Here is a 144,179-nt window from a genome sequence, read left to right as displayed (position 1 = left end):
AAAATAATGGATGAGATTGAGATAACGAAACAAACCCTGCGACAGGGTAGTAAGGAGCTGAAAATTGAACTGAGCAAAATGACGCAGGAGCTTAAAGAAATAGGGGATCCTGTGAGAGAGGAGAATGAGATCAGAGATGAGAAAAGAAAAAATAAAGGGAAGATACAAGCCCTGGAGATTGGAACAAATGTAGAATTGGAAAAAGATCTGGAGTTTATGGATTTTAGAAATAAAATCTACTGTTTGGAATTTAACGTTATCTCTGAAGAAATTAATGAAGATATTAGAGATAAAGTTATCAATGGCTTGGATAATCTTTTGGACTGGAATGACGTGATGGAGTTTGATATAGAGAAAATCTATGGAATTAACTGCAGCCATGTGACAATGGAAAAACTCTCAAGAGATGAGCCAGTGCATTTTGTAAAAAAGAAGAACAGAGATATGACTTTACAACAGTATTTCAGCAACTTATTCAGAATGGATGGCAAGAAAATATTTGGGATAGAGGAAATTCCCATCAGACTCTTATTATATGACTATGGCTACGACAGCAAGATTATTATGGAATACTGATAATGGAAGATTGGACACTGAAATTACTGGACTTAACAGGACTATTGAAGATGGAAGATGGAACTAATAGGGATAATGGAATAATGGCTATTGAAATTATTGAACCTAACAGATTTTGATGAGATGGATTAATCGAAATGTTTATTTGGACTATGGTTATGACAATAAGATTATTATAATTATTAACGAGATGGATTAATCGACATGTTTATTTGGAGAAAAATTGATAGATATATTTCTTAAAGAATTGAAACCTCTCTTTGACTTTTTGTGGAAAGAATAAAGTAATGTTTATGAGATTTGATGATTAATTAAGATAACTACTGGAGGAAAGTGATTTTATAATATGATTTAAGAGACAGGATTGTTATATATTGTAGACCTATAACTGATTTGATCTGTGACAAATGGGAAGTCAATATTTTATTTTTTTTTGTTTAATTATTTTTGTTTTGTTTTGTTTTTTGTCTTTGAATGTTTTATGATTTTGTTTTGTATGTTTTATGAAAATTTGAATAAAAATTATTGTAAAAAAAAAAAGAAATCAAGTTGGATAATCTGTGTTGGTGTTATGTGCCTTCAAGTCGATTTCAACGTATGGCAACCCTACGAATAAGCGACCTCCAGTACCATCTGTTATAAACCCTCTGCTCAGATCTTGCAAGTTGAGGTCTGTGGCTTCCTTTATGGAATCAGTCCATCTCTTGTTTGGCCTTTTTCTACTCCCTTCTGTTTTTCCTAGCATTATTGTCTTTTCTAGTGAATAATGTCTTATCATTATGTGTCCAAAGTATGATAACCTCAGTTTCATTGTAGTTGTCTGATTGAAAATGTCCCATTCCCATCCACTTTAATTCACTCACACCAAGTATTGTAATGTTGATGCATTCCGTTTCTAGCTTGACAATTTCTAACAAGTCAATTAATGCTTAAATATATGCAAAGCAAGCGGAGCAACCCTTCCAAACAGCAGTAATTGGTGATACAGGCATGTCAGTTTGTTGGAAGGTCTGATCATAAGATCACAGAGTTGGAAGTGACCTCAAAGGTCATCTCATCCAACAACCACTGTTGCAGGAAACTCACTACTACAGTGTTCCTACCATCGAGCTTCAACTAAAAACCCCTCTAACATAGGAGTCTATTGTCTTCTCAGAAACATGTCCCACTGTCGACCACTGGTGGCACAGACCTCCCCTGAAGTTTGTGTGTCCCTTCGGCCCAGGCCTGAGGAATCTGTGGCCTTCCCAAAGGCATTGAACTCTTAAGTCACATCAGCCACAGTCAGCATGGTCAAGGGCCAGGGAGAATGGGGGTTAAGAGTTCCATAACAGCTAGAGGGCCACAGGTTCAGCAACACTGGGTTCCCAGATGTTGCTGGACAACAATTTTCATCATTCCTGACCATTGGCCAAGCTAGCTGGGTCTGATGGGAGTTGTAGTCAAACAACAACTGAGGACCCAAAGCCTGGGAAAGGTTGCTCTCAGCCTTGCACCTAGGCACGCAACATAACAAATGGGCCTTTCTTAACTTCATTAGCAGGACAGCTCCGCAGCTCGAACATCGCAGTCCTGCAGAAATGTCTTTTATTTCGACACGGAAACCGTAGAGTGAAGGAGAGACATCGCGGAAAGGTTTTGATCCCTACCGGCTCGGGCTGCAAGACTCGAGGGGGCAGCCGGGCAAGCTTTCTTCAATCTGCCTCAAGGCTTCTCGGGAGGGGGGTGACCTCTGTTTTCGTCTCTCCGCCCCGCCCCGCCCCGCAGGCCCGCTGACCACAAGGTACCCAGCACAGAAACCTACCTCTACGGCCTTATCGTAAGCCCTATCCGTCTCCCTTCCACGGGTCTCAGTGCTCACGTGGAGCTCTAAAAGCTCCCCCCACTGCTACTCAAACAGCCCCACCTTTTAGCCGTTGTCCATCTCCCATTGGTTGTTGGGAGCGGATGGCGCTCCGGCAGCGGGCGGACCCCTTTGTGACGCCACAATCAGCTGTTTGAACGTTCTAATTTCTGAGCCGAGATCAACTGGGGATTCAGCAATAACAGAAAAATAATAATACTAAGACTATAGCCAGGGGAGGGAGGGCGTCCGGACGCGAAGGCTGCTGCTTGCACTTTGTAATGGTGCATATCTTCTGAGAAGACCTGAGACACCATTCACATCACCACCATCACCTCCTCCTCCCCTGCATCCTTTTTTGGGGGGAGGGTCTTTTTTTTAATCGTTTCTATAATTGATCTTAGCTGATTTCGATTAAAACTACCTCACAGACTCATGCCTAAAGCTGGTGCTTAAAAAAAAATCTTGTGTTTTCTTTTTTGTGTGAGTGGCGTTGTTTACAAAACATTTGATGACATTAAAGGCAAGGTAAGTGCTGCTCCCCCCATTACCCACTGCGGTCTTCTTATTTTCAAACTTGAGAAGCATCTTTTTGTGGCGAAATAGAGCGTGTGAATTATTTTGTTATTGCTGTTGACGTTTTAGGAACCCATCCCTTTGCATGAAGGGTATTTTTTTGTGGCATGTGGCATTCATCTCTAAGATAGCGATTTCTCTTCTAGTCTGTCATTTAAATTCCCCTTTGTATTTGGCAGTCTCTATGCGGCCGGGTGCATCGCTTTATGTTTCTGAATATGTTGTTATGGACGCGTTGCAATTTCATCCTCGGTTGGCAGGGAAATCACGAATACATTATCTCGGGGTAGGAGACCATCTAAACACCAGGAGGGAGAGATCTTTGTGTTGAGTGGAGAAACAGGCTATCTTGACCTCTAGACTTGAGTTAGGGTCGGGGTGGGAAGGCTCTTGTTTACTTTAAACCACCCAGAACAGTGTCCTCTCTTTTGGCCTGCAGATGAAATTTGGCGTGCGTGTGTAATCTCCGTATAGGGTTTTGAGAGTAAAGTGTCCCAGTTTAAAACCGGGTGCCCCTAATGTAAAAAACTGCATAATCGTTCCTAATCATGGTTGCTATCTTTTTTCCCGAAGGGCCCTCGGTATTAAACAAAAGATTGATAAGAGACCGCCAGGAATAATACAGGCTGGGGCTCGGGATCTGACTAGTTTGTAATTGACTCTCTAGCTTCAAATTCAGAAAGAGCCTTTTGTCTTGACTTTCTGTGGCGATCCGCAGCGGCAGCAACAAAATGTTGCAGATATTAACAATACACCGAAGGGTGAAGGGGGAGGGAGACGGAGAGAGAGGCGAAGGAGCGGGGAGAGGAAAGAAGGCAAAACATCCCCTTGTTTGTGTGGAGCATGTCTCACTGAGGTCATAACAGGCGAATGGAAAATGTTCATCATAATTAACTGCAGATCAGAGCATGGGTTGGTTGCCTGCCTTCAGTTCAGCTCTTTCCTTGAGAGCGAGGTTGTTTCCCGAAGCAATCCTGCCGCTTACCGCTGTTTATGGGTGCAGAATGTGAGTTCCTAAAGCATAACGAGGGCTTGATTTGTTGTTCTTCCTACACTCCTACACTCCCTGTTTGTTTCTTGTTAAAAAGATTGGGGCGGCAGGGTGCGAACCCTTGCAAGGGAACTACGCACAGATATTGGATGGCCTCTGGGTTTATATAAATATAAACCGTGCATACACTTGTGGATCGGGGTAAAGCGACGGGAAGGGAAGGAAACAATCTGCAACGTCCACCCTTCTATGGAAATGTGTATCTGTGCCAAGTATAAAGAGGTTTGCCGGCTCCTTAAAGACGAGGAGATGCATTCTTGTGGCACGAGCTTTCGCGAAGGATACGAGTCCCCGCTTCGTCGGCTGCAGGAGGCAGGATCGGGGCCGAGGTCTCTCCTTTGTTACGTATGTAAAAAAAGGAACAAAGAGCAGGCTTGTTAAAATGAGCAACGAGGCATCGTGTTTTCTAGAGCTGGCAGAACTCCCCCCCCCCCCGGTTAGTCAGTTTCACGGCCCGGCGGATGTCTTCTCTCCACATTCCCTGGTCTGTGCCTCTTTTGTTACTAGTTTCTTCGCCAACGGATTAAGATTAAAGGTTGATCTCAGTTCCCATTGGCTGCCTAGGATTGGAAGCCTGGGGTGACGTTGCCGTCATTTGCATATGACATTGATTCGTCACTAAGGCCAGCCCTTTCCAGTCCTTCCCTTCCCCTCCCCACCCACGCATCCTGAAGTTGTCCTCTTTTGACCTGTGTGGAAGGCTGTCGTGTACTGGAGGAGCGCTGAAGATCGTGCATTCTTTCGATAATCTGGTGGGCAAAGGATTGCACGGAGCAATGTCGTATTTTTATCTTTGTACCGCTGAGCAAGAAAGTCGGGGTGTCACAGCAGATAAAGCATCTAAGAGAAAAACCAGGGCTTGGTTTTGGGTGCCTTTAGTCCACTTTATGCATTATTATTTTAGGCTCATTCAGCATCTTATATTTTAAAATACATAATTTAATTGTGGGTGTAGCTGGAAAGCAAAATCTCTTATGCACTATTAAAGCAGAATGGCCAAAATGTGCAAACACAATGATTTTTTTTAAAATGGAGAATTCAGAGTGTGATGCAAATAGAATTTTTAAAATTTATTTCTACATTTGTGTCCCACCTTTCCTTCAGAGAGCTCAAGGTGGCACACAAGGTCCTCCCCCTCTACATTCTATCCTCCCAACAGCCCTGTGAGGTACGTTATTGAAACGTTATGCTGAGAGGCAATGAATGGCCCAGGGTTGCCCAGCGAGCCTCGTGGCTGAGTTGGGATTTGAACCCTCGTCTCCCAGGTCCTAGTCCAGCACTAACCACCACCCTCAGCTCAGTTTGGCACCCCCTCAGCTCAGTGCCCTGGGTGACCGCCGAGCTCACCCACTCCTACAGCTGGCCCTGCAGACAGGCAATGGGAGGAGCTTTCCAAGGAGCTGGATGGTGCAAGACTTCAGAGCCTTGCCTAGTTCTTTCCCATAACTCCCAGCTGCAGCAGCAGGACTATTGGCTCTTCCTCAACTGTTACCTAGTAATAGTAGCAGCAGTCATTCCAACAGACTGGCTGAACTGTTTCCATACCAGCTGGTTGCTATAAGAACTATAACTTTAAGAATTGGTGCCTGTTTATTCTTCCCTCCTCGCTTCCCATCCGTATTTTTTTCTTTTGTGGCTTTTGTTGTTGTTGTATCCAGTGTAAATCTTACTTAGAGCAGACCCTTGAAAGCAATGGCCATGTGAATATAACATAGTTTGATACAACCCTTAGATTGCAAGTTTAAGAGCAGGAATGAGCAGATGAGTTGTTGTGGCATAAGCTTTCGTGAACTATATATGAGTCCCCACATCATTGGCTGAAGGAGGCAAGATCCACTATGGAAGCCTTTTCAGCTGAAGAGCAGAATAAAAATAGTTTAAATAAAATAAATAACATTTGCAAATACTAAAAATGGCAGAATAAATCATGCAAATTAATAGAATTAATTAAGCAGATTGCACAATTTATGCACACCTGAGCAGATTACAAATTCTTTGGCTGATGGATATCTAAACCATTTAGATAAATCTGTATTCAGATACGATGTCTATGAGGGCTTTTTCCAATAAGACTATGCTGCCATGGTCTTAATCTTGGATACAGTCAATTCAGATGACACAACAGTTTCAAATGATAGCCAGGGTGGTGTAGAAATTAGATATTTTTCACTTATCTTCTGCATATAGAGATGTTGGTTTCATGATGTTGGATAACTGCATGTTATTTTGATAGGGCCACGTGAACTCCTGAGAGATTTTCTTTTTTTGGTGAGAGGAAACTAAATGAGTTATTCTGCCTTCTCTCAACCTGCATACATTGTTATCTTTGTTTTGTGAATCACTAGCTCTCCATAGTTAGGTAAGACTAGGAGAAGAAAAGAAAGAAAAAAGGAACAATTGAAACCAAGACCAATGATGCACAAGCACTTTACAATGTAGGCAGGAAGGAGTGGGTGGCTCTTATTTTTGTAATTAACAGGGATGGGGCTTCCAGAACTGTTTCAAGCGTAGGAAATACCTATTTAGAATCAAGATGTTGCTCCCCCCAAATAAACCCTTTCCAAATACTTCGGAACACAATGGGAACTGAAGGCCTGCCAAGGAAAACCTTGCAAAACACATCCAAGAATACCTACACTGTCATCACCACAGTGTACAAAGGCAATATGTGCTTATGATGCTATCTTCATCACCTCCTCCTCAAGATGGGATAGCTATGCGAAAATTGCTTCATCTCTCACTTTGGTGTCTATGCTCAACTGTATCTGGAGATATGTGTCATAGTAACAGATTGTGCAACTGTCATTCAAAATTTAAAAGCGCACAAACTCTTATTTCTCCATGCAATGGACTAATTCCGTAACTCTTCAAAGACAGTAACATAGCTGCCTCTGTTGCTCAGTTGTAAAATAAGTAGCGATAGACAAATATGATGTCCGCAACTTTGCAGCTTACATATGCATTTAATCTGCACAGTAGCCAATATGTCTGAGTCTGTCATTTGTAGCCCTATGGATACAAATGAACATCTGAGTAGTTTCCCAGCATACGTGGCTACAGAAAAAATGCTCAAAATAGTGACTACACTTCAGTTTTATTGTACCAGCAGACAGCTTTAACACACAAATCGATAAATGACCAGGCACTGCAGCTCTAACACTAGTGCCTCTGGCCTTTTTGTTGCCCACAAATCATGTCTAATTATGACTTGTGAAAAACAGAGAACATCATACCAGCTGAACATCAAAAGGGCAATATGATAAACTTCCTTAGGATGTACAAAATCATATAGAATGTCAATGTCAGTGTTGCTCTTCTTGCAAACTAGCCAAAGCTGGACTAATCCAAGGCCCCCAAAAGGGTAAATGTTAATGTTAGCAAGCTGACTGAATTCCTGGGCCTGATTGCATGTGCACTGCATTCTTTACATTTGAGGAGGGACTATCTGTTTAACAAATGTCAATGGCAAAGCAAGACCTTTCATGTTCTAATAAGGAAATGCAGCCTTACTGATCCAGGAAATGCAGCCTTACTGATTAAATCGGACAGTACAACCAGTACAATTACTGTTCCCCTTCTGGGCAAGCAACAATTTTAAAAAGCCTCATATAGAACGTGGTTTTTTTTAGTTCACTATTCAGCTTCCCAATAAGCTTTTAAAAAAATACCTTTCTAAACCTTGTGATTATCAAGACATGTTTGAAAGTGTATGGATAGATGGGGCCAGCCCTAGGATAAGTAGTACCTTGGGTACCTTCAGCACTCCCCCCCCCAGTCAGCTTTGCAGGGCCACCCAAAAGGTTTATGGGGCCTGGTGCTGGTATGATGTTGGGGGTCTTGCTGCTGCCCCCTACAAGGACCCATGTGTGTGTGTACACAGTTGGGAGCCACATGTAAGTAAGCCACATAACGTCTACAGGTGAGAATTGTGGCTTGCAGCTCCTCCTTGCCCTGGGATCAAGCAGAACAATCGATGTGCTTCATTTGTTTCTTACATGGGAGTAAAGGAATAGGGATCGGGTTGTGCTTCTCCAGAGTACCTCCTCCAAATTTAGTGCAATGGATAAAATTGCACCTCCATCACCTCCTCGCCATATACCCAGAAACCTTTCAATAATTTCTAGTGCCAAATCTTAATTCAGGCTGTATTTATTGTCCTGGAGAATCAAAATAATGTTAGACCATTTGGGCATAAACTGTTCTTCTTTGGGGCTGAAGAAATATCTCATATTAGATACACTGTGAAGTCCATGCTAAGGTTTATTCATCAAAAGCACTGATGCTTATTTGGACATACAGTTTTATCCCACTTCTACAGTTATGCATGTTTCAAACTTCTTGTGGTGAATGGATGACCCATAAACAACTGCCACAATCTTCCAAGAGATTTGTTTTTTTTGGGGGGGGGAGAACATTACAAACAACCACAGAGGAACTGAAACCAAGTAAGGCAGGGAGAAGAGCTATGCAAACGTTGTGATTCCACAGAAGTAGAGAAAGAAAAAGTGCAATAGGGCAGCCCTGCAACCAGCATTCCTTGTTAGGTGGGGCAGCCTAATTTTTAGGTAGGACACTGGGGGGGGAGGCACATAGTGCCAGACAACCCCCCCAACTCACTGGTGGAGAGTATGTAAGGGCTAGGCCAGGGGAAGGGAAAAGCAGTGACCTTACCCTCACTCCTCCTCCATGAACAGTGTGTGTTAACTTACACAATGGACTATGTAAAAGTCAAGTTAACAGAAAATTTATAACTAACACAAGAATTAAATGATTGGCATTTTTTTTGTTTCCTCAGAAAAAAGGATGTTGAGGCTACAGTGAACAAGGATGTTAACTCCTCCCTGAGGGTCTTCAAGTCTTGTTTCTGACCTTTAGATTTTACTTCCTGTTGAACAATCAAGGGAAAACTTTTTAACTGATGACTATATAAAGGACTAACTAAGCAATTGGAAACTAATTGTAGGAAGCCATTGGAATTTTTTTACTGGTTGCTAGGTTTATTTTTCTGCTCAGAAACCCTGAAAAGGCTTCATGCTAAACTGCACACGTTGGGAAAATTAGAAATTAAGCCTGAGTTACAGCCTAGGTGGCCAGCCTGTAGTGTATACAGCAGTGTTTCCAGGGCTGTTTCCATCCTTTGCCATCAAGTATTCAAGAAAAATCAGAAAAAATAGCCACTATGATTATGAGTATAGTGAGTGTTTTAAAAGAGCAAAGGGTGACTTAGGGTAGACAACTTACTGATCTGAAAAAGAATGGCTTTATTTCACCATTTACCAAGAAGCACCCAGTCCTGCTGTACTCCAGAAGATTGACTGGATAATATCTTCAGTGACTGGAGACCAGAGTTTACTGTCCAGCTTAGCTCTTTGCCCCTCTCCCAAATTGTTTAAAATTTCAGAATACATTTTTACAATGTCAGAGAATTATACAAATGACCTTGTTCTGTACAAGTTACTGAGCATAAATCTTCATGTTAAATGTTAACAATTCATTATCTATGTCTTTGTTTTTCTTTAGGAGCAGGATGAACAGTTAACAACATCCTATTATTCCTGGCTGTGTGTGCTTTGCAGTAATGTATATTTTTTAAATTATCTGCCCAGACAATCTACATCTGCATGGACATAAGAAGGGTGAATTGTATAATCTGTATACAAATCATTCTTTTCTGGTGCAGAATTAGGTTCCTTAGGCAGATAATTTTTTTAACATTATTATTGCAAAGTACACGCAACCCTGACAAGTAGAAGAAAGATGTTGTTATTAGCTGTTCATCCTGTCCACAAAGGAAGGGAAACACAAACACACACACACAGAGAGAGAGAGCGCCATTAACATACAATACAAAGAATACTAAGGAAATTGTTGATCCAGGGCAAAGCTAGATTCCATCTATGCCACTGACATCTCAAGCTTTTTTATTTTTTTATTTTTTTAAAAAAATAGAAAACAACAGCTGATACTGTATTTTCACTATCCTTAGCCTACTGGAGCACTTCCCAGATTGCAGTAGCTGGGTCATACTCCCCTTTCCCCTCAGTTAAAACTGGAGACACACTTCAGTGTGATATCTAAAAAAGTTTACTTTTAGAATATGTAAAAATTACCTCGAGGGATGGGGGAGCTGTGGCCCTCCAGATGTTGTTGGACTACAATTCCTATAATCTCTGGCCATTGATCCTGATGGCTGATGCAGATGGGAGATGGAGTCTAACAAATATCGGAAGGGTCAGAGGTTTCCTATCCTGCCTTTTTAGATCTTGCTCCCTGCATTTCTGCCAAAGTCACTGGACTGGCCAAACCTCATAACAGGAAGAAGGCGAGCCCAGCACAGTGATTCATGAAGACATGTGCAACAACTTTCAGTGATCTATGTAGAGGTAGAATCTTGACTAACCCACTCGCACGTAATACAAGAGATGACCCTGAATGTTGTGCCTCCAGCAGAGCCTATGTAGAAAGGTTTCAGCTAAACACTGGGGGGAGAGAAGCCCTAAGAGCTGTTCAATGGCAGGACAGAGCACCTTGTGCGCAGACACTGGATGGCCATCTGTCAGGGATGCCATAGTTGCATCCTGCAAGGTAATTCCTGCATTAAGCAGTGAGTTGAACTAGATGACCTCTAAGGTCACTTCCAATTCTATAATTCTATGATTACATGATGAAATGAATGTGCAGACATACCAGGTGGACAGGGCATCAGTTCTGGTGGGTACTTGGGAGTTCCACAGGAGCCTTTCATTATTTTGTTTCATTATTTCTCACTGTGCACTGGCAGTTCCTTTGATGGTACATTGACCCCTCGTGTGGCAAGAAGCTGAGATTACCAAAAGTCTTTGTCAGGGATGAAGTGGGGGTGCAGTTATACACAGGAGATTGTTTCCCACAGCAGAGCTTGGTGGCACCAGCCATCTCCTTCTTTGTGCTGGAGCTAAAAAAAAGAAAAGAAAAACCTTTGTCCCTTGAAAGTATAATCCCCTCTTGCTGTGAGCAGATGGCCCCTGCTAGGCTTTCGGACACACCGTCTGTGCTGCATGTCATTTTATGGGGCGGGGGGAGAAGAGGTATCACCCACTTATCCCCTGTTTCCCACATCATGCTGGGTAAAACTGTTTAGACTTGGGTCACGTATAGTCACACGGAATACATAATCCTGGCATGCAGGCTCTGCTTAGCAGTAAGTACTTCCTTATGCCCCCATGCCTTTCTCCTCTGGTCACATTTCTTTCTGTCAGTTCTCAAAGTGACTGAAGATTTCTTTCAAATCTTGCACAAGTAAGGCTTGTCAACTCCTGCTCTTTCAATGGTATTCTTGAGATAGTCAAGGAAAGCAGAGTTAAACTATGGAGTTTGCTCCCACAAGAGGCAGCAATGACAAGCAACCTTGATGATGATGATAAATTATATCCCAGCCTTCCTCCCAGTAGGAGCCCAGGGCAGCAAACAAAAACACTGAAAACACTAAAAACACAGTAAAACATCATAAAACAGACACTAAAATATATTAAAACAAAACATTTAAAAACATATTAAAACAAAGTATCTTTAAAAACATCTTTTTTAAAAAAAGCTTTAAGAACATCTTAAAAGCAGTTTCAACACAGATACAGACTGGGATAAGATCTCTATTTAAAAGGCTTGTTGAAATTGGAAGGTCTTTAGTAGGCACCAAAAAGATAACAGAGATGGTACCTGTCTAATATTTAAGGAAGGTGCCACTACACTAAAGGTCCGCTTCCTATGTTGTACAGAATAGCCTTCCTGATAAGATGGTATCTGCAGGAGGCCCTCACCTGCAGAGCGTAGTGATTGAGTGGGTATATAAAGGGTAAGACAATCTTTGAGGTATCCTGATCCCAAGCTGTATAGGGCTTTGTACACCAAAACCAGAACATTGAGCTTAGCCTGGTTCATGGAGAATAAGGTTATCCAAGGCTACTAACCCTCATGGCTATGTTCTACCTCTGCTGTTGGGAGGCAGTATGCTTCTGAATACTAGTTGCTTGAAACCACAGGAGAGGAGAGTTCTGTTGCATTCAGGTCCTGCTTGGGGGCTTCCCAGAGACATCTAACTGGCCACTGTGAGAACAGGATGCTGGACTAGATGGGTCAGTGGCCTGATCCAGCAGGCTGCTCTTATGAAAGACCTGGCATAGCACAATGGTTATGATTGCAATTCTGCACAAAAGTTTATTTGCAAGTGAGGCCTGCGACAAAACATTGTAGTGTGTGGCGCTCCTGTATAGTGTTCAAGCAAATCAGCAATGTCTTTTTTCCAGGATATTCTGTCCATTCTATTTGTCCCCACCCACCCAAGTTCTCTGTCGCTCCCTCCAAAGCAAACATTCAGCATTCTATGACGACTAGTCCTCATTGGCATGTTTTGAGGTCATTCCCCTGCCCCTTGGTTGTTTTTTCTGCTTCTGCAAACCAAGCCTGCTGATACTCTCTCCCTCCTGCACAAAGATGATGCAATTTTGGCTACATAAGAATTTGCACTTGGAGAATGAATTCTCTAGTGATATATAAGATTACATTTATATCTCCCACTCTACCTGTTTCTCCAAGGAGCTCAATCTGATCTGGATCCTGATCCATCTGTTTAAAAGCCCTTTATTTATTTATTTATTAAATTTATACCTTGCCCCTCCTCCCAGTGAGAGCCCAGAACAGCAAACAAAAACACTAAAAACACTCTAAAACATCATAAAAACAGACTATAAAATATATTAAAACAAAACTTATTTAAAAACATGTTAAAACAAAACATTTATTTTTTAAAAAAGCTTAAAAAACACCATAAAAAGCAATTCCAACACAGATGCAGACTGGGATAAGGTCTCTACCTAAAAGGCTTGTTGACAGAGGAAAGTCTTCAGTAGGCACTGAAAAGATAACAGAGATGGTGCCTGTCTAATACTTAAGGGGAGGGACATCCTTACATTGCTCTTTAAAGGCTGCCTGCCTCTTCTTCATAACACCATTGCCCACCCACCCTGCCTTGTGACAGCCCAGATCACTCCAGGTGGGCCAATCTGACCTGGGGCAATCCAGGGCCCTCTTAATGTAATCTAGCCAAAGTTGAATCCAGTGCACAACCCTAGTATCTAGAGCTGACTGTGAGATTGGAAATGACTGCACAGAGCCTTAAATGTTATGTGCTTATAGATGCTTGTAGATTAGTTTGAAGTACAACCAGTTTTACAGCAAACCCTCACTTTTAAGTGGAGCAAAATAATATTGTAAATGTAAGAAATTTATATTCTTTGCTTCCAGAACAATGTTTGGGTTCAGCCATTCAAGCCTCTTTACACAGCTCAGTCATTTGGGGAGGATGTTGTGAAAAGAGAACTGGTGAAACTTCAGGGCTTTGTTGCCAGGCATTCCATGATGAAATCCTGCAAACGTCTGCTATGGGCATCCATCAGTGTATTTGCTAGTCCGAAAGAAGCTTGGATTATTGATGGCTTTTACTGTCTTTTAAACTGTGAGAAGACAATAAAAAATTAAGGAACAGCAAAAGAATTCAAAGTCCTTGTTTTAAAAGATGCTGATAGCTCGTGGGCTACTTGGGAATCTCTGTTCTATTAGCAATGTACCTTTCAAACCTGGACTTTAAGACGCAAGAGAGTAATCCTTCAAATGAGGGACGATAAAACCATCTTAGCATTTAGCAGCCACAAAAAAAGCCTGACCTATTCACTTCCATCTGTTCCAGACCATGTTGAGGTTAGGGTGACCATTTATGCTTCACCAAAACAAGAAAAGAAAAAAAAGGACACAGATTTGCATAAAATTTGCACATGCTGATCTATGTATACAGATGCAAATGTAGAAATATTGACTATAATGTTAAACAGAAATTCAATAAATCTCATCAAAGTGGGGAAGATTCTGTGATCTGTATGCCTATTACCCAGGAGCTAACTGTCAATGGGAAGTTCGGGGTCCCTGTTTTTCTTTCTTGGGGTTCTGCTTCTTTAAGCCGCACATGGACAAAACAGCCCTTCAAAGGGCACTTTTAAACAGAGGACTGCCATCTATAAAGTAGAACACATGGGCACTCAATAGCCTGTGGCTATTCTTGTGATTCTAGGTGAATGAAATCTGGGCCTCTGTATTGTTTATTGAGCAGTTCAGCAAAGCAGTTCTTAGTTCATGATCCCTACCCAGTGCCTAGTTCTAGAACTGAAGTTACCCCTGCAGTGTTGTGCACCACAGAGCTGCTGACTCACCCACTGTGCAAACTAGTTAATCAAATAACTAAATTTATTTATTATTTGATTTATATCCCACCCTTCCTTCCAGTAGGAGCCCAGGGTGGCAAACAAAAGCACTAAAAACACTTTAAAACATCATAAAACAGACTTTAAATAGATCAAATAACAGACACTCATAGTAATCTGATCTCTCCCTTAAACATCAAGAGGTCCTAGGGATTTATCCTTTGGCCGGTATAAAATAAAATCATTGCCTGGATAGTGAGAAATAGGTACTAATTTTGTTCTTTTCTGGCAATTTTTTTAGCTCAAAAGTAGGAAATGATTTATATAAACTCTTTGATAACTCAATTATCATAGCAGTGGAAGACTTGAGTATAAAACTGTGTAGAATAAAAGTGTAAAAGTAAATTCCACTAAAGTCATTGGGACTTAATCCCAAGCAAGTGTGCCTAAGACTGCAGCATTAAGCTGTGTTTTTAAATCTCCCTCAATATAATCAGTGAGACTTAATTAAGTGTGGCTTTGAACTGGATCAGTTTTGATGAGGAACACCCCTGACAATCAGTGGCACTGGAGAGGTGCAGTAGAGTGACATGAGGCTTCATGGCACAAAGCCAGCCTTTCCTATCCTGGTGCCCTCCAGATGTTGTGGACTACAGCTCTCATCAGCCCCAGATAGCATGGCCAACAGACAGGGATGATGGGAGTTGTAGTCCAAACGATCTGGTGGGTACCTGGTTGGAGAAGGCTGACATAAAGGTAATATTCCATCTTTCATGATCAGGGAGCCTCTCATCACATTTCCAGAGATTACATTTCCCCCGAGGCATATCCTTTTCTTTTCCTTTTAAAAGCCCCTTTCCCCTCTTGCTTCTATGAGGGCAAGATACAGGCAATGCCTTATCATGGGTGAATGTGTCAGCCAGAAGCCCCTCAGATTCTCCCTATGAATTGTTTTATCTTTCCCCCTTTGTGTATATTCCATCTGCATTGCTCACATTTCCTCTTCTCTGCTGCCTCAGTGCTTTGCAACATGAACATACAGTCTACCTCCCTCCCCTCTCCTGCCGCACAATCCTCTTTTCATTGTCACTAATGTGACTGAATTTCAGGAGGGATTTGCTGATTGGTTGGAAGGCTGAAAATCCATCATTGTCATTACTAAGAGCACAGCTGAGCTTGTTTGTGAAAGACTCTGCTCAAGGCGGAGCTGAGTGGGCTTTAAAAGGACCTTGGCACATTCAGGTACACAGCAGAGGGTTCATATTAGAATCAGGTAATTATCCTAACAGTACCTTGGTGTGTGCGTGTGCACACATGCACACACACTCACTCACTCACTCAATCCCCTTGCTGGTTTTCAAGTCTTATGAGTAAATTCTCTATGCTGAGAACAGTCTGCTATTCATGCAAGTGCTCTCAAACATAGGACACACAAAACCAAATTGCATCTGGTCACAGACCTTGTTTGCTCAATCACAGCTGTAGTTGCCAACATTTTTTTCTCACGGGGCTCTCATGCCTTCAACAGACTGATGTTTGAGAAATTGAAGCTTTTGCTGTTACTTCCTCTTTGTGCCATGAAAAGCTTCACCTACAAAATGCTGGTTCTTTAAAAACATAGAAGCTCTCTCCACTAGAAAACACACACATATGTAAGTCAACTTCTCCACTAGGATAGGAGAAATGGCACCTTGCATTTTTCTTCAGTGCAACAATTTCACACTTGTATTGAATGTGGCAACCCTAAACCTATCTACCACATGGAGGGAAATGTAGTATGTCCTCAGCTGGAGCACCTGAGAAGTTCTAATAGGGGGTGACTATGTGTACCACTTAGGGGTCAGGGAGAAATTCAGTTTTTCTTGCATTTGCATGAAAAACTACCTAATTCATACTTCTCAAACCAATTTATGAACTGAAATGCAACTATTTTCAAATTTGCATTTCTCCAAATTTGCAATACAGCTCTCCAACCAACCAATGTGTACAAACATGCATATATTAGTGGAAAGTGTGTGTAAAAATGCATATATTTGAAAAAATAATATGCAAAAATATGTTAGGGAAAAGTGCTTGCAAAATGTGTATATTAGTCAAAACTGCATATAAAATGTTTTTATTAGGAGACATTTGCATTAAAATGCTGATGAATTTTCATGAGGGCTTTAGAAAAACCACACAAATTGCAGTTGAAATGTGGAGAACTGAATGTAAGATTGTTAAAATGAGACACTGAGATAAACCCAAATGGACATGTTTGCCCATCCCTAGTAGGGATGGAAAGATCTGTCAATTTTGCTCCTCTCGGTTTCTCATTTTTCCAATCTTGAATTTTGATCTCCACATGTCTGCAGCAATTTTTCTTTTAAAAAATCCTTAAAATTCTCCGGCATTTTAGTGCAAATTTCTCCTAATAAAACACATTTTTGTAGGTAGTTTTGATAATGTACACATTTTTGCAAGCAATTTCTAATATGATGCATTTTGTATGTTATTTTCACTCATGTTTTCATTTTTAGGCACACTTTGCCCTAACATGCATTTTTTGTAAGCATTGGTTGGTTGGCAAACTGCATTACAAAATTCGGATAAGTGTGAACTTCAAATGATGGCTCTGTTTCAGTTCATATTGTTTCAGAAAATGTGAGTCTGATTGATTTGACTTGAAATGTGAACTGAATTGAATTTTTCCGCCATCTCTGATCCCTAATACTACTTTACAAAGGACAGTCCTCTATTTGTTCAAACCAAGTCTCGTTTAAAGATAGAGAAGGAAAGACAGCAGGGCCCTTGAAGTTGCCTCTCAGTAGTTGGCACCTGAACAGCAGACTAAGGAGGCACAGAGTTCACCTGGTCACAGTCTTTCCTGCTATGGTGAGTTTAATTGTATTTCTGTTTAAAGTATGGTCATTATTTCTGTATTTGAATCTATATGTATAAATTAGCATGCCCATTTGTATGCAAATATGCTGTATATCATTTTCTAGTCCTCTTTTTTGTTGATGCATATGTGGCATTCTATGTCTAGAATAAATACTCAAGAATGAAAGCATTGGCCACACAAGAAGCTGCTTTTGCAAACTAATGGTGAAATTGTATGCATTGTTTATTTAAAAGTAAGTTCTGCAGAATTCAATAGGGCTTATTCCCAAGTAAGTGTGCATAGGGGCACAAAAGACCAGTGGTGCAGTGGTTAATTCTGAAGTGCAGTCACTCTTCATGACAACCCACCCCATAGCCATGCCCCTTTTAAGACTATGCAACAAAAATAAATGTTTGACCAAGGCTAACATTATGGCTTGAGCACAAAACCAGCCTTTTCTCACCCCCCTTCCTGCTTAAAATTCAGCTTGATGAAATGTTCTGGTGGACTCAAAAGCATGCTTGCTATTTTGCAACATTTTGGTTTTATTGTTACTTTTCAAAATAAAAAATTCCAGTTCAATCCTTAGCCATTCATGCTAATGTAACCTACCTCTTCCTCTGTTTAGTTTATCGGGGTTGAGGGTTGTCTGAGAAAAAAACTTATTAATTTGGCATGCAGAGGATTAGGAAACATCATCATCATCACTGCTGTGAAAAAAGTGGTATGCTTCATCCCTGCCTGTACTTGCTCCACTGTACTAGAGCTGGGCAGGCTTCAGGCTTGCAACTCACTGGGTGGGGGAGAATCACTATTGTTGTTTCCTGGCAGGTGGGTTGTTGTACTGGTTGCTTACTAGGAGGGAGATGGGGATGCAAGGAGGTCAGCACAATGCAAACGCACCAGCAACAGCCAGTGGTGACCGGTGGCTCCAATGTCACTGGGACAGTGAATCCATGCTGGGTTTTATTCTGACCTTTCAAAGAACTGTCCAAGGTGCTAAAACCTGGACTAGATTCCACTGCCCCACTGACATCAGAGCCACCAGTCTCCAGGACCAGATTAAGACATGATGAAGCCCTAAACCATGTCAAGATCCAGAGGCCCCATACTATAAAAATAATGAGGAAAAAAGTGGTGGGAAAGTGGCGAGGAGGGGATTAGTGGAAATGATGCCTAGTGTGGAATGGGACTTCAGAATGTGTTGGTAGGCTAACTGCCATTGTCTCCTCTTGAGGTGTAAGGTGAGGTTGGGCAACCTGTGGATGATGCAAGCATTGGAAGGGAAGTTGATGGAATTGGGTGTGGACAGATACAGGGAGGTCAGGGTTCAGAATATTGGTGGTGGTTTTTATATGAAAGGTTATTTAAACCAAAGCAATTTCAATTGTAATAAATCTGAGGTATCTCCAGCATGTGCAGAGGCCCCTCATAATGTGAGGCCCTAAACCATCACTTACTTGGCTTGTTCCAAAATCCAGCACTTTCAGTATCCACTGGCAGCAGCACTGGATTGCCTCCAGCAGTGCGTCTGTACTGTGCCGATCTCCCAACTGCTTCACCCCTTCCCTCCATCCCTTCTGGAGGAAGCACCTTGGACACCTCCTTGAAAGTTTGGACTAAAACTCAGAGCAGTTTCCCCACTGAAATGGAGCTACCAGACCCCACTGACCAGAAGTGAATGGAGCTCACAGTTCTTCCACCCCAAGCTTTCTTTATTTCAGCTGTATAATTTAGGGGGGAGGGACGTTGTTTTGCTGTTGCTATTGTTAAACAGAGAGCCAGTGTGGCGTAGTGGTTAAGGTGTTGGACTATGACCTGGGACACCAGGGTTCAAATCCCCACACAGCCATGAAACTCACTGGGTGACCTTGGGTCAGTCACTGGCTCTCAGCCTCATGAAAACCCTATTCATAGGGTCACCATAAGTCAGAATCGACTTGAAGGCAGTACACATACATACATTGTTAAACAAGCTGGAGTCAGAATGCCTTGAGGATCTACTGCAGATCACTCAGAGATCTATCAGTAGATCTAGCTCTAACCTGCCTACCAGTACAAGAGACATTAACCTAAAGCAACTCCACTGAAATGAATGAGGCTCATTTCTAAGTAAATTGCCCCAGCTTCATAGTGAGTATGAGTAAATGCCAAGTGATTTGTCTCACCGATCTCTGAGATAAACTACCCTCCCAGGCTTCTCCTGTGTTGCCTGCTCCTCCTATAGGATCCATCCATTGGTGCCAGGGTTGTATATGTGTTTGCTGGCATCATAATGGCTTCCATTGCAGCTCCCCACCTAGGTAATTGCTGCAAGCCATCATTGTCATGTGCAGGTCCCAAAAGCCATTGAACTAAAGGCTTTGGACAGGACAAGGGTCATTATGAAGGAGAAAGGAGCAACCATTTGCCTTTGAGCCAAATCATAGTCCTATGCAAATCCAATTGAACAGAATCAGTGGGATGTGGAGAGTGGACCTTCTGTAGTTAGTGAAGGTGATGGAGGGAACCCAGGAAAAAGGCATATATTCAATAAGATGTGGGGCAAGTATTAACCTATTTGAAAAGCTTCCAGAATGTATTGACACTTCTGGTTGGGAAATCACTTTCTGCCAGCTGTGGCCAAAGAGCTATCCTTTTTGGACTCTCAAACCCCAGAGTTCCTCTGCATTCTGTTTTTGCAAAGTTCTCTGCTCTGGCAAAGTACTCTTCTTTCACTGCTTAGGTGGGGAGGATACCCCATTCCTCACACATGCAGGGATGAATTTGCTAGCACAAATTTGGCAGGGGAGATTCGGTGACAGGGAACAGCTTGGGTGCCTGTGAGGGCTGTATTGAAGTCCTTCATTCTGAAGAGCATATTTGGCCTGACAGCCATGGGTTGTCTAACTGTAATCTAACTGTTTGAGACATTAGTTCTTGGAGGTGAATGCTTTACAGTCCAGGAATAAAAGGGAGAGTTGCTGCTTATGTTAAAATGAATGTTCATATGAGCACTCTGTGGCTGTATCGTAGAAATGCTGGCCATAGTGAGGAATTCTCTATGAACCCACAGTTAGTGTCAAATCAGAGATTGCATGGATTGTTGCATGTAAAAGGAGTGGCTTACATACTTAGTAAGAGAGGCAGCATAGTGCATGCAGCTTTGACTGGGAGGATCCAGATTCAAATCTCCACGCAGCCACAAGTTTACTGGTTGACCCTGGGCCAGTCATATACATGCTGCCTTAACCTATTCCACAGAGTTGTTGTGAGGATAAGATAGGGAAACCATTTATGCTGCTTTGAACTCCTGAGAGTAAACATACTATGAAAGTGAATACAATACATGACTTAGATGGCTGAAGCTGTGCTCTCTCTCTGGGTTACCTCCATGTTAGCTCCAGTGCTGGATCACCTGTTCCTGCCTACCATTCTGTTAAGTGATCTGAAACATCTCTCTTGGATAAATTAGTTCTATTATCAGTTCTATGATATCTCTTGAATAATAGTTAAACCTAGCATCATCCAATGAAGCTGAAGGTTGTATTCAAAGTAGCGCTAAGGGGAACATTCCATTGGTGCAAGAATTTCTCCTTGCACAATGGAACGTTCTCCCTCTCTCCTTCCCCTATGTGCCTATTCTGGAGTATCCTCCAACCCACTGGAGCAGATTTGGGGATGGTGCACTGCAATGCGCAGGAGGCAGGAGAGTGGGGGAACCACACTGTGCTAGCATTACTCCTTGACGACTAGTACACCTATTTCACTGAATACTGCCCAGAATGTTGGAAGACTCAGGAGCACTTCTTCATACAGCACATAGTTAAACTATGAAATTTGCTAGATTAGTGGTGGCTGCCAACTTGGATGCTCTGAAGGCAGATTAGACACATTTGCGGAGGATACGGCTATGTGCTTCTTCCAGTACAAGAGACAGTGTGCCTCTGAATACAGTTGATGGGTGGAGAGAGTGCTATTCCCATCAGCATCTGGTTGACCACTGTGAGAACAGGATGCTGGACTAGATGGGCCACTGGTCTGATCCAGCAGGGCTTTTATGTTCTTTGATATTCAGGGAAAGGAACAGTATGGTACAATGGACTAAGGATATTGATCAGGGAAGTTCCTCATTCAAATCTTTCCTCAGCACATAAGAAGGCCTTAGCCAGCCCCTATCTCCAGTAGTGTTAGTGAGAGTTCATCTGATATAGTGGAGTCCTGAATTCAAATGCTCAGCCCTGAAACTTGCTCTGTGGGTGGTATTGGGCAAATCATTCTATTTTAGTCTAACCTACAACACAGGATTGTTGTGGCAATAACATGAAATCACTTAGTTGTTCCGTGAAAATGCTGTGTTCTATGGGCTTGCTCCTTCCAGCAGCTCCCTCATGGGATTATTAGATGTCAAATTGATTTGCTGTACTGCTGCCCGTTGCACAATGGCTGGGCCCTCCAGCACTTTGTAATAAGTGGGCACAGTTATTAGTGATGCACTGTGCTGATTAAACAGGCTGTGCTGATTAACTGAAGCCTCTTGCTGTCGGAACAGATGGAAGTTGAGTAAATGAAGTTGAAAACACGGTAAGGAATTTCTGTGACAAAGACAAGAAATGTTCCCCCTTCTAGAAGATCCTACAAGAGAAACTGGATCTTGATGTCCCTCCTCTGGTTCTGAATGAACATGTCAGTTTTCAAATACCTTAAAAGGCACAAGGAAGGAAACTGTTCACCTTATTCAGTGAGTTTAGGACAGGTTCAGACAGGGCCATATTTAAACTTGTTGTGGCCCTAAGCTATAACATTAGTGAGGCCCTTCCCTCTTCAACAAATAATAAAGATTTTAAATGCAAAATACGGGCTGTACAATTAAATGGAATTTGATAGTCATGTAATATAGGTATGCCCTAAACTGTAGCTTGTTTAGCTTGTACGTAAATCTGGCCCTGGGTTCAGAGTCAGTGTAGTGTAGTGTTTAAGAATGTTGGATTGTATTCTGCAACATGTCCTGGACAGAATAATAGTGCATTGAGGTGGATTTATTCTGCTTTATTAGTTGGTGTTATTGACGATTCTCCAGTACTACCACATTACTGCTGTCAGAGGGGCTACAGAAAAACAAAAGCAGGCCATAAAAACCAGAACATTTGTGGTACGAAAATGGGATTTCAGCAGGAACTTACAGGCTATGCCCTGATTAGAAATGAAGCAGTATGGGCCACTCTAGGCATCCTTTTTATTGTGCATTTGTGATTATTTGTGCTCATGATGCTATTGGGGCAGTCATATGCGACCTCGCTTTCAATACTGCTCCTGCAAAAGTTTTAGGGTGAACATCCTGCTTCCTTTCCAGTCAGTGCCTATCCTGTCCCTTCCTGCTGAAATCCTGTAATCCATACACAAATGTTCCATATTTTGTTGTCCCTCCACCAGGGATATAGTCGTTCTGGGGTGCAGGGAGTCATAGACCCATAACTTCTTTGGGAGCAGGGTCCCAGCCAGGTCCCTATGTATGATTCAAAGCCAATCAGCATTAATTGTTGTGAACTGCCCAGAGAGCTTCGGCTATGGGGCGGTATATAAATGTAATAAATAAATAATTAAAAGGGAGCATGTTAGCACTGAGAAGAATCCTTGTCTGTTCATGCTGATTGGAGCAAATCAGAATGAAAGGAGGTGAGCCAGCCACTCAGAAGATTCTTCTCAGTAGCTAACACAGAGCCTCTCCTTTCATGCTGATTGGCTCGTGAGATGACAGGGAGAGCAAGGGAGATGAGGGAATGTGGTCAAGGGCTGTGTGGATTGTGTATAGCCGCCCTGATAGCATCATGGGCACAAATCATCATGAATGTGCAATGAAATGGATGTCTGGAGAGGCCCGTAGTTACAGCCTGAGTTACAGTGGGGCTGAAGGGAGCTGTCATGCAAAACACATGGAGGGCACCAGGTTGGTGAAGGCTGGCATAGGAGATGTCATGCAGGCTTTGTTTGCCTGTTTGTGAGGGTAAGTAGCTTAACCTTAATAAAAGCAAACAGGAACTGTTCCTTGCCTGGGGCACCCTAGAGAGCGAGAGAGCTCAACTCAACCCTTGTGTGAGGTGCTTTTTGTATGTGGGAAAAGTGAGGAGGGCCCTAGAGGTAGCCCAGTGGAAATGGAGCTAAAAGGGTGCCGTCTGCAGAAGGTGGTATAAAGGGAAATGGCTATGGCTAACTGGGATGATGGTCCATGCAAGGATTCCCCTTCTCCTCCATCCTCCAGGCCATCTGCATTCCTCGTGATTCACAAAGTGTTTGCCTTTCAGAAGGCCTGAATGAATTTTCCCTTTCTTTGGCAGGCCTTTGCACTGAAGCCAAGTGAAGAACCTTATGATTGCACTATATGTAACTCAACTCAGATAAGACTTCGCTAGGAAACAAGCAGCTCCCGCCCTTTGGAAGGAATCCGGCCATCCAGCGTTTCCCAATTTGTGCTCCTTTCCTGTCACCAGCTTCCAGCTCTGCACTCTGAAGCCAACACCTACAAACTTGGTTTCTGCCTTTCATCCTAAGCCTGCCTCAGAAATCATTCTCCAGCCATGTTCCAGCGTCTCACCAGCCTCTTCTTCAGTGACAGCAGCACGCCCGAGGAGCTTGAGGAACCTAAGCCGTTTGTCTCTAAAGAGGAAGAAGAAGATGGATGGCTCATTATTGATTTGCCAGGTGAGAAATATCAGAGGAAATGGCTGGAGTCTACCTAGAGCCATAGTTCTCAAAGTGGAGTATGGAGGAATCATGGTCAGTTGCTATTAGATACTGGAGCTCCTTCCTGAGGACTAGCAGCCCAGATTTCTGCTATTATAAGTGGTTGTTCCTGAAGGAAGCATAGTATCAGTGTGTGGAGGATCTGGAGCAGAGCTTGGTCACCCTGTGCCTATAGTGCAGTGGTGGCCAGTAAGGGATAGAAACAGGCCCCCAGTCCTGAATGGGGTGGAGATGAGCCTCCAGGCCCCTACTGGGAGGAGACATGAGGAAGCTGTGGACACAGACGGTGATTGGCATCAGCGCCATGCAGGTGTGTGGTTGCTGACTGGCTAGAGTCCCCTCAAACTGGTTTTCAAAGTCTGTCCCAACCTCCTACTTAAGCCTCTGCAGCCTACCATTTGTATTTAGATTATTTTCTAGACAAAATCACATGTAGTATTGTCAAAATAGCATAACAAGGGTCTGGCTCCAGCATAGAAGCTTGGAAGAGGAGAAAGATCAAGGAACTTCTTTGTTGAACCCCCCCCCCCTCCAATCTGTATTATACAGATCTAAGGAATTTAGGCTGAAATCCTGTGCACATTCATCCAGGAATAAGCCCCACTGAACACAGTGAGACTTAGGATGCATACAAACCATACAATTAAAGCACATTGAAAGCACATTTCCCTCCCCCCCCCGAATCCTGGGAACTGTAGTTTGTTAAGAATGCTGGGAATTGTAACTCTGTGGGGAGCAAACTATGTTCCCAGGATTCTCTGAGAGGGAAAATGGGCTTTTGATGTGCTTTAAATGTATGGTGTATAGGCAATCTTACTTCCAGGTAAAGATATTCAGAATTTCACTGCACATGAACTTTGACATGCCACTAAGTTTTTAGGTTATTTATTCTCCTAAATGGAATACAGTTCTCTTCTTACTGATAATGACATTATACTGATTTATACTCTGCTCCTTACCCCCATGCCTTTATTACATTGTAGTCATTTGCCAAGCTGAGCTTTCATGTTTTGCAAACCCCAGCTTACTTGCTTGTGCCGAAAGCATAGACATTTGCCTTATATGGTATGATCTATCTAACCTAGTATTGTCTACACTGGCTGGCAGGACTGGTGCCAGGCATTACTGGACCCTTGGGTACCAAACTGCCCTGGGGGCCCATAGTGCCATAGCCCAACACCTTCCTTCCAGGTGACACAGGGCTAATAAGCCCACCTGTGTGCTCCACCTACCTCTTGTGTCATGTGCATGACAGCCTGCAATCACCCAAGATGGGGGGGTTGCCCCTTAGGGAAGCCCCCACCACCATCTTGGGTGATGGCAGGCATGAGTGCACAGTGTGCACAGCATTCACACTGATGGGAGAGGTAGGTGGAGTGCACGTGCAGGCTTATTGAAGCCCATGCTGTCTGTATTGGGGGGGGTGTCTGGGAGCTCCCTCCCCATGATTTACAGCAGGATCAGGTTGCAGGATCTGATGCTGCTGCAGATCACAGAACAGGAGCGCCACACTCCCACCCTAAGGAGAGGCCTTTCAGGGGCCCTCGGCCAGAGCCCAATCTGGCTTCCCTCTGGCACTGGCCCTGCTGACTGCCAGCAGCTCCCCAGGTTCTCAGGGTCTTTCTCAGCCTGAGATTCTTTTGATGCTGGGGAAAGAACCTGAGATTCTTTCACATTCAAAGCATGTGCACTCCGACTGAGCAATGGCCCTTTCTTAGCACTACCATCTCCTGATATTGCTTTTCGATCCATCCATTTATTTCAAAGATTGATATCCCACTCCTCAGTGTTCCTATTCTTGTGGCTAACAGCCGCATGAAAGATAATAAAATCATGTCCTACCGCTAGAAGAATAAACTCACGTTATCAAATAAAAGCAGCAAGGTGATAAAAGTCCCTGTAGTAGGATAAGAAAATAAAAGGATCAACCATAGTTTTACAGACCTGGGAAAATTAATAAGTCTTTGCCTGCTCCTGAAAAGATGTAAGAGAAAGTACCAAGTGAGCCTTTCTGGGGAGAGCAATTCTAAGCTGAGGCACCGCGACAGAGAGAGAGCCTTTCCCCCAGTTGCCACTCACCTAATCTAACCTTGGAAGGTAGGGACCAGTAACACAATCAGGGCATGAGCAGGAGGAACCCCAAACACCGCAGGGATGGCTTACCAAATGTTGACATCAGTGACGTGATGCACATGGCCATCTAAAGGGAGGGCCCCCTGTAAAGCTTTCAAGTGTAAAGTCTAGAGTGGGGCGGAGGAGCTCAGCCCAAGGGCCGCATTCCCTTCTGAGCAACCTTCCAAGAGCCACATGCCAGTGGTGGGCAGAGCCGGGGCAAGAGTAAGTGCAGCAATGAATGTCAATTTTTCCTGTGTACAGTAGGTTAATTTTTAGACACACTCTACACCTTTTGATCCTCCACCCAGCCAAGTAAAAGGCATGATTAGAGCTCAAGGAAACATGCCAGCCAGGCAAACACACATGGCGTGCGAAGCAGGGCCTGTGAGGGGTTTGGCCTGGAGAGAGCTCTCAGGGCCAGATACAGAAGCCTGGAGGGTTATCTTCAGCCTGGGGCTGAGGTTTCCCACCCCTGGTCTAGACTTACCTAACTGCACCACTGGCAGGATCCCTGGAGAATAGCCTCTGAACATGCTCTTAATGCGCAGGTAGGATTTGCGTGGGGGAGAAGGCACTCCTTCAGTGATCTGGATCCTATTCTCCACAGTTCAGAATGACACCTTTGGGGTTTTAGTCTGCACTGACTCTCCCCTCCCCCCACCCGCAAATATATGCCTGTACATAAATGACAACCGTACTAAGCCTGCTGGCATTCCCACACTGCAAGATGTGATGCTGGTAGCATGGAAATATCTCACACTCACATTGCCCCTGCTTTGTCAAAGGGCACCTTCCAAACTTCAGCACTAAGCACTGAATTGGAAGTCAGCTGCAAATGAGCTCCCTTTGACAGCGTTTCCCAAGATTCAGATAGGCTTGAAAGGAGGCAGACAGCCAAGTGCCCTGTTGCTGACAGGCAGGGCCTTTTAAGTAGTCCTTGTCCTTTAGGAGCTGGAAGGAAAGGTGCTTTTGTGTCTGCAATGCTGTTATATTTTCGGCACGAGGTCAAGACTTTCCTATTCTCCCAGGCATTTTAGCATGTGTTTTTTTTTTTTTAAAAATTAAAGTGTTTTTAAATGTGTATATTTGTATATTTGTTTTTAATGTTTTTAATTGTTGTAAACCGCCCAGAGAGCTTCGGCTATGGGGTGGTATACAAATAATAATAATAATAATAATAATAATAATAATAATAATAATAATAGCAACAACAGGGAACACAGAAGGCTGTATTCCTTGCAAGAGAAGACATAATGGAAAATTATTCAGAGAGAGAGAGGAATACACACAGATGAGATGAGATGAACCAGTGTGGTATAAAGGTTAGAGTGTTGGACCAGGACCTGGGAGGCCAGAGTTCAAATCCCCACTCTGCTATGAAGCTCGCTGGGTGACCTTGGGCCAGTCACAATCTTTAAGCCTAACCTACCTCACAAGGTTATTGTGAGGATAAAATGGAGAGGGAGGAGAATCATATACACCACCTTGAGCTTCTTGGAGTAAAGGTGGTATATAAATGTAATAAAAAATAAAATGAGATGAGATGAGTTGAGATGAGGGTGCCTTATGGTTGACTGTTGCTGGAGAAAGCGTGCTGGGCTAGATTGACCTTTGCCATGACCCAGCAAGAGGAATATATGTTCATTTGGGCTTTACCACTTGGTGTGGGTGGTGCTTTTACACTGTCTGGAAGTCATAGCTACCTACAGATACTGGAGCCTCTCATAAACCTAAGGCTCAGAATAACCCTCAAAGCATATAGTGCCACCTCTCAATCAGTCTGGGGACCCCTCCAGACTGGTTTGTTTGTTTGTTTTTGAAGATGTAATTCTGCGACATGGCATTGAAGCAATAACTGTACATTAGTGATGGATGCTTTCCCAGTTTTATTGGAGGGCCACTCTTGTACTATAATGCAACAAAAGTGGGGCAAAAAAAACCCCCAGAACATTTGTGGTATGAAATGTTACAAGATTTCAGCAGGAAGTTACAGGACATGCACTAATTGGAAATGACACTGTATGTCTGCCCTAAAACCTTTGCAGGTGCAAACATTATTGAAAGCAGGATCACATATGACAGCCCTGATACCATGAAGACCACAAATCACTACGAGTGCATAATAAAAAGGATGTCTGGAGGGCCCCCCAAACTCCTGTAGGTTTATGAGTCTGTTAACTTGCAAGTCGTTTGGCTTCCCTGCTCTGGTGATGCTGCAGTCCAGCTGCCTGTCTTCCTTCCTCAGCTATCTTGGACTTAATGGTTGCATGATATGGCAGCACCCAAGGGGAAGAAGTAGGCATCTGGGCAGCTGTTTTTCCCTTGGTCTCATCTTACCCAACAAACATAAACTTCCCAGCTGGTTATTCTTGACTTATCCTGTTCCCAATTTAGCATGACTTTCTGTCTCAGTGCTGAATGCTGAGCCCTTCTAAATGCCTAAAATGGAAGTAGAGAGAATGAGAGAGAGCAAAAAGGGTTAGTTGCCAAGTGGAGCCAGCAGATTAGCTCTGTTTCTCCAGTAGGGTTGGAATTATCTGCCAATTTTGGTTCTCTTAGTTTCTCATTTTTCTAATCTTAAATTTGGTTCTCCACATTTCTGCAGCAATTTGCATTAAAAAAAACTCATGAAAATTCTTCAGCATTTTAGTGCCAATTTCTCCTAATAAATACATTTTTGTATGCAGCTTTGACTAATGTACACATTTTTGCAAGCAATTTATCCTAATATAATGCATTTTTGTACATTATTTTCACCAATATATTCACTATGTGCACACTTTCCCCTAATATATACATTTTTGTAAACATTTCTTGGTTGGAGAACTACATCGCAATATTCGGATAAGTACAAATTTTGAAGGATGGCTGTGTTTCAGTTCTCATATTGTTTTGGAAAGTGTAAATTGTATAACTTCAGCTTTAAATACGAACTGAATCAAATTTCTCTCCTATCCCTGCTCAAGGCAAATCCAGGCAGAAGCATAGGTCCTAGTTGGCAAGTTAGTTACCACCTTGCTCATCATAGAACAATTGTGACAGAGGTTATCCTAGCCAATATGGAGCCCTGCTTCTATGCCTGCTGTAATTGTGCTGTGATCTTGTGTCCAAGATCCAGTTGTGCCATCATCCCTAATCTTGCCATCATTAATCCATACTCTAATCACTAATCCTTGCAACAGCACCACTAGCAAGAGCTTCATATAGTTATGGAGTGTTCTCGGCAAATGCCCTGTCCTTCCAATGAATGGGCCAGCCATATGCTCCAGACTGATTTCATAAAATTTGAAAGCATCATGTCCTCTATCATAAAGGCAAATAGTGCTCAGCATTTATTTATTTTTGAGCATCCACTTTGTGCTAAACAAGGGAATTATTTTCAGGGTGTTTTTTTTCTTTCCTTTTTTAGGTGATAGCTGGGATCTTTTCTATTAGTAGCTGGAAGTATTTTGGATTTTTTTGGTGGGGCGTGCTATTTATAAGCATCATTTATCTTGACTGAATGCAGTCTGAATATATCCATGATGTGCTGCTTTAGAGCAGCCAATTCAGCTGTAGATCTTTGTGGATTCCCTAAATTATGAACAAAATAAACAGAAATATCACATCAGCCAAACTTCTAAACGTGAAATCTTACATCTACAGCCTAAGCTGAGACCACCATCACACTTGCCTAGCAGGCTGGTTTTACATTGTACCTTGATGATGATGGTGATGATTATATTCATTTATAACCTGCCTTTTCCTCAGAAATGGGACTCGAGGCAGCTTACAAAAAATAAAACAAATACAGTTAGAAACAACAAATACAGTTAAAAATGACCAATATATGGTTTTTATTGAGACATGGTATTCCCTATTGCTACAATAACTTTCTTCTTGCATGGCTCTTGTGCCTGTAGCATTTTTTAAAATGGCAATCCTAATTACTACTAACTAATGAAAGTAGATTACATTTTTTTTCAGAACCTTCCTGATGCTTTTCCAGTATTCTGTGCTTGGTGCTCAATAATGCTGAAAAGTGTTGCAATGACAGCTGCATAGTTGCTGTTTCTGCCATGTACAACTAACTACATAATTTATATAATGCCAAACAAGAATGCTAGGGGTTGAACAAAACTTTTAGGATCAAGGAAACTACCTCCTCGCTGTTTGCTCCTACTCTAGAGCCTTGTCTAGGAAGGAGTAACCTTCTGATACTAAATGAAAGAGTACTTGCAAATTCAATACATCCCTACCCTTTAGCTCAGATTGCGGAGCAGGGGTTACCAACTTTTTGGATCAGAGGGCACATTTCAAATTTTGAGGGCTGGGAGCACAACTCACAAAATGGCTGCCATGGGGGCATGGCTTAACAAAAAATTAGAGAGTCATGATGAAGCTTTCCCTTAATTGTATTTCCATACTGGAAAAGTCTTGACCTGTTGAATTTCTGCCTGCCATACAGCTGTTAAAGGCACAAGAACCCTGTTTTTCCCCAGTGCCAACCCTAAACCAAACACTCAGCTGCCATCCTGTACCCACTTACCTGGAAGTAAGCCTCATTAAACACAAAGAGACTTACTTCTGAGTAGACATGTATACCATCGTACTGTAAGTTAAGCATACAGTGAATTCTTAATGAGTCCTTGGTCTTTAGCTCCTGCAAAGCTGGTGACATGCCTAAGCCTCTTTTCAAAGTTTTCATATTTGACTTTTTTGGGGAAGGGGATTCTTAAACATTCACTGATTGGTTTCACTCATTGGTTAATAACATTGACAGGAAAGAGCAGCCAGGTTGACTCATTTCTCAGAAATAGTTTAGATAGGCAATTATTTCAAATACTTCTCCGGGGGCACTGATTTTTTTTAAAAAAATTGGTTTGATAATATAATTATAACTTATTACAGATCACTTTTAAAGACTCAGTGTTAATTCAAGGTCTCTTTTACCAAATCCTAAACAGGCTTATTGAAAAGTAAGTCCCACTAATTTCAGTGGCATTTACTGCCTAATAAACTTGCTTAAGACTTCATCCTTAGCTTGAAGGGCTGTGTGATTGCCAAGCTGTTAGCGTCTCAAGCCAGCCAAAGCTCCTCCATGTTATTCATCCTCCAACGGGAATCAATCTGACCCTTTTGCTTGCAAATTCAGCAGAGAACCCAAGTAAACAACGTATAGCATAGATGCTCCTTTTTCTATTCCAGCTGACAATCCCTTGCCATTTGCGGCCTCCTTTCAAAAAAAGTAACAACAAGGCTTATGCTTGTATTGTAGATATTTTTAGATATCCTAAGAGGGAGCTAAGAATAAAGCTACTTATCAGTCAAAAACAAGTGCTGTTTGTCATGCCCTCCGAATACTTTTTGTCTGATGTTTGGATATTGCTCAAGGGCTCTTCCAGCCTTTTTTTAAAAAATGCAAGTGTATTCTGCAACATGTCATTGAAACGATAATATTGCATTAGTAGTAATTAGTAGTAATTAAAAAAAAGATGCTCCAATCAAAACCCTGGAGTCAAAAAGCCATGTTGCCTAGGGCTGATGGGAGTTGTAGTTCAAAAAAGTAACTTTTCCAAGCTCTGAATTTACATCACTTCGCTTTACTAGTTATTCTGTGCTTCCCCAATGTTACCCCACTGATTAGAAATGAAGCAGTATGTCCACCCTGAAACTTTTGTAGGTGCAAGCTGTATTGAAAGTGGGATTGCATATCCCCCCCCAGTACCATGATCAACACAAATCATCATGAATGCACAATAAAAGGGACATCTAGAGGGCTCCCACACTCGATTTCTTTTCAGCAAACTAGGCCAGCTTCCACACTGGATGTTTAGAGTGGAATCACCATTCTCATTCATTCACATTTTATTGGGGAGGGGATCCACACAGGGTCACCACCTTTTTGCAATCCTCCTTTGTTTTCCCAGTATTTTCCCCAACTTTCTTTTCTTGCTGCAGAAAGTCCAACTTTTTTGACTAAGAAAGAAGAGTGCCCTTAGCACTTTGCCTCTTATCTTTTTAAGGGCTCTGGTTCTTATGTGAACTTATACATTCACTATAGCATTTGGAGTGAATAGCATTTATAACCTGGCTAATTTTTTTTTTTAAAAAAATTACCTCTAAAATGGTTTTCTGGCTATACTTTTTTAAAAAAAACCTGTATAAATGAAAAAATGCTGTAACACTATAATGAACATAGAAACCTGTGATGCTGGTTTATACCAAGTCAGATGGTCAGACCATTGGTCCACCTAGTTCAGTACTGTCTATGCTGACTGGCAGCAGCCCTGTAGGGTTTCAAATGAGGACATATCAGTCCTACCTAGAGATGCTAGGAACTGAACCTGCTAGATGCTCTACCACTGAGCTATGGCCCCCAATCAGGTGAATGCATGGACGATGAGTGAGAGCAGGGGCGGTGGCAATGTTTTCCCTCTCCTTGCAGAGCAATACTAAAACATGTTTACTTGGATGTAAGTTGTGCTGTGTTCAGTTAGACTTACTCTACAGTAAGTGCATTTGAGATTCCAGTCTTGGCCATCTGAAAAGGTCTAGACAAGTCTCCTCCTTTCTTGAAACTTTGCGATGATGACAAACCCAGGCAAAACTCAAATCCTGTTTTTCCTTGCTCAGCAATCTCTCAGTTTCCACAGCCCAGGCTAGCATCCAAACAAGGCTGTCTCAAGACATTTGCTGCACACCAATGAAAACAAAAATATCCTGGAAAGCACATCAGGTAATACTCCTGGGTAATAAATGTTGCAACTCTAATTTCAGCTTCACTTTCTGTCTCCGCATCTTATCATATGTAGAGGGGCAGAATAGGCTGGTCAGAGTTCAAGGGATAATCCATCTGATAGCTGGAACATCTGTTGTATGATATGACATGCAAAAGTGCCTCGTGCAGTGCAGAGAAGGAAGCCTTGGCTAAGAAACCAGGATGTGGTGCACAAGAGAAGGTGGAGGAACAGATAAAGCTGCCTTATTCTAAAGCAGACAATGGATTTATTTAGCCCAGTATTGCCCACTCCTAGCACTGAGATCCTTTAACCCAAGGGCAGGGAACCTATTGTTGGACTCCACCTCCCATGATCAGTGACCATGCTGGTTTGGGATGATGGGAGTTGGAGTCCAAAAACATCTGGAGGGCCACAAGTTTCCCATCCCTGGTTTAGAGCAAGGCTTAATCTGAGCCAGGACTTAGCCAAGAACTTTCAGCAGAGTTGTCTTTCCCTTACAACAAAGTATGCATGGAGATTATGAGAGAGAGACTACTGGGGCAGAGGATGCAGCTGATCTCTAGCACCTTTATAAAATAGAAGAAAGTAATAGGGCTGGCCCTACTATTTGACCAAATGAGATGGCCGCTTCAGGCAGCAGGTGCTAAAGGGCAGGGAGTGGTAGAGAGGTGTTAGAGGACAGAGCTGTGTGTGCCATCCCACCCAAACTGCTCAGGGCCCCCCAAACTAACTTGGTGGTCTCGAGTATGGTGGAGGATGCTATCCTGTTGCCAGAGTCTTGATGCCAATGTTGGAGCCTTAATTCAAGATCTCTCACTGAGCACTTAACCACATTGATGCCATTTTTGCCATCTTCTTAATTGTTACGGTGCCTTCCTCCAATTAGCCCACGTTGCTTACAATGTTCTGAAGCACAAGAAGGCCTGATATCCCACACTGGTGAGACTGATGGTCACATCAGGAAAGTCTTTGAAAGAAAACAGCTTCATTAATTAGTCTAGGTCAGGGACTCACTTTTAAATTAACATAATTACTCCACTTTTTTCCTGTGTCCCCTTGTTTTTAAAACCCAGAAGCATTTAAGTCAACTCCCATCAGTCCCAGCCAGTATGGCCGATGGTTAGGGACAATGGGAGTTATCTTCCAGCAAAATCGAGAGGGCCATGGAGTCCTCACTTCTGCTTTAGCAGCAGTTAGCTTGCTTGTTGATATTTTGATCTCTCTATTCTTCCTGCTACACACCCTGCCAAGAAGCAATGCTGTTTACTTTTTTTTTTTTTTTTAAGATTTTGCATTCCTCCTGTCACTCAGAGGTCTAATTATTGCCACCCTCTTCCTGGTACTGGAATTGTGCAAGGCCCCTACTGAGCTTCCACCTTCCACAGAATTATATATGTGGTGATGAGCTAACACAATCTAGATTGAGTAACAACATCTTATGAGACATCGGCCCAGTCAGCTGGACCAGTGAGATGAAGTGTAAACAGTGCCATATTATGAGAAGTATTACACATATGCATGTATTAAGGAGAGACACTTTGCATTCTCATACAGAAATATATGAGAATCCAGGGTTTCTCACAACTGAAACAAACAAGGCCAACCTTAGGGGTCCTTTTCATGGGCATTGCTGGGAAAGCATGATACACTGCTAGGTTTTGCAATGCTGAACAAGCCACACAACTTGGCAACACTAAATGTGTGTGCGTGTGCGCACACGTGCACGTGCTCCAAAAGTGCTTGTTGTCCAGGCTGCTATTTTTCCAATGGCCAGCCTGGAAAGAGATGTTACTAGTAGGTCTGAAATTGGATCTCCAAAGTACACATATAACTTTAAAGTAACGGCACGGGAGCTCTGATTTTGATCAGAGTAGCAGCTTAGGCAAGATGGCATTGAACCCTTTTCTACGATGTTGTTTTCTTGTTTAAATTACCATGGAAAGCTGTTATTAATCTCTTGGGGGGGCGGGATAGAGACCTGATACAAGGACTCTGCGTTTTTCTCCTGGCAGACTTAATAGTAGCTTTGGGTAGGGTGATTTGGAACAGGAAAACAGCATGGAGGAAAAGGTTATTAAACATACCCTCCTTCAGCACTATTTTCATCTAAACTGGAGAGAGCTGAAGTTTCTTTAAAGTAATCCCCCCCCCACAAAAAAAAGTTTGTGGACATCCACTCACACGTCTGCCATATGATGCCATTTTGGCCCTTTAACTCATTTTGCACCACTAACTCAGGCAGTCCCTCTCTGCAGCTAATAATAGTGCCATATCCAGTGTCATGGAGAATAATACGTATCATGGAGAGGCTAACTAAGGTCTGGCATAACCTCTTTGCAAACATGCCTTTTGATATGTCATCTCATATTTTGTGAGGTGACCTAGACTCAGACGAACAGAGCAAAACAATAGAAAGAAAAAATGGATGCAGTGCACCAGGAACTTGTATACATAGGGCCCATTAAAATGAAAGGTACTTGCAGCAAAGCACACATTCATTCATGCAGGTATGTATGTATTTATTATATATCACCATCAATGCAACATGGCACTTCAACAGATAACGTAAGCAAAAAGATGGGTTCCTGCTTCATGTAAGGCTCGTGCACACCATACATTTAAAGCTCATCCCCTCCCCCCAAAAAAGAATCCTGGGAACAATGGTTTTTTAATGGTGCTGGGAATTGTAGCTCTGTGAGGGGTAAACTACAGTGCCCAGGATTCTTTGAGGGAGGAGTGTCCTTTCAACCTGCCTTAAATGTACGGTGTCTACACTGCCTACATTTCAAGTGGAAGAGACAAAAGAGGAAGGGAAGAGACAAGGGTAACATGAGAGGAATATGTGCAAATATGTTTTGTGCAGAGTTCATGCAAAAGGAATGCTCAGCTTCCCCTCTCCACTGCAGCCCCCTGTGTGCCTTGAAAAACCTCTCCTGAGGATCAGAGTACCCTTAGGAAAGGCCTGGGATGTGGGGCAGGGGGCTACAGTGTACATGGAGGAACCAGGGGGTATGGGGTGCTGGAAGTATGTGCTTGCTGCTCTGCCAGCTTGATGGACCTTCATGATATTTAATGGCTCATCACTGATCTATGAGGTTCTTTTTGACTATTTTTAGCCAGTTTCTCATAAGCTAGTGGGAAGTTGCAGAACCTGTTCTTCATACACCCCTGAGGATTGTCTGTTTTCAGAGCAGGTTACAACAGAATTCCAGTTACAACATCCAGAGTTTGACATTTCTTCTTGAACAGGCTGCTGCATCATATGACAGCCCCTAGTGGTTACCAACAATAATTACATATGCCAGGTTTTCTGCGTATGCAGGGATTCCCCATTTATGACAGTGAAGTAATGGTTTTTATTTATTTAATTTGTTACAGTATTTGATTTATATCCTGCCCTTCCTCCCAGTAGGAGCCCAGAGTGGGATATTTCATTTTTGTGTCCCTCATGGAATAATGAGCTCTCTCCATAGTGATCTGCAGTTGCTATGCTTTCTAACCTAGTGAAAACACTTTCTGATGCCATGACATTTTGACATCCAGACCTTTTGCTTTTCCTCCTTTATATAGAGGAGGGAAGTTGTTCTCTCTCTCCTATAATCCTAGAACGCAGGTTATCCATTGAAGTTGAGTGGTGGGAGATTTAGAACAGCAAAAAAAAGAAGTAGTACTTCTTCACACAGGGCAGTTAAACTGTGGAATTTGCTGCCACTAGATGCAGTGATGGCCACCACCTTGGATAGCTTTAAAAGAGGATTGGACAAGGTCATGGAGGGTAAGGCTATCAATGGCTACTGGCCAGGATGATTGTTCTCCTTCCATTATCAGAGGTGGTGTGCCTCTAAATATCAGTTGATGGGGAACACAAGGGGGGAGAATGCTGTACTGTGCTCATATCTTGCTCCCAGGCTTCCCATAGGCATCTGGTTGGTCATTGTGAGAACAGAATGCTGGATTAGACGGGACTTTGGACTAATCCAGTAGGGCTCTTCTGATGTTAGATCTCTCTCTCTCTCTTTTAATAAGGGCTCATTTATACGTTATATTAAATGCATAGCATGCATCATCATAAGCATTTTAAAAAATATACCAAGCACTGGGGGGAATCTTGATAGGACTGCAGTGCATGGAGAGGAGAGGTTTAACCCTCCCGTCCCCAATGTGAATCCCACAAAAACATTCCCCTCTTCGCAGCAGCAGTTGGAGGGGGGAACTCCCAGCCTCTCAGTGGTTCCACAGCTTGGGTCCAGAGGGAGAGGGCAAATGAATGGCGAGGCGTAGCAAAGGCAAATCAAGGTTGAACCCATTTAGGGAAGGGGCCCACCTAAGGCATTGTCCCCAAGGAAGACTCAAAACCTGTCACTGGAGCTGCTGAAATAGGTTATACATGGATATGAGGATTCTTGGCGTCAAGAGACAATAGCCCTGTTGAGCCATGATTCATTAGAATATAAATCTGAGGAGAATGAGGGTGAATGCACTAGCTCTGCCCTTGTCAACCTCCATGACAGATCTCCTCTGTTCATAGGCTCTGTGCACAATGAAGAACTCTGGACTCCAGACATCCTTTTTATTGTGCATTCATGATGATTTGTGCTCATGATGGGATTGAGGCAGTTACATGCAATCTTGCTTTCAATATTGTTTGTACTTGCAAAAGTCTCAGGGTGGACATACTGCTTTGTTTCTAATCAATGCATGTCCTATAATTTCTTGCTGAAGTCCTATAACTTTAACAGATAACAGAGGGATAGGTGCAAAGTTCTACACCTAGGGAAAAAACCCAAATGCACAGTTATAAGATGCGGAATACTTGGCTCAGCAATGCTACGTGCGAAAAGGATCTTGGAATTGTTGATCACAAGCTGAATATGAGCCAACAGTGTGATTTGGCTGTAAGAAGGGCAAATACTGTTTTAAGCTGCATTGACAGAAGTGTAGTTTCCAAATCATGTGAAGTACTAGTTCCCCTCTATTGGACACTGGTTAGGCTTCACGATGAGTACTGTGTCCAGGTAACCACATTTTAAGGATGCAGACAACTCTACTATTCCTTCCAACTCTACTATTCTATGATATCACAAATATGCCAGGGTTATTTTGTTCTGCTTATGTTGCACTAGAGTGCCCCTCCAATAGTGCTATAACACTGGGGAAGCATTGCAGAACAACTAATAAAGTGGATTGATGTGTGAATGGTCCAGTACAAATGCACCACTAATGCACTATTATTGCCTCAATGACATGTTGCAGAACACACACACACACACACTCAGTGAAGGGATCATTGTGAAGGGATCATCCATAAATACAAGAGGGTCCCTGCTGCAGACTTGTAGAGTCTCACCTTACAACTTGTGGAGGGAAACAGGAATGGGTGTGTGTGTGGGGGGGTGCCCATCCCCCTCCTTGTGTGTTTTGCTTTCTCAATATAATGCCTGAACAGGGCTACTAAGCTGGAATCTTTCATGCATTTGTTTAAAAAACATGATTAAAAATCAAAATTGCCATTTATATTTTCTCTCACTTTCTAACTTTATCAAAAAATCTGAGTACTTATGGATAATTATTCACTCAAGTGGGAAATGCTCATGTTAAAACTTGTCTGTCTCTGTGTGTGCATACCTATATCTATATGTATGTATTTCAGTGGGTATTAGTGCCACATCACCAGTATATGTAGGGTTGCTGTCTTAATGTGAAAGGGTCATTTCTGTTTTTCCTCTGCCCAATAAATGTATATGGATTTGGATCTATTGGAATAGGATAGAAAGGGTGGGGACTGCCTACAAGTTGATCCCAACTTATAGAAACCCTATGAATAGGGTTTTCATGGTAAGCGGTATTCAGAGGGGGTTTACCACAGCCTCCCTCTGAGGCTAGTCCTCCCCAGCTGGCTAGGGCCTGCTCAGCTTGCCACAGCTGCAGAAGCCAGCCCCTTCCTTGTCCACAACTGCCAGCTGGGGGGCAACTGGGCTCCTTGGGACTATGCAGCTTGCCCACGGCTGCACAGATGGCAGGGCACGTAACCCCTGAGCCACTCACTGTGGGGGTGATCTTTAGCTGGCCCTTGACACCCAGGAGACACGAGCAGGGATTTGAACTCCCAGACTCTGGACTCCCCCTGTCTGTTTATTTATATCAATTTATTTAATATTTTGCCACGCATTTCCTTCTACTGTTCCTTCTTTTCTTTCTTCTTTTGAAAGCTCCATTGTAATTAGTAATTCATTTCTGATATGCATACTTTTTAATACATTAGCATATGTAGAATTGCAATGGCTGGTTTTCACCCTCTAGGGACAGTTAGGCACACATTCTGACTTGCAGAAGCTCTTTGTAGCTCTATGTTCCTCTGGCACTTGAATAACTTGCCATGGGAGGAGTTCCTTGCTTTGCTTGTGGGTCGTCATTGTCGTTGATTTCTCCTCCTTTAGCCAGCATGGTGGTTCACACTTTGCAAGTCTGGACTGTTTGTACAAGCAACCCAAGCCGTCACTTGAGGCTGCCATGTTTTTAGGGGCATTGATGTAGCAGCACACTCCAAGGTCCCTGCCAGTGTTGCAAAGGATGCTGGGAAGCCAGTCTCAGATGGTGCAGAGCTGCAATGGCAAGCAATGCTGAGGCTCACCTCTCGGATGGGAAGGCACAGCTACTCAGGGTGGCAAAACATCTTGGGCCAGCCCTGATTGCTCAGGGAAGGTTTTGGGATGAATTACAAAATGCCTTTGGGGTGTTATTTGTACTAATAATGCCCCCCTTTCTCTTCTCCCTCCCTCACCCCTTCCTTCCCATCCATTGTATATTGAATGTGTGTGCCACTTTCCTGTTTTAATCCTCTCCGCACCCTGCATTGCCTTGCACACTCCTCGCATGGCTTTGAACTGTGGTAACTACTTTCTGTTTGTTTGTTTTGAATTTTGTTTTTGCTCTTGTTGCTCTTGTTCTGGCTGTTCCCCATTTTGTGTGGGCGGTGATTCTTGTTGTCTCTCCATTAGATAGTTATGCTTCAGCCTCCAGTAATGAGCGGCGGGTAGATGAGAAGGACTCTGTTTGCTCTTCTCGTTGCTGCCATGGGTCCCCTCCACCTACCACGTCTTCGCCCCACACCCTCAGTGACCGTGTCAGCAGGTCCATGCCCTCTCAGCCTGACCCCTGCTTGATGGACGAGAGTTGGTTTGTTACCCCTCCCCCCTGTTTTACTGCAGAAGGTCCCGACCCTGTCAGCATGGAGAGCAACCCCATGGAGGACCTCTTGATTGAACATCCCAGCATGTCCGTGTATGTCACCAGCAACAGCATCATTGTTGAAAGAGAGAATCCTGGGGAGCACGTCCCTGAAGGGTAAGTTCAGACAGGGCACACTTTTCAGGAAAATAGTCATTTGCTAAGAACAACCCTGCCCCCCCCCAAATTTCATTACCAGAATAATAATAAAAAAGAATTAGACAAATGAGTCACCAGATGTATTTTGATTGACAGTCTTCATCATTTTAAAATTAATTAATTAAGAACAGATGCTCTGCCTTTCCACAACATAGAAACAGTTTTTGCAGTGCTTAGAGAAAAGGAGAGTAAGAGGGGTCATGATGGAACTATATAAAATTATGCACTGTGTGGAGAAAATAGAGAAAGGGTTTTCTCCTTCTTTCATAACACTCGAACTGGGGGACATCCAATAAAGATGGATGTTGGAAGATTTAGGACAGACAAAAGAAAGTACTTCTTCACGCAGCGCATAGCTAACTATGGAACTTGCTCCAGCAGGAGGCAATGATGGCCACCACCTTGGATGGCTTTAAAAGAGGATTAGGCAAATTCATGGAGGGTAAGGCTATCGATGGCTACTCGCCATGACGGCTATCTTCTACCTCCACTGTGAGAGACAATATGCCTTTGAATAATAATTGCTGGGAATGGCAAGAGGGGAGAGAGCTGGTGAGTTCAAGTCATACTTGCTAGCTTCCCATAGGCATCTGGTTGGCCACTGTGAGAACAGGATGCTGGAAGCTCCAGAAGGACTCTTCTTTTGTTCTTAATATTTGCACAAGGGAATGTGTGGCATAAAACAAGGGAAAGGGGGAGGATTGATGATAGAGAACCATGGGGGGAAGAGGAAGCTGAAAAGGACATGTTCAGGCTCCATAGCCTACCAGCAAACATGCCCAAAGTCCTCTTTTTAAGTTCTTTTGTTAACAGAGATGCTCCAAGAATTCATTCCTTGTGAATTCTGATACAGATTACCTGTTCTACACCTCCAGGACTAAGGTTTGAATCTGAATGGAGCTCTCTATAGGATTTCACATTCCTCCAAATGTTGCAATACAGTTCTTGGCTCAATTTGTTTTATGAAGAAAATCTTGCACTACTGAGGAAATGCAATGTATCTTTTGTTCACTGAAGTAGGTCCTACCCTATTGAGCCTTAAATCATCCTGGGTATTGTGTGCTTGTGTACCTTTGTGTCTGCAGCGAGGTACCTGAACGCCATTTGCAGCGCCATGCCCCACACCACTCCACCTCTCTTGCCACCAAGGCCGCCATCTTGGAGAAGGTCAACCAAGTGCGTCGGATTCAGAGGGCAAAGCAGCTGTCGGAGAAGCACAAGTTCAGTCAAAAAGTCATGCAGCGGCAGAACCGCACCAGAGAGTGCCGCCCACGATGGGCCAAACACCAAGGCAGCTTTGTCTACCAACCATGCCAGCGCCAGTACAACTACTAAGCTACTTCAGGAAGTCTACACTGTGGGGCATTATCCTTTTAACTTTCAGCTTCACCAGTTCCTCACAATGCTTTCTTCAGCCAAGAGGGTCATCATCCATTTTCTGAAATAAATCCATCCCCTCACCCCTGTGAGAGAACCTCCTACATTCTCCTGAACTGGCAACATTCAATAGTTGTTCTTTTGTGGGCTTTTCTTGGGCTTTATTTCTCCCCCCATCCCTTTTCAGCAAGAAATACATTTTCTGATCTACCACTTCCTTTTCTTTTGGGGTTTAATCTGTCCCACTCCCCTCCCTACATCCACGAGTGTGGATTTCGATTTTGATTGGAAGATGAAAGAAACCCACCATGTCCCAATACGATTAAGTAACAAGGCTGCAGGTCTACTTAGAAACTATGTGATTTTTTTTTAAAAAAAGAAAGAAGTGTTGGAGAAACATGTATGTATCTTGGTTACCAAGAAAGGCCATTTATCTCTGGGCATTTTCCTTGGTCTCCAGGGTGGCATGAAATCACATGCTAGCTATTGTAGCAGTTACTGGTGCTTCCAGTGAATATATCACATCCCCCCCCCCGCCGCCATGAGTTCTAGTAGGGTCAAGGGGCCCTGACATTTCCTTTTGTCCCTTGTTGTTGTAGTAGGGAGCCTGTGACATCAGTGCCTTTCTTTATAACATCTCACTCTTCACAGTGTGATGTCACAAATGGGGTTACCAGGTCATGTGCAAACTGGAACACAAAAATAACAAACCAAGCAAGTCCCAATGGAATGGCTTAACAAGAATATAACTTAAGACAAATGTCCATCCCTTAAAAATATATGAATGGCATATTTGTTCCTTGCACTGATATGGTGGCTAGTCATGAGGCATCCTGGCATATCATTAATTTTATTGGGGCTGCAAGACCCATGGAAATTTATGGAAGTTTTGCCATTGATTTCAAACAGATGATAAATTATGCCAGAATTTTCTGTTCAGAAGTGTCATGTGATTCAGGAAAGACCCTTTGAAAGTCCATTCTGAGCAGCTGCAATTGCCAGCAATGGTTAATGAGTGCTACAGCGGTTCACAGTTAATGAAAGGTCAAGCTTGTTTTATTGCTGTTCTTAATCACACATGTCCTTTTCTAAATGCATGCAGTGGATGCTTCCTCCATCTGATTACTTACATGGCAGCTATCATGGGTTTTTTATCATTCATGGCTTCATAGTTTAATGAGCAAGTGTTTAAACCTGTGTGTACAGAGCACAGCTGGATCTGATACTTTTTAGAATAAGAACATGTGCAAATGTGAAATAAAAGAATTTTTAAAAAGAAAATACAAAATTAAAATCCCAAATTTGCAATTTTGCCCATCCATTTTACTCCAAGGTTGATCATGGCAAATGTCCTCCAATGAAAATATGTTCGGATCCTAAGGGAGGAAGGAAATGGTTAAAAACAATCTGAAAAAAAAGAACGTTTAAAAACAGAAGCTTGAAAACTGTCTGTTGTTCTGAGAATGTTTATCGGGGCAAGTTTTAAGAGTGCAATCCAGGCAAAACCATTACAATTGCTTTCCATAGGAAATAGTCATGTAAATGATAACATTTCTCCCATTGATTTTCATGGTATTTGGCAGGATCACGACCTAAGTTTAGTGGCAAAACATCATTTTTTAAAAATCATTATACCTTATAGAAGGCTTCATATTATTCTGGCATTGATACTAACATTAGGGACCTCAGTAGAGAAAGTGGCTGATACATATTTTTAGAGGTAATAAAGTATGTTGGAGTAAGTGATGGAGTATGTTAAACAGACAGGTAAGAGATGGAAAGAGGATAGGATGATGAAGAAAATGGGTTGAAGATGGAGAGTAAAACTAAGGCTGTGATCCTATGCGCACTTACTACAGAGTAAGTGCCACTGAATCCAGTGGATGCCTAGGATCAGGCTATGTATAAATGAAGAAGAGATTTGAAGCAGTTGAACAGGTCTAAGCCAAAGTTGTGGAGGTCTGGAGTCCAGAGAATAGGAGTAGCCTCTAAAGGATAGCACATGTACCTACATTTTGAAGAAAGTCTTCTAGAATCTGGAGACCCTGAAAAATACAATTGCTAGAATATGAGAACAAATAGCTTTGATGCTGAAATCTGAAGCAGGGAGGATGTCTCCTCAGATCAGGATCATTTCAGGAGTAATTTGGTTTCACTACAATTCTGTTAGATAAGCATTGCCCTATTAAACATAATGCCATATGAACAAAAGTGAAAACTCCGTATATTCTTTACTTGTTCATTGTGTTTTCCTTCTCCACTGAAGGTAATCACAATGTTCACATCTTCATTATGGCCATAATGCCTATTGATTCTTAAACACTTGCCCATTATGGTTGAGAGCTACTATTTTCTGTTATATACTGATCTTAGGAATTTCCTCTATAAAACCTCAGAACGAGCATTTAATATATATCTGGAGCTGTAAAAAAATCAAACAACTTTTTTTTAAAAAACAAGCTTAATAATTTTTTGGACTAAGCCAGTAAATCATTTCTTGAAACTCAGTTTGAGCTTAGTTATTGGGGGGGGGAGGGATTTTGATGCAGAGGAAACACCTTTGGTTTGGCCATGTTTATTAACCAAAGCTGAAAAAGGCCAGCTGAAATGTAGCTAATAACTCTTAAAGTGCAAGAGCTCCAAACCCTCACCCTAAGCAAATAGAATTGTGATAATATGATTTTATTTCTGTTCCATTGTTGCACTCTTCTGCATTTAACTTTCTCATATTCTCAAGATGAGTTGGTTTTCTTAAAAGACCTAGGAGCAATGGTCTGGATAGGCATTGTAGTCCAGCAACATCTAGAGGCCACATTGGCTGCTGTAGCTTTAGATGCATCCTAGAACTTCCACATACATAGTGGGGGTATTAGAACCTTTTTTTCTTTAGAGTGGCAGGCCCTCATTACTGTATCATATCACCTTCTACTTTTGGAAGACTCGGTTTCAGAAGCAGTTTACCATAATGGAATTTGGAGCAGGGGCCTACTATTCAAGAAACACAAGCCTAAAGCCCTTTGGCTATGGGAATTTGCTGTTTAGTCTGTGGATCCTGGCTTATATTTCTAAAGCAATTAACTTTCCATTCACATGTCACAACTGAACAGAACATTTCCATCTGAGTTTGAAACAGACTTCATCAATCTTGGGTTGGCAACTTTTTTCTGATACAGGCACTGTACCTTGGCAGAACAGTGTAGTAGACAGAATTCCAATGGGTAAAGCTTTGCCACCCATGGCAACATGATGGGAAGTTGCCCCTGTTGAATGTCTGCCTGTCACACTGCTGTTAAATGATGGCAGCTCTAAATGCATCTCTCCAAAATTTAAATAACTTGTTGAAATTTATTTTAGGAAACTGCACACTATGTGTGTGATTCAAACTGCTGACGAAGGTAGAGACAGATCCAATCCAGAAATTTTGACTTTTTTCTCCCCTTGCCATTCCCATCTGCACATACCTATTTGCTCTCTTCATGTCTCTTTTGAAAATAGTTCCCAAATAGCACATTCTGTTAATGTAGGAGGAAGCTGGCATTAATCACCTGGTCCTTATACTAATGACATTGATGGCAAAATCCCCATATAGGATTAGCCTTTGTGCCTTTCAATGGCTGCTGAAGAAGCAGTTTCAACCAGTTATTGGTCCAGAACACATGGCAAGGCATCTTAACAACAATGGGGCAGAACCTCAAAACATAGTTGCTGGCATCCCTTGACATGTTTCCTTCAGTAACTACAGTCAAGAAAGGCATGCCAAAATCCTGGTTCTTCATGATAACCCTACAGACTGTTGCTCAAATTTGATTATATATGCTAACGTAACACTTCCTCAGAAAGCCATGGGGATGACCTATGAATTAGAAAATATCACAGATAATTGGTTGGATCTTCATTCCAGGGCAAATTCACTTGACCTGAAACTCAAACTGGAGCAATTACATTTACTGATTGAATCTTCCACTCCTTTGACTTACTGGGAAAATGATAGAATTGGCAGGTATGAATTGGAGTCATTTGTACCTGTGTGTTGGTGATCACAGATTATGTTGATTTCTGATTAAAACAGGAGAATAACACTTTCTTTAATTTTGTGAAGTGTTTACATTCTTTTGCCTCTTTCATGTCACATCAAATGCCTTTTACTATTATTGCAGCTCTTGATTTATCTGAAGAGCTGAAACATATTTTTTGGGGGGGGGAGTTCTTGTTCAATGAATTTTGTGTGTGGAAATTCTCACAGAGATGCCCAGATTTGCATGAAGGAATCTGACAATTCAAACATATTGAAAATTGGATTTTGAAACTGATAATTTAATATGGAATATTATGTTAATTTTGGGGTGGATTTCATCTGTTGGTGAGTCTTTATATTTCAATATTCAGATTCTGCTTTTAAATGCCATTAATATGAGAGAGAGAGAGAGAGAGAGAGAGAGAGAGAGAGAGAGAGAGGAAAGTGATTTCTGGTTTTATTAATTGGGTACTCTATATTCTCACAACAGAAATTAATTTTGGGAGGGAACTTCTTACCAGGGCAGGGCTTCTGTTCCTTTAAGTTTGCTGAAGCAGGTGCAGCTCTAGAGCATTGTAACACCATGATTTTTGAGGGGGAGGGGCTACACATCAAAGCTTTTACAGGAGCAGAAAACCTGTCCACTTTAAAATGTAGACAGCCTGACATTTCAGCTGTTTCATTGTCATTGGATAGGGGTTTAATCTGTAATTGAACTTTTCAAGGAAACAAAGGAAAACCTTCTGAACACGAAAACATCTGTATTAAAAACTGTAGCTTCTAGCAGTAGATGAATTGTAGCCAGCTTATTGAAATATCTCCTTCCTTCTTGCCTCATGTCCTGCACAATTCAAACTGTTTCATGTCTCCAAAGGAACCTTAGAAACTCCAATTTCTAAATAAAAAGAGGATTAGGTCACTTCTTTCCAACGTTTCTGCCTCCATTGTCACCTTTTGCTTCCCTCCCCCATCCAAGACATTCTAACACCTTAAACTAGGGATGGGGAACCTATAGACCTCCAGATGTTGTTGGACTACAGCTTCCACCATCCCTGAACATTGGCCATGCTGGCTGGAGCTGATTGGAGCTAGAATCTTAACATCTGGAGGGTGCCAGTTTCCCCATCCCTTCATAAAACAAAATGAAAAAAATTCTATGGATTTCAGTGGTAGTTTCTTGCAAGTGGGCCTAGGAGGTTTACAGCGTTAGATGCTTTCTGGTGATGTCACATTCCTATGGGCACCAAGAAAATTATTGTGATATCTCACTCTAAGCAAAGGGGCCTGACTTCCTTCTTCATGCACCACTAATGCACTAATGCACTAATGCGTCTTTGACTACAACCAGTGGAGACTGTTGGCTCTGATGTCAGTGGAACAGTGAATCTGCTCCAGATTTTAGTCCAAATGTTTAAGGAGCTGTCCAAGGTGCTTTCAGCAATCCCACAAGCACCTATCCCTGGGAGTAAAATAAACAAACAAATAATTATTATGTAAATAACTCACAATTTGTTGTTCTTTCATGAGACCCAAAATCAGCTGCTTAAGGCAGCTGTCTCCCTCTGCCTAGTGGTAGAGCCAGCCTTGGCTACAAGTATTGATCCCATAATTTTCCTGTATCTACAGCAAAAACTACTGGGAGATCAACAAGGTCAACACATGTACTGTGAAGTTTATGTTGACCAGATTTATCAAATCATGCCCCCCAATTTAGTTTTTTAAAATGCTGTGAAGCAAAAGGTGTTACGAGGCAGCAACGGTTCCTAGAAAAACATATAGCTTGGATGAAGGTCTTTAACAATCCTTTATCCATTCAAAACTCAGTTTAATAACAAAAAGCAATCATCCATGCATGCCCCTTCTTATCCTCTTTCATCACGCCACAATCCACTGTGAGTTCAAAGTTGAAAGCTTCCAAGTACAAAAATGTAACCAAGCTTGGAACAGTACAGTAATACCTCAGTTAACAAAGTAGATGTATTCCTGGCATGACTTCTTTAACAGAAACGTTGGTACCAGAGGTAGCAATAACATAAAAAGGATAGGGATAGGTTCCTACACCTGTTCATATATGGTGGGGGCAGCTTTAACAGGGGCTTTCTCCCCCTCTGAATCATATTGGATCCTTCCCTTCCCAGCCCCGGGAGAAAGCAAGAGATCTCTTTAATGCAAAGCAAACACACATAGCAAAGCAAAGGCAGAGGCTTGTCGGTTTTTGGAGGATTGTTAACTGAGGTATTACTGTATGTTCAAGTCCTGGGAAGGAGAAAAGGTCCGACTTCTGATTGTGCAACAGCTGAATTCAGAAAATGGAAATGCAAGCTAATGTTTCTCAGATGGCCTGAAGCTAATTTCCATCTCTAAATTGGGGACTGAGTAGCCGTGGTTTGAGAATAAAACAGGATGAGTTCTTATTTTAAACACAAGCACCTCCTACTACAGAACAAATTCCAAAGTCTAATAATAAAATATTAACAATTCTTTGTATACATCTCACAAACATCATATCTAAAACATCTTTATAATGCCTGCATTTCCCCCTATCGCTAGTAATTCAGGAAAGCCATCTTCCTGGCAATTCAATTATCAGTTCCAACAATGGTGTTCAAAAACACCAACGATATAGTACTCTCTTGTGTTAAGCCGAAGGAAAGGTGCTGAAGATAATGTGTGTGCTTGCGTATGTGGGTATGCATGCACATGTGTAAATATGTTACGACAATGAGAGGATGTAAGCATATTTTTAAAAAAATCAGCAATTGAAAGTTGTGAATGAATGGCTGGGAGAGCGTTGCAATGGCATCCTTAATAGGATAGACCAGAGACAGCCAATGTGGAGACTTTCTAGTTGTTGCTGGACTACAACTCCCATGATTCCTGACCACTGGCCTTGCTAGCTGTGGCTGGCAGGAGTTGTTCTCCAAAACAACTGGAAAGCACCATGTTGGCATCTCTGGGATAGGCTGAGTTCTAACTTCTTTTTTGTATATGGAACATTTACAGCATGGACTCAGGGACAAAACAAAGTATGTTGTTATCTTAAAGACACATGTTTTAAAACTGATTGATTTGGATGGTTTTGTTGTTGTATGTATGAGTCTGTTGGTACAAATTTGCATGTCCTCAAGAAATGTATGAACTTGGTAGAACTATTATTGTTGTTTTTTTAAAAAATATATATACCTTAGCATAATTTGTGCAGCATACTCTGTATCTAGTTGCTGCCTTTTGGTCAAGGAAAAAAGACTCAAATCACCACTGGCTTGGCTGTATAACCGAATTAAAGTCAGTCTGTGGGATGTGAACATTTTTTATAACTCACTTCCTCCTTTAGACCTGTTCTCTTGTAAATACTGTTACATATGTACAATTATATAATATAGTATAAATATATTTAAGCATTATTTTTTGTCAAAGTCCCCAGCTGATTTGAGGTGTGCTGAGGAGGCAAAGTGAGCAAAGGCCTGTGCTCTGGATAAAACCATAGCCAAGCCTATCACTGAACTACAGACCATGGGGTAGCTCTTGCCCACCACTGGACTTCAATGGGAGTGAGGCAAAATTTCACTGGCAGAGAATATTCTGGGATATTTGCAATATATGAGATAGGGAAGAGACACCTCAATGTTTATTTGATGTGTTTAGTAATAATGGGTTGTATCCAATGCTAATCCTACTCCAAGTAGATCCACTTAAATTAATGGACCTCAAGTTAGTCATGTCAAATAATTTCAATGGGTCTAGTCTGAGCAGGACCAGCATTGGATACAACCCAATGTAATTAGTCATTTGCACTAAAAGAAAAGCAGGGAGGGATAAATCACACAATGGCAGACATAGATCATGAAATATATTTGTTTCTTCCATCACTTTTGAATTGCTTTTGTTCCTGTGTACTACTACCATCTCCTTTGGGAGGAAGGGTGAGATATAAATTGAATAAATAAAAATCCATAGACCCTTTCTGCCTTGGCAATAAGGAAGAGACTGAAGCCAGATACCTTCTAGTTAATGTCTGTAGCTAAGTCTCATTTAACTGAAAATAACTTATTCCTGTTTGGATTGGACTGTCGAGGCCATCTCAGATATTGGAGGAAAAATATGGGTCTCCACAGCATTCCAACAATGTCTCTGCTGTACAGTCTTAATGGGTCACATGAGTTCACCTGAATTTAAATACTAGGAACAAAAGCCTAGATTGATAGGCCAGCTCACATATAATGGAAGCCTTAATTATATCAACCCAATTAAGAGGCCAACTTTAACATGAGGATACACAATAGGATAACTAAAATTTAAAATGTGAAGTAGATATACAGTATCCACGAGTCTTTATTTCAAAACATACAATTGGCAATGCCTGCCATATGGCAAGAGTACAGCAGAGTTCAAAGTTCCTACCTCAGAAAACCCCTTCCGCATTGATTTGTTTGCTACAGAATCTGTGAGTATTGCAGAAGATTCTGGAACACATTCTAGGGATCACTCCGAGTTCTGTTGGCCTGTTGGATAACCCTATGCAACCTATGTAAACTAAGAGCAATTTCTAGAACATATCCAATAATCCAATAATAATGTTAACCTGCAGTTATACATTGCAGAGGAAGATTGGTGAGGGAGAACTAGTAGGTTCTCTGCTTTATTAATCTTGTTGCAGAATTCCTGAGAAGCTTTCTGATTAGAATAATCTTTATTTGAGCATAACATCCCATAAACAATTATAACTGCTTTATGGTAATTTGTTTTATTTCCTCTCCTCCCCTTAAAAACAAAACAAAACCATGACCATGTTAAGTTGTAGCCAGATGGTAAATGGACAATGTAGAGTGTTCCCTTTCACCCTTCTTTTCTGGCAGTTCTTTACAGAACAGTGATGATTATGTCCTGCTGGCAACATAGCCCATTGCTGTTTTTTAATAGTGATTTGCAGGAGACAACAACCAGAGTAGGTGGCTAGAAACCATCATTCTGATTACTTAAAGCATAATACCCATTCATTTCACAACAGGTTCAAGAGAAGTGGATTGTGCTCATTTCGGCTCATCTATTGGGCCACAGCAACAACCGGGTGTAGTCGTCCAGGGTCTTGGGGGATCTTAGACCACTTATTTTTTTGGGAGCAGGGTCCCAGTTGAGTCCCTCTATCTCTAGCATCCTATGAGCCAATCAGCATGAAAAGATAGCCACTGAGAAGAATATTCTTCCTTGTCCTTTCCTACTGATTCCTACTTTCCTACTAATCGGAATGAAAAGAGGTGTCAGTCACTGAGAAGACTCTTCTCAGTAGCTAACACTCCCCATTTCATGCTTATTGGCTTAATGGCTGTTGTGGAAGAAACCACTAACAAGGATCTCATTCTCTACCCAGTAGCAAAAAAGGGGGGAGAGACATGGCTGTGACTATCAGGAAGAGATCCTGCACTTCTCAATTTGCCACCACACTACTGCAAAAGACACGTACCATATTCTAAATGGAAAAGAATGTGCTGGAATAATCTGGTGGCTTTTTCCAGTGAGGCAACAAACCACCAGTCACATATATTGCATATTGTCTTTTATGGTTTTTAACACTAGGTGATTGATTTTACTTTTTGGACTTTACATTATCCAGGCATCCATTTTGAACTGCAGTTATCGTCAAAATGGGCCATAACATATATTTTTTAAATCTATCCACGTAATTTTGCATTTCCCCCTCCCTTTAGTACTTAAAAGTTGCCCGTTCCCTATGCCTGCTGCATGGGCATCCACATCAAAACACAATCAGACAACACAGTGAGACCGAAATGAGCACTGTGAATGCAAACATGCATCCAGATACACATCTACATCTAGTGAGTAACATCGACCAGATCTATTTTATTAATAATAATTTGAGTTGTTAGTTGCCGAATATCAACTAGTTTCTAGGTGACTCACAACCAGCAGTATAGTCATCCAGGGTCTGGGGGGGTGTCTTAGACCCCTTACTATTTTGGGAGCAGGGTCCCAGCCAGTTCCCTATGTGACCTATAAGCCAATCAGCATGACAGGGGAGCATGCTAGCCACTAACAAGAATCTTCTTCTTTGTTCTTTTCTGCTGATCGGAGCCAATCAGAGTAAAAGGAGGTGAGTTAGCCACCAAAAGGACTCTTCTCAGTAGCTAACACACTCTCCTTTCACTCTGATTGGCTCCTAGGGACATCTGCTATTGTGGGAGAAGGTGCATGTGGGAAGGACTGAGGAGTGTGGAGATGGCAATGGAGAGCAAGCGATCGAGTGAGGGTGTGGCTGTGAGGGGTGTGTGGCATGACTAGCAAGAAAGGACCCTGCACTTCTGAATTTGTCACTACTGCTCACAACAATTAAAAAAACAATTTTAAAACAAACCATCATAAAATATTATAAAATTAAAAGAAACAACACTAGATCAGCAATTATTATTATGTATATAAACCTGCTTCTGTGTGTAATCTGCCTGGATAGATGAGGGGAAATGAATACAATTCACCAGGAATTTATTCTGTACAAAACACATTTATATGAATAGGATTCTTTTTTCTTACACAGGCTCTATTTCAGTATGGCTTTTGCAAGAGACGTTCCCACTAAAATGTGCCCAATGGGAGTAAATTTTTAAATCTCTTAAACACTTGTGAGAACCTGCCCTTTCAACTCTTTTAGTTCTTGATTTCTTTTAGCACCCTTCCAAACTCCATTGGCTACATTATCTCAGAGCTTGGAAAAGTTACATTTTTGAACTACAACGCCCATCAGCCCCAGCCAGCATGGCCACTGGATTGGGCTGATGGGAGCTGTAGTTCAAAAAAGTAACTTTTCCAAGCTCTGCATTATCTATACTGTACTACTGGACAGGAGAGAAATTTAATTTGGTCTGCATTTATTTGTTTATCTATTTGATTTATACCCCAGCCTTTCTCCCAGTAGGAGCCCAGGGTGGCATTTAAAGCCTAATTTATCAAATTTGCACTTTCCACAACAATGTAAGAAGCAAAACACAAAATCCACACTTATCCAAATTTTGTGATGTTCTCCAGCCAAAAAACACATGTATTAGGGAAAAATGTGTATTAAAATGAATATACTCGTGAAAATAACACACCAAATGCATTATATTAGGAGGCATTGCCTGCAAAAATGTGAACCTTAGTCAAAACTGCATACAAAAAGTTATTTAGTAGGAGAAATTCACAATGAAATGTTGAAGAATTTTCATGAGGACTTCTTAAAAAATAATTCCCAAACCGCTGCAGAACTGAATTTAAGATTTAAAAAATGAGAACAGACAGAATCAAAACTCTTTCCATCCCTAACTGCTACAAAAGAGCTATTATTGCAGTAATAAGACAGTCCTTGCTATTAGCAAGCTTTAGGTCCAATAAGATTTCATACTTTGTATCTAATATAGAGGCTACTGCATGCACTTGTGACATTGCATGCAACTGTGAGAGTGGCAGGGATGCACACATCCTCCTTGAAATGCAAGAACACATGCTTCCCTATAGCTATATCCTGCATTGCATATGGCAGTTGCGTTGGATGTTTCACAAATGAATTAAAATGGCATTTACTGCCTTGTAATTTCAATAATATACAAACTCCAATATGGAACATCTTTTACCACCAACTACTCTGCCTGGGGAAGTCTATTTGTTTCCACAAGTGAAGGGGGAAATGCTTAAACTGGATGTAAGGCCATAAACTGGGGGGGGGAGGGAAGGTACCCAGAGGATTGAAGAGGATATTCTAGTCTAGGCCCTTTCACTGAATTTACTAGGGAAATTTTAAGACAGAGAGGCACCTCTTTCCACAATTAGATTGCAGCTCCAAACCTCCAATTGTTTAGTCAATTGTTTTTCATTTTGATTAAAATACAGTTTACACTCAATCACATAATAGACTTTTCCTATTATAGCCTAACTTCACCTATCAAGTAGAGTTTGAACAGAGCAATGTTTAATTTCCCTACAATCAGCCCTGTTTTCTGCTCATACTGCTTCTCTTCTTAATGCATTATATGTCTTCACGCTGTATTGATTATTGATTTGTGTATGTGCCTTTCACGCACCCCTCTCCCACTTTCACATAATTTGGCTTCACTACTCTATGAGAAACGTACACAAAAGTTAATGTTCTGCTATGCAAAGATGACTGGAGATTAAATTCTACAAATATATGTATGATGGTTTTAAAATTTCAGGCTAAGATTTTTTTAAAAAGGATACTAAGGGCTAGATTTGATAAATACTTGCCATGCACAACTGTATGCATATTAGCAAGCTAAGGGTCACTTGGCAAGTTGCAGGTTTTGTTCCTTTGACTATTCTTAGTACTAGTTATTTTCAGGATTGTTCACATGAAAAAAAGATTTTTACAATGAATGCTCAGTCTTTCAACCCAAGGTCAGTAGAAACATAGATGGGAGAATTTAGTCAGGGACTGCTTTTTAAACCCCTTCAGCACTGTGACATGATGAAAAGTTGCACCTGCTAGAATTCCACTTCTACACAACTATTGAAGATACATAAACTCAGATGTTGAAAGGTTAGCCATCCTCAATATGTACCCATGTTTTAGACATGCTTCCAAAAAAGCAGGCTGTGTAACCAGGCAGGCATCTCTCTGCAGAATCCTACATAAGTCACAAAAGAACATTGAGATTTTTGTTAACAATAACTAGCCATTCATACAGTTAAAACAAAGCAAAATGTAGGAAGCAGCCATAATTGATTTCAGCAACCTGACAATGGGTTTACGGACATTTTTGCAGGATAGCCACCTGTTTCTCTCAGATGTGGAAAATCTTAGCCACATTCTTAAATCTTTCACTATATCTGGGAGTACTGAGATGTCATGATCACCACCAGCATTTTATCAAAATTGTATGAGAATGGCTATCTTTGTTTCTTTCTGAAGGCTTGTCTAACCAAAAAGTGTTATTTTGGTTTTATAAGATAGCCCTAAATGCCCTTTTAAAAATGTATTAAAATATTTATTATACAGCCACAAGAGTGGCTGAATACTATAACCAGCGTGGATTTTTCACATTCCACAATGTTAAATTGAAAATACCAACATGCCATTCTGATGCTTCCCATAACCTCATTTCAAAACAAAACCTTACAACACTTATAGTCCTGAACTCAGAAACACCCTCTCAATTTTCATGGCGTTACACAAAACAGTCAGAGAGAATTGAGAGTTCAAAGTGTAAAAGACAGAAAAAAACCCAGAGCCCTTTTGGACTTGTTTCTGTCAGAGTTCTCACAATCTGTTGAAATTCATTAAAAATCAGCCATGTTCACAGAGTACCTGTAATCCTAATACTGACCTTGCCCCATACTCTGACCTTCAACTTCTGCAGTTTCAAAGTTTGAAAAATGCCTGGATGATTTTTAATTAATTTAAGAATTTTTGGCTGGAACCCTATGATAATGTCGGGCATGCTCAGTAAGAACCAACTGTCAGTGTTCTAAAAGCCAGACTCACAGCTGCTGGGCTTGGCTAATCAGGGGGCCACACCCACAACCAGACTTTGATTTCACTTGAGACAGTCAGGGCTTCCCTCAGAGAATCCTGGGAAGTGTAGTTTGTGGTGCTGAGAGGAGACTGCTATTCTCCTGACAGAGCTCCAGTGGCCAGTGGTTTAAGAGTCAGCTGCTCTAATTGAAGCTCTGTGAGGGGAACAGGGCGTCTCCTAGCAACTCTCAGCACCCTTCACTAACTACACTTCCCAGGATTCTTTGAGAGAAACCATGACTGTCCAAAATGAAATAAAGGCCTCATGTGGATATGGCCAAGGACAGCTTTGGTTTAAATTTGGGTGGGAGGCTACATGTGCCTGCTGTAGAATAAAAAGGTGGAGGAAACGCTAAAAAGCAATGATACTGTTCACAATGTTTTCCTTTTGGAAAGGGGCTTACCCTCTGCCCACCCACCCAATCTCCTCCCCTCCCCTCCCCCGGGTCAGTGTTGGACTATGACCTTGGAGACCAGGGTTCAAATCCCCACACAGCTATGAAGCTCACTGGGTGACCTTGGGCCAGTCACTGCCTCTCATCCTCAGAGGAAGGCAATGGTAAAACCACCTCTCAGTACCGTTTACCATGAAAACCCTATTCAAAGGGTCGCCATAAGTCCAGTCAACTTGAAGGCAGTCCATTTGCAAACATGATTGCACAGAAATAAATACCATTGAACTCAAAAAGTATGCAAATTATCAAACCCACCCTCCCTTCCCCTCACTCTTTCCCCTTCCCTTCCCTCCCCTCCCAATCCCCTCCTCCCCATGGTCTGTTTTACCTGTCTTATGATTGCACGGGACTAAATACCATTGAACTCTATAAGCATGCAAATGATCAAATCTGCCCTCCCCTCCCCCTTCCTTTGCCCCCCTCCAATATGCTCCTTCCCCTTCCCCCAAGCTACACAGGAAGTGGATTGGACTGTGAAAGACCAACCCAAATTGTCTTTGCATTTTGACAAATTTGTAGGGCAGTCCAATATCTCAGAGAGGAGATCAGGTCTACTGCTCCCCTGGTGCATTCACTATAGCTGCCCAATTTCCCTGCTTTTTAAAGTTTGATAGAAATATCTGTAGGTTTTTTGCCTATTAGTGAATTTTCATATGTTTTTAAAAGGGCTTTTAAGGCTATCTTAGCCACACACAAACACCTTTCTCTTCCCTGCTATTACAATACCACTTCCAAGGATTACAATTTTGCATTTAGAATGCACATGTTAAAGATCTGCTCAAACTCACAAATTCAAATTCAAAATTCAAGGCAAATTCATTCCTGGTCATTCTCTCTGTTCTGCGGATGGGAAGGGGTGTGTGTGGTTTTCAAGCATAGATTCTTATTGTATGCCTCACAATATAGGGTTTGACTAGAGGAAAATAACTCTATCCACCAACCTTTCCTATGTCACTTAGAATGTAGAACAAAAACCTAGTTCAAAACAAAATGTGTCTTTATGTGTTTCCTGCTAGAGCAGCATAAGGATGGCTAAGAAAGAGAAAGCCCATTCCTTGTAGGGCACTGTTTAGGCATTTGCAATGTGTTGACAGAGCAAAGGACACAATTGCCTCAGAAGTGTTCTGTGGTGTGCCTGTGTGTATGTAATGTGTTTTTGATTGTTAGACTGTAATGTTGCTGGGGGGGAGGAGAAATAAAAAAATATATATTTAAACCATAACCGATGTGGAGTTTAATGAGTTCTTAAAATAAATGACACAACATGTTAGTGATATAAGCCTTGTAATTCATCAAAACAACTGAAGAGTCAGCTCCCCTTTGAGGATTTATTTCACAAATCCTGCATTCTATCAGTGCTTACAGTAAACTGTCAACATACCTGAAACTGTGTGGGTGAGACATGATGTGGCTTTACAAACTGGATAAAGCTGAGGAAACACTTTGATAAAAGCCTGTTTAGTCCCAGAGACTATAACTGCAATAAACTAGCTGACAATTCTCTTGTTTCATTTGTTTGGCAATTGGGCTGCTCAGTAGTTTCAAAAATCCAGGAAGAGGAAATGGATTCATATCAGATTAGTTTGCATACGACTTTACTTATCAAACCAAACTGACATCAAAATGAAATGAACCTTTCTGAAGGGGTGGGCTATAGATCTAAAATACTCCACTCCTACCATTCTGCTTTCACATTGCTCCCTGCTCTGTCCATTTACATATGAGCCTCCTTGTTCTTTACTATCGTTGCCCATGTGTTGTTGCAAACTGCTTTGCAATGAAACAAATAGTATCTCATCATGTGCCAAACACGTAAATATCCCTGAGCGCTACATGATAGTATGTGTGTGAATATATGCTAATCGTTCCCTTTTGTTTAAAGACACCTTTATTCACAGTTTTAAGACATTCGTTTTGGTGGGGGAAGGAAGAATGTTTTAGTTTCTATGAGGACAATCCAGCGGGCGTTCACAATAACTACACCAAAAAATGTACACACGTGTATTATAAAAATGCTAGTCACTCTTCAGGGAACTTACTTCAGCTTTCCATAGGAATTGCTGGAAGCACTATAAAACCCAGCAAAACTGGTTTGACTCATCCAAGAAGCAAAGCAAAATTAATGTGTGCATCACTGACCATGGTCATCTACAACTCTGCCTCCAACTCTTGGAAAAACTATCACTCACATACAATCAAGGAGTAAAGCAAAATATATATACTGTCACAGCTACTTTTGTTTCAGACACGAGGACAGGAGAATCAGTGCAGGGAGCAGAGACACATAGCCCTTAAGTATATTTTAAGGCAGGTTAGCCCACGTGATGACCTCCAGATGTTATTGGACTACAATTCCCATCCTTCCTGACTATTGGCAATGCTGGCTGGGGCTGATCACCCATGCTGTAACATTTAGAGGGCACTGTGATGTTCCTGTATTAATGTATATATGGTAAGTGCTGTTTGTATAGAAGATATGTGGTAAGTGGAATGAAAGAGGAGGGGGGAGTAAATGAGCAGTAGAATGCTGGATGATTGGCTGAGTGTTTGGATGGCTGAGAGTATAAATGGAAAGATGACAGTTGAATCTGAGTGGATGTGAGTGGGTTGTTTGAGAGGTGTTTGGTGGACGTTAGTGGGTTGTTTTGGTGGACTTTGGAGGTGGGTGTGAGTTGGTGTACGTCAGGAGAGTGTGGAGAAAGAGGGAGGTGGAGTTCGGATTAGTAATAAGTCAAATATCACAGTAATAGATGAAACCATAAGCTTGTAGATCATTATCAAAGTTATCTTGTTATTAATGTTATTTAATAAATACTATTTTGGTTTACCGAAGGCCTGATCCTTGGCTGGGGTTTCACAGACCAGAAGGGAGGGTAAGGTAATAACCAAGGCTGAAGGGAAACAGTAACAAATGGTGGCAGCGGTGAAGAGAAGATAACATTATAAGTATCCAGAGCAACCCCGAGTTATGAGTTATCTGCATTGATACAAGGGGGTTGGGAACAGCATAGGCACGCAGTCACGAATGTAACCGGATAGAGAGACTCAGGCAAGGTCTCTGGGAACATTGGTTGTAGAACGTGACTGGTGGTGCTGCCTAGCAGGGGGATCTATTGAGATCTGTGCTAGAGCGGAGAGAGAAACCATAAAAAAGGACAGTCCGGACTGGTGGAGTCCCTGGTGGTGCCTAGTGAAAGGCAGTAGCCACGAGCAGGTAGGAACCTGACAGGGAGAGCCAGGGAAGGGCGTCACAGGCACCATATTGGCTACTTATGCTTCAAAGGTTTCTAGAAGGAAGGGATTCCTGAGAAGCAACTCCCACTCCCTTCCCTGGGCAAAACATAGGACATAGCTCAGCTAGTCTTCCCAAGACTCAACCACCAATAGAAAGTGGTTAGTTACAGTATTACTCTGAAAAGGAAAAACTTCAGACCTGTATTTTGGTTCCATAGTGCCACAAGACTGACTGAAAATGAATGTATGGGGGGAAAGAAAGGAGAAATGTAGACATTGAAGGATGAGAGATGTGAATAGATCTGGTGGAGGGTAGCAAGAAGTCCGGCTGCTTCACCCCTTTTTAAAAACATGTCATTTTGGCTGCAGGATCAGGAATTTCCCTGATCTCCCCTGTAAAGGAGGCTGATGTTAAATAACATACAAGATAAATTATAGGCCGACAACATTTATTTGGAGCACTAGGTAATCCACATTTCACAAACCCTTCCATTTTGTTTCACTGGTCCTTTTCTACAACAAATACATCAAGTCTACTATATAATAAAACTATTTACATTTCCAAGTTTGGGCCATATATAACCCTTTTAACTGCTATTCACATACAGTACTTGACCAACGGCACAATACATTATTTTGATGTCTAAAAAAAGACAACCCTGTACTCTAGTTTCTCCTATGAAAAGTGAAAACGTAGAAATAAATTTACAATTATCTCCTCAGATTTTTTACAACACGCTAAATCTAGTGTGCTCTGTGTAGACTTTATAAAATCAAAGAATTTAACAAATGACCTGATTCCCACCCCCCCCAATCATTTAATCTTCAGAAAAAAGAAACTTTGCATTTACTGGAACAGGATAATAAAATGAATTACTGTACAGAATTTTGGGGGGGTGTTATTTAGTTTTTTTGTTTTTATATATAGTAAGAAATCACAGCTCAGAATTGCTATTGGTAAAAATTCACACGTTTACAAGCCTTGCATATCCACTCAGTACTTCATTTGGATTTTCTTCTTTTTGACTGCATAGCACTGGCATTTGTTTCTGTGGGGGAAATGAAGTTTGGAAAAATTATTTATGAACTTGAAGTAATTAATAAAACAAATAAAAAATAAGCTGGAGAGATAGGAGTGAATCATGCTGCTGTATTAATCATACTAATATTTTCTGTTTCAAGGTTTGTCCAAATAGTCCACCAAGTTCTCAGAAAATGGTCTTATAATGCTAAGTTCATTGATGTAGGTATGCATTGGGAACCTGCAATTTCACATACTATGCTGTCAGTTACAGTCTGATGAAAAAGCACAGCACATCAGCATCTAATTGTGCAATGCGTAAGTCATCAATGAATCCTAAATCCTAAGTAATTAACACAGCAATCCAATGTTTACTCAGATGTAGGTCAAATTCCTGCTAAGTTCTCACGTAACGCTAAGCCAAGCTGTGGCTTAACGAGAACAAGCAAGCATATGGGTACCCCAGAGTAACGACTGTGGCTGCATCACTCCTCCCCTGACTCTGCTGCTGGCCCCCTTACCCAGAGCTAAGTGATGTGTGAACCTGGACTTGTAGTTTGTCTTGCTCCAAACAAACCACAAGCTGAAACCAAGGTTTGCTCTTGGTTTACCACTCATGATTTGTTTGTTTTTATTAATTTATGAATTACCTTTCATATGTATCTCAAGTTTATTGGAAGCAAGACGAACTACAGGCCTGGATTCACACATTAATGCTGAGCCAAACCATGGTAGCACAGCAGCAGCAGGGCTGTAGGGGCAGCAATTTTTGCTCTGGGTACTAATATGCTTTCTTGATCTCACTAAGCAACAGTTTAGCTTAGCATTATGTGCGAATGAGGCCATTGTGTTTAATAGGCTTACGCCCAATTAAGTGTGCATGGGATTGCATCCTAAATAAAGAGTTCTCTATTTTCTTAAATGACATAGCTGTATCAGCACTTTGGTGCTCTCTTGGCCCATCATTTATTTATTTACATTAAAATATGTAAGTACTACACTTTACATTTTCCCGTAGGAATGAATAAAAGGTAAAGGTGTTCCCGCACTTGTAGTGCGAGTCGTTTCCGACTCTTTGGGTGACATCTTGCGACGTTTACTAGGCAGACCATATATATGGGGTGGGATTGCCAGTTCCGTCCCCGGCCATAGGAATGAACAGCATCTAGTAATTTAAAATCACAGAAAGAAAAGGAATGAGGGCTACATCTATTTTCTGGTGCCCTCGCTGTCTGTGGGGAGGGGTTGATTGCAATCTGTCACATGCAACTCCATGAGAGCCTGTGTGAATTGAGCCTGCTCAACTGCACAGCCTTACCCTGAATTTTGTTTCTTGATCTCACCCCAACCTGGTGCCCTCCAGGTGTTATTGGACTCCAACTCCCATCAGGCTCAGCCAGCAGGGCAATGGTTAGAGATGATGGTTAGAGTTGTAATCTAACAACATCTGGGGGGCATCATGTTGGGGAAGGCTACACCAGAGCATGATGCAACACCAGATTTGGCTTTTATATATGCAGATTATTGTTGGCAAACTTGTGAAGTAGAAGTAAATCCATTCATTCTGCAAAACCAATTTTGCAGATAGAGAGGCAAGGTTTTGTTTTCTGACTTCCATATTTTAGGGTGAAAAACACTTTTAATCCTTTAAGAATTATCCATTAAATATTTTAAATGATTTTTCCAGCTATTTGCTTTGTTAACAGGTACCACATATAATATTGTAGGAGAGCTTAAAGATGGAGAAGGGAAAAGTAAAAACAATGAAACATCTTTATCTCTCTTTGTTCCTAATTCTATGATTTAAACATCACATTAAATTAACTCTAGGCAAAAGTGAACATATAAGGTGAAACAACCATTTTGCTGCAAAGATTGCCTCTACTACACATCTTACCTTTTGCAGTGCTGGATGCTGATGCTGGTCTAGAGGACCTCTTGCGCTGGCCATTCTCTATGGTCTCCTGCAGTGCTGCAGAGTCCTCTGTTCTTGAATTTCTTCTGCTTGGAGTTTTAGCCTTTTCACAACTCTCCTTTGGCTCATTTCTGATAAAAGACAAGAGCTGTGTAACTTACATACAATTCGCGCTGCAAGAAAAATAGGATGATATCTGCAGCCATGGAGCATGAGCACTAAAATTTTCTGACTTGTAAGCTTCTAGAAATATTAGTAGGTGACAACGTAAGTAAACAAGAATATATATCATGCTGGGAGGAAAGGTGGGGTATAAATCAAATAAATAAATAAACAAACATACAAATAAATAAATAAATCTTCTGTTAATTAAGAACGTAGGGCCAGACTTTTGAACATCTGGGTCATAGGATAGGTGACCAGAACACTTCATTCCCTTTATACTGAACAGCTGTCAAGTACCATTATTTTGAACAAAGTACTCCTGCTACAGCAAAGCCAGGCAAGATGTATCTGTCATGAACCGCTGCCACCAGTTCAGTCCCAGGACTCAATTCCCAAACCCAGGACAATTGATCCTGGCAAGGCACAACCCATGCCTCTCTTACAAGGGCTGAGTAAACCAATACTAACCATGCAAGTTAGGTAGACTGCCACCACCCCTTAATCCTGATCACCCACTCTGGGCCAAAGGGAAACTCAAAGTGCCACAAAAAGACCTGCCAAGGATTCCAAAGACAGGAGCCAAAGGTACACTCCTTGTCCTGGAGTCTTAGGCAAAATATCCAAATACATGGTAGTCTGTGGCTAATTGGCCAAGGTGCTGGATTTAGAGCCAAATGTCCCCTCCAATGAACACACACTGGTAAATAAGAAGTCACATTATTAAATAAAATATAAGTGCACAAGTATAACAGCAAAATAGTTCCTTAAAACCCACATCCTGAGGGCTAGGTAAAATACAGAGAGTTACAGTCACAGACAAAAATAACAAAACTGTCTAGCCTAGTCTATACTTACAATAGAGGTAAACAGCAAAATAACTTCATGGTTCCACATTTCCCCAGGGATGCATAGCCTGGATAGCAGATGGAACATGGAATCTCAACATCAGGAACATTGAGGAGCAAAGACCCATAGTCTGGATACGATTCTTATGGGAAAATGCCCAGCAACAGCCAGGAATTAATTAGCCAATCAGGGGGCTTTCTGATGATGAAACCTTCTGGAACTTTCATGCCTAACAGTCACACAACTCACCAACCTTCCCAGGCCAATTGGCCTTGAAGTACCAGTCTCAACTGATAAGCAAGTGTTCTTGCTTGCCGCTTCATTAAATAGCTTCAGTTGTGAGAACTGCAATCTTATGGTCTCTCAGAGGTCCCATTTCAGGCAAGATGTTTCCCCCCACAATTCCTTGCCTCAGAACCATTTTAGTTTTTAACCTTTTAACCAGGCATTCTTGACAGTATCTTTGCTCTTTTGAGAGGAAAGCATATACAAAAGGGGGAAGGTTCAGCCCTTGTTTCCAGATGTTTAGGTCCAGTCCAGGGGAGGGCTTTCTAGTTTACCACATTTGATTGAGAGGTATAATTATGAGCATTAAGCTATCTAACACACTGGGTTATATCCAATCAAGTTTTACTCAGAGTAGACCTAAGAATGGATACAATCCACAGTTTTTACACTAGTGTACCCTGAGGAGAAGCATTCTTGCTTTTATATGAGCCCTAACCTACGACAATAATTGAAATAACTGCAGGATACAAAATTAGGTTCACATGCAAGTGTTTGCAGGAATCAGCCATTAATTAGCATTCTTCCTCTGTTCTAGGTACTACAAGACATGACCAAGGAGAGAGAAATTACATAACAAGAGATCACCAGAGTTGTGCAATGCACACATTACCACACAAATCTACACAAAAGATTACTTATTCTTTACTATCGTGCTATAGCTAATTACTTACGTAATCAGGCCAGCAATAATTGCAGAATTTGTTTCCAGTTCTGAAAGAGAAGTGGGGGGTGGGATCAGTTACTCTAATCTACTGTTGAAGCATTCATAAAAGAAAAAGTCTAAGTCTAAGAAATCTAACTACTACTTGAGAATAAGTGAAAGGTACAATACTAGCATTATTTCACCAACCCCCTTTCCTTACCAAAATAAAGGGCTGTAAACTAAGCCGAGATCAGCTTAAGTGCAGCCCTGCCAACTTTTAGACAAAATTTAGCAAGCCTACTTTTAAAGAAAAAGACACGTTTTCAGGATGTAAAAAATCCAGATGTTCTGCACTTTAATGTTATATTTAGCTTTGAATTTTCATTATGTGCACTCCAGAACTGTGATACTCTTATTGCTGGATGCTGCCAATTTTATTATGGAGCTTGATCACCTGAGAGAGGGTCAGGTGGTATGGCCAAAATTCACATGATTCTCTGCTCTGGAGAACAGGATGCCTACCCTCTAAAACATCAGACACAGTTAACTTACATAAAGCTCGTCTTTACACTGTGATAAACAGCTTCTAATTTCATCCCAATATCCCCTAACTTTATTCCTCATTTTAAAATAACCCCAAAACTAACAAATGCCAACTATCACAGTACACTTCCCTTTGCTCTGACTGGAGTCAAGCAATACTGCCCACTTAATGTATTATTTTTGAACTCTTCAGTGTCATACCATGACAATTATGAACTGTCGTTTCTACCGGCATAAATTAAATGCCATTTTGCAGATAACACAAAATACAGGGAAGAGTTTTATGCATGCATATTCCCTTATAAACATTTACACCAAGGGAAAATGTACCTGTTCTTTGAACAGTACTTTCTGGTGTTGCAACTGAAGTCTGGATTGAAGATGCTAAAAAAAGATAGATAAGAAGTTACCAGTGCACTTTTCAGTGTTAAGGGAAATAAAAACAACAATCTACCTATGAATTCATCCATAATTAAGAGCTAATAAGAGATTTTTCCAGTAAAAAACAAAACAGACTGCTCTGTTTCACATTGCAAGATATGGAAGCCCGAAATGTTGAAAACCCTGTGTTAAATAGAAAACGGATTTGAACAGTGTCTCATTGACAGTCCCAAGTTATGCCATAAACCAGAGAAAATTATTTGAAAGCATTAAAACAAGTTATGAAATAGTAATAATAATAAAAAACCTTTAAGGCCTTCTTAGTATATTGTTAAGTGATAAATAAAACATGGATGGAATGCCAGTTCTAAGTACAGATTACACTTTGATCCATTAAAGATTGTTTTGTTATGAATATTAAAGTTAACAAATGAATTAGCTTTTAGCAAGTATCCTCTTCCTATTCTTTAATATAAGGAGAAGAAAGGAGATTGAAACTAGTGAGCAAAACAAAACACCTATGCTAAATTCCCCATCGAGAGCCAGTGTGGTGTAGTGGTTAAGGTGCTGGACTACAACCTGGGAGACCAGGGTTTGAATCCCTACAAAGCCATGAAGCTTACTGGGTGACCTTGGGCCAGTCACTGCCTCTCAGCCTCAGAGAAAGGCAATGGTAAACACCCTCTGAATATCGCTTACCATGAAAACCCTATTCATAGGGTCACTATAAGTCGGAATTGACTTGAAGGCAGTCCATTTCCATTTTTCCAAATTCCCCATCAATAGCCTTAGGCATTTTATTTTTCTGGTGAATTAATCTTTTATAGTAACATCAAAAAAACAAGCCATTTCACAAAAATAAAAAAAATCTGGTATTAAATTAACACCAGCTATTATTTGGGAAACCATACTAAATTCATTACCAAATCAATCTACATATAGTATTCACTACTACACCATCCACTATGAAAATGATTTCATAAGGTTCGGTTATAATCAATTACATATCCATAGCTTAAGTCTACAACAGAAACTAAATTATATGAGCCTTAACAAAACAGTCCAGATTAATACTAATTAATAAGATCCCATACCCATTAAGTAAGACTTTTGGAACAGAAGAAAGCAATTTAAATCTCTTTTTAAGTGTTTGAATATAATTTCCTCCATTTATTCTGATCCTATCGCTGAATATGCATTAAATTTAAGGGCATCAGAACATACATGCCAAGATCTAAAGAACTGCATACCTAGTTCTGTGTGCCCAAGAGTAGGATCTGCTTTGAAAAGCCAAAGAGCTCACTAGCTCCATGCAAGCAACTAGGCTTTCATAAGGTAGCCCTTCGGATCCCAGCAGCTGTTTGGGATTCAACAGTTCTGCTGTTCCGCTGCTTTGTTTTTCGTTGTGTAGTGCTCTAGGTTTTAGATGTTTTAATGTTGTTCACCACCCTGTTCCTTCAGGAGAAAAGATAGTAAGGGGCCAAATCCAACTCAGAGAAGGCTGGCGGGAGCAGAGCTGGTGGAAGAGACCGCCACATCCAACCACCATTCAGGAGCTGCTGGGAGGGAAGGACATTAGCTGCATAGGCAGGGCACAGTGGAAGGAAACGAAATGCATGTTTCCTTCTGCCACCCCTCTTCCTGGCGTAGTAGCTGCCAGGACAAAGGGCTGGACAGAGCCGAATGGGCTCAGGATGCAGCGTAAGTTCCCCTCCCCTCAGTTCCACTCCGATATACCCCTGAAACACCCCTTTTTCAGGACTTCTGTTGGTGCCACTTGCACCTATCTCAGCTGAGCCAGCTGGCCCCCAGCTACACCCAGGTGGCAGCGGAGTTCCTCAGCTGCACTGTGGCTGTGCTGCAACTGCACCGGGGGGGAGATGACTTCTGTTAACAGAGCCCATTGGCACCAACACCCATCATCCTCCACAGATATGCTGCATCCTGCAGCTCCTCTGCCCGCCATATTTACTAGGAGGATTGCACCTTAAATAAATAAAGATAAAAACTATTTTTTCTTAAGAGTAGGATAATATCTATTTATGTTTTTTAAAAAACCTGACAATGCCAAAGGAAATATTCTAGGAATAAAGGTAACTTTCAATATACTTATACGGAGAAAAATTTCAAAAGCCCTAAAAATGCAGGATGTAATATGGCTTTGTACAATACAGGCAAGATATGTACACTAAAATATATTTGTCTGGTGGAAAACACTGTATTCTACAGATTTATACTCCACCATTCTTATTGAAAGATAAACCATGGCCGCTAGCAATTCACATATTACAGTAATATAACTTTTTCAAAAATGCAAGAAAATTCAGACCAACGTGAGTTAGTAATAGAAGTGTTGTTGCTGGTTTTTTTAAGTAATTGTTTTCCTTTTCCCATATTAATTTCTTTCAATGAATATTCAAGAACTACTGGTAAATAAGAGTTTGTGAAGAAAAATATTTTGTCTCTTTTATGAAGGATGTTCATCCTCTTAATCTCTCTGAAGTTTTCATATTAATCCATACTGATAATGTTTGGAAGAAAACTACATTTTGCTTTCCCCCCTAGAAAATAAAAACAGAAATATATGCAATACTAAACTTCCTATCACATCAAAAGCCAGCTTATCATGAAACAGATAATGTAAAACCTAACATAAAATTATGTTTGGTTTATTTACAAAGTTTATTTTATTTTATTAAATTTATTGCCTCCCCTTCACCATTAGGTCCCAGGGCAGGTGCGTGCATGCATGCTTATATAAAGCAAGGGTGAAAAGGCATAACAAGTGTAGAAGTAAGTACAAAAGCAAACAGTCATTTCAAATACTGCATTTTTATCTTAAAATTCTCACAATTGGGAGCAATAAACAGGAGCTGAAGGCAGAAACCATCAACATAGTACTAAACAAGAGAACAGTTTTATTATCTGGATTTAGAAAGAGGTAGTCTGGAAACAGAACCATGCGGGCCTTGACATGTTAGTCAACCAGCAGCCCACTCTCCTCATCTGAGGGGAGTGTTTGAACCCAGTCAGTGATATGGTATTGAAGTGTGCTGTTCTGGAGGGCGTGGGGATTAAGAAGTAGCACCATGAATGCCCAAGCTTTTAGGTACACCTAAAGTAGCTATTTGTTCATAGGGTTTTCGTGGTAAGAGGTATTCAGAGGTGGTTTACCATTGCCTTCCTCTGAGTTTGGATGCATCTTAGTTTGGTGTTTTAGCTTTTACCATTCCACCTTGGGTGCCCCTGCTAGGAGTCTAGCCTCTTGGTCTAGACTTCTGACGGCATTGCTCTCAGCTTCTTCAACACTCTCAAACCCCCTCACCATGTTACGATGTGCATCCTAAAGGGGGTATGAACACGAGATAGTGCTGGAAGATGAGACCCCCAGGTCAGAAGGCACTCACCAAGCTACTGGGGAAGAACACAGGACAAGTACGAGTAGCGCTGTGACTAATGACGCAGCTGGGTCAAAGCCGAAAGGAAGCCCAGAGGCTGATGCGCACAAATGCAAAAGGAGAGTCCAGAGTTGTATGACGCACACAATAGGAACATGGAATGCGAGAAGCATGAACCAGAGAAAGTTAGAAATTGTCAAGTAAGAAATGGAATGCATCAACATTACAATAGTTGGCATGAATTAAAATGGACGGGAATGGGACATTTTCAGTCAGGCAACTACAAAATATTTAATGCAGGAACTGAGAAATTAAGAAGAAACAGGGTTGCTTTAATAGTGAGAAGTGATGTAGCAAAAGCAATTAGGAGCTACAATGCAAGGTCTGAGCAAGTGATATCAATGAGATTAAATGGTAACCCTATAAGCATAACCATCATCCAAGTCTATGCTCCAACAGAAAACGCAGAAGAAGAGGAATTGGAGAGATCTTATGCAGAAGTACAGGAAGAAATTGATCACACACCAAAACAAGATGTGCTGATAATCACGGGAGACTGGAATGCGAAAGTAGGGAAGAGAGAACTAGGAATTGTGCGGAAATGGGACTTAGGAGACAGAAATAAAGCAGGTGAAAGACATATTGAATTCTGTGAAGCCAATAATTTCTTTCTTGCGAACACATTTTTTGAGAACCAAAAAGACGACTGTACACGTAGACATCACCAAATGGTCAATATAGGAATCAAATTGATTATATAATTGGTAGCAGAAGGTGGAGAACTTCCATACTTCCTGCGAAAACAAGACCAGGTGAAAGCTGCTCTTAAAATACTTGGAAAAAACAAATCTCCAAGAACAGATGGCATACCAATAAAGTTACTACAAGCTACTGAGACTGAATCTGTCCAAATTCCGACAAAAATCTGTCAAGAAATATGGAAAACTAAACAATGGCCCACAGACTGGAAGTGTTCAATATATATCCCAATTCCAAAGAAAGGGGATCCCAGGGAATGCAGTAATTATCGAACTATTGCCTTAATATCATATGCAAGTAAAGTAATGCTGAAGATTCTACAACGAAGGCTCTTACCAAGTATGGAATGAGAAATGCCAGACGTCCAAGCTGGATTTAGAAAGGGAAGAGGCACCAGAGATCATATTGCAAACATACATTTGATAATGGAATGGAGCAAGGAATTTCAGAAGAAAATCACCCTGTGCTTTATAGATTACAGCAAAGCCCTTGACTGTGTAGATTAATAAAAACTAGGGAATGCTTTAAAAGAAATGGGGGTGCCACAGCATCTGATTGTCCTGATGCACAACCTATACTCTGCACAAGAGGCTAGAGTAAGGACAGAATATGGAGAAACTGATTGGTTCCAAATAGGAAAGGGTGTGAGACGGGTGTATTTTATCACCCTGTTTGTTTAATCTGTACGCAGAACATATCATGTGGAAAGCAGGATTGGACCAAGATGAAGGAGGTGTGAAAATTGGAGGGAGAAATATCAATAATTTAAGATATGCAGATGACATCATACTACTAGCAGAAACCAGTAATGATTTGAAACGAATGCTGATGAAAGTGAAAGAGGAAAGCACAAAAGCAGGACTACAGCTGAACGTCAAAAAGACTAAAGTAATGACAACAGAAGATTTATATAACTTTAAAGTTGACAATGAAGACATTGAACTTGGCAAAGATTATCAATACCTCGGCACAGTCCCAAAATGGAGACAATAGTCAAGAAATCAGAAGAAGGCTAGGACTGGGGAGGGCAGGTATGAGAGAACTAGAAAAGATCCTCAAATGCAAAAATGGGTCACTGAACACTAAAGTCAGGATCATTCAGACCATGGTATTCCCAATCTCTATGTATGGATGTGAAAGTTGGACAGTGAAAAAAGCAGATAAGAGAAAAATCAACTCAGTTGAAATGTGGTGTTGGAGGAGAGCTTTGCACATACCATGGACGGCAAAAAAGACAAATAATTGGGTGTTAGAACAAATTAAACCAGAACTGTCACTAGAAGCTAAAATGATGAAACTGAGGTTATCATACTTTGGACACATAATGAGAAGACCTGATTCACTAGAAAAGACAATAATGCTGGGAAAAACAGCAGGGAGTAGAAAAAGAGGAAGGCCGAACAAGAGATGGATTGATTCCATAAAGGAAGCCACACACCTGAACTTACAAGATCTGAACAGGGTGGTTTATGACAAATAGTCTAAACAAATAAATAAATTTGCTTCCAAATGTAGACACAGGAGCTTGCAGCCTGATCCTTGGCAAGTGTGGATAAAATAGTCATATCTCGTTCTATCCCAGCAAACATAAGAACTGAAAACACGAATATTACTAATTTATTTCTGTAGTTAGAATCAGTGGTCTGATTCAGACAACACTAAACTATGGTTGAACATTATAGAAATAAGCTTGCATGAGCCTTGGGCTTTCTAGCTCCCTCCTCTTCTGCTTTAGAATCACAATTCCTTGTGACATCTGAACTCAGGGAGTGATGGTTTGTTCTAACTATGGTTGGTTTAGGGTAACAAACCAGAATATTTAACTATGGCTTGTTCCTGGTTTGTTTTAACTAACCATAGTTAGAACAAACCATCACTCTTCACGTTTGGATGTCACAAGGAACTATAGATAAAAGTGAAAACGGAATCTTTCAATCTCCTAGAGAAAAGGGAGAAGCACTAAGGCCATAGGTCATGCATACTTCTTTCCAGAAAATTAAACCATGGTTTATGGGCATGTCTGATCTGATCCAGTGTCTGAAAGATCCACAATTTTTAATACTGTACATTTTGAGCTTCATGGACTTCAGAAAATGGAACATTTGCACTAATAGAAACAAGTGCTTTCCCAACATCATTTTAACAATGTCACTAGCTTAATTATACAGCCATGAGAGTGGCTGTACACTATAGTCAGCATGGATTTTTCTCATTCTGCAATGTTAAATTGAAAATACGCCCCCATGCCATTCTCATGCTTCCTATAAGCTCATTTCAAAACAAAACCTTACAAAAAATAGTCCTGAACTCAGAAACGCTTGGTTAATAACCCTGTAAATTTTCATGGTGATACACAAAACAGTCAGAGAGAATCGAGAGTTCAAAATGTAAAAACAGAGAGAAAAAACAGACCCCTGTTGGACATTTTTCTTTCAGAATTCTCATAATTTGTTGAAATTAATTAAAAATGAATTGTGTTCACAGAGTACCTGTAATCCTATTACTGACCTTGCCCCATACTCAGACCACATTCATCTTCTGCAGTTTAAAAGTTAAAAAAAAATGCCTGGATGATTTTAAATTAATTTAAGAAATTTATCATTGAACTCAAGTATAAGCCCAGGCATGCTCAGTAAGAACCAACTGTCAGTGTTCTAAAAGCGAGACTCACATCTGCTGGGCTTGGCTAATCAGGGGGCCACAATCACATCAGACTTTGATTTCACTTGAGACAGTCCTGGCATCCCCCAGAGAATCCTGGGAAGTATAGTTTGTGAAGAGTGAATCATGTCTTCTCATGATGTGTCCAAAGTATGATAACTTCAGTTTCATCATTTTAGCTTCTAGTGACAGTTCTGGTTTAATTTGTTCTGACAACCAATTATTTGACTTTTTCGCAGTCGATGGTATGTGCAAAGCTCTCCTCCAAACACCACATTTCAAATGAGTTGATTTTTCTCTTATCCACTTTTTTCACTGTCCAACTTTCACATCCATACATAGAGATCGGGAATAACATGGTCTGAATGATCCTGACTTTAGTGTTCAGTGATCCATTTTTGCATTTGAGGATCTTTTCTAGTTCTCTCATAGCTGCCCTTCCCAGTCCTAGCCATCTTCTGATTTGACTATTGTCTCCATTTTGGTTAATGACTGTGCTGAGGTATTGATAATCTTTGCCAAGTTCAATGTCCTCATTGTCAACTTTAAAGTTATATAAATCATGACTATCTAAAGGGAAATAAAGGTCTGGTGTGGATATGGCCAGGGCCAGCTTTGGCTACATGTGCCTGCTGTAGAATAAAAAGGTGGGGGAAACCCTGAAAAAGAATGCTACTGTTCACAATGTTTTCCTTTTTGAAAGGGGCTTCCTCTCTGCCCAGTGCCCACCCATCCAATCTCCTCCCCTCCCCCTCCAATTCCTGCCCTCCTTCTCTACTCCATGCTCCTCCCCCAGGTCAGCTTCACCTATCCTAAGCATGATTGCCCAGGAGTAAATCCTACTGAACTAAAAAAGCATGCAAACTGTCAAACCTGCCCTCCCCTTCTCCTCCCTCCTATCCCCTCCCTTTTACCCCTTCCCTCCCCCTTCCTTCACCACTCCCTTCCCCTCCCCTCCCCCATCTCCTTCCAATCCCCTCGTTCCCCCTTCTTCTCCTTCCCCTCTCCCATGGTCAGTTTTACCTATCCTAAGCATGATTGCTCAGGACTTAACCCCACTGAACTCAATAAGCATGCAAATGATCAAACCTGCCCTCATAAGAACATAAGAACATAAGAAGAGCCTGCTGGATCAGGCCAGTGGCCCATCTAGTCCAGCATCCTCTTCTCACAGTGGCCAACCAGGTGCCTGGGGGAAGCCCGCAAGCAGGACCCGAGTGCAAGAACACTCTCCCCTCCTGAGGCTTCCGGCAACTGGTTTTCAGAAGCATGCTGCCTCTGACTAGGGTGGCAGAGCACAGCCATCATGGCTAATAGCCATCAATAGCCCTGTCCTCCATGAATTTGTCTAATCTTCTTTTAAAGCCAGCCAAGCTGGTGGCCATTACTGCGTCTTGTGGGAGCAAATTCCATAGTTTAACTATGCGCTGAGTAAAGAAGTACTTCCTTTTGTCTGTCCTGAATCTTCCAACATTCAGCTTCTTTGAATGTCCCCGAGTTCTAGTATTATGAGAGAGGGAGAAGAACTTTTCTCTAGCCACTTTCTCAATGCCATGCATAATTTTATACACTTCTATCATGTCTCCTCTGACCCGCCTTTCTCTAAACTAAAAAGCCCCAAATGCTGCAACCTTTCCTCGTAAGGGAGTCGCTCCATCCCCTTGATCATTCTGGTTGCCCTCTTCTGAACCTTTTCCAACTCTATAATATCCTTTTTGAGATGAGGCGACCAGAACTGTACACAGTATTCCAAATGCGGCCGCACCATAGATTTATACAACGGCATTATGATATCGGCTGTTTTATTTTCAATACCATTCCTAATTATCGCTAGCATGGAATTTGCCTTTTTCACAGCAGCTGCACACTGGGTCGACATTTTCATCGTGCTGTCCACTACAACCCCGAGGTCTCTCTCCTGGTCGGTCACCGCCACTTCAGACCCCATGAGCGTATATGTGAAATTAAGATTTTTTGCTCCAATATGCATAATTTTACACTTGTTTATATTGAATTGCATTTGCCATTTTTCTGCCCATTCACTCAGTTTGGAGAGGTCTTTTTGGAGCTCTTCACAATCCCTTTTTGTTTTAACAACCCTGAACAATTTAGTGTCATCAGCAAACTTGGCCACTTCACTGCTCACTCCTAATTCTAGGTCATTAATGAACAAGTTGAAAAGTACAGGTCCCAATACCGATCCTTGAGGGACTCCACTTTCTGCAGCCCTTCATTGGGAGAACTGTCCGTTTATTCCTACTCTCTGCTTTCTGCTTCTTAACCAATTTCTTATCCACAAGAGGACCTCTCCTCTTATTCCATGACTGCTAAGCTTCCTCAGAAGCCTTTGGTGAGGTACCTTGTCAAACGCTTTTTGAAAGTCTAAGTACACTATGTCCACTGGATCACCTCTATCTATATGCTTGTTGACACTCTCAAAGAATTCTAATAGGTTACTGAGATAGGACTTTCCCTTGCAGAAGCCATGCTGGCTCTGCTTCAGCAAGGCTTGTTCTTCTATGTGCTTAGTTAATCTAGCTTTAATAATACTTTCTACCAGTTTTCCAGGAACAGAAGTTAAGCTAACTGGCCTGTAATTTCCGGGATCCCCTCTGGATCCCTTTTTGAAGATTGGCGTTACATTTGCCACTTTCCAGTCCTCAGGCACGGAGGAGGACCCAAGGGACAAGTTACATATTTTAGTTAGCAGATCAGCAATTTCACATTTGAGTTCTTTGAGAACTCTCGGGTGGATGCCATCCGGGCCCGGTGATTTGTCAGTTTTTATATTGTCCATTAAGCTTAGAACTTCCTCTCTCGTTACCACTATTTGTCTCAGTTCCTCAGAATCCCTTCCTGCAAATGTTAGTTCAGGTTCAGGGATCTGCCCTATATCTTCCACTGTGAAGACAGATGCAAAGAATTCATTTAGCTTCTCTGCAATCTCCTTATCGTTCTTTAGGACACCTTTGACTCCCTTATCATCCAAGGGTCCAATTGTCTCCCCAGATGGTCTCCTGCTTTGAATGTATTTATAGAATTTTTTGTTGTTGGTTTTTATGTTCTTAGCAATGTGCTCCTCACATTCTTTTTTAGCATCCCTTATTGTCTTCTTGCATTTCTTTTGCCAGAGTTTGTGTTCTTTTTTATTTTCTTCATTTGGACAAGACTTCCATTTTTTGAAGGAAGACTTTTTGCCTCTAAGAGCTTCCTTGACTTTGCTCGTTAACCATGCTGGCATCTTCTTGGCCCTGGCGGTACCTTTTCTGATCTGCGTTATGCACTCCAGTTGAGCTTCTAATATAGTGTTTTTAAACAACTTCCAAGCATTTTCGAGTGATGTGACCCTCTGGACTTTGTTTTTCAGCTTTCTTTTTACCAATCCCCTCATTTTTGTGAAGTTTCCTCTTTTGAAGACAAATGTGGCCGTGTTGGATTTTCTTGGCAATTGGCCATTTACATGTATGTTTAATTTAATAGCACTATGGTCACTGCTCCCAATCGGTTCGACAACACTTACATCTCGCACCAGGTCCCGGTCCCCACTGAGGACTAAGTCCAGGGTTGCCACTTTTTGTGAAGTTTCCTCTTTTGAAGTCAAATGTGACCGTGTGGAATTTTCTTGGCAATTGGCCAGTTACATGTATGTTTAATTTAATAGCACTGTGGTCACTGCTCCCAATTGGTTCAACAACACTTACTCCTCTCCTCCAATCTCCTATCACCTACCTTTTGCCCCTTCCCTCCCCCTTCCTTCACCCCTTCCCCTCCCCCTCCTTCTGCTCCGCTCTCCCCCTTTCCTCCTTCCCTCTACTCTCCCTTCCCCCTCCCCCTCCATCAATTTTACCTAGTCTAGCCATGATTGCACAGGAATAAATCTCTCTGAACTCAAGCATGCGAATGATCAGACCTGCCTTTCCTCTCCTTCCCCTCTCCTCTCACTTCCTCCTCCCTTCTTCCTCTCCTCCCCTCTTGCTTCTTCCTCCTCCCCTGCCCACTCCAGGCTTCCCTCCCCATGGTCAGTTTCACCTAACCTAAGCATGATTGCATGGGAGTAAATCCCACTGAACTCAATAAACATGCAAATGATCAAACCTGCCCTCCTCCTCCCCCTCCTGCCTGCTCCCCTCCCCATCCCCTGTGGTCAGTTTCACCTATCCTAATCATGGTTGCAGGGGAGTAAATCTCACCGAACTCAATAAGCATGGAAATGATCAATCTATTCTCAGCAAACTTGCACAGGATCCCATTTCTTACCTCCTGGATTAAAAAGCAGAAAAATGTGCTCAGAGGCATGTTACCAAACTCTTCCTAGCTACACAGCAAGTGGATTGGACTGTGAAAGACCAATCCAAATTGTCTTTGCGTTTTGACAAATTTGTAGGGCAGTACAATATCTCAGAGAGGTCAGGTCTCCTGCTCCCTTGGTGCATTCACTATAGCTGCCCGATTTCCCTGCTTTTTGGAGTTTGATAGAAATAGGTATGTTATTAAACCGCAAGGTTTTTTGCCTATTAGTGAATTTTTCCAATGCTATTGTACTGCTATCATTACTGACATTACGAGCTTTGAATCTCTGATTAGAGAGGTTTGGGGTAGTGTGATTGAAATACCTTTTTAAAGCAGTGTTTCAATATTGGAAAGAGAAAGTTTCTCCAATTCTAGTGCCTCAGAGCACCCACCCACCCACAAGAGGGCAACTCATGCTCACAGAAGGAGAATATGACATAGTTTGGATGAATTTGGTTCTTGGTGGCAAGGAGGGTGGAACAACAGCCCTAGACACTTAAGAGTACATACCCTTATTCTGTGGCAATTCATGACGGTCTTCTGCTTTCTCATCCTCTGGCCTGAGCAAAACCTGCTCTGCAGGTAAACTACCAGTGTTACCATTAGTACTTGGAATTGTGGATAGGATATCAGATATCACTGGAGTGGTTGCAATTGAAAGTACTTTAGTGGAAGGAGTGCTGCCTGGTAAGCTTAGAGACACAGAGGCAGAAACAGCAGCAGTAGTACTAACACTTAAATGGCTAGTCCCAGAAGTGCTTTGTTTCAAAAGAGTTGGGGGCGTAGATGCCACAGTGTTGTCTTCTAGTTCTACAGCTAACTGCTCTATTTCCAGACTGTTGGGGATTGAAGCATCTTGTCCTTGATCTTCCACTTCTCCCTCTGTGCCGTATTGATCGTCCCCTTTCTCAAGTGAGTCTGTGACTTTCTTGCATGCTTTTGTCAGCAAAAACTGACCAATTCTGTCCACCTTCCCCTTCCCTTTTGTAGATGAAACTGGACTTCGTCTATTGATGGAAGATCCAGGGCTGTGATCACGAGGCGGGGAAACCACAGCTCCAGACTGTGAGGATGCTTCAGCACATGAGTCAGAGATGAAAGTTTGAGAACTTAACTCTTCTGGGTTGAAGTCTTTGACTTGTTGAATGGAAGGATGCGTAGAAGTGCTTGAAGAAGCCATTAATGAGGGAGAAGGAAGCTGAATAGGATTTGCCAGTGAATTAATAACCAATGACCGGCACGTCGGTATACTTGAGATAGAAGTATTAGATGATGTGCAAGGAGGAGCAGGCCCTGATGAGAACTTTATATTCTGGGATAAATGCAAAGGGCCGACAACTGCAACAGACTGTGGTATTAAATTAGAATTAGAAGTCATTGGTGTTGCAGGAATTGTACTTGTCTGAGATCCTTTCATAACCTGAATTATTGAGGATGAATTTATGAAAACTGGAGTAATGAACTGAGGCCGAGCATTGGATTGAACTGCTGTTTGTCCTTCAGAAGCAATAACTTTATTGCCCACATTAGGCATGGTGACAACAGTAGGCATTAATGTAGACTGTAGATGAGAGGGCAATGATGCAGGTGTGTTAGATGATGATGTAATGGGGTTGGAAGTTACAAATACTGTTATCTGATTAGGTGGGAGTGATGAAGAAATAGAAGCAGAGCTAACAGGCCTCTGTATTACTGGAGAAATATTCTGGGAAACACTTGAATTTATGTCACCCAGGTCTTGTTGCACTTGAGTAGAGCAAGCTTCAGTATTTGCAGGTAAACTTATAGAACAAACAGGATCTTTGTTAGCTGAGGGATCTTGTTGGGAAGGAGGAATGGCAGAAATCTTTTTAAATTCATCTGCATAAGTCACTGGTGGAGGCACTTCAAGGCCAGGGAGACCAGGAGGCTTGATGGTAACATTAGGAGCTCCAGAATTGTCAAGAAGTTGACTTAAAGATGTTGGTGCCTCCCGCATAGCTGGAGAGATAATAGTCTTGTTTTCTTCCAGACTGAGAAGCTTGTTGGATTCTACAGGAGGGACCTCTCTCTTCTGTTGCTCTTCATGGACCAGTATTTTAATTTCTTGGCTGGGAACACCTTTTAGCTCAATGTTGCGCTGATCTTTATTTACTGGGACAACCTGCATACTCTGGCATATATTGTCTTGAGAGGCACTAAAACTGTCTTTATTATCCTCAGGAACGCCAGACATAACTGATATGGGGACTGCAGGATTCTGGGCAGTTATCATACCATTATTTTGAAAACTTCCAGGCATAGGTGTTTGCAAAGGTGGACCAACCATCATACTTCTTTGTAAGTCTATGTTCTGTAAGAGTCCTGGATTCTGCTGAGATGTCAAACCTAATTTACTTGCTTTTGAGTTCTGCCTCCCAGGGCTTGGTGTTGTTTTCCTACTGGATCCAGGGCTAGACCTTCTACTGTTACTTGGACTGGCTCGCTTTGCTCCACCAGCATTGTTTTGCTTTCCTGAATTAATAGCCATAGAGTCCAACTTATGTGCCTGGGGTGAGATGAAATTCGATTGGCTATTTATTGTGAGATTTGAGGGTGCTTGCCCAATGGCCTTCAAAGTGGTTGGATTAAGACCCTGCTGATCAAATCCTCTATTAAGATGAGGCCTAGGAGGCAAAGGAATATTAATCTGAGGAGGAAAGAGTCCTGCGATAGAAGCATTGAGCCTCTCCGGAGATAAACTTATTTCTGATGGTTCTGTGCTTGGTGGACGATTATTGGGAGTCTGAGGATAGTACGGTCTTGGACTTGCCCTGTTTGGAGTTTTGGGTCTTGATGTTTGTGATGTGGTAGCAACATTTTGAAAATGATGTGGGTGAGGGCCAGGAAGAGAATTAGACTGCTGTTGAGGGCTTGTACCTTGGGGAGTTGAGATTGGAGAAGGTCCAGGCTTTGGCCCTGCCATCATTAACTGGTTTTGTGAAACTACTAAATGGGATGCTATATTATTTTGAGGCCCTGATGCTAGAGAGATTTCAGACCCATTTCCTTCTGAAACAGAGGCCATTGACGAAACCTCTCCCAGTGGAGAGCTGGTTGGATTCTGTGCATTATCTGTGTAAACCATCTTTCGAGTACTGTTCACCAGAGACTGATTGTTTGGCATTGGGATCCTTTGTTTGTCAGGAGATGGAGGCACTGAACCAGGACCTTGCAGATTAACCATAACCGACATGTTACCCCCCTGCTGCATTGGCATTCTTTGTGTGTCTATGTTCAGAGGGCCCCTAGGCTGATGAACACTTTGGGAAACAGGAAGCCTGACTGATTTTGACTCCTGCTGCATCATGAGCATCATCATCATCTGTTGTTGCTGTGACTGTGTCTGTTGAGGAGTGGGTGGTGGTGGTTGCTGCTGCTGCCCATGTTGCAAAAGCTGAGGAGGCATTTGCTGAAGGGATCTTTGTTCCATTGGCTGAGCTGGGTAACCTACAGACATAAAAACAAATGTTCATTTATCAGAAATGTGCAAGATGTCACAAAAACTGGTATCCTTATTAGACACATAACAGCATTTTCTAATCAGGGATCAGAGGAGGGGGAACAGGGGGACAGCCAATAAGTCACAGGCCCACTAGTTTAATATCTGTTGTACATGCATTGACATATAGGATAACTGTTCAGAAGCAAAGTGTTGTGTGTAAAAATGAACAGTTCTCATAGTTGATAAAAGTAAACACTGGAGCCCCTCAACTATATACACACATGTATTACATACACACACATATACACTGGTGCTATTTATGTTATTTGGAGTCAGGGTTAGCAATGAGATAACCAAGTTTGCAGATTATACCAGAAATATTTAGAGTGGAAAAATCCAAAAAGATTGCAAAGAGCACCAAAAGAATATCTCAACTAGGTAAATGAACAAAAAAAGGCAAATAGGTTCAATGTAAGTATAAAGTCATGCATATTGAGAGGTTTGAATTCAAGTGACCAGAAAACAATGAAAATATCAATTTAGTGGCAGCAGTAAGAGAGGCAAACTGCATGCCAGGAATGATTTAAAAAGAGGTTGAACATAAAATGGCAAGTACTGTAAAGTTTTTATAAAGTTCTGTGGTGAAGCTGCATTAGCAATACTGAGCAACACCCTTGTTGTCCCATTCTAAAAAAGGTATTAATGTAGAGCTGGAAAAGGTACAGAAAAGGTCAACCAAAATAATCAATGGGTTGGAGCATCTTTCCTACAAGGAAAGACTAAAGCATTCAGGGCTTTTTAGTTTAGAAATGAGATTAGAGACTGTCTGAGAAGTGGGGGAGAGACATGATGAAGGTTATAAAATTACGTATGGTGTGGAGAAAGGAGATACAGAATTTTGTTCTCCCTCTTTTATAAATATTAAAAAAACAGCCTTCTCCAAATTAGTGCCCTCCAGATGTTTTGAACTATAACTCCGATCGGCCCAAGCTCACATGGCTGTGGAGGGCACCAGGGTGAAAAAGGATGTACTGGAAGTTAGGAGTCAACCTATGAAGTTGGTTAGCAGTGGTTCAAAACACCTAAGAGAAAGTACTTCGATACATGAGGCATAACAAACTTACGGAATTTGCTCCCACTAGATGTGGTGATGGGCCACTGGCTCACATGGCTTTAAAAGGGGATTAGACAAAGTCACAGAAAGAGCAGACCGATAAACAAATGTTGGCCATAAATACAGAAATATTCAGTCTGGAGGATAGATCTATTGACCGCTATTAGCCACAATATCTATCTGGAACCACCAGATTCAAAAGCAATGTTGCTGAGGGCAAGCAATGGGGAAGGGCTGTTGCCTTTGTGCCCTGCTTGTGGATATTCTAGAAGCAACTGGCGGGAAACTGGCCAATGCTGAAAACAGGATGCTGGTACAGATGTACTGTTGATCTGATCTGAAAAGGAGGGCTGTTCTTACACCTATCAAAACTTACATAAGTTTTATAATCAGCTGCAATTGTTTAACAATTAGCAGGAGTTTAATCATCAGCTGCAAAAGGAAGATTGTTTACTAATTTTTGTTTTAAGAGTGTGAACCTAAGAAAAAGAAATACATGCAGACTGACAGAACCTACCCGCAGAATTTGGATTTCAGTGAAATAAAACAAAAACAGGGTAAAATGCAAAAACATTACGTAGTTTGTTAAAGCTTAAGGAAAGTGTGCATCTGTAATGGGATTTTGGCATTTCACAATGTAATCAATCTCTGACTCAGGACCACAATACATTATAGAATTAGTTATCAATAGGGTGTTCTGCAATGCAAGAGACAGACACAACTTTTTCCACCATGGGCATGTGTGATATATATGGCAAAAAATATGTCCTTAAAGTACACACATGTTATAAGGCATGCTACATAGATCCGATCAACCATAAAACGTGATGCAACTCCTCTGGATGTTCCTGCAAATGGTAGGCAGATCACACTGGGGTCAGTATTAATACAGTACCAATGATTTCATCTCTGAGGCACAGTAATACTATTGTACATGCAGGATATATTAAAAATAATGAAAACATGTTCATCACCTGGTAGCCTGTTTGTGAAGTCCGAAAGCTTATGCCCAGTGTTATCCAAATTTATACCTTGTTCGCCTGGCAATGCTGGCTGATCTGCCTCTTCAAGGCCTGCTGGGCGTGGTTCTGAAGCACTAAAGACAGAAATATGTATGACTAATGCAGATTTTTTTTTTTAAAGCCTGAAATTTATTTAATTTCATGATAGTGAGGGAATAATAGTACATGCAGGGCATCTCTCATACACCATACTTTCGATATAACAGCCAGCTCCTATTATGTGCAACACACAACTACCCCTTGTTCATTAAATTAGTTTCTCCAACACAAGGAAGATGTATTTTTCAGCCCTAGATCTCAAAATGATTAATTCAGGTGAGAAACAAAAAGGACCATTTAGCCACCTTGTAGCATACCTTTGCTCAGGATACTCCCTCAAGCCTCAGTTGTGTTCTGTCTCATTAAGAACATAAGAAGAGCCTGCTGGATCGGGTCAGTGGCCCATCTAGTCCAGTACCCTGTTCTCATAGTGGCCAACCAGACACCCATGGGAAGCCGACAAGCAGGACCTGAGTGCAAGAGCACTCTCTTCTCCTGCGGTTTCCAGCAACTGGAATTTTGAAGCATACCGCATCTGACTATGGTGGCAGAGCAGTCATCTTAATAATTTTCCCATTTTTAGAGCAAACTAACTACAAAAGTTATAATGTAGCGTATGGTACAATCCTATAATGTTTACTCAGAAGCAAGATCCACCATGTCAAATGGTGCTTAATCCATAGCAAGTGTGTTTAGGATTGCAGCCACTGTTGCTCAGTTGATCAGGTTCATGAACGTCTGTCAGCTGGAGCAGGAAGGCTGACATCTTATCAAATGAAAATTATGGAAAGTTGGTAACCTTTGAGAACATTCCATCATGTGACAAATGACAAGCATAAAAATCTCTGGTTACCAAAAATGACTGAAGGAGGCTCTGGACTAAGATCACACTGTTTAGTCAGTCTTGAATCAGAAAATGGCCCATTTTGGCTAGTATTGTCTACAACTCAGCAGCTTTCCAGTTTCAAGCAAGGTGTTTCCCAGACCTTTAACCCACAACACTTTAAGATAGCTTCCCCCAACCTTGGATCCCTAGATGGTGTTGGACTACAGTTCCCATTTCTGACCGTTGGCCATACTGGCTGGAGATGATGATTATGATTATAATATCCTGCCCTTCCTCCCAGAAGGAGGTTTAGTCCAACAGCATTTGGAGACCCAAGGTTAGAGAAAACTGCTTTTAGGAGAAGATGCGCCTTGAATAGCATAAGCTCTTTCCACTGAGCTATGGACCACTCACTAACACTTTTAGATTTAGTAGTGAAGCAACAAAAACCATGGCAGAATGACTGTAAGGCAGCGATCTCCTGCCGCATTGGCTACATCAATGCAACTTCTGATCCAGTGTGAGAAGGCCTGCGTGGGACAGGATTGGTTTTCCCTGATTAGACTTTAAAAGCTATAGGAACAGAATCACCGCTACAGCTTTTGATCAAGAGGAAGGGCGAGGCCTGAGAATTCCCCGCTACTCACCACCAAGCTTCCTGTTCACTCTAATCACTGTCTATTTCTCTACAAAAAATAGCTACTGCTGAGCTCTGCCTCTCCGCAAACTGATAGCAAACCCTTTGATGTGGTGCCAGGGATGTTGACTTCCATGCCAATGTTACATACTTCTCATAGTTTTTAGTGAGTCTCTATTAAGAAAGGCTGTTTATAATCAACTTTATCCTTTGTATCTCTGCTTTTGAACCACAGGACAGGAATGGATGAAGGTCACCCAGGGAAACTATGTTTGAGGATTTATATCTATGGAAAATGTTCCCTCATTTCATCCTGAAGATATATGCAAAATACAACAACAAGATACAACAAAATACAAAACAGGTTAAAACATTCAAGAAATTTGTTTTATCAAGGAAAAGACTGAGCTGCTCTAGGACCATCAAAAGAACTGAGAGTGGCATAACTTCAGGTGCCTTTTATATTCATGTATCCTTGGCACTCAATGGAAGAGATGAGCATTGCAGCGCCTGCTCGATACATGCAGCCTAGTCTTAAACGCCATACCAACGACTACTTAAACCATGTGGAGGGACCATGAGGAAGTGATTTCAAAAGGAACACCAGTTTAATCCCATTGAGAGTGACAAGGGTTTTCAGGCACTATGCCACATACAGCCACAATTGTTCAGAGCAGCCTTTGGGCCCCCAGTTGCTGTTGGACTACATTAGCCCCAGCCAGCATGGCCAATGGTCAGGAATCATAGGAATTGTAGTCCAGCAACATCTGGGGACCCAACAGTTGGGAAAGGCTGGAGACACAGAATTCTCGTCTCTAAACAATTCTGTCCCATTTCCTTATCCATTAAGGGTGCTTCCAGACTGCCACTATTTTCTGGTGGGATTCAATCACGTACCTGCTTGCAAATTCAGGTTGCACAATTAAAACTGACTTCTAGCTCTTGCGTAACAAATCTACCTCCCTCCCCGCAAATTGTCTTTTTGTGATAAGGAGTGTTGGGGAAATGCATGAGAGAGTATGATTTAAGGTTTGCTTTACGTAACATTGTCTAACCTCCCTACAAAAAATCAGAATGAATAATAAATAGCCAATGCTATCTAGCCTCCCTGCAACATGGGATAACCCAGAGCTAGCCATTGTAATGTCCACAAGTTGTTGTGGGCTAAAACTCCTATCAGCTTCCAGCATGGCCAATGGTCAAGGATAATGGGAGTAGTATTCCAAACAACCTGGAGGGCACCACGTTGGCTACCCCTGCAATAATCAATGTAACTGAAGTATCTACTGCCAGCCCTGCATGAATTTATTGGATATTATATCTTAAAGTTTAAAGCTAAACTAAATATAATCTTTGTCCCAAAGGTAAGATTCCAGACTAACTATATTAGTCTGCTGTAACAGATATGGGAAACAGCCCTACAACATCGAGAGACTCATATTTGTAAAGCAAGAGTTTCTTCACCATGCATCTGATGAAAACCTCTTGCTTGCAAAAACTGCTGTTGCAATTAGGGTGTTTTTAAAAATGCTTTTTTTCACATATAATTTTCAGAAGAGAACAAAACACAATGCAGATATTAAAAGGTGAAGTTTTAAGGCGTTACCTTTTTTTGGTGGTGCTAAATTTAAAAACAAGCAATGGGTGACTTCTAATTGTGCCTATCTGCCAGGAGGAGACTTGAGCTTCCACAATGGGACTTCCCCTTCCTGTTCTCCCTCCTGCAGCCTCCCCTCACTCCCCTATTATCTGTGTGAGGGTCGAGAGATGCTCCAGACCACATGGGAGTGAAGAGGGTCTTGAAGTTGTCCTGCCATGTGAGTGATGGGGGACGTCACCCAATTTTATTTTTTCAAATGTTCTGCCCTAATTTTAGTTGCAGAGATTTTGCTCAAGTACATTCACCTTAATGCTCACCTCTCCATATTCCACGTTTGTTAAGCAGGTGTCCTCTGAAAATTGAGTCTCAGTTCTCTTTGTGGCTTTATGTCATGCTATACACTTTAGAGTACTGTGCTGGATAGGTGATGGATAAATTGTTCAACTTAAATTTCCCTGGTTTTTCACATTTAATTTGTCTTAATCCTTAAATGGGTTGTATCCAATGTTGAGCAAGCAGATTTCTACTCATGCAGTGGGATTTCTGCTTCCTCTCTTCCCCCATGCACCCCTCCAAACCTGCTCCAGGGGGTTCTGGAGAAGATTTTGAGGGCATACTCAAGAACCACAAACCCCAGCAAGGTTGTGTAAGATCACACAAAGCATTAGAGCAGGGTTGATGTTAAGTATTTTCAGCTCGTTTGTGGCTTACAGATGACATCAACCTTGCTCTAATGCTTTGTCTCTTACCACACCCATTCATTGTTTTACTGTACATAAACACCTTCTCTTCTCATGATTAGTGGGCTATACAATAAACATTTTTGGCCATGCTTAGGATTTATTTAAAAAGCAAGAGGACATTGGTAATCAGCACATAGTTGTGTTATCTTACTGACATTTAACCTTGCTGGAGTTTGTGGTTACTTTTTAAAAAAGGGGCAGCAGAGAGGACTTTTTGCCTCTATGGCTTGCCAAAACGACAGGGTTGGCAATTAAGGGTCTAGAAAAACATTGTATGCCCACGGTTTTCTTTTCCAAAGTCAGGAAGGAAGAGCAGTTGGTTAGTACCTCCACAAAACCCTTTGGCTAACATTTTGTGCTGAAAAAATCCTAAGCAGATGGAAAAAGGACAAGGGTACATAATTAGCTGTAGGCTCACAGTATTTGCGAGTAAAATCTGCTGCTGCACACACACCCATCCTAAATCAATCATAATCATGCACTGAAACATCAGTTGAGACATTCTCTCTTACTCTTACATATCTTTCCAGTGGTGCTCTTTTTTCCCTTTGCCATTCTCACCAAATTGGAAGGGGGGGATGAGGGAAAAAAAGAACTGTTATCAGTAACTTCCTTCATGTTCACCATTATAGAAATCACAGCAAGTTTCTGACCTAAATGGAAGAGTTTTGCTCTGGTAGTTCCCGCTTATTCTAATTACTGTCTCCTTAGGAAACATTAAACAGAGAAAAGGAAAAAGGAAGCATACACTTCAAAATATGTTTTTAAATTTAAACTGATTTAAACTCAAAGGCTTTGTGTGTGATAAGAACACTAATGAAATGAATGATGGTGGATCTGTATCATCTGATGTTCAGGTACAGTTGGTATGGAGAGTATTAGAACTGGGAGTTTTCAGCAACTCTACATAAACATTCTGGTTGTCACCTGTACCTGTACAATCTCTCTGCCACCACCAAAATCATTGCCAAGAAATTCCAAAGTTTGATGTGGGGGATCAAACTGAATTCAGAACAAAGTGTGTAAATTGAACTTTATTCAGGTTTATGGCCTCTTCTTTCGTTGATCAGATCTTGTTGGGGTCACTCTCCGATTCTTTGCTGTCTCCCTCTCAGCCACTGTTCCCAGAAGCTGTAGAACCGATTCTGGTCTGACACCTAAAGAGTAGGTGCAGGATGCATGGCTGGTAGTGGAGTCTGTGAGTGGGCATATAAGTGTGCAGTAATAAGTGTGTGGGAATAGAATGTGCAGCAATATTCTTGCTTCTTTTTTCCAGTGACGCTTTACTTTGCTTCAAGTGTGATCATTATATATATTTATATATTTAATTTGAAGCAGCTACATGGTGGTGGGAAAGATTTCTTTGCCCCAAGCAACTATATTTTATGCCACTAATAGTCACTATGCTACTCTTTCCAAGACCCAGAACACTACGTGCCCTAAAAGCTCAGAAAAAGAGAGGTCTACTTCTCTTCCCATTCTGACTATGCTTTTGTTGAAAGAGTAGCATTTAACTTTTGTGTTAATTGTTCTAATATTGTCAAGCTTGCTTATTTCATGGAAACATTTATGCACCAATGAAAGCAAACCTATCCAATAAGCTTCAGCAAGCAAATTCATCTACTGTCACCATTACCAAGTTGCAGAGAGAGGCACCAAGTGAAGGCAAATACCACGGCTGTTAACAGCCAGAAATATATGATGAGCTCTAATGCTCTCATGATAGAAGATATCAAAAAATTCCAGTGCACAAATGAAATATAAAGACAGTTAGAAGACCCAGAATGTTAACTATCAATTATGAGGGGAAAGATCTCTTGGTTAATACAATGCTTATAAATCAAGAAATGGATTGCACAGAAGTCTCAACTGGAAAGAAAAATCACTCTGGAAGTTTCTCACTCCATCAACTGTGTCTCTTACTTTCTACAACAACCTATCTCTGATGTCTGCAACAGATTGCTCTTCATCAAATTGTTTTAATAATCTCACACCATCCCTTGAACCAGATTTCCATTTGTCTCAGAAACTACAAAGTGCAAATCAATTCACTCAAGATAACTTTTTTTGCTATGTTCTGTTTTAAGAGCATTTCCTGCAGAGGAGTGAAAAGCTCAATAGCTACTTTTGTATTTCCATCCAGACAGAATTTTTTTTATTGATATCTGTAAGAACTTATACCACTGTATTACATAAATGCTGTGCTAACTGAATTAGCACAACATATTAGCAATAGAGTATGAATGCAGAAACAAGCCAAGACATAACATAGATCTAGTGTATAAATTTGGTTTCAGGAAATTAAAGATACAGAATTTTAGTATTGTTCACTATAAACTCAATGCAGTTCATCATGAAAAAAGTGCCTTACATGGACACACAAGTGTGCCAGGCAGTTACAGGAAATGGAAGGCCCATACACACCTTCCATATCTTTAGTCTATTATTATTATGCCCACTTCCCATCCCATTTGGTCAAAGAACATGAGCTCCAAATTTGCATTCCTTGATCAAGCAGAAGGGATGGACAGGGAATATGGGAAATGCACACAGAGATCTCTTGGCAATAGTTTAACATAGCTATATAAGACGTGCAGTTTATATTGTTCATCTGGCACAGTTCCTGAGGAAACAATAGCATGTCTCCTTCCACTGCCAAAAGTGTTAATCCATGGGCTAGAAAGGTCTACTGGCATCCAAGCCATACTATGTAATACAAGCCACTAAGCCTAAATCACTGACGTGTTTAGGCTCTCTTTTTAAAAACTCCAGAGAACAAATGTCATAATGTCATTAGTTGCACAAGTAAACTTTACAAAACCAAGTTTCTTGCATAACAAAGCCAGCTCTCCCCTCCATGCTCTCTTCAGTTTATTCACTTCCTTGATGCAATAGCTTAAACTGGAGAATAGCCAGAAAAAACATTTGTTATCTATCTGAAAGTTCAAGTTGTACTGATACCACACAACCAGGGACCTGTCTTGGTCAAGTTCTTATTTTGTCACTGTTATGAGGGCAATAATACTAGCGTATCTTACATGAGCGCTCCAACGTTTAGAAATATACAAAGCACTTCAAACACGAGAGATTGTTAAGTATTGTGTTTTGGAGGAGCCTGAAAGCCACACAGTTAACTCAAAAATCAAACAGGAGTGTTATGGTTACACAGACAGTTCTATTCAGTGGGTTGTAGTTAACTAAATCCTACTCAAGAGTAGATCCATGAACATTAATGAACCTAAGTTAGTCACATGTATTAACTTCAATGGGTCTACTCTGACTAGGCCTACTGTTGAATACCACCCACTGTGTCTGTGTATTGCAATAGACTAAACCAACTTTCTCCTAAATTGGTGCCCTTCAGCTCTTTTGGCTTACAGGCTGCACTGGCTCAGGCTAATAGCAGTAGTAGTCCAAAACAGTTGGAGGGCACAAGGTTGGGGAAGGCTCAACTAAACTGTCCGGCTACAGTCAAAATCTTGGAGGTTCATATGGCCATGTAAATTTAAAATACACTTTTAAAGATACATGTACTGCTCACTACTACCCATGAAAAAACCAATTTATAAAAGTAGGCAACCTTGCTTTTCTTTCAAGTCAAACTAGCAACAGAATCCAGGAAATAATATCTTTTCATAGAATTGTGAGTCTTTTCCTATTAATCTGTTATAACAGAAAGTCATCCAGCGAATATATTATTATATTTTTACTATCTAATGATGTGTTCTCAATTTTTAATAACCAAAATATTTCATATCACATTTTTTATTACCTATTTATCTGTTTCTGCATGTTTCTATTTCAATAAAGTTAAGTAATAAGTTGTAATGTCTTTGGAAGCAAGAGATCCTTTGAGTTAATCACTGTAACACAACAGACTAAGTTTTCATCCTAACAATTAAAAAACCCTTTTGAAGAAACTTAATGAGCAGGTTGTGAAAATTAACAGTCCAGCAATTTCATTCATGTAAAGGGGTGGAAGTGTGGGTTGTGGAATTATAACCTACCAACCAATACACATGTGACTAGGGCATCTGCAGGTACAGTCATGACCATGATTTCAAGTTTCTCACTCATTTTGGGAAGAGAAATGCTGTTGTCATTAAGGAATTTGTGAAAGCCATGGCTCACAAATTCATTCCTTTATGAAGAAGCAGGAGGAACAATCCTGAGGCCCACTTCAGAGTCCTAGAGCCTACTGTAAGTAGAAAACTGCTGGACTAACTACCATACAAATCAACTTATTGTATGAAATGAGCATGCTGTTGTAGGAATTGCTCTTCATACGTCTATCCACTGAACATGTTATAGTGGGTGTTATATAATCAACTGTGAAAATGGGGTTTTATTATTTGTGTCTAGGCATTTTGTTTTTATATAGCTCTGCCTATGTAGTAACAGGACAACTGTTACTTGTTTGTCCCATTAATGATCCTGCAGATGTTATCAAGTGGTAAGAAAGGCTCAATGCCTCCTACCCTGTTTTCTTTCCATTGACACTGCTGCTCTCAGGTGGCCTGGTCTGGCCATTTTCTTCAGGTCAACTACACAGGGAAATCATCTATTATCTATCAATAGAAACATATTTTCTGGCCTGCAAAAACGGCATGAAGCCCCATGGTAAATGAAGGGAAAAGGAGAGCTGGTATGTGTACTTAAGATGACAGAGATAGGAGCAGAGTTAAGATAGAGTAGTAGGTGGCTGTGATCTAATTGCATCAGGGACATTGGGGCAGCAATATCCATAGGTAGAGTTCCATACAAAACACTCCTATTCCTTACAGCCACCCCAATCTCTCATTATTTTATAGACTGCACAGAAATGCCCAGTAGTGACATGCACACTGAGTAGGAACATGTCTGAAAGCGCTCTTCAATCATTTGTTGTGCTGATAATTCAATTAAAAACCTGTCTTCAAGGTCTCTTCTACATCAGCCCTATACATAAAAAAGTTTTCATCTGAACAGTGACACCGCTTGGGGTTCTAACTTAACTAATACAAACACAGAATAAGTTGTTGGTAAAGTTACTTCTTTAATTCTCTTCTCTTTATTTCTGCATGGGATAGAGGTGTCAATTGCAAAACTGCCAATGCTTTATAGATTTAGAATCTTTGCTTAAAATAACTGCTAGCAAACGCAAAGCTATGTTCAACTGAAATGTAAACACACTTGGTTCAGTTGTGTAGGAAACAAAAATGTTAAACCTACTTAATTTGTTCTACTTGCTGATTATTTTTCTTCTTCCTTGGAGGTTTTTTCTTCTTGGGTTTATTGGCATTTTGATTGTTCGGTTTGCTGTTCACCCCAAAATGTCCTGCAGATATGTCACTTTGTAGCAAGTTTACCAACAAAGGGCTTGTTAGTGTGACATCCTTGTTAACAGGAAAACCTGGGTTTTGTCCACAGGAAATCTGATTCCCATTTTGGGCTCCACTAAAAGGGGCACTAAAAGGCATCCCATGACCAGCAAAATGGCTCCCTGATGTATTACTATTTCCCTGCATCCCTTGTAAGTGGGGAGGCACCATATTTCCTTGTTGCATAGAAACATCAGGTAACATTTGTGTCAAGTTCACATCACTGTTTGTGGTAGTGGTGGTATCACCCAGTTGCTGAGACATGTGAGGGTTAGCTCCTGTGGGTCTCAGAACTTGTCCTTGAATCCCCATAACCTGAGAAGGATTGCTGTTCACAGGGCCTTGCTGGGTCATCATCTGCCCTGTGAATTGCACCATGTTTCCTTGCATATTGGGAGTTGGTCCTCTCATTATTTGAGCTGGCCCCGTCATAACATTGGACTGACTTTGAGCACTGAATGGCTGCTTATTTCCTTGCATCTGATTGGTCATCATCTGCTCCATCATTGAATTTTGCTGCAACAAAACCTGACCTTGGGGTCCCATCATCTGATTATGTGCAGCCATCATCTGTTGGCCTTGCTGGGGAATCATCTGCTTGGGTGGTGTCATCCTTTGCTGTGATGGACCAAGATTTTGGTTCTGAGATGTTACCATCATCTGGCCCTGTGGCATGAGCTGAGCTCGAGAAAGTATCATCTGGTTTTGAGGATTTAGAGATCCTTGAGGCTGAATGTTCACCATCTGTCCTTGGGAGGACACTATTTGTTGGTGCATTCCCATTAGCTGAGATGGTGGTCCTTGTGAAGGCTGTCCTTGCATGTTGCCCATATTAACTTGTGGAACTCCACTGGTGCTTGTCTGCTGGTTGCTCATATTTCCATGAAGTCCCATTAAACTGGTCTGCATCATATTTGATGGGCCATGTTGAACTTGCAACTGATTCTGGGGAGGACCATTTCCTTGACCACCTTAAACATTTTAATAGTACAAGTTAGAAAATTTTAAAGTGAATTAGTATAAAAACATGCAAATTAATAAAGTAGTCCAGAAAAAAATTCAGTGTGTTTATCATTCACAATACTATCAACATTCCAATATTTTAAATGACATGGTCTCAAAGGATTTGTAAATGGTGGAAATATTAACCAATCCTAAGATTTACTCTCTAAAAAACATTTCTGCCAATCACACTTGATCAGAACATCCAAAAAAGTAAGAGGTAACAAATAGAAGTTAACAGCCCCAAAACATCATTAAACAGAACAGTATTTAGAATCTTACTGAAAGGAAATACAATTTTAAAATGTTTCTAAGTCCTTTGCTAAATAAAGGGACAAAAACGTTTGTGGAAAGGGTGAAAGGTTTTAATTGGTTCCCCCTTTTTTCTTTCACAAAAGCCAATGCCTCTATTGCACCTACTTTTAGACAGCTGTTTCTTGCTGAAGTCCATAACAGCAAATAGTAGAAGACAACTTTTGAAAATGGCACAGAATTTCTTGCACTTTCTTCCAGACAAACAACTTTTGAGGCTGACAGTTCTGTGTCATTTAACATAGCAGTTATGGTCTACACATACACATATTAAGGCAACATCATGTGCCAAATAATGTGGGTTGTATTCAATGGTGACTTTGTGCTTGCACAAGGCAGAACACCTGATTGTCACCGATCTGTCCCATCCAATTAAATGCAGTCCCCCTGCCCCCCAAAAGCTTCTCCTGAAGGTTAGGGAACCCTCAAGAACAATATAAGATATGACATAAAGGACTGTAATTGGTGGGGTTGTTGTTTTTTTGCAAAAATGGAATGTGTTGCCTTGAGCTAGCAGAAGCAGTTCAGCTAGCCTAAAGCCACTACTAGATACCACACTGTATAGTGAGTTTATAGTGAGCTGCCATAAATGAGCAAAACAGACAAGTAATCCAATAAAATTCAACTGACAGACCTGTGTGTTGTATAGTTTGACTGGTTTGCAGTTGGGGTGTTCCACTATTTACAGGCGTCCCTGGTGCTGTAGAAGGCACCTGACTTTGCATGAAATTCTGATTTGCCTGTCCTGCAGGAAAGCCAGGTGGGAGACGCTTGGGCATTCCTGGACATAAATTAATTTTGTATATTAAAGTCACTGCATATTAATATTAATCAATACATTTTTATAATTATAAATTCAGATAAAAGCTAAGATGATAACAAGGCATCTGGAAGAATTCTCAGGGAAAAGAGACAGAGAGGGAGCACCTGACTGTTTGCCATCAGGAGATTCTTCCACCTGTCATGTCCCACCTTCCTGCCCCAGGAGCCTTCATAAGTGAGCAGCAGACAGAAAAATGGTGAGGGGGTTTCTCAACTTTGGGGGCGGGGTTCTGGTCTTTTGACTTTAGGTATACATTTTTTGGGGGAAGGGGTGTTAACAGTTGTTTCTACTATTAGCTTTAGAGTTACTTTGCGAGATTAATTCACCTTTTAGTAAGCTTTGTACTAACTTAATTTTCTTTGATATATTTTAAACAAATTAATTGTTTAAATGTTAGCACTGTAGGGATTTTGTATTTTAATTATATATTATGATTATTGCATTTTTGTATTTAGCCTTATTTCCTGCAAGCTACTCGGCGCACAAATCTGTGGAAATTGCAATATATAAACAAACTGACTACGGACGATGACTATAGCTATGGCAAGTCATGAAGGAGAGACTAGGTTGGACAACCTAGACACAAAACATTAGGAAGGATAATGATAATGGTTTTCATTACCAGAGATAACAGTGTTTGGACAATTATATTATGGCTTAATAAGCTGAGGTATGAACAAGCCTTTTAAGCAGTCATATACCCCTTGGCGTGAGCGAGAAAGCAAACCAGGAAGTCTTCCACTGACTATAGGTTTCCATTTTGTCAAAACTGGGAAACTATTGTTAAACACTTCAGAACAAGCCAGAATATTACGTCAAATTTAACCATAGCTAAATATCCTGACTTGTTCCAAAGCTGTTAACCATAATTTCCAGTTTCAGATGAAACAGAAGACTATAGCTGATGAAAGACTTCCTGGTTTGTTTGTTCTCACTATGGAGGGGCAAAGAGGTTGGATGTGCAGCCAAAAGGCTAGTTGATATCTCAATTTGTTAAATGAATAAATTATAATTTGAACTCTTCCAACAAGTAATTGTTCATTACTAATTATTAACTGAGGATGCATGAGCAACAGATTTATATAACACGAGATTTATATAACACGTTCCCAATTATAAAATCATTTCTGTAACTAAATAAGGGGCTTAAGTATGTTGTAGAATCTCCTCCCTTGGAAGATTTCAAGTGAAGCCTGATCTGAACTGCATTTTGATCTAGGAATGCATTAGTGATTTATAGTATTTCATCTCAAAGCAGGGGTTTGAACTAGGTGATATCTCATCCAACTCTTTTATTTTTATAGGAATAGCGGAGTGACATACACAACATATGAACGTGTGTGTCATGTCCAGGAAAAATCCTGTCATATATTATTCTACACTTATTTTATTTATTTATTTATTTATTAGATTTATATACCGCCCGACTAGCGATAGCTCTCTGAGCAGTGAACATAAAAATAGCATAAAAATACAATAAATAACAGAATAATACTAGTAATACAGTCAAAAATCAAATACAGTAACATTTTTAAAGTAAATCAATTTAGCTTAAAATGCTTCAGAGAATAGGAAGGTTTTGACCTGGCGCCGAAAAGAAAGCAAAGTCGGCGCCAGGCGTACTTCCTCGGGGAGACTGTTCCATAGTTTGGGGGCCACCACTGAGAAGGCCCTAGATCTTGTCACCACCCTCCGGGCCTCCCTATGAGTTGGAACCCAGAGGAGGGCCTTTGTAGCAGAACGTAGTGTACGGGCCGGTTCATATCGGAAGAGGCGTTCCACCAGGTATCGTGGTCCCGCACCGTATAAGGCTTTATAGGTCAATACCAACACTTTGAATCTGGCCCGGAAACATACTGGCAACCAGTGCAAGCGGGCCAGAACAGGTGTTATATGCTCGGACCACTTGGTCCTTGTCAGCAATCTGGCCGCCGCATTTTGCACTAGCTGTAGCTTCCGAACTGTCTTCAAAGGTAGCCCTACGTAAACCGCATTACAGTAATCCAACCGTGAGGTTACCAGAGCATGTAAATGCTTTATTAGATTAGCCAGAAATTCACATGAAGTTATGCATTAACTCAGTGCATATGTAAAACATATCAATCTGCTGTAACAACTAGGCATAAACATTTTGCAATAAAATGATTACTTACCTCCTAGCCCAGGATGCAAGCCCTGTGGACCCTGGTTTTGCTGTTGCATCACCATGAAGTTGGGAGGTACATTTCCCTGCTGTACCATAGGATTACGGCTAGGAGAATTTATAGGCTGTTGGAATCCCTGGGGGAGAGTATTATTCTGGGGAGGCCTTGGTCCCATCTGCTGTTGTGCTTGGTTAACTGTTGGGGAGGATGCAGGAGATCCCTGCTGAAAGGAGGAGGGAGAGGAGGCAGGTGATTTGTTGGTCAGGTGGGGTTGCTGTAGTGGTGTAGGTACCCGTGAGGGCCCTCCCTGAAGATTCTTCATCTGAGGAGCCGTAAATTGGCCAGAGTTGTTCATCTGAGGAAAGTTTGTGTGTGCCTGAGAAGCTTGTTGGCTTCCAAAAGGGTATGGGGGTGGGGGATGAGAGGGTGTTTGTACCGTTGCCAAAGATGGTCTGGCTTGGATTTGCTGCTGCATTTGTCCAGGCAAAGGGGCTTTTTTCCAGCCCTGGTTAACTGTCAATGTGCCCACTGTGCCTTGTGATGGAGGAGGCTGAACTGTTCCAGAAGGCACCTGATTCCAACCAGGAGGAACTGGAACCTGAGTTGGGGTTGTGAAGGAAGGACGGATACCCTGTTGTGGCTGCTGGTGCTGTTGAGGAGGGCGTGGTTGCAGCTGCTGCTGTGGCTGCATCTGCTGGAAGTTGGCTGGGTTTATTTGCCTATTAACTGAAACTGGCTGTACTGAATGCAGCTGAGGCACTACAGATCCAGATGGAAGATTTTGCTGTTGGATAGTTAGCCCTGATAAAAGTGGATCCACTGCATCTATGAAGGCAAAATGGAGAAGTAAAATAAATATCATCTCTACTTAGTCTAGTAGTATTCAGAGGAACAAACATTTTCTTGTTCTGTCTTTCTCTCACACACACGCAGAGTTCAGAACATTCTTCAATAATTTTTCACCAAACTTCACATTGCCGTGGGGAGGGGGAAGAAAGAAAGAGAGAGAGGAGAAATGCAGGCAACAACAATGAATATGAAATCTGCAAGAATATTTTTAATAATTCAAAATCTTGCAATTCATTCTACTCTAAAGTAGGTAACAGCTTGGTTAAATATGTAGAATGTATTTCCAGATTAACAAGCATAAACCAGAGAAAATGACACACTCATTTCTCCAGAGTGATATCCAAGTAGGGTCTACATTTACTACCTGACTGAGACGCCGGACGAGGTGTTCTAGGCTGCAGCTCTGTATTAGCTGCATTTGTCATCATGGACGATGATACATTCCCACTCTGTTGCATCATGACAGTTGCAGGATTGTTTATTCTTATTAACCCTAGAAATGTAATCATATTTTTCACTGTGTAAATTTACAAATTATCACACTGCAAAGTGTGGAACTGCACAGAATAACAAAAACTTCAAACTCTAATGAAATTTGGAAGGGTTTTTTTGTATATTTCTTTAGTTTTAGAAAATATGTACCAGAAGCAAGCATAAATTTAGAAATTCTAACCTAACTGCCAGATATGGGGCAAAAACACTCCTACACAGACATAAGAAGGAGAAGGAATTGCTGCAAACAATATTGTGGAGAGCCAGTGTGGTGTGTTGGACTAGGACCTGGGGTACCAAGGTTTAAAACCCCACTCAGCCATGAAGCTCAGTGGATGACCTTAGGTGACTGTCTCTCAGTCTAACCTACCTCACAGGGTTGTTGTAAGGATAAAATGGGGAGGGGAAACCATGAACGCCACCTTGAGTTCCTTGGAAAAAAAGGTGAGATATAAATGTAATGATTACTAGAAGCCAACATGGATTTATCAAGAACAAATCTTGCCAGACTAATCTTATTTTATTTTTTGATTGTCTTGAGTACTGTGTCCAGTTCTGGACACTGCACTTTAAGAAGGATGCAGACAAACTGGAACAGGTTCAGAGGAGGGCAATGAGGATGATCAGGGAACTGGAAACAAAGCCCTTTGAGGAGAGACTGAAAGAACTGCGCATGTGTAGCCTTGAGAAGAGAAGACTAAGGGGAGATACGATAGCACTCTTCAAGTACTTGAAAGGTTGCCACACACAGGAGGGCCGGGATCTCTGCTCGATTGTTCCAGAGTGAAGGACACAGAATAACGGGCTCAAGTCACAGAAAGCCGGATTTCAACTGAACATCAGAAAACCTTCCTATTAGAGTTGTACAACTATTAGAGTGGATTACCTAGGGAGGTGGTGGGCTCTCCAACCCTGGAGGCATTCAAGAGGCAGCTGCACAGCCACCGTTGGGTATACTTTAATTTGGAATCCTGCACTGAGCAGGGGGTTGGACTTGATGGCCTTATAGGTCCCTTCTAACTCCACAATTCTATGATTCTATGACTATATTATATTATTGTAAGCATCATGCTACCTGTGAACACTTTTGCAGAAGCATTTACAGGTAGTGTGACACTTAGAGGTGAGGAGGGCAAGGAGAAGCAAACCTTGCCAGCAATGGTGGCGAGGCAGCAGCAGTGGCAATGATGATGAGAGGGGCAGCAGGAGGGTTTAGGAGGAAGGGTCCAGCTGGCTCGAACCCAGGCCTTGCCGGGGCCTGGCGGGCGGGCGAGTGAGCAGCAGCAAGGCCATAAGGTAAATGGGAGTTGGGGGGGCTTGGAGACCCTCATAGGGGGCAGGGGAAGGCTTGGACATGCTTGTGGGGGCATGGAAGGTTTGGGGACCCACAGGGGAAAATTTGTAGATCCATGGGGGGAGGTTTAGAGACCCGGGGGGGGGAGGAGGAGAGCTTCAGTGATCAGTATGCACACAGGGGGGCTCTGGTGACCTGTGTGGGATGGGTGAGGAGGTGGGGAAATAGCTTGGAGCACCTGGCAGAAGGGATGGGGGAGTGGTAGGGAGCAGCATGGCAAAGGGGGTGGGGGAGGCCTTGGGGAAACTGTAGTGTGGGATCTAGGCGGGGTTGGTGAGTGAAGGGGGCAGGAGCACCTATTAGCTTCATAAAATTAATTCTGTCAGCAAGGAATTATTCATATAAAGTGTCTGTTTTGTCCTCCTGGCTCTTATTTTTTCCATTGCATTTTATACACCATTCAGCTTTTGTGTTTGCCATTACTACAATTGTAAGCAGCAAAGGCAAGCCAATTTATTTATCTGAGTCTAATGGGTGAAATCCAACATTGTGTGAGTGGACTTCTGCTCAGGCAATAGGCCTTCCCCTTCCTTTCTACCCCCTATAGCCCCCTCCTACATCTTCCCCAAATCTGCTGCAAAGGTTTTCCCAGAGCTGATTTTTGAGGGTGTATAGGGCCTGCAGAGAGGGGAGAGGAAGCAAGTCCAGTTGTACAAGCAAAGGTCCATTCTGCTTGTGGATGGACAGCACTGGAATTCACCCAATAAGAACTTTCTTGGTTTGTGACTTACATTTTCTATAAATATATTAAAAAGTTCACAGGGCTGTCAGCATCCTTGAAGAATCCCATTTCAAATTTTGGGTCTTTATTCATATCATTTACTCTAATGATAACATAAATTATATAAAAAGCTGCCACTCTAATGTTGTACAAGGTTATGGGATTGTTAGATTTTTAGCGGTCTATTAAATCAATCGTTTATTACAGTCTGCCAACCAATAAGTGAAGTAGAAAATATGAATCAATTTTTAATTGTTAACCCTGGCAAGCTAGGAACAATCATAGCAGGTCTGAGAGATATGACAGCAGACAACATTTAGATATTTTGCCACCATTTTGGTAATAGATGTATTAGTTCCCCCAAGAAAGGTACTTAAAAACTGACCACAAAACCTCCTTGGGAATTATATGTTCTCTAATCCCTTGATAAAATCTATAATAGAAGAATATATGAGAGAGAGACTGTTTCAGGCACTGAATGGTTACAAGGACAGCACCTATCCTTGAAGGGAACTTTGGCAAATCTGCCATCTAGGATCTCAGAGGATAAAGCATTAAAACAGGCTAACAAAACTTCTCTTCTATACTTAGGCATAGTAAGAAAATTTAGATATGGCATAAATTTGTTAGCGGGCTGTAGATGTTCCAAAAACAAGCAAACATGTTGCAAGAAGAGTGAAGAAGTGGAAAAGCAAACTTAGGAGTTGGAGTTGTATAATCTCTCTAAATTTAAAAAAGCTGAACTTGCCTTGGTTTACTGGCATGGGAAATCCTGTCTCCATTCGTACTGAGTTGCTTTGTCCAACAGGCCCATTAATCCTCACATCTTGGCCTCTGTTTTGAGCTAATGACAAATTGATGGCACCTTCACCTGAAAGCAGTAAATAACATTCAAACCAGAACATAAATATTGCTTTGATATGGCAGGGAAGGGAACAACAAAACAGCACTTAAAAAGGACTACTGAAAACTGGTATACTGGATCCAGATTAACAACGTGCATTAAAAAAAACAATTAGGAGAGGACACAGCTTGCACACTGCTTGACTTTCCTGTAAAAAAAATGCTTAAGAGTTTAACATTGTTTGTTAAAGCAAATTCTTATGGAAGTAGATAAGGGATGGAAAGATCTGTCAATTTCAGTTCTCTCAATTTCTCATTTTTGTAATCTTAAATTCTGTTCTCCACATTTCTGCAACAATTTGCACTTTTTTTAAAAAAAATCCTCATGAAAACCCTCTAGCATTTTAGTGCAAATTTCTCCTAATAAACACATTTTTGTAGGCTGCTTTAACTAATACACATTTTTGCAAGCAATTTCTTGACACATAATGCATTTTTATGTGTTACTTTCACTCACATATTCATTTTTATGTGCACTTCCCCCAATATATGTATTTTTGTAAACATTGGTTGGCAAACTGCATTGCAAAATTCAGGTAAGTGTGAATTTCAAAGGATGGCTGTATTTCAGTTATATCATTTCAGAAAGGTCAAATTTGATAAATTCAGCTTGAAATGCAAACTGAATAGAATTTCTCACCTATCCCTAATGTATATGCTATGATATGTGCATGGCACTTCCTTTTTCATTTTAAATGGAGAAAGCATTCCATGCATGCATTTCTTCTGTGCATGGATTTTTTCCCCTTGCAGCTATGTATGGGACAGCCAGCATGCAGAAGTATTCATATATTTCCGGAGCAAAGCAGCTGTTTTTCAAGCACAGTTTCATCTTATCAAGAATGAAGCAGTGGAAAATATGCAAAATGTAAATAACAATAATTTGTATCTGCTAGCAGACTGGCATTCTCTAATCAAATTGAAATGAGGAACAGTGTGTAAAAACCCACCCGTACACTACACTCAATATCAAAGGCCCTCCTCATTATGTGTCTCAAGTCAAGAAGCGTTTTACAGAAGAGAAATGGCTGGAAAAGAGAAATGGTTAACTTATCAAGAACTATTAGAAAATGTACATGGAGAATATATAATGAAAGAGAGAGAACTGACAAAGGAAGGATATAGTTTTCAATGGTTTGCCTATTTACAATTGTTAGAAAGATATAAAATGGACAAGAAAATGTATGGGTTTGAAATAAGTAAATCTGATTTTGAAAGAGGATTGTGTACAAATGATGAAAATATAATTGCGAAAATGTATAAACTCTTACTGAAAATGGATATGGAGGAAGAACAAGTAAAAGAGTGTATGGTAAAGTGGGCAAAAAATTTTGGTTATAACATACAAATGGATCAATGGGAAAATATGTGGAAAAAAGGCTTGAGATTTACATTATGCTATAATCTTAAAGAAAATTTCTATAAAATGATGTACCGTTGGTACATGACTCCAGAAAAGTTGTCAAAAATGTATAGTAATGTTTCTAATGTTTGTTGGAAATGTAAACAACAAGAAGGATCATTTTATCATATGTGGTGGCTGTGTAAAAAGGCAAAATCATTTTGGGCACAGATAGGTAGGAAGATGCAAAAAATTCTAAAGATAAATATTCAGTCAAAACCAGAATTTTTTTATTGGGTTTTATGGATAAACAAATAGAAAAGAAATATGGAAGAATAATATTATATATGATTACGGCAGCAAGATTATTATATGCACAAAGTGGAAAATGGAATCAACACCAACAACGGAAGAATGGCTATTGAAATTAATGGACTTAGTAGAAATGGATAAGTTGACATGTCTACTTAGAGAAAAATCGACAGATACATTTCTTAAGGAATGGTAGCCTCTCTTAGACTTTTTGTTGAAAGATCAAAATAAAATGATGATATTGGGATTTGACGATTAACTAAGACAGCCTATGGAGAAAAGTGATCCTGTATGTATACATTAAGGGACAGGTTTGATGTATATTATATACTTATAGCTGATCTGCAACAAATCGGAAGTCAACTATTTTTTTTTATTTTTTGTTGTTGTATTGTTATGTTTTTTGACTTTGTTTTGTTTGTCTTTTGAAAAATTTGAATAAAAATTATTAAAAAATATATATATCAAAGGCCCTCCTCTGGGTGCCTACTCCAAGGGAAGCTCGGAGGATGGCAACAAGGGAGAGGGCTTTCTCAGTGGTGGCCCCCAAATTATGGAATTATCCTTTTGACGAGATGCACCTGGCGCCAACACTGTTACCTTTTTGGCGCCAGGTGAAGACTTTCCTCTTCTCCCAGGCGTTTTAGCTTGTGTTTTTTAATTGTTTTTTTTAAAGTGTTTTTAAATTTGTATATTTGTTTTTAATGTTTTTAATTGTTGTAAACTGCCCAGAAAGCATAACAATAACAACAACAACAATAATAATAAAGTCAGAGGCCTGGGTTGCCACAGGGAACAGCATTTCCATGGCAGGTTTCCCATCCAACCCTAGGACATCATTTAATACCATTCATCAGATGAATCTTGGTTACTACGGAGTGGGTCTACCCACTCCCTGTAGCAACTACAGATGACGTGGAGCAGGGGAGTTCACTATTTCATGGCCAGAATTCACAAGGCATGTGGTGCTCAATAAAACAGCTGCGAAACAGTTACTTAACACAAGTAACTGGATCATATGGCCTGTCCCTGAGTCAGAATATCAAAATGCCAGTGAGGTATATAATTATTTAGTAGTAGAATAACTGAAAAGGCTAATGAAAATAAATGTGTCTCGTATGCTATACAGTTCAGACAAAGCCACAAAAATGGCTAAAACTACCTTCAATTTGAACTGAGAGAATTCCCAAGTCTCTAAGTTGTTGATTGTTGTTCTGAGCCAGCATCCGTAGTCGCTCAGCTGCTTCACGAGGAATATTGAAAGTAACACGTACGCTGTTCCAGGGTTCCACCTTCTTTAATTTTAACCTTTCAGATTCTTGTTAAAAGGAGAAAAAAGAAAACTTGTTGAACAGAGGATGTACGTGGTTAATCTGATACAATAAGGGTTAGCAAAGTTTCTACACTTTTATTCGCTACTGCCTATCAAGACAAACATTTTTTTCTGTGAGGAGGAAATCCAATATATCACAGTAACTCTGGCCTAGTTCACGTAAGACATCTCAGCTAGCAATTTTAATGTACATTGTACACTTGCACACAGGTTGGGCCAGCCCTCAAATTAATTCCAGCTGCCATCTTCATTCAAAGGAACCTCCTAGTTGCATGAGCAAAAAAATTTAAATTACAGCCATAGCAACTTGTGCCATCTCGAAAGTAAATTTTGTTTTTTTTTACAATAATTTTTATTCAAATTTTCATAAAACATAGAAAACAAAATCATAAAACATTCAAAGACAAAAAACAAAACAAAACAAAAATGATTAAACAAAAAAATAAAATGTTGACTTCCATTTGTCGCAGATCATATCAGTTATAGGTCTACAATATATAACAATCCTGTCTCTTAAATTATATTATAAAATCACTTTCCTCCAGTAGTTATCTTAATTAATCATCAAATCTCATAAACATTACTTTATTCTTTCCACAAAAAGTCAAAGAGAGGTTTCAATTCTTTAAGAAATATATCTATCAATTTTTCTCCTAATAAACATGTCGATTAATCCATCTCGTTAATAATAATAATAATCTTATTGTCATAACCATAGTCCAAATAAACATATCGATTAATCCATCTCATCAAAATCTGTTAGGTTCAATAATTTCAATAGCCATTATTCCATTATCCATATTAGTTCCATCTTCCATCTTCAATAGTCCTGTTAAGTCCAGTAATTTCAGTGTCCAATCTTCCATTATCAGTATTCCATAATAATCTTGCTGTCATAGCCATAGTCATATAATAAGAGTCTGATGGGAATTTCCTCTATCCCAAATATTTTCTTGCCATCAATTCTGAATAAGTTGCTGAAATATTGTTGTAAAGTCATATCTCTGTTCTTCTTTTTTACAAAATGCACTGGCTCATCTCTTAAGAGTTTTTCCATTGTCACATGGCTGCAGTTAATTCCATAGATTTTCTCTATATCAAGCTCCATCACGTCATTCCAGTCCAGAAGATTATCCAAGCCATTGATAACTTTATCTCTAATATCTTCATTAATTTCTTCAGAGATAACGTTAAATTCCAAACAGTAGATTTTATTTCTAATATCCATAAACTCCAGATCTTTTTCCAATTCCACATTTGTTCCAATCTCCAGGGCTTGTATCTTCCCTTTATTTTTTCTTTTCTCATCTCTGATCTCATTCTCCTCTCTCACAGGATCCCCTATTTCTTTAAGCTCCTGCGTCATTTTGCTCAGTTCAATTTTCAGCTCCTTACTGCCCTGTCACAGGGTTTGTTTCGTTATCTCAATCTCATCCATTATTTTCTGAAACATAATTACTTCCAGATTCTCAGCCACTTTCTTGATTGCCATTTTTAAAACCACGAAAACAAAACAAAACAAAAATAAAGAAGAACCACTTCTTATTTCAGCAACAATTGGGTTAATATTCCAGGCTTGATGACATCACAGTATAAACAGAGCAGCCTGCCTTATCTCTCTATGTTCAAGAATACAAAACAAATTTAGTTCCCAGCATCAAAACAGTTAGTGGCGTCGTGAAGAAGCAGATTCGTCAAAATAAAATAGACCAAAAAGAGAACAGTCCCAGACAATATAATGTTCCTCGAAATAGAAATCCCTCTTCTGTTTATATCTTTAGAATGCACTTCCAGGACAGCTTTTTGCAATAGAAACAGAGATAAGCTGTTAATTTCGTGAATAACAGAGAAGAGTTATAGCTCACCCAGAAGTTCTTTAAAGCTGATTCATTTGACAAATCTCTTTTTGCTGCAACAATTTAAACCAAGTAAAAAAAATAATAGAAAGAAGGGTGCTTGCCTGTTAGTCCGTTTTCTCTTTGAAGAAAAGATAAACGTATCGCATTAATCAGATAGAGCTTGTTCGGAAGTCCGTCCGGCATTGCTGGCTGGACCTTTTCTCATAAATTAATGAAATCCAGTCCTCCCAACAAAAACAGGCTTTTGAGGTTGATCTCTACGTTTCTCCCTGCCCGGGAGAAATTTCATCAGTCAAAAAAAAAAATGTTCTGACTGATTTATATCTGAATAAGCTTCTTTTGAGGCGGGAGCCCATCTCAAAAGCAGGCACAAGCGAAGTCACCCTTCCCGGAAGTGCTCGAAAGTAAATTTTGGAGCACTAGGTGAAAACTGTGGCAGCTGGGATCCATGACCAGCTAGTTCACATGAGCAAATGATACAGATATGTAAAGAAATCAGCTCAAAGTAATATCTGAACCAGTCCTGTATTTTTAGAACTGTCTTCATGAGCCTGTCTTCCCTGGTGAAAGCCAAATCAATTATCAAAATGAATTTTACATCTTCCATTTATTTTCAAGTATCAAGAGATCACTCACAGTAGAATGGAAAGGGAATTTGATCAACATAGACCTGCAAACAGAACTATAAATCGCAGTTCACAGAAATTGATTCAGAATGGATATATGTTCATAGATGACTGATCATATTTGCTTTATCTCTGGAACTGGCTAATCAAAATGAATTCTATTAACATAAAAGAACCACATCATGGAAAAAATAGAATATTGATGGGAAAGCAAAATAGTACATGCTTAAACAGCTTGCCCATTTCAAATGCAAGTAATAAGAGTCTGACCTGGAATAGACCACTTCATTATGCAAGAATAAACAGTTTCCTTCACTCGGGGGGAGATCCACTTATTTCTCTCACTTGGACAGAAAAACAAGAACATCACCTATTCAAAGGTTTTCTGAACTGTCACAGCGAGCCTCTTACAAGACCAGAAACTAATGCTTTGAGTCTCCCCAAGGCAACTTAGCTGCCAGGATTTAGGCTCGTGCAAACAAAAAACTAGTCAGATTACTGGTAAATTAAGGGGACACTGCATGTTTTAAAGTCCAAGGGAAAACTTCAAAAATAATTCTGCTTTATTGATGTTAAAAGCAGAAATAAAATATGGATAGGTTTCAGTAACACCCCCAACCAAAAAAAGCAATTAAAATAAGATTTAGTAATATTCTACAGCAAGTTAACTTTAAATAAATGCTTTGCATTTTTACACGCATAAATCTAATATTAAAAAGTTATTTAAGAATCTTATAGTTTAAATGTTACAAAAGAGTGTAAAATACCTAGGTGTAAAAGGTCAGGAACACTATCCAAAATGATGTCCAATTTCTGTTTGAAGTCATCATCATCAATATTCCCTTTAAAAGCTACAAAGATTGTGGAATCTTCACAAGGGCTGTCATGTTCTATGTCATCTTCTTCCAGTCCAGAATCAAGGTCCATATCCAGGTCTTCAATGGTTGATGAACACAATGAAGTGTAGTTATCGTTTAACTTAGGCAAGCCACCCCAAACCATGACTATACAGTTTGCTGCAGTGGAAGCTAATCAGGTATTAAGACAAACCTGTAAAAGAAAAAAGTTAAGATATATTGTTAATATGTGCATGCATAATTGGGCATCTACACAAGTGCAGGTTGTTCCTACTGCATATATTTTATTCTTAGTGTGTTTAGATCATCTTCTATAATTCACCATCTCAAAACTCTCCCAAGTGTCCTTGACAGTTTCAATGACTTTGCCAAAAATTATTTCATCTCCTCCCCCCTCCAGGTGTGTGTGGAAATTATTCAGCAGGTTTTAATGGGGGTGGGGAAGTTTACTGTGGTGCCAGACTATCACAGGCTGTACCTGTCTTTTTTATACTTAAAAATTGTATTGCAAGTACAGCTAGCAATGGCAGCAGTGGAGCTCTTCTCATTACCTTCAGTTCAGCCCTAGTACTCATCAGTTTCAATATACAGTAGGGCCCCACTCACATGGCAGGTTAGGTTTCAGACCCCCGCTGGAAAGCGAAAACCACCAAAAAGCGGATCAGCTGTAGCACGGGGGTCTGGAACCTAACCTGCTGATCACACCAGAAGAGGAGAAGATCAGATCTTCCCCTCCTTGGGCGCGATGAGCGAGAATCTGATCGCACCAGAAGAGGAGAAGATCAGCTGTAGCACACAACAGCTGATCTTCCCCTCCTCCGGCAAGAACAGCTGGAGTGCGAGGAGCTCCAGCCCCCCCTCCAGCTGATCGCCCTGCTGGCACCGTATTAGCGGAATGTCGAAAAGCTGGGCACTGAGAAGCTGGGCCCTACTGTACTGTTGATTTTCTTTCACCATGATTAGAAAATGCTAAGATACCAAATTAAAAATGAGTAAATAAGTCTCTGAGAGAGTTAACATTACAAGGATTTCAGCCGAATATTGTATTTTGCAGTGCAGTCACCAGCGATCACATGATTGTACACTTAGTAGTCCTACTGCCTCAGACACCCAAATTTGGATCTGATGCCTGCGGTTCAGCACCATCAATCATCTGTGTTGCTTCATTGGTGTCCCCCCCCCCGAAAAGCCCCTTCAGTGTACAGTCTTCAGTATACACAAGTTGCCTATTACCCTTCCTCTCTTTTAGCAAAGTCACTCTCCATTTTTCTTTTGGAAAAGAAATATGGAATGTGTGATAGAGTGATGGAGACCTGAATGGCGAGACTCTAGGAGAATTCTTTGAACTACCATTCACTAAAGCAAGGAACCTTTCTAGACACTTACCTTTTCCTAGGTGGAATGATTAGATCTCCCATCAAAGCACTGCTTCCCAGCAATGGGGTTGTGCTGTAATTGCTGAGAAACCTCTATCTTCACCACAGCAAGAACTATTGTATGCCATTTCTTACTGGAAGAAGTGGCTATGATATCACTGCCAGACATATCACAGTTTTTCCATTTTCCACAGAAGCTGTACATTTACGAATACAGTACTAAAGGGATATATTTTGCTCCCCAGAGAAGGCAAATGTATAAAAAGGACTTGGCACATATTAAGTAAATTCAAAGAGACTTCTTCACAAAGAATGAAGGATACTGCTAGTAAGAAAAATCCCCTACCTGGAGATCCTGTATGAGAAGCTGCATGACAACTTAAGTTGACCCAGAAAATTTGAGCCATAGGAGCATTCAGGGTGCTGGTCTGCTTGAACAGACTATAGGAGTTCAGTCCTCTGAATACTTCAGCTGTAACAAATCTGTAGATGTATCCATTTAAAATTAATTACCTGTCTGCTCTGAGCCAAATCAATACCCACATAAAACACAGAAAAAAATCATTTTACTAGATCCTGATAGTTTCCCTCAAAATCAACATATTCCCTTTAAATATTTTCTCATCAAACAAAACAAATTACAACTATCTTGAAAAAAAAGTATGTACCAATTCCAAATCTATACTTTGTTTTCAAGAATTTGATTTACAATACCATATCCATCTGATTCCCACGTCCTCAAAATACAGAGAAGAAATATAGTGGTGAGCATGCAATTCCAGGAAGGGAAAGGTTGTGAGGCAGGTTGAGTCTTCCTCATTCAACAAGCTGAGAACAAGGATTGAATCTCCCCCTGACACAAGCTTTCAATTATTCATATTGGATTTGTAGGCTACTCCTCCAAATGCCCCACCATCCCAATGTTTTAAGATAAATGGAACTCAGGAAGAGCTGTTTCTTTGTTCTAGTTTATACTTCCTGAAGCATGGCTTTAAGAGGAGCAGGATATATTAATTTAAAATCTACACTATGGGTGGCATCTAACTAAACAGTCGTACTAGTGCTTTGACTGTGCAGCAGAATTTCCCTTTCCTCTCCTCTCCCTGCATGCCCCAACAACCTCCCCTCTTTTGCTCAGGCAAAAAACCAAGAACATATTTAGGGGACACATGGGGAAAGGAAATTCTGTTGCACAGCCAAAAGTGCTTGCACTAGCAGAACTATTTAGCTGGATACCTCCCTATTTAAATCAATTATTTAAATCAGCTAGAAAAAGGCAAATTTAAATAATGAATTTAACTAAATTTAAACAACAGATTTAAATCAAGCTTCTCACTTCATATATTTCCTTAATAATGATGCTACAACCAGGTCTTACATCCCTTTGCTGTATATTTTGTATGCTTTCCTTTTTGCCTATAGAGGGAATGCCTTTTAACATACACCCATATACAGTGCCTTGCAAAAGTATTCAGGCCCCTGACCAATGCTCATATTACTGAATTACAAATGGTACATTGCAATTTTGTTCTGTATGATATTTTATTTTGAAACACTGAAACTCAAAATCAGTTATTGTAAGGTTACATTAGTTTTATGTTGGGAAATGTTTGTAAGAAACATAAAAAGCTGAAATATGTTGCTTGCATAAGTATTCAACCCCTGTGCTGTGGAAGCTCCCAGTTTATACACATGAAAGAAATTGCCCTATGAAGGACACAGTTACCTTACCATTGGCCTCCACCTGTGACCCATTAAAGTTGCAGTCACACTGTCAGGATAAAACCCCCACTGTTGAAGGATCATTGGTCAGGCTGTGGATCTGAAGGAAAATGAAGACCAAACAGTTGGATCAATAATCAGGAAGTGGAAGCTGCATCACACCACCCAGGCACTGCCAAGAAAAGGCTGTCCCTCAAAACTTAGTGCTCAGACAAGGAGACTTGTGAGAGAAGCTACAGAGAGGCCAACAATCACTTTGAAGGAGCTACAGAGTTCAGTGGCTAGGAACGGAGTAATGGTGCACCAGTCAACCATATCAAGAGCTTCACATAACACTGGCCTGTATGGGAGGGTGGCAAGAAAGAAGCAGTTACTCAAAAAGTACCGTCTGAAAGCACGTCTGGAGTTTCCAGAAAGCATGAGAGTGCCCCAGCTGCGACGTGGGAAAAGGTTTGTGGTCAGATGAGACCAAGATAGAGCTTTTTGGCCATACCTCAAAGCGCTGTATGTGGCACAAACCTAGCACTGTCCATACCTCAAGACACACCATCCCTACAGTGAAGAATGGTGGTAGCAGCAGCATGCTGTGGGGATGCTTCTCATTAGCAGGGACTGGGCATCTTGTTAAAATTCAAGGAAGAATGGATGGAGCAAAATACAGGGAAATACTGTAAGATTAAAAACTGAAGCTTGGGAGGAAAATCACTTTTCAGTAGGACAATGATCCCAAACACAAGGCCAAAGCAGCATTGGAGTGGCTCAAGAACAAAAAGGTGAATGTCCTACAGTGGCCCAGTCAAAGTCCTGATCTCAATCCCACTGAGAATCTGTGGCGCTCTTTGAAAATTGCGGTCCAAAAGTGACGTCCAACCAACCTGAACGACCTGGAGCTAATCTGCCAAGAAGAATGGGCGAAAATCCCTCCGAGAGCTTTGTGCAAAGCTGGTACATACATATCCCAAAAGACTTAAAGCTGTTATTGCAGCAAAAGGTGGCTCTACCAAATATTAATGTATGGGGGTTGAATACTTATGCAAGCAACATGTTTCGGTTTTTTATGTTTCTTACAAACATTTCCCAACATAAAGCTAATGTCACCTTACAATAATTGATTTTGAGTTTCAGTGTTTCAAAATAAAATATCATGCAGAACGAAATTATAATTCACTAATAGGCAAAAAACCTTGCGGTTTAAGATTGTACCTATAGCCCACAGATATTTCTATCAAACTTTAAAAAGCAGGGAAATTGGGCAGCTATAGTGAGTGCACCAGGGGAGCAGGAGACCTGACCTCCTCTCTGAGATATTGGACTGCCCTACAAATTTGTCAGAGTGCAAACACAATTTGGGTTGGTCTTTCACAGTCCAATCCACTTCCTGTGTAGCTTGCAAGAATTTGGCAACATGTGCCTCTGAGCATATGGTGAGTGGTGGCAACACCTGCCACCTCCAAAGATAGAGAATTATATTTGTGTATGTTTGTTGGTGTTCTTCTTACTTTGCTTCTTTCCTGTGTTACTAATGTATCTACAGAGAATCTAAACTAGAAAAATTTATTTCCCTCATTATTCATCCTAAAAATCTGTGTCAAATTTATTTTATTAATTTCAAAGCCTTTTTATTGGTCAATGTCATATGATGGTGAAGACAGCCTTTTGTGTTTCAAATTGGAGCTTATATTCTATTTCTATTTTGGGTGCATTAACAGTTGAATCTAAAACTGCAGTTTGATGTAAAATCAGACTGATTACAATATGTTGCTACTTCAGCAATGACTCTAATTGTTGGAAAAAAGAGGATGCATGTTTTCAGCCTGCTATGTTTAAACCACTTCATTTAAGACAAGGTGGGCACGGTCAATTAAAAACATAGAGCACACCTAGAATTTTGCTAGAATATATTTCTCCTCCAATTGTTTTATCTTGTGCAAACTGAGACATTCCTGAGGTCCACTGGAGACTATTCTGCAAAAGTCAGTGCCATTATTCCACAATTATGTTTGGATTTTTTTTAGTGCAAATTTTGCTCTACTTCATATATTCACAGAAATAGAAAAAAAGAAAAAAAATTCCTATAGGAAACTTCACTAAAATTGCAAAGTAAATCAGACATATTTAAAGTGACCATCTGAACTATATCAACTGTCTTAATAATGTTGCTTCCTCCATGCTAAAACAAGATCAGCACACAACATGTCTTCTTTCTATTATTTGGGCTGATTGCAGGTGTTGCCACTACTATGCTCAGAGGCACATGTTACCAAATTCTTGCAAGCTACACAGGAAGTGGATTGGACTGTGAAAGACCAACCCAAATTATGTTTGCATTCTGACAAATTTGTAGGTCAGTCCAATATCTCAGAGAGGAGATCAGGTCTCCTGCTCCCCTGGTGCATTCACTATAGCTGCCCAATCTCCCTGCTTTTTAAAGTTTGATAGAAATAGCTGTAGGCTATAGGTACATTCTTAAACCACAAGGTTTTTTTGCCTATTAGTGAATTTCCCTGCTTTTTAATCTGGGAGGTAAGAAATGGGATCCTGTCCAAGTTTGCTGAGAATGGATAGATAATTTGCATGCTTATTGAGTTCAGTGGGCTTTACTCCCCTGCAATTATGCTTAGGATAAGTGAAACTGACCAAAGGGAATGAGGGGAGGAAACACAGAGGGAAAGACTGGGATGGGAGCAGGCAGGATGGGGAGGGGAGAAGGACAGGTTTGATCATTTGCATGTTTATTGAATTCAGTGGGATTTACTCCCGTGCAATCATGCTTAGGATAGGTAAAACTGACCGGGGGGGGGGATGGAGGGCTGGAGTGGGCAGGGGAGGAGGAAGGTAGAGGAGAGGGGAAGGAGGGAAAAAAGCAAGTCTGATCATTTGCATGCTTATTGCGTTCAATGGGATTTACTCCTATGCAATCATGGTTAGGATAGGAAAAACTGACCATGGGGGAGGAGGAAGGACTGTATTGGAGGGGGCAAAGGAAGGGGGAGGGGAGGTTTGATCATTTGCAGGCTTATAGAGGTCAGTGGTATTTACTTCTGTGCAATCATGCTTAAGATAGGTAAAACTGACCATGGGGAGGAGGAGGAGGGGGAAGGGGGGGATTGGAAGGGGTTGGGGATGGGGAGGGAAGAGGCAAAGATAGGGGGAGGGAAGAGGCAAGAGGGAGGGAATAGGAGGGAGGAGAAGGGAGGGTGGGTTTGATTGTTTGCATACTTTTTGAGTTCAATGGGATTTATTTCTGTGCAATCATGTTTGAAAATGGAAATGGACTGCCTTCAAGTCAATCCTGACTTATGTTGACCCTATGAATAGAATTTTCATGGTAAACGGTATTCAGAGGTGGTTTTACTATTGCCTTCCTCTGAGGCTGAGAGGCAGTGACTGGCCCAAGGTCGCCCAGTGAGCTTCATGGCTGTGTGGGGTTTCGAACCCTGGTCTCCCAGGTCGTAGTCCAACGCTGACCTGGGGGAGGGGCAGGGAGGGGAGGGGGAGGAGATTGGGTGGGTGGGTACTGGGCAGAAGGGAAACCCCTTTCCTTTATTTATTAATTATTTGATTTATATCCCGCCTTTCCTCCCAGCAGTAGCCCAGGGCGGCAAACAGAAACGATAAAAACACTTTAAAACATCATAAAAAGACCTTAAAATACATTAAAACAAAACGTTAAAAACATTTTTAAAAAAGTTTTAAAAACATTTTTTTAAAAAAAAGAAGTTAAAAACATTATTAAAGAAAACATATTAAAAGCAATTATAATACAGACGCAGACTGGGATAGGTCTCAACTTAAAAGGCTTGTTAAAATATCAGGAACAGTCTTCAAAAGGCACCAAAAAGATAGCAGAGAGCAAAAGGAAAACGTGAACAGTATCATTGCTTTTCAGCGTTTCCCCCACCTTTTTATTCTACAGCAGACACATGTAGCCTCCCACCCAAATTTAAACCAAAGCTTTCCCTGGCCACATCCACACCAGGCCTTTATTTCCTTTGAACAGTCATGGCTTCTCTCAAAGAATCCTGGGAAGTGTAGTTAGTGAAGGGTGCTGAGAGTTGCTTGTTCCCCTCACAGACCTTCAATCAGAGTGGCTGACTGTTAAACCAGTCTGGCCACTGAAGTTCTGTCAGTGGAATAGCAGTCTCCTCTCAGCACCCTTCACAAACTACACTTCCCAGGATTCTCTGAGGGAAGCCCTGACTGTCTCAAGTGAAATCAAAGTCTGGTGTGGGTGTGGCCCCCTGATTAGTCAAGCCCAGCAGCTGTGAGGCTTTTAGAACACTGACAGTTGGTTCTTACAGAGCATGCCCGCCCTTATCATTGGCTTCCAGCCAAAATTTCTTAAATTAATTAAAAATCAGCCAGGCATTTTTTTAACTTTTAAACTACAGACGATGAAGGTCAGAGTATAGGGCAAGGTCAGTATTAGGATTACAGGTACTCTGTGAACTTGGCTGGTTTTTAATGAATTTCAAAAATTATGAGAACTCTCAGAGAAAAAAGTCCAAAAGGGCTCTGAGGTTTTTCCCTCTCTTTTTAGACTTTGAACTCTCGATTCTGTCTGACTGTTTTGTGTATCGCCATGAAAATTGAGAGGGTTGTTAAGCAAGCGTTTCTGAGTTCAGTACTATATGTTTTGTAAGGTTTTGTTTTGAAATGAGCTCATGGGAAGCATCAGAATGGCATGGGGGTATTTTCAATTTAACATTGCGGAATGTGAAAAATCCACGCTGGCTATAGTATGCAGCCACTCTCGTGGCTGTATAATGTACCATTTGTAATTTAGTAATATGAGATCATTGGTCAGGAGTCTGATTACTTTTGCAAGGCACTGTACCTTTATCTTATAACTAAAACCCTTGTCAGTTTGTAAGGTTAAGTATAGGAATACTGGACCCTTACACTGGACAATGTTGCCTTTTCTTCTTTCTAGTGCTGCTCTTTTCTGTTTCACTCTGCCTTGGCCCAAGCGCAACCTCACAAAAACAAGGCAGAAAAATGAAATTAAGTGTCCATGGCTAATAGGTAGAAGTCTGGTAGTTACTGGGTACTAGAGCACCTGGTAACTTATTTACCCTATTTTCATCAGGTAAAAATGAAGGGTTGTATCCAGTGCTCTATTTATGGAGTTCCACTTACTCAGTGAGATTTCCCCTTCTTCTCCTTGCCTTGTGCACCCTCAAAATCTGCACCAGAGGGTTCTCCTATCCTCAAACAGATGTTGAGGGTGTATGAGAGCTGCAGGGGAGAACAGCCAAGGGAAAAGTGCCGCTGCGCAAGCAGCAGTCTTCTTCACTAGCAGAACAGCAGTGTTGCCTATGTGTTCTATGCAATTAAATCATTACATACTGGGCTCCTGCTGGGAGGAAGGGCGGGATATAAATCAAATAATAATAAATAATCAAATAATAAACAAATAACTATATCAATACATACACAGAGCACCTTCAGCAAGTACAATGGAACTTCTATTCTATTCTATTATTTGATTTATATCCCGCCCTTCCTCCCAGCAGGAGCCCAGGGCAGCAGCAAATAAAAGAATCAAAAACACCCCAAAACATCATAAAAACAGACTTTAAAATACATTAAAACAAAACATGTTTAAAAACATTTTTAAAAGCTTTCAAAATATCTTTTTACAAAAAAAAGGTTAATAACTTTTTTTAAAAAGCTTTAAACACATATTAAAAAGCAATTCCAACACAGACACAGAGTGGTATAAGGTCTCAACTTAAAAGGCTTGTTGAAAGAGAAAGGTCTTCAACAGGAAAGGTCTGTTTCCTATGTTGTGCGGAATGGACCTCCTGATAAGATGGTATCTGCAGGAGACCCTCACCTGCAGAGCGCAGTGATCAACTGGGTATATAAGGGATAACAGGTATCCTGGTCCCAAGTTGTATAGGGCTTTGTACACCAAAACTAGAACCTTGAATTTGGCCAGGTAGCAAATGGGCAGCCAGTGCAATTCTTTCAGCAGCGGGGTGACATGTTGGCAATACCCTGCCCCAGTGAGCAGTCTCACTGCTGCATTTTGCACAAGCTGCAGCTTCCGGACCAAGCTCAAGGGCAGCCCCACATAAGAGTGCATTACAGTAATCCAGCCTGGAGGTTACCAGTGCATGGACAACAGTAGTCAGGTTATCCTGGTCCAGAAACGGCCGCAGCTGTATTACCAGCCAAAGCTGGTAAAAGGCACTCCTTTTACCAGCATACTGAGATCACCTGGTCCTCTAGCACACTGAGGTCACCTGGTCCTCTAGCACATTGAGGTCACCTGGTCCTCTAGCAACAAAGACTGATCCAGGAGCACCCCCAGACTACAGACCTGCTCTTTCAGAGGGAGTACGACCCCATCCAAAGTAATCAACTGACCAATTATCTGAACTCAGGAACCACCAACCCACAGCACCTCCATCTTATTAGGATTCAGAATAAGTTTACTGGTCCTCATCCAGCCCACCACCAAGTCCAGGCAGCGGTCCAGGGCTTGCACGGCCTCTCTTGATTCAGATGTTAAGGAGAAATAGAGCTGGGTATTGTCAGCGTACTCTTGACACCTCACCCCAAATCTCCTGATGACCACTCCCAAGGGCTTCATAAAGATGTTAAACAGCATGGGCGACAAGATGGTACCCTGCGGCACCCCACAGCACAACTGCCAGGGGGCCGAAAGACAATCACCCAATGCTATTCTCTGAAAACAACCTTGGAGATAGGATCGGAACCACTCTAAAACAGTGTCTCTAATACCCATCTCACCAAGTCGGCCCAGAAGGATACCATGGTCAATGGTATCAAGGCCACACTCCCCAACCTTATCCCAATAAAGGTAATCCATCAGGGTGACCAAGGCCAATTCAGTCCCATAACCAGGCCTGAACCCAGACTGGAATGGGTCAAGATAATCTGTTTCACCCAAGAGTACTTGCAACTGCTGCGCCACAACCCTCTCAATCACCTTCCCTAAGAAGGGGGTATTTGCAACTGGTTGGTAATTGTCACAAACCAATGGGTCTAGGGTGGGCATTTTTAGCAGCAGCCGGATCTCTGCCTCTTTCAGGATGGCTAGAACCACCCTCTTCCTGCAATGATGCATTGACCACATCCTGGATCCACTCGGTCAAACCCACTCGGCAAGGTTTAACAAGCCAAGAAGGGCAAGGGTCGAGAGGACACTTTGCTGGCTGCATCATCGCAAGCACTTTGTCTATGTCATCAGGCCGCATCAACTGAAACTGTTCCCAAGAAGTTGCAGCAGAAGTTGCCATCGTCTTCCCCTCCCTCTCCTCCCCCCATGCACCCCCATATCTGCTCTGGAAGGTTGGGGGAGCCTCCAGAGTAGACTGGGGGTGCACGGGGGGAGAAGAGGGAGGCGATGTTCCACTGCACTCACAGAAGTCATTCCATGTGCACAAAGATTTAGTAGGATACAACCATATGTTTGGTAGGTAACATGTAAAATACTCATATATGAGAAATGACAAAATTTGTTCTAAATTTATATAGAAAAGCCTCCATTAATTTTGTGTATCTGGTAAAGACATTGTTCGGTTTAGAGATTAACAGCAGCTGCTAACATACTTGCATCCATATTGTTAAGAAATTTAGTTACAAGTTGTTTTAAAATGCTGAATGTTTAAATTTTTAATAAAATCCAAGTTAAATAATAAAAATCTGGTGTTTTTTTAATTCGCCCTGAGAAAAGGACCAGAAAGTCATGTTTTATTCCTTTAATCCAGTGAAGGGAGTGTTGATAAAAGCAGAAGTTTAGAGGATGATTTCTAGATTTAAGTTTTAAAAAAACTGAGCTAACTATAATCATTTTCTGGTAATAAAAATCATCTCACCAACTCATACTCAGAGAAGACTTGGCAAATGATAGATAAAATATGTATGAATATTTTTATACAGCACAGACATTTTAAAAACCTGAGGCCACTGACACATACAGAACACACGTTAAGGCATTTTTCCTCCTTTATGTTGATGACCTTATTAATCACTTACAGCACAATTCTATTCATGTCTACTCAGAAGTATGTTCCACTGAGTTCAACGGGACTTGAGTCCTATAGGTGCACTTAAGATTGCAGCATAATTATTATAATTATTTATTTGTAAGCTTTTATCCTATATACGTATACGTAGCATTAAGTTCCACTTAGCTTAGTGATTCTTATTTCCAAATCACCATAACTGGATTGGGCTGAGTATCTGTTACAATTCTGAACATCTGACAATCTGCAATTAACATTTTACAATTTCTGAATCAGTAAAACTATTTAATTACTGAATCTTATTTGTACATAAGACATCTGCATTATTCTCTGCTAGATCTGCATGGTAACAGCTCACATTGTAGACATCAATGGCTTGCTAACATTCTAATACTTGCTTTTCTAAGAGATTGGATACCTGTTAGTCATAACTCTACAATTATCCTAAATTGAATGGACATCATGTTATCCACAAAATCACACACTACGGTTTAGATCTGGATTAGAATAATAGAATAGTAGAGTTGGAAGGGACCTATAAGGCCATCAAGTCCAACCCTCTGCGCAATTAGATTCTGGATGAGATCCTGTTGCCCTTCCTGGATAACAATAAATCTTAAAGATAATGTTCAAGAAGAGGGAACAAAAAGTTAACTCTCCACAACCCCCCCTTTTAAAAAAAGAAGATACATTAGCAAACCACATCTCCTTTAGGTTATTTGTTGTTTACTATCACACTATAGTTACTAGTGAACAAGAGAACTGTGGAGAGTGTTAGACTTGTGAGACCTGGATTTGAATCCATGTTCATGTACTATCTACTCATTACACTCTAACATATATAACAATGCTTAACGTTTGTATAAAGAAACCCAAATCACATCAGGTTTGGAGTGGAGAGGCAACAGAGCAGAAAGAGGTCTTAACCATTTCCCTACCCGACATTTCCACACTCCAAATTCCCTTCCAGTAGCTTCCTCATAAGGTTTCAAACAAGTACTTGCCTAAACACACCTATCAGCTTGGTATATAGCTACAGGAATGATGAAACAAACCCTTTCACATGTTCAAAACCTGTCCGAGGAATAACATGGACCTCACCTACTGCTGAAGTGCTCAATGGCCCCAACAGATCCTAGACCTCTTCCATGCTAAAGGGAACCTCAGTTCACTGAATGTGTGATGGAGTACACCTCTTATATAAAAAGGATCCAACTCCAATATGAAGGTCACCATATCAATGGAAAATAAAGAAAAGCATAAAAAATACACACAATTAGAGACACATGAAACCAAAAGATCTCTGTTCTTGTTTAACTTACCAAGATGAACTTTCAGAGGTTCTTCATTATATGTTGTTTAAAATGACATTCATTAATCTTGATCTAGCAAACATTTTAGATGATAACGTCTTGTAGCACTTCGAGTTTAAACCTGGGAAGAAAAAAAAGCATATATAATGTGGCATATGAAAGTGCCTCATACAAAGTCAGACTATTTGAGAATCCAGCCTAGAACTGTCTCTGACAGACAGCAGCTCTTCAAGCCCTACTAATAGAGATGCTTTTTAAATTGTAGATGCAAGGAATGAAATCTGGAATTTTATGCATGCAAAGCATGTTATGTACTGCTGAGCTATGGCCCCTACTTTTTACAAGCTATCTGTCTAAAAATTGAATAAAATGTCCAAATTACATGTGAAGTGTAAAATAATGTGTCTAATATGGCTGACCTTTTCTGTTTCCTTATAAGGCCAGATATACAAACAGCTTCACAGAATTTTATATAAGGTCATTAATGCAATAAGCGTATCACACTATAAAACTTCTACCAGCCACAAAAATAAAAGGAGTGGCCAAGTTTCCCCACAGATGTACAGTTCAATCCAAATGATCCAGAATGGCTTGAACATCCTCCTGTTCCAGAGATGGCTAGCTCTATCCCTCTCCAAGAAACACTATCCTCCTCTTACATTTATTATTAGAAAAGCCTGGTTTAGAGTTTACTAGTTTTCCTTTTATCAGAAAGGCCTGACAAACAGGTAGAACTTCATGCATTCCATGCTTTTGTATGAAAGTGGTGGGGTAGAGAGATTGGTACTGTGCTCCAGCTCAAATCTAAAATATGGACTTAATGTCGCTGTCATAATCATTGTGCCCGATGCTATGATCCTCCTCCACCATTTATTTTGACAGTATCGGTCTGCTACTGGGATCCGGTAAGTCATTTAAAACAATATGATTTCAAAACTCCTCCAGATTAACATAAATAGACCTTCCAAAAAAAGTTTCATACAAAAACAATTATGGTAGATTGGACCTCTCTGACAAAGAACTACCTCCAACCCTTTTGTCTCTAAGAATTCCCAACTCTGCCCTAAGACTCTTTATTCCATGATAGCAAAGCAAGCCAAATAGATCCAGAGCTTCGCCTGAATACTTAAGAGGAGATTCTTCACAATTCATACCTTTCTTTCCCTAGTTCCTGTGAATGGCAAGTGCTATACACCCATCTTTGTAGAGTTCAGTCTACGTGCAGGCATCCCACACACTCTTTGCTGCCTTTTCATTGGATGGTTGCCCCCCAACATGTCAATCACTGGCTCTCCTGGAACACAACATAAAAAATAGGGTGGTTTTAGTGTGTCTATTTGACCTGAGGCACCCAGCTTGTTCATTTAAGCCTCAAAATGGGTCCCTTTCCATATACAAGGATGCTGCACTTTCCATAAATTGCTAGAACTTAGTATATGGTATATGGTTAGCTACGAATTACTTTTTAATTTTAATTTTGTGCTACTTATTTCTGCTACTTGCTTATTGGGAATCATTTAATAAAATATAGAATTAGGAGTTTGCTAACTCACAGGATAGCTTGGGACCACAATACCTGATGGAACGCCTCTCCCGATACGAACCCACCCGTACATTACATTCAATATCAAAGGCCCTCCTCTGGGTGCCTACTCCAAGGGAAGCTCGGAGGACAGCAAAAAGGGAGAGAGCCTTCTCAGTGGTGGCCCTCAAATTATGGAATGATCTCCCTGACGAGATGAGCCTGGTGCCAACAGTGTTATCTTTTGGCACCACGTTAAGACTTTCCTCTTCTCCCAGGCATTTTAGCATGTGTTTTTAAAAAATGTGTTTTTAAATTTGTATATTTGTTTTTAATGTTTTAATTGTTGTAAACCACCCAGAGAGCTTTGGCTATGGGGCGGTATACAAATGTAATAAATAAATCTATTAGTTTGGCTGCTTGTGTTTAAACTACCTGATTAGTTGAAGGGAGCAGGCTCAGATCTGTCTGTCTGTCTGTCCCTTCTCCCAAAGAAAATGAAGCAGGTTTGGGCTCCCACATGCCCAGACTAACCAGGCTGGTGGCAGGTGTTTGTTACTTAAGAAGAAAGGAGAAAATCAGCCCTGTGGGAACCCTGTGTTGTGAAGATATGTTTTTAGTGCTTAGAAAAAAGTTTTACATTATGCCCGCAACAGTTCTGTTGCTCAACGCATATTATCTTCAGAAGATTAAACACAATGTGACCAGGATATGTGAACACAGATATTTAATTTGTCCATGAAGATTCATTGTTCTTCTGTGTCAATTATTAAAATGCTTAAAGGTGAAATATTATTTTTAAACTCTCATTCCTTTCTTTTTAAAAAGAGTCTGATTTTAACATTGTTCTGGGAAAACATGAGATTTATAACATTCCATTTCCATTCTTAATTTCTGGTTTTACCAGATTATCCAAGTTGCATTCAACCTAGGCAGCAAATTCTCTCTTCCACAAAAGGCCACAAGAACTTTGAACCTCTCAGAGAAACAGAAGATTTCTTTACTGGAAACACCAGTGTGGTGAGTAATTTGGGAAACAGAAGTCTTTGGAGTATTTGAACATATGCATTTTAAGCATAGTATAGTATTAGACACAGCATTTCAGATAAAATATCATCTCAGAACAGAAATGGTCAAGGAACACATACTACAAATAGGGAATTATTGGCTACTGCAGTACTAGTTCATTGTCTCTGTGTGACAGAAAACACACCATTTTGGGGTGACATAATGGGCACTCAAATGTGGAGGTGTTTTTTTTGCACAAAAGTGGCAAAAAGTTTCATAGTGGTTAATACTTTTATTTCTCCTATTTCCCAAAGGATCCTTGGGGTGGGGGAAGGAACTATCCCCCCACTAGCCATTTTCTGGTGGTGTTGTGGGTTGTCTATTAGGCAACATTGGTTGGAGGTGCTCAAGTTACCTCTGCTCAGTACTGTGTGCCTGGTAACTCTGTTGGCCTTTCCCAACTGTAAGGTCAGAGAGAATGGCTGGCTATGCAACATTGGTCTGAGGAACTTAACACACACTGCCACATCAGAACTGACAGTTATTTTTTTTTAAACAGTTTGATTACTTGACCTGGGTTGATTTATTTAACAATTTTTTTAAAAAAAGCTCTCTTGCCATCCCCAAGCCTAAAACCAGCTGTTTGGTTGGTAATTTTTACAAATAGGTTATTCCTGACATAATACAGCAATTTGGAAAGCCACCTGATATTTAAAAAGCAGTACAGATTTACTCAGTAGTTTCTGGATTTCAAAAAGTCCCCTATCTATCTGGGTTTAAAGAAAGGTGTTATATAGTGGCAGCTATCTCAGTTGGGCCCAATATGAAATGCAAGTGGCTTAACACTGTTTGTGGTCTCTAGTATCCTGTTAGGAACACCCTTGTTCAATAGCATTTCTTACGTGCAAGCAAAACTGTATAAGACTAAGGTGTCAAACAAAAATAGTGCCTTTTTAATTGATACGGTAGGTGCATAGGAACATTCCCCTCATTAAGATGCAGTTTTCCAAGACATTTTATATCCTCATTGCTGAAAACCCCTAAATATGTGGCTTTACTGGGTGTTGGTGCTCCGACTAAAAAGACACCCGAAAGATCTATCATACTAAGGCATGAGGGGAGCCATGACTTTATAAAATGCATCATGTCCAGCTCCCATTTTGGACAGCAAAACCTCCAGATACTGTTAACTTCTTATACTCTAGAAGATTAGACATAAACAGCAACAACACATCTTGTTTCAGTTTGGGAATAAATATGAGTATTCCTTTTTCACAACCCTATAATAAAGGTTTGAGTACAACAAAGCTTTGTATTTTAGAGTAAAAATTACTCCAAGAAAAAATAAATCTAGCTTAAACCTAGGAAGTTAGATTTCTTCTGTTTCGAGCCCTAATACGGCAGGGGAAATAGACAATATGAAAGAAAATGGTTAAAGTTACCACCCTGCATAGGGACATGATGAAATAAGGCCCTAAACAGCCCTTTATATTTAATTAATTAAATGTATTACTACATTTATATCACACTTTCGTTCAAAGAACATAAAAGAGGATACTGCTATTCCCAACACTGCCAACTTAGTATCAGTGATTCCCAAACTTTTCTTCACATGGTCTACTTGAAAATGGCTGAGGGTCTTGGTGAACCACTTACTGATTTTCTGCATGTTGTAGCAATTGTAATGTGCTATGCTAAATGCTGTATCATTTTTAATAATACTTTATTGCTTTTTTGTTTTATATTGTATTACAATTCAAATTCCTTAAAATTCAAATTGTAATACAGTAAAATACCATATAAGCAGCAATAAAAATACAGTTAAAAATCAGTATGAATATTTAATGCAATGGATGTGCCATCTCCTGTCTTCAACTACAAATCCACAGACATTCTCTGGACCACATGAAGCTCATGGACCACAATTTGGGAACCCCTGATCTACGGGAAGCCTACAAGCAGGAAACATAGACAGCAGCTCTCCCTATCATTTCCTAACTTTAACTGGCTGCAGCATTGGGGGGAACAGCTGCAGTACTGTGGGACTGGAGAAGACCTGCCCTGGGACCAAGTACTTGAGCATCTGGATGCTTGCTTGCTTGCTCCTCTGAGTTGTCTCTCAAGACAACTGAGGTCCCTGGTAACTGCTGAAAGGACTGGGACCCCCTTGCCTGACCCTGAATCCAGAGAGAGGCTGCAGTCAATTTTGTAGCATCAGATCCTGGCTGGGTCAGGGGGATAAAAGCCCGGCTGCCCTTAGGCGGTGGGTCTGCCACCGCCACCATCCCAGTCACCACCAAATGGGCAACACCAAAGGAGGGAGTCCCAAGGGTGAGGGCACTACCCCTTCTATTTAAAAAAAAAACACACTCTACAGGAGATTGGTAGTGGGGAGGGCGTACATCGCATGTGTACTTCCTGTGCAGGGTGAGAGCCTGTGCAGTGTACTGAATGATAGGAGAAAGCCGCTAGATACCTTCAGAGTGAGAGTCTGCAACTGGCAGAAGGCTGGCCCTCCCTGGGTGTGAGACAGGGGGGGAATAGATGTGCCCTGTGTAAAAGATATTGAGTGGGTCTGCCTGTTCCCAATTCTCTCAGAGGCATATTGGGATAACTGGTTCAGGCAGGTTTTGTTGGTGGGCTCTTGTTGTGTCCATATCATGTGTTTAGGAGGAGTCTTAGTAAGAAGAGACACAGGTGATGCCACCCCAATCTCAGTGATCACGGGTAGAGGGTGGTATAGCCATGGGGAGGTGGTAAGCTACCATAGAAAATGAAGGCAAGACATGTACACCGTGTTACTTGCTCCCACTTCTCCCATGGATGGGTTGCTCATCTACTACGCCCACTGACCTGTGTGTGCTGTTGTTTAATGCCAGATCGGTACACAATAAGACCATACTCATCCATGATTTGATCATGGATGAGGGTGCTGATTTGGTGTGCGTTACTGAGACCTGGGTGGGTGAGCTGGGAGAAGTTGATCCAACCCAGCTTTGCCCACCTGGATACTCGGTACAACACCAGCACAGGCTGCAGGGACAGAGGGGAGGGGTTGCTGTGGTCTGCAGAACTTCCATCTCTGTCACCAGGAAACCACTCTGTCTTGGAGCTGGCTGTGAGGGCCTGCACTTGGTATTGGGCCAAGAAGACAGTTAACTAGGGTTGCTGCTAGTGTACCATCCATCTGCTGCCCAGCAGCTTCTCTGACTGAGGTGGTTGAGCTCATCTTGACTGTGGTATTGGAGGAGTCCAGAACTGAGGAGTCCTGGGTGATTTCAATGTCCATGCTAAACTGTCTCTGGTGTTCCAGCTTGAAACTTCATGGCCCCCATGGCGACCATGGGTCTGTCTCAAGGTGTCACCAGCCTGAAGCATAAGGCAGGGCACACCTTCAACTTGGTTTTTGCTCCAGATGGAAGAAGGGTTGGTCTGGAGATGGGGGTGGTGGATGTCACCCCATTGTCATGGTCAGACCACTTCCTGGTGAAGTTTAGATATACGGCTCTGATCCTCTCCTGCAGGGGTGGTGGACAGATTAAGATGGTCTGCCCCTACAGACTAATGGAATCCATTGGATTCCCAAATGCCCTGGGGGAGTTCCCAGTAGATAGAGCAGCTGACCCTGTTGAAGCCCTTGTCATGCTGTAGAACAAGGCATGTCAGGCTCTCACAATTTTTGCCCCAGAGCAGCAATGTGGAGCCTGATTTGCACCTTGGTACACCAGTGAGCCAAGGGCAATGAAAGAGGCTAGACGATGGCTAGAGCGCAAGTGGCAAAAGACATGTTGTGAGGCTGATCAGGCACGAGTAACCATGTCTACTGTGTGGTGGTGAGGGCAGCAAAGAAGGCCCACTTCTCTGTCACCATCGCATCCTCATGCAGCTGTCCAGTGGAGCTTTTCCGTATTATCAGGAGTTTGTTGACATCAACTCCAGGAAATGCGGTTTTAGATCCTTTGGAAGCCCACTGTGAATTGTTTCTAAGGCACTTTAAGAGTAAAGTTGCTCACCTCCATAGCAATCTTGATGCCCCATCCACATCTACTGTAGTCTCCAGTGAGGTGTCCAATGTCCGCTGCAACTTCTTGGGATCGGTTTCAGTTGATGTGGCCTGACGACATGGACAAGGTGCTTGCGACAATGCGGCCCGCAACGTGTCCTCTCGACCCTTGCCATTCTTGGCTTATTAAAGCTTGCTGAGGGAGTTTGGCTGAGTGGATCCAGGGTGTGGTCAACATGTCTTTGCGGGAAACAGTGGTTCCAGCCACAGTGAAAGAGATAGTGATATGACCACTCTTGAAAAAGCCCACCTTGGACCCACTGGTTTGTGACAACTACCGCCTGGTCTCAAATACCCCCTTTTTAGGGAAGGTGATTGAGTGGGTTGTGGCGCAGCAATTGCAAGTACTCTTGGATGAAACAGATTATCTCGACCCATTCCAATCTGGGTTCAGGCCTGGTTATGGGTCTGAATCGGCCTTGGTCACCCTGGATGAGGGCCAATAAACTGATTCTGAATCCTAACAAGACAGAGGCGCTGTGGATTGGTGGTTCCTGAGTTCAGATAATTGGTCAGTTGCCTGCTTTGGATGGGACCATACTTCCTCTGAAAGAGCAGGTTTGTAGTCTAGGAGTGCTCCTGGATTCATCTTTGTCAATAGAGGCCAAGGTGACCTCAATGGCTAGGAGTACCTCTTACCAGCTTCGGTTGGTAAGACAGCTGCGGCGGTTTCTGGACCGGGATAGCCTGTCCACTGTTGTCCATGCACTGGTAACCTCGAGGCTGGATTACTGTAATGCACTCTGTGTGGGGCTGCCCTTGAGATTGGTCTGGAAGCTGCAGCTGGTACAAAACATGGAGGCGCAACTGCTTACTGGGGCAGGGTTTCTGCAAGATGACACCCCGCTGCTGAAAGAACTGCACTGGCTGCCCATTAGCTACCAGGCTAAGTTCAAGGTTCTAGTTTCAATATACAAAGCCCTATACAGCTTAGGACCAGGATACCTGAAAGATAAGTCGTACCCCTAACATACCCAGACAATCACTAGTCAATACCACCTTATCAGGTGGTCTGTTCAACACAACATAGGAAGTGAACCTTTGGCGTAGTGGCACCTATCCTTTGGAATTCCCCACCCCTTAAATATTAGACAAGTGCCATTTCTATTATATTTTCTGCGCCTACTGGAGACCTTCCTTTTTCAACAAGCCTTTTATATAGAGACCTTATCCTAGTCTGCATCTGTGTTGGAAGTGCTTTTTAAGATTTTTTTTAGTTTTTTTTTAAAAGGTGTTTTTAAAGATGTTCTGTTTTAATATATTTTAAAGTCTGTTTTTATCATGTTTTTATAATATTTTAGAATGTTTTTAGTGTTTTTGTTTGCTGCCCTGGGCTCCTACTGGGAGGAAGGGCGGGATGTAAATTTAAATAAATAAATGACAGCATATAGTAATCAAGAAATAAAGAACACAAATAAAATAACTGAAAGTAATATGCATAGATTTCCCAGGCAGTCACCCTTTCAGGCGCTGACCACATCTAGACCAGCTTAGCTTCCACAAAGTTGCTATGGTGTGTGGATTCACATCATAGGCTGGGACCAACATAGAATGTTTTCATATCTCATAGTTAAGTAGAACTGGCAGATCCTTTGAATCCTGTCCATACAGCAGTGTCGTCTACAGAAACAGGCAGACGTAGATCAGATACTGTCTTCTTAACTAAAAGAGGTGATGATGTCATAACTGTATCTATTTTTCACTTTTCTGCATTGTGAGTATGAAGCACTGTTGCATTAGTTTAAGAAAACCATTGCAATTATAACATTATCCTTGCTGTTTGTGGATGGCTTGAAGCGCTGATCTCAGAATCTATTCCCATGCTAGCTCATTTCTCTGCTCACATGAGTAGTGTACAGTCGGAGGTACAGACTCACACAAGAGCACTGTTCCAATTCTATGAATTGGAAAATTGAAACTAGAATTGTTCTGGATCCAATTGTTCCTTCAGAACAACTTTGATGGGGGGCCCGGGGGCAGGGAGATGACATCTGTTGCTAGATCAAAACTCTTGTGCTTGAACAAAGGCACTAATGGGATACAACCCATTATGTTTAAGGTCCCTGATGCTCAAACCCAAACCCCACAATTTTTTTAAAAAAATTATACAGTTTTACATGCATTACTTAATTTGCATCTAGCAGTCTCAGTTGAGATACTGCTTGTCTGTTCTTGATTGTTTCATGCTGTGTAGCAGAACATGGATTTTGGGCTGGTTCATACATACGCTCCAGCCAACAAGAGGGAGACCCTCAAGGTGCCAAACCAGCAAACAGCAGAGAGTTGGGAATGAGAATTTTTTATTATAATTTCTTGTTCCCAACTTTCTGCTGTTTGCTGGTTTGGCACCTTCTCCCTCCCTTTGGCTGGCGTGTTTTTGGGTGCCTCCCTTCTTGCTTTTTTGATGGTTCAGACATAACAATCTCAGTCTAGTAAACCAAGAAAAGAGTTGTATCAGTACACTCTCCCTTCCTTCTTCCCTTGCTCATATGCCAGAATAGAATATTTCTAAGGTTTGCTAAAATTTCCCTTTACACCTAAACTGGGAAACCATAGTCTAATCTCAGTTTACAAATCAGGATCAAATTCTGGTTTGTAGTCCAAAACTGGGCTACAATTCACCAGTTTGGCTGCAACTATAAACTATGGTTAAACAAATCCTGGAAGTCTTCTATTCTGGCATATGAGCAAAAAGGAAGGAAGTACATGGATATAATCTTCATTCTCAGTATAATAAATCATGGTTTGTTAGACAGATCATTTACCTCTGAACCCGCCCTGTATGGGACAGGAATTGACAGAGCATAAGTGTATAAAACTAAAGGGCGTGGGAAGGAAAGGGAACTGTATTGAATAAAAACACATGCTCTGCTTTGGTAATGTAAACTAGAAGAGAACCCACATCTGTTCGGTTATTCACAATAGCTTTGCATGCTCAAAAGTTGTTTAAATTATTAGCATTAGTATAATTGAGTAATTAACAATTATTAGGAGCAATTAGTATTCCTGAAGCACCCACAGCTGTAAGTCAAGACTGATGAACCACATCTCCCTACGTTTCAAACTTCCTGCATGGAGGTTGCCCCAACAGCGGCATTGAAGGAAGAAAGCTGGGATTGGCTGTGAGCATCCGTAATAAGAGGCAGCTGCACTACATCACTTTTATTTATTAGGAAGATCTTGATGTCCATTTTATAAATGGGTACGAGAAACCTTTTGCCTGATATTGGGATTTTACACTGGAGTATATGTGGTCTCCTTGGGTCCAGTGCACCATCTGATCCAGTTTTATGGAATTAGTTTCATCTTTTGAGGCCAGAGGATATGGACAAGATGCTTGTAGATGACTACATGTCTTCTCAACCCTTGTCCTTCATGGCTGCTATGATCTATAGCCAAAGAGGATGACTAGGTGGGTCCAATGTGTAGTGAATGCATTGTTGCAGGAAGAATTTATTTTAATTGATTGGTTCTAATTTATCTGCCTTGGGTTTTTGTTTTCGTTTTGTGATTACATTATGTATATGTATTTGTTTTTATTGTTACTCGCTCTGGAATTGTATCTGCAATGAAGAGGTTTAAAATATATATTATTAACCGAACTGTGAATGCTAACAATACCTGTTTGGTTAAAGTCAGAAAATATTTATGTTTTGGCCCACTTTTTAGAGCTACATTAATGAATGTTGAATGTCAACATTCAGTGGAGTATGTCTCGAATTTTGACATTCACAATGCTTTATAATTGTTGATACTTGCCAAATTCTGGAGAGCCATTGTACCATATGCTTTAATTCTAGCCAAGGACATTACTCTTTAGGCTAACTTATCTAACTATATGCTCATCCTGAATATTAAGAATACAAAACTAAAAAAGCAAAGTTACAGAAAACCAAGAACAAATATTTAAGACTGTTCAGGAGGAGACACGCCTTGAAGGATCCATGTCTCAAGTCATTTAGGGCACACATATGGACAACCGGCATCTGGGGGGCAATTCGACCAGACACACAGGTAGAGAAAAAAGAAAACAAAGAGGATTGACAACAAGTATACTGAAAATGAGAAAAGGGAGAAATGTGATAATCAGAGGAAGAAAGTAGAAGAGCCTTAGATCAAAGGACTAGTACCTTGAACCAGGGCTGTGGAGTTGGAGTCGTAAGCAATTATGGGTGGAGTCGGAGTCAGTAGAAAAGTAATGACTCTGACTTCAACATAAAATTAATTTATTAATATTAATATATTAATATACATTTGCCATTTATGAAGGAGTCAGAGTTGGAGTCAGACAGTAGAAAAAATATACATTTGCCATTTATGAAGGAGTCGGAGAGTAGAAAAATAGAGGAGTTGGAGTCAGAGAGTAGAAAAATAGAGGAGTCGGAGTTGAAGGTTTGACTACCGACTCCACAGCCCTGCCTTGAACTTGATGCAGCAATAGACAAGCCACCAGGGCAGGCCACAGAGAAAGACAGGGGGCGGGGACAGCAAGAGGGAACTATTGTAATATGAAACATGATACCCAGGGAGTGCACAAAGGTTTGGCCAAAGATACAAGAAATGAAAGGGGCAGATCTTTTAAATGCGAAGCTGCAACAGGACTTGACAAAGACTGCAGAGGGGCAGAGAAAAGAAAAAGATGACAAGTAATCCAATGTGGTATCTGTCTTCAGTTGTGGGATGAAATCAATGGGGAAAATTGTAGACTGCTTTAGACAGGTGTTCTACACAAATTATTTCTGTGTACAGCAGGGCCCCGCTTGTTGGCGTTCTGCTAATACGGCGCCAGCGGGGCGATCAGCTGGAGGGGGGCTGGAGCTCCCAGCGCTCCAGCGGATTTCGCCGAAGAGGGGAAGGTCAGCTGTAGCGTGCTACAGCTGATCTTCTCCTCGAGAGCAATCAGACTCCCACGCTACAGCTGATCTCCTCCTCCTCTGGTGCAATCAGCGGGTTAGGTTCCGGACCCCTGCACTACAGCTGATCCGCTTTTCGGTGGTTTTCGCTTTTCGGCGGGGGTCTGGAACCTAACCTGCCATGTGAGTGGGGCCCTACTGTATAAAAATTCAAGCAACCCAGAGGTAGACTGTAACATGCAACACCCGCTGTTTCTAAACAGGCTGGGAAAGTATGGTCAATTATAGCTTCCCAATATAAGTATATACAACATCAAAGTGATGTGTGATCACCCCTGAATGAGCAGTATGCACATAAATGCTTTCGCTATAGGAAAACCTTAATATCTGAAGTGGTCTTACCAGGAATACTTCAGATGTTGTATAAAAGGATGCAAACTAGATCTGTCAATGACCCATAGAGCTCGCACATATATTCCACACAAGTTCTCCTTGGGACTCAAGAAAGAATGAATAACAGGCAGTAGAAAGTCAGTTACAAAAACTGATTTGGAATTTCCAACAGACCATGGAGGCAACATAAGGAGCAGCATCAATCACTGCAATAACTTTCCTCCAATTGGCTTTTTGCTCTCCTATTTGTTTTGTTTGACTAATTGTATCTTGTTTTAACATACTTTAAGCTACCTCAGTGGGCATTTAGTGTAAAAAGGCAGACTATACTTTGTACAAGGTCTTTTCTTTGACATATAAAACCCGAAAACAGCTTGGGTCCCACATATGTGAAAGATCAACTCATTCCAAACAGACCAAACCAAGAGATGCATTGGTTGTGAGAGAACTAGTTAGCATTTCCGCTGTCCTTGGAAGTTTGAGGTGTAGCAGCAGACGGAAGAACCTTCTTGCTACCAGCCCCCAAGTTTTAGAATTCCCTCTCCTTGAATGTGCGCCTGGCACCTATGTTGTACACATTTCAGCAACATGCCAAGATATAACTTTTCATTTGGGATTTTGGGAATGGATGAATAAGTTTTGCCTTCTTTATCTGAGGTTGTATTGTTTTACTTTGAATTGGTGTTTTATACTGTTTTAGATATGATTATATTTTTATTCTTATTGTACCCCACCCTGGGACTTTTTGTGAAGGAAAGGTAACTAAACATATGTTTATCTGCCAGGCCAAGCCAAGCATCACAGCAGTTTTACTGTCTCAGTTCAGCAGCTTGTATCACATGCCATAAAGACCTGGCATTCTGCACTTTAAAAAATTCTCTCGTGTGTGGCAGCTGAAGTGCCAACATGAACATAATGCCAACAGGAACACTGAAAATAAAGTTTATTTAGTTATTTGTATATCACTCTTTTAGACAAACAGCTTCCATGATGGTTCACAACAAAATACATACAGTAAAGCTACATCGGTCATAATAGAATCAGAAATAAGTCAGGAGTTAAATTAATTCATAGAAATGTAAAAACTTCATTCTGTTGCAAAAATATAAAATATGAGGAAAAATATGAGTGGTGGAACACTTCACACAACAGATAAATGGACAACAGAGGCAAAAGCACAATCCAAAAGTATGCTGATGTCAAATCAGTCAACGTAGTATGAAAAAAGCACAACAGCACAATGCTACATAAAGCTGCTCAGAACTAAGCCGTATTGAATTCAATTTGTCTTATCCCCAGGTGTGCATAGGATTGCAGCCCAAGTCTTATTTCAATTAGATCATAAAAACCAAAAACCTGTCCCTTAAAGATGATAGCTGCTAAACAAAGTATCATATTTTATGTAGAAGACCAAAGTCCACAATTCAGTGATGTTATTCCAATATATTTTCCAGTTTAATCAGATACAAATTTTTTTGCTTTTATCTCTAAACCTAAACCCAGAAAGATAATTGTGTTGGTACATCCTATTAGTATTTGTAACAACTCAGATGCATTTCTCCAAGTTTCTTCCCACTTCAAATTCTTTACCAGGGTATAATTTTCACCTCAGATCTCCAGAGGCTTATAGATTCGGCATATTTTAATATTGTACTAAACTTGCAACATTAAGCTTTACATTACGTAACTATTACATTTTACACAATATTGTTTATTAGACCTGTATTTACTATTTATTGTTTGGCTACTGTTGATGTTATTTTAACTTTGCACACTGCTGTGAAATTTTACGTGAACAGCAGCATAAAAATATTGAAAATAAGCAAACACTGAAGTCATTCATTTGTCTGTAAATAAGTAATACTGCTTTTCTGCATCATCTTCATAGGGGTCTCTAGTTATAAAGGTTCTTCCAGTTCCTGTTCACATCCCCAGTTTTTGCCTCTTAACTTATACAATACATTCAAGTACTGTACCTCTACCTCTAATTCCTTCTGAGTGATGAGACTGTATGTTAACTAGAGAGAATGATGGAGCCGTTCTACCTTCCATTTTCCTTTACAAAAAAAGTGCCGATAACAAATGCACATACTAAACCAGTCTATTGCTCAAGTTATTATTAGAGGATTCATTTTTCCTCTCTAAGGTCACCTCTTTAGAGGAAGAGAAGGCATAGCAAACTTAAATGCAAACAAAACTCAAGTTCAAGTTCCCTTTACTGTGTTAAATTTGGCAGTCTTATAAATTACACTTTGACAACTGCAAAACAACCCCCCAAAAGCTTAGGACTACAGGAAAAAGAGCAGAATAGGCTGGTATTCTGAGTCCCTTAACTTGGGCCACAGAGTTATCCTAGGAAAATGTTCTTTCCCAAGGTTATTCCAGGATAACTTGGCCGTGTGAACAAGCTTGAAGATCAAAGTCACAAGACCTATCAGTTCCCATTGACAGCATACTAATTGCCCTCCAGTTTGTCAGATTTCAAAAGGATTCTCGGGATAAGGCCTCTTACTTGGAATATCAAGTATGAGCCATAATCTAACAGGATACTAAAACTTTCATACCTTAAAGATCCATATCAGCAGAGCTACTAGCTGTATCATGGCTTAGCTGACACTAGCAGGGCCATCTGAGCTAAGTCATTTTTGTCTACATGTCTAATGGAATTTGTTTACACCAATGGGCAGACTACCAAAACAATAAGCACACCCATACCAGCTACTATTCCATTATCCCAAACAATCCAAGTAATAAACCAGGAGCATGATTCTTCAAATTCTCAAATAGACATGTTTGAATAATTCAGTGAAAAAAACCAGTCTACAGATAAATTATTCAGTCAGCACTACTCAGGGCTTTAAAAGAAGCAAAAGGCCCAACTACAAGTACCAGTTTGGGCATCTTGAAAAGGGACCAAGCTCATCTCAATGCGGCTGGCAGATCTAACATATGAATTAAAAACAAAAGATGAGCTAGAGAAATGGCAAGTCAAACCTCACTGCACTGGAAACCCAGTTCTTTTGGACTCCAGCGCAAACCCCAGCTTTTAACCCCACGTGTCCACTACCAATGACCAAGGGAAAACAAATGAAGCAACAATCCTCTAAACACAGCGCAGCCAAAGCAATATTTTATATAACACAGGATTGCCTAAGATTTAGGGAGTTGTGAGGGAAAGGGACAACCTTTGTGTTTTGTCCTGCAGCCCCTCTGTCCTGCCCAGGACCATTCTCTCACAGTAAGGGACACCTAGTAAGAAAGGAGGGGCTGAGAGGAACCAGGCCCATATGCAAGGACCCCCCCTAAGCCTGGCCTAAACCAATACGCTCCTTTTATAGGGTACACCCTCCCCCCATTCCCAAAGACCTGACACCCTCCGTCACACACCCTCGGTATTGTCAGGCCTCCTTGGGCCCCAAGACAACCCCTAACCCGCGCTCCTTGGAAGGTCCCCACAGATGATATTTCAAGGGCTCTCCGTCAGCCCGAGCACCTACGGGCAGGCCCACTCACACGTACCCTCGCCCACCACCACCCTTGTCCCGGGCGACTCTGACCAGGCCCCGTCTTCAGCACCGCCCGTCCCTTTCAACGGCTGTCAGAAGAGCCCCTCCCACAGCCGGGCCCTGTTCCTCTCATGCCTGATGGGGCTGCAGGGCGACTATCTCGCACTGCCCGTTCTGTTCACCACCACCACCCCCGGAGTAACCCACTCGCTTGGCTCGGCCCCGCCTCAGACACACACACACACACACACACACACACCACGTAAACCCCGGCCGCGCGCGTTCACCTGGTGGCGCTGCTACTCCCGCTCAACGAGACCCTCTCCCGGCCACCAAGAAAGCAGCGGCTGCGAGCAACCCTCCGCCGGCCGCCCGGGCGGGAAAGGAAAAACGGAGGGGGGGAGAGGTTGAGGATGGGGGGGAGAGGTCAGTGCAAGTCCGAACCTCCAGGACACCGACCCTCTAGCCCGGCCGCGGCTCCTCCTCCTCCTCCTCGGGGAGGCCACGTGACAGCCCGGCTGCGCGCGTCGCTTTGGTCTAGGAACGCGCCTCCGGTTGGTTCCGGCGGCGCGCGCGCTCCCCCCTCGTCCGCCTCCCATCACCCCTCTCTTTTCCCTCACTGAGGGAGATTGGAGCGGAGGGGCAGAGAGAGAATGGGAGGTGCGACCGACGTTTTTTCAAGTAGCTCGGTTAGCATTACAAATAGAGTTCTCCTCTTAGACACGCTAAAGGCAACTTCCCTTCTGCCGTCACAGATAGCTAGGAGGTCTCCTTATGAAAACAAACACCTACAGATACAAATCCCTCCACAAGATGCTGAGGAAAGTTTTATCCACCTACACTTGACTTATCTCAGTTATGCTGAAGCCCCTGGCTGCTTTATGGTGTGTAGTGTACGCAGCCCCTCTCAGAGGATTCAGGGCTCAGACCTTTCTGAGCTGCGTTGCAGGATCTCCCACCGTTGCTTCTAATCTAAACCACATAAAGTCCCAGCGGGAACTTTTGTCTTCCGCGTAGGTAACCAGACAGAGGCTTTTTTCTTCACAGCATATGAAGTAGCTTTCTCTGTCGGTCTGGCAGTAGTCCAATATACACTTACCTTTGTTGTTTATGTAGCATCATCATGGCCACCATGAGTTGTTTCTGGCATGGAGCTTTACAGAGTAACACAAGACATTGGGAGGCAACAGAAAAAGTAGAGGAGTGAGTGCAAATGGGAAAAGTATATGAATTCAGTACTTGGGAGTAAGCCCCGATGAACTCTGTGGGATTTACTTCAGTTTACATGCATGTAAACTCTGGGATTTACTTCAGTATGCATACAGTCTCTCGCTTTCTGGTCGTTCCATAAAACTCCCAATCTCAGAGACAGGGCACTGGCGCAGCTTTTCCCATCATAAACAGCAAAAGGAAACGTGCTTCTGTACAGTTTTTGCTGTATAAGCCATCCTTTGCTCCTAACTGACCAGTATTGGAAAAAGTATCCTGGCCTAGATGGACTTGGGCTGATGCAGTCATGTAATATTCTGGATACCACTACATTTGCACATGCCACAAAATCTTTAAGATGCCTCGGGACTGTCAGGTCTCCTTATTTGCAATACACCACAAAAAGTTATGTTCAGTTCTGCCTAGCCCAGATAATCAGTGGGTGACTTTAAAAGTAACTGCTTCAGTCTAAAACCTATTTCATGTAGTGTTGTGGTGATAATAATATGAGATAGCCCCATATGTGCTGCATTGAGCTCTTTGGAAGATGTTATATATAACATATAAATGTTTTAAATCTATACCCAGTCAATGTCTATTTAAGTGGAGAAGTGTCTGCATCCCATCTTGCTTGAAAGTAAAGATCAAATCCTTGCGCTGTTGTGTTGATTAAGCAGAAATAATTATATACCTTGACTGTGTATTCACACATCCACCTATGCAGCTAGAATCCACATCACACATGCAAAAGTGCTCTGAGTGTAAAGGAACCCTCACCCATTCTCTTACATTTGAACTAGACAGAATATGTGATAAGGAACAATTAATAGATCCTTACTTGCGAATCCCATTTCAGCCACTCATCCATCCTAAAGTCACTTCACTTTTAGCATCTTGTTCTACCACAGTATCATTCATATTCTTGAAAAACTACTCAAAAGGAGCACTCTCAAACTTAAACAGCACTATTATATAGTCATTTAACAGTCCATTTACAAAAAACTAACTTCTCCATACAGTAAAAGAAGCCTAACATCTTTTATCTACTCTGACACACCTTAAAATACTTTCCAGGCTTTAGCACTTCTATTTGAAGAAAAGTTATTCTCTTTCCAAATTCCGGACAAAAGGACACAATCCGGAAAATATTTTTATTTATTTATTTCACCCCTTCTCATTGAAATTTCACTGCATGCTTGATATTAAGCAGTTGGAAGAAGTTCTTTGGAGCTAAAGGAATGTATAAAATTAGTGGCTGCCCATTTGCTACTGGGCCAAGTTCAAGGTTCTAGTTTTGGCGTACAAAGCCCTATACAGCTTGGGACCAGGATACCTGAAAGACCGTCTTATCCCTTATATACCCAGTCAATCACTGTGCTCTGCAGGTGAGGGCCTCCTGCAGATACCATTTTATCAGGAAGTCCCTTCTGCACAATATAGGAAACGGACCTTTAGTGTGGCGGCACCTACCCTGTGGATTTCTCTCCCCTTAAATATTAGACAGGTAGCATCTCTGTTATCTTTTCGGCGCCTGTTGAAGACCTACCTCTTATAAGTTGAGACCTTATCCCAGTCTACGACTGTGTTGGAATTGCTTTTTAATATGTTTTTAAACTTTAAAAAAAAAAAAATGTTTTCAACCTTTTTAATATATTTTAAAGTCTTTTTTATGATGTTTTTAAGTGTTTTTAGTGCTTTTGCTTGCCGCTCTGGGCTCCTGCTTCAAGGAAGGGCGGGATATAAATCAAATAATTGAATAAATAAATAAAAGTGAATTAGTATAGAGTGGATAAAATATTAGGCTCATTCACTTTTCAGAATTGACACTGTTTCTTAATACAGTGGTTATATATTGATGAGCCACTAAGGTTGGCTTAAAAGTTTACGAATGTAGTTTATATGTAATTAAATAAATTATGCAGGCTACTGATGTTTGAAGAGCAAAAATTTGAAGGAAGCCACCCTTTATTGTTGGCTAAACTAGTTTTGTGCATGCCAGTGTGATCTTATTTGCAGTTGTACATGCAATTGTAAATAGGTTTGCCAATACTAACACAGGGACTTTTACAATAATCAGATTCCACAGTATAATCTAACATCTGTAAATGAAAAACTGCCCTGGCCTGGGCAGAATATAAATTTAATAAGTAATAATAAATATTCATAATAATTTACAAACTCCATTGATAATGCAGTCTTGCCTATTCTCAATGTGGTTTAATTTTATGGTTGTGTAGATCTTTAATAACATAATTCAGTGGAGGCTGGTGCAGTAGGGTGAATGAAGCACTGTTGCACCAACCTCAGTCTGCCCCCACAGTCCCCACCTGCTTGCCTTCTTGTTTATAATCAGTCCAGACAGTGGCACTGCCTGTTGCTTCCTCCTAAGTCTAATGTTGACCTCACAGAACTCAGCAGAGAGGAGGACAACAAAACTAGAATCACTTGGCTCTGCCTGTCATTGGCTATGGTTGTGCCTGTCATTGGCTCTAGCCCCACCTGTTGTTGGCCTCCTGTCTTGGGAGGTTGCCCCACCACCATTCCCAATGGGCACCAACCACCACTGTATTAATGTATTGTTTATATATGTCAATCGTCCATTTCCAATCCTTAAAAAAAAATGCAACATTCCAAATTCCATCACTATAATTGTAAACACATTTAAGTCCAATTGATTTCAGTATGAGTAAGCATTCATACATGATTGCAGCTCCAAAGCCCTGTCTTTATACAATAGGGTTAAATAAGATGGCCTTCATGGGTCCTAGTTGTTTGCAGTGTTTATATTACCCTTTCACCCATTCCCAATGTTTCTAAAGTATTAATTATATAATTAATTTGCAAATTCTTTACCTGTTTATTGAGAAGTAAGCTCCACTGAGTTGAATGGTACTTCCAGCTAAGTGTATATAGGATTGTAGCCTAAATTACACATTCTTTCCTGTACATTGTCTCAAGTCGGCCAATCTATTCATTTTACCTGGAATCACGGGAATAGGCAGGATTATTAAAGCATTTAATAAAACCACAATATAATACATTAGATGTCCATAAGCACCTTGATGCACTTTACATGGGGTTGCCTATGAAGACAGTTCAGAAGCTTTAACTAGTGCAGAAAAAGGCTGCCTGGTTGTTGACAGATTCAAGATGAACAGATCATACAACACCAATTCTGTTCAAATTACACTGGCTGCCTGCATGCTTCCGAGCCCAATTCAAAGTGCTGGTTTTGACCTATATAGCTCTTTATGGTTCACGACCCCAATATCTTCTGGAACATCTCTCCTGATATGAACCCACCCTGACCTTTAGATCTTCTCCTGAGGCACTTCACCAGGTCACCCATCTAAGGGAGGCTCGGAGGGTGGTGCCTTCTATCTGTGGAATGCGCTTTCCAGTGAGGTCTGCCTGGCAACCTTCATTGACATCTTTTCAGCATCTGAGGACTTATCTTTTTTCCCAGGCATTTGATAGACTGATATGATTTATTTGATATTAGTGTACTGCCCAAGCTTTCTGTGGATGTATGGAGGTGGTTTTATTATTTTGTTTTTATGGTATGCTATATGTACTTTTGTTTTTAGCAATGTTGTAAGTCACTTGAAGACCTTCATGTAAGAAACGACTAATAAATCCAATAACAACAATAATAAGAGGCGGTTGTGTGGCCATTCTTTAAGAAGACCTCTTTCGAACTGGGAGATGGAAATAACTATAATCTAGTTGCTAACATCCTCCTTTTGGGCAAAGTGCTTGAGAAAGTGGTTACAGTTCGACTCTAAACATGCTTGGATGAAGTGATTATCTGGACCCTTTTCAATCCAGGTTCAGGCCTGGGTTTTTTAATGAGACAGCGTTGATAGATGACCTTTGTCTGCAGAGAAACAGGAGAGAGAGACCTTGTTGATTCTCTTGGATTTCTCAGCAGTTATTGATACCATCTATCAGCTGGATCAACTCTGTGGGATAGGAGACAGCAGTATGATGATATGGTAGTTCCATGTCTATTTGTAGTTTCAAAAAGTAGCATTGGGGTCTTCTCCTTGGCTTCATGGCACTTGTGTCGTGGAGTCTCGCAAGGTTTGATCTTGTCCCTCATACTCTTTAACTTCTAGATGCTGCTACTGGGTGAGGTCATCAGAGGGTTTGGAGTATGCTCATGACAGCACTATTTCTCACTATCTGAGTCAGGTGAGGTTGCACAGGTGCTGCACTGATGCTTGCATTCAGTAATGGAATAAACTAAAGCTCAATCCTGACAAGATGGAGGAACTGTGGGTAGGTGGTTCTGTCCTGGACAGAGTTGCACTACCCTTGAAAAAACAAGTACATAACTTGGGGTAACTCCTGGATCCAGCATTGTTGCCAGAACCTTAAGTGGCCTCAGTAATAGAGTGCCTTCTTCCAGTTTTGATTGATTCACCAGCTATAACCATTGCTGGATAGTCTGGCCACAGTGACTGATGCTCTGCTAACCTCCCAATTGGATTACAGCAATACTTTACATCTGGGGCTGCCCTTGAAGATGACTTGGAAATTTCAGTTAGTGCAGGATGCAGCTGCCAGAATTTGAACTAGTGCAGCTAGATGGAATTGCATTACACTGGTTCTAAATTAATGACATTGGCAGCCTATTTACTTCAAAGACTCTAGTGCTTACCTTTAAAGCCCTAAAAGGACTGGGATCCAAATGGATGAAAGAACACTTTTTCTTATACCACCTGCTCATGTCTTGAGATGTTTGAAGGAGGCGCTTCTTTGTATACCACTTTTTGAAGAAGTTTGCTATGTGGTGAGGCAGAATAGAGTCTTTCCATGGTGGTATTCTATCTGTGGGATGTCTCTCCCCCCCCCTTAAAGATATAACTGGTGCTGACGTTATATTTTTGGCAAAAGTCTTACCCCTTATATACCCAGTCGATCACTGTGCTCTGCAGGTGAGGGCCTCCTGCAGATACCATCTTATCAGGAGGTTCGTTCTGCACAATATAGGAAATGGACCTTTAGTGTGGCAGCACCTACCCTGTGGAATTCCTTCCCTTTGAATATTAGGCAGGCGCCATCTCTGCTATCTTTTCAGCGCCTTTTGAAGACTTTCCTCTTTCAATAAGCCTTTTAGGTTGAGACCTATCCCAGTCTGCGTCTGTGTTAGAATTGCTTAATATGTTTTTTAATAATGCTTTTAACCCTTTTTTAAAGTTGTTGTTTTTTTAAATGTTTTTAATGCTGTTTCGTTTTAATGTATTTTAAGATCTGTTTTTATGATGTTTTAAAGTGTTTTTAGCGCTTTGTTTGCAGCCCTGGGCTCCTGCTGTGAGGAAGGGCGGGATACAAATTAAATAATAAATAAATAAATAAATAAAAAGTTAAGACTTATTTATTTGTCCAGGAATTTTTCAGTTTTGTAAGGTGATAACTGTTAACCTATTGTGTTGTTTTTTAGCTGCTTCATTTATTTGATGTATTCTCATACATATTGTTGTTTATTTTATTATTTGGTTGGTTTTTATTTCATAGAATCAGAGAATAGTAGAGTTGGAAAGGGCCTATAAGGCCATCAAGTCCAACCCCCTGCCCAATGCAGGAATCCAAATCAAAACATTCTCGACAGATGGCTGTCCAGCTGCCTCTTGAATGTCTCCAGTGTCAGAGAGACTACTACCTCTCTAGGTAATTGGTTCCATTGTCGTATGGCTCTAACAGTTAGGAAGTTTTTCCTGATGTCCAGTTGAAATCTGACTTCCTGCAACTTGAGCCCATTATTCCGTGTCCTGCACTCTGGGACGATCGAGAAGAGATCCCGGCCCTCCTCTATGTGATATCCTTTCATGTACTTGAAGAGTGCTATCATCTCTCACCTCAGTCTTCTCTTCTCCAGGCTAAACATGCCCATTTCTTTCAGTCTCTTCTCATAGGGCTTTGTGGTCTGTACCCCATCCTGGTCTCTGTATTGATGTGGGCAGCTTATAAATATATTGAATAAAATAAACTGATAAATAAAATACATATTTTTGCAATGTGATTCTTTTTCTTGACTACAAGGCCGTCCTGTTGTTTTGGAAATAGACATTCTTGTTTTACAAATTACATATAGTTTAACATGGCACAAAGTACTGACATAGAGGAATTTCAAAGAGTCAAATAAAAATCAGGAAAAATAAGAACAACTGCCGTTAAGTCTCCCTTCCACGAAAATCAGAACTGCCATAACGCCATGCCTTCAATTCCCATTCCCTTCAGGGGCCTGCAGGGCCGGCACCAGGTATGACTGGGCCCTTGGGCAGCAGCCTGCCCCTGGCCCATGACACCATAGTCCCACACCCTGCATACAGGTGTTGTGGGGCTAATGAGCCCACCCATGCGCCCCACCTACCTCTTGTGTCATGGAATGATGTGTGTGCATAGCACATATGCCTGCCATTAACCAAGATAGTGACAGGGGTGTCAGCTCCTTAAGGAAGCCCCACTGCCATCTTGGGTAGGGTTGCCAGGTCAGAAGCATCACAAACCCTGACATTTCAGGGGTGTGCCCTACTGACATCATAGGGGTTGGCCCTAGTGATATCATTAAGCATGATACATTAAGCACCAACCACAGTAGCTTGGAGCACAGAATTTTTTAAAAATTCTCTGATTGGAATTTAACATAGAAACCTTAGTTAAATGCGGGTGTTTCCAGGTCTAGCTGAAGTGATGTGATCATTCCTTCTCACTTGCTTCGAGAGCCTGAGTAAGGAACACTTAGTCTAGCCTACTTGCTTCCGGCAAGAAGGGTTTAAGTGCCCTCAGGCCAAGCCAGTCACCAGAAGGCTACTGTAGAAAGAAAGCCTAGGGTTGTGGAGATGTTAGATAGGAGCACTCAGGAGTAAAGATGGATACGCCTGAAGGCTGCAATTCTAAACACACTTACTAAGGGACTAAGCCGCATAGAATGCAACAGGACTTGCTTCTGAGTAGGATTGTGCTGTTGGTAAGGCTTGATTAGGGATCCTCTGCAATAATATCCATACTAAAGCAGGGTTGGCAACCCCTTGCTTGGAATGCCCTGCCTGCCTTTTAATGTGGCTGTTTCAAACTTCTTTACAGACTTGACCATCTTTCATACTCTTTCTCGATTCTTTCCTGCCTACTCTGTGGGCTGCTATAAACTCACTTTGACAGCCAACCCAATTCCAGTGAGTTGACAGAAAGAAAACACACATGGTTTAGTCTACCTTCATAGACAGTAGATTAGGAACAATAGCAACTGAAGCCATACTTCCCAGTATGTGAATTCTCTTTTATTGCTATTAGGCAAGAAACAAACCCTCATGCAAACAACAAAGTGCATCATCAGTGGGTTTAAGGGGGTTGAGCTGACCACATGGAACCACTGTTATTGCTTCTATGGATGTAAGGGAGTAAGGCCAGAGATAAATGAAATGCAAATAGAAAAAGAAAAAGAAAAGACATTGATGATTTCCTAAATGTAATATCATACCAACCACAACAAGTTTCCTATGAGTAAGACAGAAAACTCAGCATCCTACAGCCAGTCAGGGTTCCTAACAAAAACTAAAAAAATCCTGGCAGCCAGTCAGCCAAGTTCACAGAAATCCCCATGCAGTACAACCTGACCCAGGGGCTGCAGTTAGTGCAGAATGCTGCAGCACGACTGCTGACATGAGTGAGACTCTATCAGTGCATAATACCTCTGCTCTGAAATCTGCACTGGTTGCCAATTTGCTACCAGGACAAATTCAAGGTGTGCTTTCCATGTTATGGGTTCTACATAGTACAGGCATACCCTGCTTAATGTCGCTTCACTTAACGTCGTCTTGCTATAACGTACATGCTCCATACTCCACCATACCCCACTTTAACGGTACGCGCTTTGCAATAACGGACACTGACGGAACTTGCGTTCCACGTGCCACTTGCGTTGCAGAGCGTCGTCTTCTTAGCGATCGGAGCGATTGGAGCGGAGCGATTGAGCAATCTAGTGATCGGAGCGGCTGCTGCCTTGGAGACATAAGTGTAATCATTTAAATGTAAATCATTTATCTTTAAGTACAGTACTTTACTTTACAGTACTGTAAAGAGTGATCGGAGCTCTGCCTGCCCCGGCCTAGGTCGGTGGTGGCAGTGTGTGTGTGTGGGGGGGGGCACCTCATGCTCTTTAGATCCCCCTGATTTCGTTTTACTGTCCCATTTTATACTCCCTCTCCATTGTCCCATCTGCTTTACTGTAATTGTTTGTGATAAAAAAATAAAAAAATTCTTTAGATCCCCCTGATTTCATTTTAGATCCCCCTGATTTCATTTTACTGTCCCATTTTATACCTCTCCCTCTCCATTGTCCCATCTGCTTTACTGTAATTGTTTGTGATAAAAAAGTAAAAAATAAAAAAATTCTTTAGATCACCCTGATTTCATTTTATACTTCTCCATTGTCCCATCTTCCTTTCCTGCTTTTTCTCTCTGTCTCTGCCCATCATTAGTTCTGGCTTTTGCTTGTGACTCCCAATAGCGTGTGTGTGGTGTGTGTGTGTGTATTGGTATTGTTTTCCCTTGCCTTCAGTACTGTACAGTACACTACTGTACAGTATTACAGTACAGTACATAATGGCAGATACAAAGAAAAGTCATAAATCTATCACCTTAGATATGAAGCTTAAAATGATTAAACTGTCTGATGAAGGTGTTTCTCAAGCTGAGATAGGCCGAAGGCTAGGCTTCACTTGAACAACAGTTAGAACAGTCATGAGGAGCAAAGAAAAAATTATTGCGGAAGTTAAGAGTGCTACGCCAGTGAACACAACAAAAATTAGAAAAAGGGATAGCGTTGTTGCAGATATGGAGAGACTCTTAATACTTTAGACAGAAAATCAGACTGCACGCCAGGTTCCTGTAAGACAGGCAATGATTCAAAGTAAGGCCTTGAGCCTATTCAATGACCTGAAGGCTAAGAAAGGTGAGGCAGCGAAGGATGCCGAATTTGTTGCAAGCCGTGGATGGTTTGACAGGTTCAAGAAGAGGTCTAACCTACATAACATCAGAGTGCAACGAGAGGCAGCTGCTGCAGATACTGAGGCTGCAGAAAGCTATCCATGCTACCTTGCCAAAATTATTGAAGAGGGAGGCTACTCCAAAGAACAAATTTTTAATATGGATGAGACTGGGCTGTTCTGGAAAAAGATGCCTGCAAGAACCTTCATCACCAGAGAGGAGAAAACAATACCAGGCTACAAGCCAGCTAAAGAAAGAATAACCCTTCTGTTAGGTGGCAATGCCTCTGGTACCGTGAAACTAAAGCCTATGCTAATTTATAGTTGGGAAAACCCTAGAGCTTTAAAGAACTACGTTAAAACTAGACTTCCAGTGCATTGGAGGTCTAATAGAAAAGCATGGGTGACTGCAGCCGTTTTTGAAGGTTGGTTTGACACCTGCTTTGTACCAGAGGTGAAAGCCTATTGCAGGGACAACAACATCCCTTTTAAAATTTTGCTCCTTGTAGACAATGCTCCTGGCCACCCTCGACCGTTAGATGAACTGAACCTTCCTACCACCAAATACCACCTCACTCCTGCAGCCCATGGATCAATGTGTCATAGCCACCTTCAAGTTGAACTACTTGAAAAGAACCTTCAGCAAGTGTTTTGCAGCAATAGCAAATGGAGAGGGGACAGGGCAAGAAGTCCTAAAGAAATTCTGGAAAAGCTACAACATCTTGGATTGCATCAAAACTATAAGAGATGCTTGGAATTACATCAAGGAAACAACAATGAAAGGGGCTTGAAAAAAATTATGCCCACAGTTATTTGATGATGTCAAAGCCTTTGAAGATCCTGTAGCTGATGTTACTGAAAATATTGTAGAGATGGCAAGGCAGTTAGAGCTGGAAGTG

At 41.2% G+C, this 144,179-nt stretch overlaps 2 protein-coding genes across 13 annotated transcripts in view; one reads left to right on the top strand and one right to left on the bottom strand.

Moving 5' to 3' along the window:
• The window catches only part of TP53INP2 (tumor protein p53 inducible nuclear protein 2), a 68,175-nt gene extending 11,505 nt beyond the window's left edge, over positions 1 to 56,670 (top strand). Inside the window, exons 1-4 of one of the 6 annotated variants that reach the window (XM_061631617.1) lie at positions 2,556 to 2,947; positions 23,453 to 23,816; positions 39,694 to 40,039; positions 41,167 to 56,670. In XM_061631617.1, the coding sequence (XP_061487601.1) occupies positions 23,693 to 23,816; positions 39,694 to 40,039; positions 41,167 to 41,416 (720 nt within the window). In that variant the 5' untranslated portion in view covers positions 2,556 to 2,947; positions 23,453 to 23,692 and the 3' untranslated portion in view covers positions 41,417 to 56,670. Of the gene's footprint in view, positions 789 to 2,555; positions 2,948 to 17,040; positions 17,150 to 23,452; positions 23,817 to 39,693; positions 40,040 to 41,166 lie in introns of those variants that run through there. The other 5 variants (XM_061631623.1, XM_061631622.1, XM_061631620.1 and 2 more) reach the window with 5 other exon arrangements.
• A 2,434-nt stretch (positions 56,671 to 59,104) lies between these two features.
• NCOA6 (nuclear receptor coactivator 6) lies at positions 59,105 to 133,626 on the bottom strand. 7 transcript variants are annotated; one of them, XM_061631610.1, is made up of 18 exons: positions 133,369 to 133,626; positions 118,891 to 119,030; positions 117,746 to 117,857; positions 108,433 to 108,523; positions 107,048 to 107,184; positions 105,236 to 105,518; positions 101,813 to 101,968; positions 98,842 to 98,964; positions 95,891 to 96,019; positions 94,687 to 95,502; positions 92,345 to 92,491; positions 90,248 to 91,367; positions 81,144 to 81,265; positions 76,103 to 79,060; positions 64,434 to 64,487; positions 63,589 to 63,628; positions 61,601 to 61,749; positions 59,105 to 59,731 (listed from the first exon to the last, which is right to left on the bottom strand). In XM_061631610.1, the coding sequence occupies exons 6-18, from the start codon at positions 105,468 to 105,470 to the stop codon at positions 59,685 to 59,687; spliced, it is 6,096 nt and encodes a 2,031-aa protein (XP_061487594.1). In that variant the 5' UTR covers positions 105,471 to 105,518; positions 107,048 to 107,184; positions 108,433 to 108,523; positions 117,746 to 117,857; positions 118,891 to 119,030; positions 133,369 to 133,626; the 3' UTR covers positions 59,105 to 59,684. The 7 variants fall into 7 exon arrangements, with proteins under 7 accessions (XP_061487594.1, XP_061487596.1, XP_061487598.1 ...); XM_061631612.1 differs by having other exon boundaries at positions 133,541 to 133,621; XM_061631614.1 differs by lacking the exon at positions 133,369 to 133,626 and adding an exon at positions 133,095 to 133,225.
• Positions 133,627 to 144,179: the final 10,553 nt, after the last annotated feature.

The sequence above is a fragment of the Rhineura floridana genome, chromosome 6 (assembly GCF_030035675.1).
Source record: "Rhineura floridana isolate rRhiFlo1 chromosome 6, rRhiFlo1.hap2, whole genome shotgun sequence".
In the NCBI taxonomy this organism is placed as follows: domain Eukaryota; kingdom Metazoa; phylum Chordata; class Lepidosauria; order Squamata; family Rhineuridae; genus Rhineura; species Rhineura floridana.
Note: the sequence above shows the minus strand (reverse complement) of the source record. Positions and strands in the feature narration are given on the sequence as shown.

Bases quoted from the DNA above. Each gene is read 5' to 3' on its own strand.
- NCOA6 (XM_061631610.1), bottom strand. From the start codon at position 105,470: ATGGTTTGGGGTGGCTTGCCTAAGTTAAACGATAACTACACTTCATTG. The intron at 92,492-94,686 runs GTAAGTAATCAT...ATTTATGTCCAG, and splicing joins CTTGCATCCTGGGCTAGGAG to GAATGCCCAAGCGTCTCCCA. The intron at 61,750-63,588 runs GTAAGTAATTAG...GTCTTTTATCAG, and splicing joins ATTATTGCTGGCCTGATTAC to AAATGAGCCAAAGGAGAGTT.